At 38.5% G+C, this 144179-nt stretch overlaps 1 protein-coding gene across 9 annotated transcripts; it reads left to right on the forward strand.

Annotated features, from left to right (window-relative positions):
• Positions 1 to 17723: 17723 nt before the first annotated feature.
• Positions 17724 to 109771, forward strand: mef2cb (myocyte enhancer factor 2cb). Of its 9 annotated transcripts, XM_079815045.1 has the most exons (11): positions 37833 to 38132; positions 59455 to 59645; positions 70555 to 70758; positions 92478 to 92624; positions 92736 to 92873; positions 95815 to 95959; positions 97042 to 97089; positions 105242 to 105414; positions 106319 to 106448; positions 107333 to 107468; positions 108375 to 109771. In XM_079815045.1, exons 2-11 carry the CDS (start codon positions 59592 to 59594, stop codon positions 108736 to 108738), a joined length of 1539 nt encoding a protein of 512 aa, XP_079671171.1. In that variant the 5' UTR covers positions 37833 to 38132; positions 59455 to 59591; the 3' UTR covers positions 108739 to 109771. The 9 variants fall into 9 exon arrangements, with proteins under 9 accessions (XP_079671164.1, XP_079671168.1, XP_079671166.1 ...); XM_079815038.1 differs by lacking the exons at positions 37833 to 38132; positions 92736 to 92873 and adding an exon at positions 17724 to 17940 and having other exon boundaries at positions 97042 to 97116; XM_079815042.1 differs by lacking the exons at positions 37833 to 38132; positions 92736 to 92873 and adding an exon at positions 17724 to 17940.
• Positions 109772 to 144179: the final 34408 nt, after the last annotated feature.

Consider the following 144179-nt stretch of genomic DNA (forward strand, 5'->3'; position numbering starts at 1 on the left):
TGCATCCTTCATCTCCGAAAATTCTATAGTTTTATTATATTTATAAAAGAAAGATACACTGTACCGAGACTTTCTGGAATAAAAACAGAACAGTTGGAGGCGTATCGTGTGGGCGGAGCTAAACAGCGACGAGCGCGCGCAGCTATTGCAACTTGAACATGGCAAAAAAACGTTATCCTAAATAAACCATGGAGATCAATCAGATTTAGCCATACATATATGATCCAAAATCAGATCTAGAGGCTGAAATTGAACAGGAGAAGCAGCAACGACGACTACAGCAGGACGTCTCTATGGTATGTAAGTTACTGTAACTGTATATACTTGCTTAGCGGCTTGTCATGCGCGAGTTTTACAACATTTGTGTGTTTACTCGTGGTTTATGAGGACATAATTTGGTTTATGGACTATTATATGTGATTTAATGTTAGCAGTAGCAAGCGTAACGGTTTTGCATGTCAGACTATTGCGTGTTTACGTAGAAAAACAATGGTAGCGCATTTGAATGAACGAGTCAATAGCTAACAACAGAAAGATATTTGAAGCAGTTTTACTCACCGCCTGCTTCCAAAACACGAGTTACTTAATCGCTGGAACTGCTCCATCTTTCAGCATTAGACGAGCTACAAATCCGGCGTCGAACTGGGCCTTGCTTATAAAATGCAGCCGAAATGCAGGGAACAAACAAAACACTTGCACAACTCCGTTGCTGCTCCGGAAAAAACTAACTCCATCCACTGTCCCATTAACGCAGGGTTCTTTGGGAAGCTGTACAGGGTTGTCTTGCCTTGACAACCAAAAACACACATCTTTGGTGACATTGTTGATTTCGTGAAGTCCTGTGACTGCAGCACAGCCAAGCAAAGCGATTTGATGGGCGTACTGCTCTGGTCTACGGGTGCGCGTGTGCCCTTCCGGGAGAAGTGCACTTAGGACTGTACAAGGAAATTCCGCCCCATTTGACGTCACATATACCCATACTCGAAAAAAACTTTCCGAAACTTGTGAGAAACCGGAAGGAGTATTTTAGGCACAGAAATACTCCTAAAACGTCTAACTTTTTTTTTGTGAAACTTTGTCCGTGTTTAGCATGGGAATCCTATTCTTTAACATTGTAAAAAACTCAGTATGCATGAAACAGCATTCCACCCCAACACACACACACCACACACACACACACACACACACACACCCTTTAATTAGTTGATTTGATCTGAACTCTTAATGAAAAGATAATATTTCTAAAAAAATATGTAGCAATATGTTGTTACTGAGTGGTTTTACACTCAAAATTGTTCACTGATTATAATGTAAAAACCTGAAAATGTAAAAGTCAATGAAACGACATAACCAGAGTTTATTTTACTTTATTTATTTATTTTTAAATTTAAGGGATTAATACTTTTATTCAGTATATGAATAAATACTTCTATTTCACAATATCACTGCTTGTACTGCATTTATCAAATAAATACAGCCTTGGTGAGCATAAGAGACTTATTTCGAAAACATATATATCACTGTCCCCAAACTTTTGAACGGTTGTGTGTATTAAGATTGTGTTGTTTGTACAAATGTGCATGCCCTGAAACGTATTATCAAATATCAGCTGACTCCCCTTCATGTATTGTTGACTTCAGGCGTTAATGTCCTGTTTTGCTAGCACAAGATATAAACTTGCTTGTGACTATGTGACAAGCATGACTGTGTCATACTGATGTACTCGTTTTGTCAGCTTTTCATTGGCATTTTAACAAAGGTCTCTTGTGGGCCTTCCTGACTTGAAATACTTGGTCATGGCCAATGGCATGCCTTCGAGCGACATACTACACTCACTCAACCTCAAGGCTGGTGAAACCCTCTGCAGAGATGTCAGTCATTGATCCCGCTAGCGTTGGACATGGTCAGGGGACAGGAATATCATGTCTGGGCTGATTCTTACTTGCCCCTGGAGACTCTAGGCTGGTTGTTTTGTCTTGGGAAGTGGCGCTCACTGCTATGATGGAAGCCAGTCGGTTTGTTGACATGGTGGTATGGAATGTTACACCTTGTCACGTTGCTCCAGTAGAAGAAATGTCTTTCAGTGACTGTGTAAAGAGATGCCTCAGGATTTTCTTTGTCAAAGATACATCAGAGAAGGTTGTACAAAAGATGTTTTTAGAGCGCTCTAGAGAAAGATTTCCTAGGGTCTGTTCTGGTCGTCTCGTGCTTTATAAAGGCAGAGTAGAGCATAAACATGTAGCACTTGTCTAAACTGCTGCGATTTTGATTCGGCAAACTTTCCAAACATGATAACAAGCTGGCAAAAATAGTAAACAGCCCACTTACCATTAGGTAATTGAAAATAATTTTTTTTTTTATTCCCTCTCTGCCACCCTGTCTCCCTTTTTTGACATTTATCTTTAGTTAGAAAAGGCGAGCATGTAAATTGCCAGAGACAAGTGTTTGCAGGATTATCTTTACATACTCTGAGATTAGTGGAGGATGTTACGCCGTGGTTGTCGGAAGAAATTAAAATTAATAAAACAAAGGGCTAATGAGAGTATGGTGGATATCTTAAATACCTTCTGCACCTAGGTTAACTGGGATTGAAGTCCTTTTGAATTTTGTTTTGCTCTACTTAAGATTTCAGCCAGCTTTGAACTGGCTTAGAGGGAAAACATTTGAACAACTTCAAATATAATATAATATATAATTATTAACCAGAATATATAATTAAACAGGCAATTTTTATCACCATTTAATACCTACATTCCAACATATTGTAGATGAATAAAACAGCTTAATTTCTATCCTCCGGGAAAAGAAAATTACTGATAGTTATTGCAATTGCTCGACTCAAATTAATAAAGACAACTAAATTCTATTTCGTTTATTGAGTGCTAATACAATGTATGTTTTGAATAATAATAATAATACTTGTTTTTATACAGTTCCTCAACTTAATTACATATATCATTAAAAGCAACACATTTTCAGTTTAATATTGGTGCTTTGTTTAATTTACTGCTAAGTCTTTTTATAATTAATTTGAATCAATAACTACACTCCTGTTTATCTGTGGCAAACTAATGTGTTTTGTACTTATGTCAGTTGTTTTAGTATAATTGCACTTTATCATGTGTGATGGTATTTATTTGTTTATGAGTAATGAACCCTTAACGGTTAGACAACATTTCTTTATTTGTTTTTATAAGAGCTATTATCTGAAGCACATTTAATGCAAATACAATTCAGATACATTTCAATCAAATAAAAAGATCAATTAGAAACGGTGAATTTCAGCTATAGAGAACTACTACAGAATAGCTGCACAAGAGCGTATACTAGATTGATTTGGAAACTCTTAAAATAACTCTTGTGACCAGAATATCTCCCTCTTAGTCTTGCAGACACAGTGAGGAATCTGATGAGGTAGTGTTGCATTTTTGTTTGTGGGTCTGTTGCAAGTGCCGTTCTGGAAATCTCTCGGCACCAACATATATAAACATGCCTTAATATCACAAAGGATTTGCTTTTTTAGTCTAAAATTATATTTATTTATTTTTTACATGCAAAAATAACCTGTCAGGGTAAAGTATTTTGTTTGTATGCATATGGCCTTCTCCTCACAGCAACAGCAAATTGACTGATTTGTTGAAAGGTGTCCATGAGCACGACATACTCTGCCGTGCTTGATAGTGCTGTTCATTATCAAGTGAGGAACAATTCATTATTGCATCGCGCCGCTATGCGAGCCAACCATAATAAACAAGTCAGGTTCTTCTGAACGATGCCATTAAATAATACTTTTTAACATGCATGCAGAGTTTTGAATGTTCATTTTTAATAAGAGCCTCAAGTTATTTGTAATTTGCAAATTTGTCTGACAATCTGCCATTGTTTAATGAATCTCGAGAGCAGATTCCAAACAGGTGGTGTAAAACATACCACGCCACTAATATTTTAAACCCAAAAAGTCGGGGACTGAGATCAACATCGGTACGGATCTCGGCACTATTTATTACCCCATTATAAGTGTGCCCTGGAAGAGTGACGTTAAGTATAACACAAAGTGTTGGCTTAAAGGATGTCTAACAGATGGCTTACAAAACCCAGGATGTTTTTGAAGGGAAAGACCTCAGCTTACATTATTAAGCTGTCACATCTGCACATAGCAAATATGCTGGCAGGGATGAAATCAAATGAACAGAGTAGTAGCAGGAAGGGAGAGGTACGGAATAAGGAAAAAAAGACCCGGACAAATCTCTCTCTTGCTAAGTTAATACGAGGGTCAGCATTGCGCTTGCCAAAGCCAAACGATATGAACTTTGCATGCGTGGAGTTCATCTCTCGGTCCTTACCCATCAATGTAGCAGCTCATTTAAGCCTTCATTAGACCCGCGGAGAAGCGACCTCAGCCGATGTCATCAAACTCGGGTTCATCTCGCATGGCCTGGCAGCCTATCGTGCGCAGAGCTGATGGCTTGGAACAGGTATTTGGGACGAAAACCGAAAGCAGATGTTTCGCTTTAAGACCTCTCTTAGATGTCTAATGAATCCGAAAGTTAAGGCCCGTTGATCCAGAGCTGTTTGATTTGCCAGTGGAAATGGGGCATCACAATCATAACGAGCAGCATTACCTAATCACAGTAAGGCAGCGTGGGCTGTGGGGGAGTGGTGGACTGGGGGGGAGTTGGGCTATGAAATGAGTGCTTCTAATGCCTCCTGAATGTTGGGAATGAATCATTGGTGCTGAGTACACGCTGCAGAGTCCAATTGATGTCTCATTTCCTTTATCCTACCGGGATGCAGAGAGCACTTCAACCTTGCAATCAGGGAGACCTTAGAGAAAATCACTGAGACCTACGCAGACCTTTGAACGGTCATGTAACTGAGTGTGCGTTATGCAAGATTTGTGAGACTGTGATGGTAAATATGTGTGTGTTTGTATGTATTGGGAGTATAGGATACATTTTGACAATATTAGATGTTTTCAAATGTGCATCTACATGGAGGGCATTACATTTCAGGTTTAAGTACTTTGCTGTGTGGCATCTAGTTATTTGCATTATTTAATTATTTATATATGCCACAATACATGATGGGAACTGGAGTCTTGTATCCAGCCAGAGTTGTTAACTAAAACTAAAGCTATTAAAACTTGCTTTTGTTAACTGAAATAAAGCTGAAATAAAATATCAATATTAGACGAAAAGTTAAACAAAAAAATGTATTTCCTTGGCAACTAACTGAAAGAAAAGTTGAGATACTAAAATTACTAAAACTATAAATAAATTAAATCAAATACAAATTAAAAAGTTAACAGATAATTAAAGCTTAACTAATAAATAAACATGCTACCACGGCGGATGATGCCTAAGGGAACTTCTGCCAATTTCACCAAGTGGTTTAAACGTATAATTTGTATGAATTAAAATTACTTTTTTTATGTTCAAATTCCAATGTTGTGTTGTGCATTACTGTGTCAGTTTTACCAATACAATCAAGCTATGGAATTTTAACATGTCTGTTTTTAAATGTTAAAAGTAATTTGAATTAATACAAATTAATAAGTTTCAACCATTTGGAGGAATTGGCAGACGTGTCATCTGCCGTGGTAGCGTGTCAAAGCATTTTCAAGTATAAATATGCAGCTATAAGGCACGTAGGTGATTTTGAATTGATATTTAATGTCGATATACAATTGCACACTTAAAACTGATCGTAGTGTTTATATATTTGTTAGACAACGGCTTGTTTCCGTTGTGTTGTGGCTTGATTCCGTTGTGTTGTGGCTTTTTCGTTGTGTTGTGGCCTTTTCGTGGTGTTGTGGCTTTTCCGTTGTGTTGGGGCTTGATTCCGTTGTGTTGTGGCTTGTTTCTGTTGTGTTGTGGCTTGTTTCCGTTGTGTTGTGGCTTGTTTCCGTTGTGTTGTGGCTTTTTCGTTATGTTGTGGCTTGATTTCATTGTGTTGTGGCTTTATTTCGTTGTGTTGTAAACTTATGTATGCTTTTTCAATTTCGTTTTGTTGTGCACTACTGGGCCACCGTACAAAACACACTCATGACTCATTAAGAGACTAAGTACAACCCTTTTGGACCATGCGTCCGGTGTGCTGACCGTTTTTTCTAAACTAGCAAAAGAGGATTTAGACACATGCGCCATGTGCTTCAGACCATGCGCTTATTTCATTAAAATAGGGCCCTTAAACTGTGCTTTTACTTCAGCAAAAAAAGCAATCCTATAAGATCCTTACAAATCTCATTGTACGACATAGGACCACTGTTTAGGACTTTTTTTTTTTTTTCACGATTGTTTCACAATGGCAATCTTTTGTCTGGGACAGCCTAAAATTGTGCAGTGTGTCCCGGACTTTAGTTGCTAAAGTTTTTTTTCTTATTAGAATGGTTGAATTGGATTATCGAAGGTCAACAACAAAGACATTGGTTAATAAAGTGAGATTAAATGCATGAAGTTCATATGTATTTTTAACTTAATTATTGCTGGTTTGGGTAATATTCTGAGTTTGTATTGCATTTTTTTAAATTCATTTTGAGGAATAATGCATCTGTTTTTGTGTAAGTGAGATGAGTAAATGAATGCTAGCATTCTACAATAACCATCATTACACAGCACACACAACTCTGCACTTCACTCCTGAATTTCTCTCAACATGGGGACTAGATAGCTGTTAATGAATACATGGGAAAACAAAACGTAAATTACAATTAAGTAATTTGCGTTACTTATTTGAAAAAGTAGCACAGATATTTTGATGTAAACTGCATTACTTTACTCGTTAATTGAAAAAAGTAATCTGATTATGTAACTTGCATTACTTGTAATATGTTACCCCACCACTAATATTCACACATTTGAGAATAGGCACACACTATTTCAATTTGGTCCCCTCACTGTCTGGAAAATTCTATCCTTGTCAAATTTGCTCACAGTTTTGAGTATATATGGTCTTTAGCGTCCTTCTTAGCATGCATGCCTCCCATGCTGGTTTGAATCCCGCTCAGAGCGGTGAGAGTAGAACTGGAGGGGTGAACATCTTTTTCCCACATTTTATACAGGTCACAAGGTCTTCATTATTTATTTGCAGTGGTAGAAGCTAACTGCTTAGCATTCACTATGCAAAAGGTCTTGAACGGCTGTATGGCACAATATAACTGGATATTGTTTGGGCTGTGTCTACACCAAAAAATAACATTCCCCATTTCCTAATTCTCTTTGCTGAATTGTCACTAAATAATATTTTTGCTGAAGCCTTTTAGGCAGAAAATATAATCTATCACTCTTTGGTGTTCAAAGTGTGTCATGAACTTCACTCGAAACATGTTCACTAAGCCTTTCAGGTCATTGTCCTGTCATATTCTCAGAACAGTAGGTAACCCTCGAAACATGAGTTTGTAGCTATTTGTGCTCTTTTTGGTAGCGAAGAGGTGGACACTTTAACCTAATAGACCTTAATGCTTATGGCTCTCAGGGGCCATAATTGCACCCCATCTCTGTCTGCCCTGACCTCTTTCACCACTGCTGTGCTTTGACAAGAGTGGTTCTTTCAGCTAAGCAAGTGGACTTATTGCCACCAGAATGGAGATGTGATGATGCCTTTTGCAGTGTTTTAATATTTTCCTTTCTTTTTTTAATGTTCTATTTTATATGATTGATGTCTTGGAGAGGACTTTTAAAGTTTAAAAGGTGATTAAACATGTTTTCAGCAAATTTCTTTTCAAACTTGAATTTAACAAATTGTGACAGTTTAGCTTTTTAATTTGTTTTCTTGAGTCCAATGTCATTTTCTATTTGTCATTTTTTGATCTAAAGAAAACACACAGGTCTTTTCTTTTATAGCCATGGCAACATGAAAGCATAACATTTAGAAGAAGAAAAAAACCTGTAATTTCAACATGCGCAAAGTTATGATAAACAGACACATAATCATTGTTGTTATTCATCAGTTTAGGCAATTTAAAGCGGCAGCCACATAGCCATGACCTTTGACATGTCTTACACCTCTGAGCTTTCATCCTGATGGCTTCATTTGTCACTCTGCACTACCACTAAAACAGCGTCACGCCGGCTATGGTGAGATTAGAAAATTACACAAATGGAAGGGTGGAAAGGTATAATTGAAAATGGCAAATGGTTGAATGGGGAAGACATTTAAAATGAGTGCTCTGTGCTGTTAGGCTGGCAGGATGTTGGGAAGCCTTGGAGGGGCATGCTAAAGAATCATTACACTTTGTGACAGGGCTCCAGGACAGCGCCCGTCGGAGAAAGCTGGCACGTCGCGCCCAGACAAACAAGAGTAGAGTTTAATCACGGAGATTACTGCAGTGCCGCTGCTGCCATGACAGGGACTAATTGAGGAAATACAAGACACCTTCTAATGAACATCTAATTAAAGCCACACAATGTTCCAAGAAGCATCTTGAGGAACGTACTAGGGAAAATAAGACATGGCATGGTGCCTTCCAGAGCGTAAGTGGTACTTAAGCCGCTTTGTCTTTGTGGCTTGTTTCCCGAAAGCATTGTTATGCTGTACTTAAATACATTTGGAGGTTTGAGAAAGAGTGATGACTGTCAGCCAGCAGCACCTCCCATTTAAGTGCGCACATTATTATCATGAGCAGTAGCGATCCAAAATGTGAAGTTTAGCCCAATTTGTGTCTTTAGCTTTCAAGTCAAAAAAAGATAAATAAATCCCATCCAATGTTACTTTAGTCATATATATATATATATATATATATATATATATATATATATATATATATATATATATATATATATATATATATATATATATATATATAATGACCTGACAGAGAACCACACGTTTTTTTTTTTTGCAAAAGAATGACCAGCATTAAATCCCCTGATTACTAAGCCGTCTCCTGAAGGACCTCTTGAGGATGGTGTCCTCATGTTGGCCTCCTCTTTAACATTATCGTCTGACATGCATTCAATTTAACCAGGGTGACAAGTCGGATGCCTAGAATGTGACCTTAAATGGTACCATAATTTGGACCACTGCTGGTCCCATTATATTTAGATTTGCAGAAGTCTTGGAGTTGCATCAGAAAATGACCCTTAGCAACAAGGCATGTAACAACATTATTATCTGCATTCTAACAAGCCAGAGACTTTTTGGAGTGCCTTATGACATTGCCATTCAATTCTGTCTTGTATAGGCGACATAACGAAGCCCACTCTGAGGACGTATGCCAAGGATGAGACACATTTTCGAGCTGTCACTTTGCTGGTCATTTCACCCTAATTGGGACATCACCGACCTGCTTTCCCTGAAAATATGTCATGGTTTGCCCTTGTAATTATGCTGTACCTGTCAAAGGCTGTAATATCACACCAAACAACTCAACTTTTGCTTATTTTACCTGCATAAAAAAAAATCTATGATATGTGACCTCAGAAATAGTGCTCATAACATAACACCATTTTTCAACACCATTTGAAAACGTTATTTTATTTTTTACATTTACGTTGCATTTAGTCCTTGGAATATCAGTCTTCAAAACCAAGTTTAATCTAAATCTTACTACATTTTAGATTTTAAAGCATGATTTGTTTCACAAAATTGTGTCATTTGTATTCATGGCCACACAAATGGAATCAAGTTGCTGAATACCACTAAATGTTAGGCTTTACTTTTTATTTCCCTGAAATGCTGTCCAAGAAAGTTGGGGTTATTGGAATGTCTTTCATTTAGAAATATCACCAGATAAGGCAAAAATCAGCAATCTAATTCTATTTGATGGTAATTATACACTATATGTAATTTCCTTGTTTGTGAATGTTCTTTATTGTGCCTTTCTGATTTCTGTGATAACAGTATAGCATGACAATCCTCTGTTTTTTTTTTTTGTTGTTGTATCATGTCTTGGATGCTAAATAAGCTCCTTCGCTCACTTGTACATTTTTAATATGAAGAATATCATCGAGGCTGTCTGAGGGTAATCATATATGTGGAACAGGGATCCAAACTTTAAAATATGCTAAATATATCTACCATCGCAAATTGCACCCAACATCATATCCATTGAGACTATTGCATGATTATAAGAACTAAATTTGTGCAAAGGAGATCTGGACTTCATCTTTGTATAGGTTTTCCTTGGCTTTCACCCCAAACAATCTGCCACCAAGACTTAGTCAGGGACAGAGATGTGGCAACAGAAACATCCCTCAGGTTAAAACCCATTTTTTACGGATGTTTTAAGTGGCAATCGTTAAAATTCAAAGCATGGACATTAATTGGAGAACTCCAGCTCAATTTACCCACAGGAGCTTTAGCGAACGGGATTCACGTTATCAAACAGTTTGCCAATTTTACTCTTTACTTAGCTGCTAATATGTTTGACAAGTCCTTTAAATCAGGGATACTGAGAAGGCTGTTTGATTGGACTAGTTGTCACTTTAAAAAGGATGCCTGAGGCTGGTGATTGACTCACTCTAGATGGAATGAGAGAGCTTTGTGAGGGATGCTGCTCTGGAAGTGTCCGTTGGATTAAGAGCTATTATGGGAACATCCATTATGACACCTAAATCATCAGCTGCAAGGCGCAGCCAAATGCACCATGAAACGGACCCGAGAAGACCTCGCTCCTCACACTCCATCTGTGCTGCTTGTCACATGCTTTTCAGCGAGTGGAGACAGAGCTGCTAAGAAACAGTGGGCTGGAGGGAAACAGAAGGATGTACATATGTAAGCGCTCAATCTGTATATTCGGCGCCCAAATGAAAGGGTCTCATTGAGCTGCTCGCCTTGGGTTAGATATGTTTGCTTCCTCTAAACACACTTGGGGTCCTTCCGTCACCCTCCTGAAAAAAAAAGTTTATCAGTTTATTCTTTGTTCTGTTTTGTCGCGTTTCATTTTTGTTATGAAAACTGAGGTGTTCTTCATTTGATATGAACAATCTATGTCAAATAAAGTCCCATTATGGGAGCTGGCTTATTAAATTTAGTCTTTAGAATAAATCCCGGATTATGAAACAGATATACAGTACAGAGATAACTTGGATGAAAGGGCCGTGCAGGGTCTTGCCCCACTTGCTCTTACCTTGAGGTGAGTTCCTTCCATCTAATTAGAAGATAAAAGCTGCCACTTTCACATTGCTTAGGGCATGCTCGGAGAAACTCGGAGAGTGAGTGAAGGAGACAGAGAATGAGTGGGGTTGAGTGTGCTCTCAGGTTGCCATGGACACCTGCTAGAGCTTTCAGGTTCGAGGTCTGTAAGCACTGAGGAGATTGAGATGTGAAGATATATGGCATTTTCAAATGAATGAATTAGAAATTGGAATTGGACCATATTTCCATGTGCTTTTATTAAAATTAGATACTGAAAGTGTGTAGATTTTAATTTTTCCATTATAAAAAAAATTTATCAAAACAAACAACATAGATTGTATAGTAAGATAAATAAAAAGGATAAACAATATATACAGCAATACAAACAATAGAGTCAAATTAAGGCCCTGTTTACACCTGGTATTAAGATGGTAATGTGGTCGATTGTTAAATACAGGTGTAAACTGGGTCTAAAACATTTTGTGCTTGTCCACTTTCGAGCACTTCCAGAGGTAGACGAAAATGCATTCGACCGGATTGTTTTTGTAGTGTAGACCCATGGTTCCCAACTTTATTTATTGTCCTTTTTTTTTAAAGTCAAAAATCCCATGGCACACCACTAGGCTATATAAAAATATAACAAAATTGCACATTTCTTCAAATGGCATATTAAAGCTAGATATATTAAAAGTAGCACTCACATTTAATGTGAAATTTGAGCTTATAATATGATCATAATATGATGCTTGTTGTTGGTGATGATAAAACAAGAAGTTTACATATCGTTGCTGTCAGGCGGAAACCTCATATTTAAGTAAACACTCTCATCGAAGTTGGTATTGTGGCTTTATATAGCTATGGTCAGACACTTGCACGTGTCATTATAATATTAACGTTTTATGAAAATCAAATGGAGGTACAAGGTTTTTGACCAGCGAACGACAGATATATGTTGTCTGTCACTGGATCTGAGGCAGTAAGTGCATTGCATTCTGTTTTCATCAATGTACAGGATATAAAGTTATAAAGTTTATCTAAATGGGTGCTCAGTTTTCTTGTTGCTGAAATCTCATGATCAAAATCTCATGATACAAAAGATGACGCTCTATGCACAGGGTATTTATAACAGTATATTTTCTATTTTTCTTGCATTGCAAACAATCAGAGATCTCCAAATTGTGCGTGGCACATTCTAAATGGAGGCGGGGTGGAGTTATGAGGTTTAGTCACAACCACTTTTAAATGCTTTTTTACGGGTTAAATATTTGTAAACCCACATACAGACTAGAGTTAAGATTCTCAGCCCGAGCCTGAATATTATCGGGTCGGGCCGATATTTCCCGCCACTATCCTTGGGCTGGGCCGGGCCCTTGATCAAGCATTTGTTTTTTTTTAATCATTACTTTATTAGCCTAATTAGGTGGGCAGAAAGCTATGCCATAATCAGAAATAGGCCTAATATATATATATATATATATATATATATATATATTTTTTTTTTTTTTTTTTTTTTTAGCAAAGTAAGAACTAATACTACAACTAAGAAACAAATGTGTACAAAGTTGCACAAGTCAGTATTAGTCTAAAAATGCGTGTTAAACTCACAGCACATGCAGTGATGAAGAGCAGCATTCTGAAACGCTCTGAGACGCCAGTCATGACTTGCTTGCGTGAACAGTGCGCTTTGCTTAACTATTTTGTTTCGAATTTTTCGTTTAAAAGTATACATTTCAAGCTTTCTATACACATATTTCTCATGTCTGTGAGGCAAGACATGAGATCCAGGCAATTGGCTGATGAAGCCATGATTAAAATTAAGATACAATTTATACAAAACGACATTCGTTTTAAAGAAAGGCTTTCTACAAAACAAAACTTAATGAAGTGGTCAAAATCATTTCTGACTCACTTGCATCTTTGCACTTTTCATAATCAATATAGCCTAGATGAAATTTAAAAATAACATTATAATATTTAAACATAAATATGAAACAAAATACATTGTTTAATGGCTACAACAAGTTTAGTAGGCTACAGTACAGATAAATGTCATGTCTGAGCGGGATTTGAGCGAACGTCATTTTACCGGTGGACGATTCTAAGTGGAGCGCACTGACAAAGAGCGGATTATTGAGCTGAGCGTCACACCGGTCCGCTTCGCTCATTACAGGCTCATTCTCGTCAGAACGCCCACGTATTAAAAAATGGTTGGGTTTAAATCGGGCTCGGGCTCGGGCTCATAATTACAGTTAATGTGCTAATACAGACGTTAAGGATGTTTGGGAAACACTGGTGTAGACGCTCATGTGGTCGAATGCGTTTAAGGAGCCACAAAAGACCGCCTACTGACATAACATTAAACATTACGGGAAGCGCGCTAGCCAGGCGGGATTTAAACTTTGTCGGCTGAAGACCCAAATTTGGTTTGAAGATGAAAAACATATCAAGTACAATGTTCTCGCAACATTCCTGATTTCTAAAACACACTCACGTTCTCCATGGTCTTGCGGCTGTCAGAGCAAAAATGAAAGGTGTCTCCGTGTGCTTTTCCGTCATCTACGGTGCGTTCATATGTAAATTACGTGAGCTTATTCCGTCCATTAGATTGAAAGATCTGAATAAAAGGCCATACATTTACTTGCCCATAGACCCTCCCCTCGAAGAAATCAGGACAGAAATGGTCGAATATGGACAAAAGAGACGGATTAAAACACCAGGTGTAAACGGGAATGTGTCTCCCTCATCTATTTGTGATCCGATCAACCAAAACGCATATTAATACCAGGTGTAAACCGGGCCTAAAACCAATCTAACTTATAACAAAGAACCCGCAGCTGCCAAAACACATTTTACATACTATTGTTTCTCATGCATTTGCGATTGTTGTTTGAAATATTTTTACTGTGAAGCTGATAGAGAACTATAATTGTCCAATTAATTCTAATTATTAAGAGCAACACATTTGAGCACCATTTCGTTTCATAAATATTCAGAAGGAAGCAGTTGACAAATATAGTTTGGTATATGGTATAGCATATTCTTCTAGTGATCCAGTGTCGAACCCAGCAAGGTTCTTTATATAAATGTAAGCCTGTGAAGTAAAATGGTTCTTGAATACTTTTCCATGCTTATCCAAAGTATTCTATTTGAAAGCATACTCAGATAACCCATTGTTCCCCTTAGTAGATTGGAGAGCTGTTCATGCAGCAGCAGGGTGGTTGTCATCATAGAGGGTCTCCATGCAAGCTAGTGGCTGTGTCTGTGGCAACCAGAGTGGTAATAGAGGAAAAATAAGTTGAGGCACCAGCCGTAATCCTGTGTTCAGAAGATCCAGATGGCTAACCTTTCAGTCAAAATATTGTTTTTGGAAAGAGGTGTGCAGACTCCTACCTCTCTCTCTCCCTCTCTCTGTCTAGAGCTCTCGCCTTCTACAACCCCCCAATCCCTCCTCCTTTCTTTCTCTGTACTTCATCAGATCTATTCAGACTCAGAGTTCATCAGAACGTTCTAGAATGGAACATGAAATCATGTGATGTTCTTAGCGTGCTTACCTTGCACATGAGTGTGTGTGTGTGAGTGTAAATGAATGGATGGATATGCGTGTTAAACGTGGGCTCCCCTCAGTCTCCTGGGCAGGACACACACAGAGCGACCTTGTGTTAAGGAGAGGGCTGACTCGAACCTGCCCACGCCACTCAGTACCGTTGATATAGGGACCACCGGTGGAATTTCCAACACAAAAACACAGTTGCTGTGAGTTAGTGGAGAAGTACGCAACATATGTTATGGCATATTTGGATTGGGATATTCAAAATAATTGAATGGCCTAAAGATTGTAACTAATTAGCCCAGAGAGCACAGAGCGAATCCAGCTGGAAACAGTTGAAACTTTTTAAAGAATTAAATATTATTTTAAATTTGCTTTGTTCATAATACTTGTATCAAAGACACAAAAAATACAAATTACATGAAATATCAAACTTAAAAATACTTTATAGCATAAAAATATATAATTATACACAACCTCTTCTAAAACTCTTCTGTTTTCTGCAGAACACAATAGAAGAGATTTTGAATAGTGTTGGTAACAAAACAGCTGTGGACAGAACGAATAGAAAGAAAGAAGAAAAAAAATATTGTTCAAAATGTCTTCTTTCATCTTCCAGAGAATAAGGAGAGTCATACAGTTTTGGACCATCATGAGGATGCTGTCAATGCTGGAATTATTATTTATATTTTATTATAACTTTTAAATGTATGCACATTTTTTTATATTTGAAATATAAATATATAGTAATTTGTATTATAGTTTTTTTTTTTTTTTAAATGCTGCTGCTATTTTGTTGCTTTCATTAACTGTGCTGCTATACAAACAAATCACATAAACATAAATCTGTCAGTAGATCCATCAAGATAATTACTGTTAATGTGCTGTCAATGACTAAACTAAAATTGTAATTGCACTGAAGGCTAAAAGAAAACACGGCACACTGCCTCAAGAAAGATGCCGTTTTGAGCTTCCTGTTAGTCCACTGTCACCTTTAAGATAACAGAAAACACAGTGCAAAGTATAGACATACTTCCCACACTAAAATATACACATAAAAAAAGTTGAACAAATCCTACTCTTATCCTCTGTCTCTTTCTCCCTCACACACACACTTGGGTCCAGTCAGCGTGCCTCATGGGGGGAGCCGTGCTGGCTCCTGTGGTTGATGGTTGGGGCGTCTCTGCTGCTGTGCATTGCCACACTGGTCCTCTTTCCTCTTGAGCCGCACAGACAGCCAGACTCCTGCATGCTGCTGCTGCTGCTGTTGCTGCCGCTGGAACACACAGCTTGTGTCCAGCATTGAGCGCTCTAACATGGCCAGAAAAGACAGAGACATTCCAGCTTGTTAGACATTCCCATTCGTTTATTAAATATAGGAAATAACTGTCTGTGAGTAATTTAGTGGAGAGAAGAGAGACAGCAAAGAAGGAGAAAGCGAGAAAGGTGTGCTGACTCAGAAATGCAGTTTTCCAGGTTGTCGCTCTGGATGCTGAATGAAGCTTGGAATTGTAACTAAGTTATGATAAGTGGGGAGGGCCAATAATAAATGCAATTACAAACAAATTATGCTTTTGTTACTGAGTGCTCTGTACAGTAAGGGATAATTATGTATTTTTCCCCCCTTAACAGTTTCCTCCTCCCTTGTGAATTGACCTCGGCTACATCCTGTTGCAGTGTTTTTACAGTAAGCACTGCTTTTTGTCGTATTTTTGTGCCCCGTTCCAATGAAATCCCCATTATGCTATTGTAACATTAGATATGTGCGATGAACTCATTCCTTCTTACCAAAACACATTCCCGTTAAATGTCAGATATCCCCAGGATATTGTAAACAGGGTCAATACAAATGTGATGTCACTGAGAGAATGGAATTCCGTGAAACCGAGGGAATACACTTTTGAAGCGGTAAATGCTTGTATTCCCTGTACTTGCGCTATTCCAGGTTAAAATACCATTCATAATTGGATTGGTATGAATATGTCTTGAAAATCCACATTTGTGTCACTGTCAGTATAATGTCTTATCGTGTGAATTTAAACTGTAGATAAATAATGGCAATCAATGACCGTAATCACTGCTTTTATTCCACACTCTCATGATGTTTTTATATTTAAAAGATTAGGATAGGATATTATAGGACAGAACAGGACAGGACAGATTAGGATAGGACAGGGTAGGATAGGATAGGATAGGATAGGATAGGATAGGATAGGATAGGATAGGATAGGATAGGATAGGATAGGATAGGATAGGATAGGATAGGATATAGGATATAGGATATGGGATGGGATGGGATGAGATGGGATGGGATGGATGGATGGATGGATGGATGGATGGATGGATGGATGGATGGATGGATGGATGGGATGGGATGGGATGGGATAGGATAGGAAATTATAGGACAGGAAAGGAAAGGAAAGGAAAGGAAAGGAAAGGAAAGGAAAGGAAAGGAAAGGAAAGGAAAGGAAAGGAAAGGAAAGGAAAGGAAAGGAAAGGAAAGGAAAGGAAAGGAAAGGAAAGGAAAGGAAAGGAAAGGGACGGGAAGGGACGGGACAGGACAGGACAGGACAGGACAGGACAGGACAGGACAGGACAGGATAGGATAGGACAGGATAGGATATAGGAAATAGGATAGGATAGGATAGGATAGGATAGGATAGGATAGGATAGGATAGGATAGGATAGGATAGGATATAGGATAGGATAGGATAGGATAGGATAGGATAGGATAGGATAGGATAGGATAGGATAGGATAGGATAGGATAGGATAGGATAGGATAGGATAGGATAGGATAGGATAGGATATGAAAGACAGACAATCAGACAGACAGACAGACAGACAGACAGGCAAGGCATGTCCCATTTTGTTTGATGTTGTTGATGACAGTTGTGACAGCAATTCCAGCAATGACAAAGGTCTGAGCGTATTTGATATCTCAAGCCTAAATTTACCTCTGAGCCTGGAGAGATGGGAACAGGTGGAGATCAGGCACTGCCAAATACTTGTGCCACAAATCTTATGGGTCACTTTTTCATGGGGGTGTGTGTTTAGGGACCAAGTGTCTAATTTCTGTGTGTATGCATAGCACCCTTTTCAGATCCAAGAGAGTTTGCTGGGCAACACAACCCACATCAGGGTTTCTGTTCAAAGCCAGCTGGTCTGGCTTTATTAATGCAGGGCATTTCTTTTGTGTTCAATCTTTTATTATTATTATTATTAATTTTATAAAAAATTTTGTAACCATTTGATTAACCTGGCCCACAGCTGGAGCTGCAGGGTGTGACTTCCTGGGGAAGCACAAGATCGGCACCGGTGAGTTTTTCCTCTCCAAGCTCTTCCCTTCCTCTTTCCCCTCTTGTGATGAGCTGAAAAAATGTGTCTGTGGAAAAATCGAGAACTGCACAGTGGCCGAGCATAGTATGTTGTAGGGAAAGGTTTTTCCATTTGTCCTTCTGTGAGGGGATTTCAGTTCAAACAGTGAGAGCTGTGAAGTTTGGGGGGGTCTGAAACATCTCAGGTGAAAAAAGTTACTAATAATCCACATAACAATTTGTACGAATTTCTATAATTAATCTACAGCTGAAATTATCACAGCCACATGGACTGTCTAATCCTGAGATTATTTGGTGCTTTTATGTTGTTCTAATTCCTCAACGTCAGACTAAATTATTACTCCTGTTCAGAGTAATTGAATCCAACAACTATTTGCTTGGTTTGAAATGAAGCATGGGGGAAACCTCCTAGTCTCAGAACAGTGTTGATTCTTCTCACTTGTGAGCTACCTGCCACAACAGAATCAATATCAATTTGTATCACTCTGGCCTTAGTACAAGTTTGACATTGCTAGTTTAAGATTTAAATAACAGGGGAATTGGTGAGCTTACATTAGCAGAAGCGGTCTGAACAGTTTGACAAGTTTGCACATGAAAATCTGTGGGAAGTGCTTAAAATGAAAGAAAACATAAATATTTCATAATTCTGAGATATACAGAAAATGTAAAGAAAAATGTTATCACATACAGTATAATAAAAACGAATGCCTGTATTATTTTGAAAACTATATGTTGCAAAGACGAGAAGATGTGATGGATGTATTTTTTTTTTTTCAAAAATAATATTTTTCGTTCATATATTACAGTTTTAGACAACAATATAAGCTTAGTTTTAGTTTTAACATCAATTAAATCCTTTATACATATATATATATATATATATATATATATATATATATATATATATATATATATATATATATATATATATATATATATATATATATATATATATATATATATATATATATATATATATATACACTCTTTAAAAAATGTTGGGTTAAAAACAACCCAAGTTGGGTTGAAAATGGACTAAACCAGCATTTGGGTTGTTTTAACCCAGTGAATGGGTCATTTTAACCCAGCAGTTGGGTAAAATGTTTGCTTAAAACAACCCAATCGCTGGGTTAAAAAAAACAATTGCTGGGTTAGTCCATTTTCAACCCAAGTTGGGGTTGTTTTTAACCCAGCATTTTTTAGAGTGTATATATATATACAGTATAAAAACCATTACGTCTATGGAGAGTCCCCACAAAGATAGTAAACCAGACTGTTTATATATACACACACCCACACACACACACACCGACACACATATATAAAATGTACGTGTATTGTTGAAAAAGTATTATAGGTTTATACTTTATGTATTTATATACTATATATAAGACTCAACAATATACGATTGACATCAGCTTAGTCCTTTGAGAATAAAATCGGTATCTGCTTCCTCCTCTATAGTTTATTTGCATTCTGAGAACAATATTTCTGAGGCAGCATATTTTTTTAAGAAAGCATCACTTACAAGCTTTCTGCCATCTAATCCCTCTCTTCCTGGGTGTTCAGGGTGTGACATTCTTCACCCCCCACCAACCCACCCCATGGAGACACAGGCAAGGCAGCTCTGACCCAGTTTACCAAAGCTCCCATGTTTGTCATTTGAAAAACTTTCTCGCTACCAAAATAAATAAATAAATAAACATCTTTGATCTGAATTGTGGTTGGAAAAGAGCGTTGTTTTCTCGCAGCAAAGGTGGTGCACTTTGTAGAGGAGGCACCCTTTTCTTTTTGAACCCTTCTCTGTCTATTCGCCAGTGGCTATGTCAGGATTCGGTTTGTCTGCCTGTTTGTGTGTGTGTTTTCATGCACTAGTCCTCTTCTCCCAGCTCCCGCAGGCTCCCGTGTTAAATCTATAATATCTCCAAATTAACCAGAAATTACACATAAATATGGCAGTCAGCCTTGTTTGCTTTTCCTCGTATTTATCAGAGCATTTAAAAAACATAAGTGATCTGACTTTAGCTAAGAACTGAAGCCACTCTGCGTTAAGGGTGCGACAAAGACGGATCTGTTTGTGCATTAACTACGAAACATATACGGTGCTGAGAAATGAACCCCCCACATTTATTTATATTAATCACAGTTGGCACGCAGGCGTCGCAGTAGTTACCACCCTTATGTTGCATATTGCAGATCCAGATGCCATGTTCTTAGGTTACATGCTTCCATATTACTGTCTATTGAAGGAGTATTTCATATTTAAAACAAACGGTGTCATATTAAACAAATGGAAACAGTTTCATCTCATAGCGTTGAAAAAAAATGGAGAATAATCTTTGTCCTACTATAAACGCTCGCAGTGACGGCTTACTTTTTCTTTCTTCTCTCTCTTTTTCATAATCTAATTCCAATATTTCACACTGGAGCTGTAGTCTTGGCCCTCTGACGTTGCTCCTTTCTTTATTCTCTTTCTCTCTTTTTGCTCATCCACCCCTTGCCCCTTGGAGAGGGTGGCATCGGCGCAGCGCTCCGCTCAGCTTCTCCGTGGGTCTTACATGTCGGATGGGGCCCGTCTGAATCTACAAAACACGAGTGCTTCACCGCCTTTTGATCTCAGGCTAATCTCTGTTGCCTGCCTCCAGTCTCATCTTGTTTGAATAAGAATGAGTCTGGGGTGCTATTGCAGGCACAAAGAGGTTTAGGCGGCATTCGTTCAGCAGAGCAACGCTGCGCCGGTATGTGTACACCCAGAATCACTCCGCAAGACTCAGCGCTGCTTCCGTATTCTCCAGTGTGAAGCTTCTGCGAGTGTGTGTGCGTGAGGCTGGTTTTCTGACTTGTTAAAAACCTCTGACATCTCATTTTGTCTGAGTAGTAAATTAGTGAATTTCTCTGTAAATATAATGAGAATTTGAGATCCAAATATGACTTATCTAAAGTCTCACATTGATGGAACCAATACCGTAACCATGTCTTGAACATTGGGGGACCAAAGTTTTTGTGTGTGTGTGTGTGTGGGAGGGGGAGATGTTATTGGTCTTTTTATTTAAATGAATTAAATAAAAGGATTAAGGGGGATTTACGGGAATAAAGAGAACTACATTTTAGAAACTAAAAGAAATGTAGTCATTAAGTAATCAATTTAAACTATTTTGCAAATAATATTTTATTTTAAAACAGAGGGTATGCACGTGACGTCACCATCGGCCGGAGTCGCTGCGGTTATGCCCACTGAGTGGCAAAAAGTGGCAGCATTGTTTTTCATTGTGAATGCGGCGAAAAACACACAAAACACATCTAAAAAGGGAAAGAGCTTTGAAGTTGACTGTACAAACACATTTGACAAGAAATCTGAGGTATTTTTACAGCCTGCCAAAAGCTACAGAAAAGCAAACAGTGAAACGAGGATTTGCAGTTATCATTTTGTCTCAATATGTTGAATTTATTGTTATATATTGTTGTAGTGTAAGCTCTTGTGGGTGTAGGAAGGAAGAAGACGGGGTCGGCGTACTGGGACTCGTGAGTACTCTCTTTTATTCTTGTTGCTCAATAAACAAACAGTGTGCACATCGCACAACATAAACTTCAATATAAACTCTCTTTTTTCGTATCACTCGTCGGTTTGGGCAGTTCCTCTCTGCGTGCAGTCGTCCCTCGAGTCCCAGTCGTGCGTGTCTCTCTCTCCCTCTCTCTCGTCCCGGAGCGGCTTTTATGCGGTCTCTCCACGCCAATTACTGCAATGAGACACAGGTGTTTGTGATCTGCACTTGACCTACTTACTCACCGCTCGGTTCCGCCCTCTCTCTCCCGCTGCAGACCTCGCGAAACCACGGCCCCTCCGCCACATACCCCCACCACCCGACTCAGGCCGGGGAGCCATCCGGCCTGCAGCCCCCATGGAGAGGAAGTCAGCCACCGCCATCTGTGCACCCGGCCTGTGGATCACCTTGAACTTAAAAGGCTGTAAAGCTAGATACCAACGGGTGATCCGTGCGTTGGTATCCTTCATGCGGTGGAGCCACTGCAAGGGCTGAACAGAGGGTGAACTCCCGTCCCAGGAGGTAATAACGAAGGGTGAGAACGGCCCACTTGATGGCCAAACATTCCTTCTCTATGGTGCTGTACATAGTCTCTCTCTTAGAGAGCTTACAACTAATGTACAGCACCGGCCGCTCTTCACCCTCCACCTCCTGGGACAGGACCGCGCCCAGCCCCCTGTCCGAGGCGTCAGTCTGCAGAGAAAATGGGAGAGAAAAGTTAGGAGCCTGAAGGAGCGGCCCACCACACAGAGCAGCCTTTATCTGGGTGAAGGCCTGCTGGCACCGCTCCGTCCACTGAACCGTATCTGGTACCTCTTTTTTAGTCAGATCAGTCAGCGGGCTAGCGAGGTCCGAATAATTAGGCACAAACCTTCTATAATATCATCTATAATAATAAATCTTCTATAATAATAAATCCTAGCCCCAGGAACTGTCTGACCTCCTTTTTGGTCTTAGGTCTTGGACAGGTCGCAACTGCTGCGGTCTTATCAATTTGGGGACGCACCTGACCATGACCTAAGTGGAAGCCCAGATACCTTACCTCCACCCGCCCAACCGCACACTTCTTTGGGTTGGCCGTGAGCCCCGCCCTTCTCAGCGACTTCAGGACAGCACGCAGGTGCTGCATATGCCGCTGCCAGTCTGCGCTGTAGATGATGATGTCATCGAGATAGGCAGCGGCATACGCAGCATGCGGCCGGAGAATTCTGTCCATCAGACCCTTGAAGGTGGCGGGAGCCCCGAACAAGCCGAAAGGAAGGGTGACAAATTGGTGCAATCCAAACGGCGTGGTGAAGGCGGTTTTTTCTTTAGTCATTGGAGACAAGGGGATCTGCCAATAACCCTTAGTTAAGTCCAGTGTCGAGTAAAATCGAGCGGTCCCTAGCCGATCAAGCAGTTCGTCAACCCTTGGCATTGGATACGCATCAAACTTCGACACCGCGTTTACCTTTCGGTAGTCCACACAGAACCGGACCGTAACCTAGCCCCTCTGTTGTACAGCTGTTTTTGTCTGTCCTGAGCCTGTAACAAATTCTCCATTGATAGCCGTCCCAAAGTGTGGAGTTTTGTTCTCAGGTCCGGGACATACTGAATTTCATTTTTACTCGCTGACGGTCCGTCCTCCCAAGTCTCCCTAAGGACATCCAGCACCCCCCGAGGCTGGCGCCCATAGAGAAGCTCAAAGGGGGAAAACCCCATGGAGGCTTGCGGGACCTCGCAAACAGCAAACAACAGAGGTTCTAGCCACTTATCCCAATTTTTGGCGTCCTCGTGAACAAACTTCCGAATCATGGTTTTCAACGTGCGATTAAAACGTTCCACCAGCCCGTCTGTTTTTGGGTGATAGACGCTGGTGCGAACGGATTTAATGCCCAACAACTCGTAAAGTTTGCGGACCGTCCGTGACATGAACGCCGTGCCTTGATCGGTGAGAATCTCTTTCGGGATTCCCACCCGGGAGATTAAAGAAAACTGCTTCCGTGTATCGCGTTGCATAATCCACTAGGACTAATGCAAAGCGATGCCCCCGTGCTGACCGTTCTAATGGCCCGATGAGGTCCATACCAATTCGTTCGAAGGGGACCTGCATCAGTGGAAGTGGGCACAATGGTGCTTTTGGGGTGGCCGGTGGATTCACCAACTGACATTCACGACACGACGCACACCACTTGCGTACATTCTCGTGAATGCCCGGCCAGAAGAACCGGGCCATGAGACGGTTTAATGTAGCTGCCTGCCCTAAATGCCCGGCCATCGGGTTAGAATGAGCCGCCTGGAAAAGCATTTCCCGGCGGCTTTTAGGAATTAATAACTGGGTTGTATCCTGCTTTGACTGGGTGTCTTGGGTCACCCGATACAACCTATCTTTTATAATCGCAAAATACGGAAAGGAGAGTGGTTGTCCAGGATGGAGGAGGTGGCCGTCGATGGAACGGACCTGACTAAACGCATTTTTGAGCGTGTCATCCTGGGACTGTTCCAGGGGAAAGTCCTCGCGGTCTGTGAGCACCGGTGTCTCCAGCTCCCTCGTTTCCCCTAAAACCGCCGCCAGAGGTCCCGGTTCCGCCCATCTGAGCAACCGCCAACTTCCTTTCCGAGCGTTTTCCCCAAGAAGCATCTGCGCATAAATGTCCCAATAAATTGTTAAATGCTGGCCAATTGGTTCCCAGAATTAGCGGATGCCGGAGGTGCGGGTTAACTGCAACCTCCACACTATGCGTTTGCCCCCTAAACTGAATGGAGACGGGCACCAACGGATAGTTCACCACTTCCCCGTGCACACACCTCACCGTAACCACACGGCTGTTACCCAATGCCATAGGCTGAATCAGGCTTTGGTGAATAGAGGTCTGGTTACAACCGGATTCCACCAAGGCCTGATAAGTACCCCCCTTGATACTCACAGGTATAAGGTACAGTCCAGCTTGATCGAGGGCGGCTTGCGGAGCGTCGGGGACCCGGACCAGCGTTCCGACCTCCATGACCGGACAGCGGTCAATAAAATGGCCCGGATCCCCGCAGCGCCAACAAGCCGGCCCAGACCTTCCCGCTGCCCTAGTGGCCGGAAGTAGGTCAGCAGGTTGCTGTGGAGAGAGCGCGGTGGCAGAGGAAGACAGGTAAGGATCCGGCAGCACAGCGCCTCCCCTCGGCGCCTGCCGGGGAGGTGCAGGTGGGTCACTGGCTCCGCCCATCCTCCATCGTGGGGCCGGCCTGGGTGTCAAGCCGCCGCGGGACCTAAGGAAGGGGACAGGCTTGGAGACAGAGGGGGCGGGGAAAGAAGAGGGTAGAGAGAGAGAGAGAGAACCCCGTGGCACGCCACCATCTGATCCTCCGCCAACTGGATGGCCTTGCTCAGCGACGTCGGGCGGTGGCACTGGACCCACTGCGCGGTCTTTCGAGGAAGCTGTGTGACGAACTGCTCCAGTACCACACGATCGATAATGACCTCGACGTCGCTTCCGTCGGCCATCAGCTACTTGCGGCAGGAGTCCCGGAGCTGGTGCGCATAGGCGAAGGGTCGGCCGGAGTCATCCAGGGTCAGGCTGCGGAACCGCTGCCGATGTTGTTCTGGGCTCCGGCCAACCCGCTGTAAAATCGCGCGCTTGAGATCGTCGTAAGCCAGGAGATTCTGGACTGGCAGCTGGTGGGCGGCTACCTGCGCCTCCCCAGACAACAGCGGCAGGAGCCGCATCGGCCAGTCCGCCTTGGGCCATCCCCGGGACTTGGCGGACCTCTCGAAGAGGTCGAGGAATGCCTCCGGATCATCCTCCGGGTCCATCTTCGAGAGGTGCAGGGCGGCAGCCGAGTCGGTGGTGTGAGGGGGGACGGCCCGAATCTCCCGGCCAATCCAGCTCCGGAACAGCTCCCGGTCTTCATGCTGGGCGTGAAGGAGAGCTTCGAAGTGCTTCTGTTGCTCCTCCCTCACCACCAGCAGGTTTTGGTGTTGCTCCTGGTGAAGACCGGCGAGCGAGGTGACGAGGTCCGCAAGCGGCGTCTTTGGCGGGGTCTGCATGGCGGCGGCGATCTTCTCCCTTCCCGGGTTTCGGCACCAGTGTAGTGTAAGCTCTTGTGGGTGTAGGAAGGAAGAAGACGGGGTCGGCGTACTGGGACTTGTGAGTACTCTCTTTTATTCTTGTTGCTCAATAAACAAACAGTGTGCACATCGCACAACATAAACTTCAATATAAACTCTCTTTTTTCGTATCACTCGTCGATTTGGGCAGTTCCTCTCTGCGTGCAGTCGTCCCTCGAGTCCCAGTCGTGCGTGTCTCTCTCTCCCTCTCTCTCGTCCCGGAGCGGCTTTTATGCGGTCTCTCCACGCCAATTACTGCAATGAGACACAGGTGTTTGTGATCTGCACTTGACCTACTTACTCACCGCTCGGTTCCGCCCTCTCTCTCCCGCTGCAGACCTCGCAAAACCATGCCCCCTCCGCCACAATTGTATTGACAACTCATCAATTAAATATTTAAATATTTACCATCTACATGATTGGATGTTTTTTTTTAAATAAATACCGACAAAAGCTATACAAGTTTTAGGGCTGGACGATATGGAGCTATATATAACATTGATATAAGTAATCACCTGTATTTAAACTAAATGTTGGACTCAATAGTGTTCCTTACAACTATAAATGTGCATATATGAAACCTATATGCAGTTTATATGCACATATATGTGCATATATACAGCATATATGCACATATATGATAATATATATGCTGCATATATGCGTATATATGCCGCATATATGCGTATACTCACCTAAAGGATTATTAGGAACACCATACTATACTGTGTTTGACCCCCTTTCACCTTCAGAACTGCCTTAATTCTGCGTGGCATTGATTCAACAAGGTGTTGAAAGCATTCTTTAGAAATCTTGGCCCATCTTGGAGATGGATCCATGTTCTCATTCTGTTTATGCCAAATTCTGACTCTGCCATCTGAATGTCTCAACAGAAATCGAGACTCATCAGACCAGGCAACATTTTTCCAGTCTTCAACTCTCCAATTTTGGTGAGCTGGTGCAAATTGCAGCCTCTTTTTCCTATTTGTAGTGGAGATGAGTGGTACCCGGTGGGGTCTTCTGCTGTTGTAGCCCATCCGCCTCAAGGTTGTGCATGTTGTGGCTTCACAAATTCTTTGCTGCATACCTCGGTTGTAACGAGTGGTTATTTCAGTCAAAGTTGCTCTTCTATCAGCTTGAATCAGTCGGCCCATTCTCCTCTGACCTCTAGCATCAACAAGGCATTTTCGCCCACAGGACTGCCGCATACTGGATGTTTTTCCCTTTTCACACCATTCTTTGTAAACCCTAGAAATGGTTGTGCATGAAAATCCCAGTAACTGAGAAGATTGTGAAATACTCAGACCGGCCCGTCTGGCACCAACATCCATGCAACGCTCAAAATTGCTTAAATCACCTTTCTTTCCCATTCTGACATTCAGTTTGGAGTTCAGGAGATTGTCTTGACCAGGACCACACCCCTAAATGCATTGAAGCAACTGCCATGTGATTGGTTGATTAGATAATTGCATTAATGAGAAATTGAACAGGTGTTCCTAATAATCCTTTAGGTGAGTGTATGCCACATATAGGCAAAACTGAGGTGCATATATGTGCATTTACAGGCCATATAGGTCTCCTGTATTGCTTCTTTATATCCACATATAAGCCCTATACATACAAGATATGTCTCCTATATAGCTCATGGCAGGATCTGGTCATTTTGTAGCTCATATCTCACTTTGGCAACTGTCATACATGATGCCTAGCTCATATTATCTATTATCAATGCAATAACTAAGAACTAACTAAAAAAAATTATGCAAGAACTTATGTATGTGCGAACACGTGAAATTGGTATCACATGTAATTGGCATGTTATGGAATTTAACTACGGCAATTAGGTGAGAGGAGATGGAAAGTGATGTCTACACGTTTTCCTGAAACATTTACAAGGTCGATTCTTTCTTTTATGAAGATAGTGGAAAAGAAGGAAACGTATAACAAAATGTTTTTTTTATTTTGTCAATCAAGCCTTTTTTTCCAATTTCAAGTCCCTTCCAGATTCACATTACAGCTCGTACACATCCACACATTCACTGTTACATCCACCAAATGTAATGCAAAATGCAATGTTTTCTGTATTGTCTTAATGCAGTTTCTAGATGAATATGGCTGAAAGGTCATTACAGTCTAAATGTAGCAACAACAAAAAAGTACATAGGTGAACATATAGGTGAACATATAGGTGCATATATATGCGCATATATGTACCTATATAGGTATATGTATGCACGTGTATATTTGTACACATATGTGCATTTATGTACATATAATATAGGAAAACTGCCAATTTTATATATGTCACATATTAAAAACCTATATCAAAACCTATATTAAAACATATATGTTCATATAGATTATTTCCATGTGGGTTTACCCAACTCTAAAGGCATAGTTCACCAAAAAAAATTTTTTTTTTCATTTGTGAACCTATATTTACTCACTTTTTTCATCACGTAAATACAGCGCTGGTGAGCATAAGTTTTGGTAAACATTAAAAATTCTTACCAACACAGCATTTTAGAATGTTAGTGTACATTTTTGTGTTCTGACATGAAAGTGATCAAATAATGACTGTTTTCATTTGTGAGTGAACGTATGAATTCTAAAATGTGTGAGGCTATAATAGCACAACCTTTCCATTGTGGTGTAAGCCTAGATCCAGTCTATTCTGTAGTTTATGTGGCATATAGAGAGGGGCTTCTCAGTTCAAGTCTTAGGTCAAGAGGACAGTGGTCCTGTTTTTTTTTCTTTCTTTTTTTTCTACTACAGTATGAGAAGAGAAAGCACGTTAAAAAAGAGGGTTTGATTTCTTTACCACCTGAAGTGTGCACGAGTGTAACTGGGCTGCAGTTTGAAAACTGCTGGAAAGAGAATAAATGAGAGAACAACATAGGCAAAAAGTGAAGGGATGAAAGAGTAAAAAAAAAAAAAACTGTATTTGATGTCGAATAAGAGTTTGGGACAAAAAAGTTCTCTACAAAAATGTTAAAAAAGCACACACATCAGACATACTTATACGTGTACGTAACCACCCCCTGCACATATAATCTACACTGTCTGGTATAGTAACTATTATATGACCAGTTTGGAACAGGGCCGTGCAGAGAGTTCGTCAGGGGCAGGGGCTCAAATGTAAAAAAGGGGCAATATATAAATATAAAAAAATATATATATATATGTATATATATATATATATATATATATATATATATATATATATATATATATATATATATATATATATATATATATATATATATATATATATATATATATATATATATATATATATATATATATATATATATATATATATATATATATACATACCCTGTTCGGGCGAACCAGCCTCTTACTTCATTTCGTTGCCTTGTACCTGTACTTGTGTAATGACAATAAAGTTGAATCTAATCTAATCTAATACACACACACATATACATATACATATATATATATATATATATATATATATATATATATATATATATATATATATATATATATATATATATATATATATATATATATATGTATGTATATGTATATATATCCTTATGCTCATCAAGCCTGCATTTATTTAATCAAAAATACAGAAAAAACAGTAGCCTAATATTGTGAAATATTATTACATTGTGTTCTTTTTAACTTTTTATTAATTAAAGAATCTTGAAAAGAGTATCACAGTTTCCATCATTGACATTAAATCCTCATATTAGAATGATTTCTGAATGATCATGTGACACTGAAGAGTGGAGCAATGATGCTGAAAATCCAGTGATCACAGGAATAAATTATATTTTAAATTATTTAAAAATAGAAAACCATTATTTTTATATATTTCGCAATATTGCTGTTTTTTATCAAATAAATGCAGGCTTGATGAACATAAGAGACTTCTTTCATAATGCTACATAGCCTAATATTCAAAAATGGTAATCAGTCCTTCCATGTAACCATTTTGCCAGCCTACACTTCGCTTAATAGCCCTGTAGGAGCCGGTGGCACTTGGGTTTTGTTAACTTTGATAGTTTCATGAAATAGTAAACGGTGTATCAATATACATAAGTACAAGTGAATTTAACACTACTTACCATTAATGCGACGTTTGCTGCTGTGGTTTTGTGCAGGGATTTGTTTGTTGTCTGTTAAAATCCATTTTGTCAGTGATGCAATTTATAAAATGAGACAAACCGCAGGAAATCGTTCCACAAACGTCAGTTCGTCTGTCCATGTATTTTTCAACCGATTTATGAATAAGAACAGAAAATTACCGTTTCACATCGCCCAATGGACTTTGAACTTGCTTTGGCAGATCACGATTGGTTGTTGTATAGCCTATACATGACAAACGAGGATTGGTGAATTGTGTAATACTTTAAAATATATAGCTAATATATATATTTGTAATTAAATCAACACATTAGCTCTGTTTATGGATGAAAAAAAAAAAACATTGGCTTACTTTTTTCCCGCGAGGCCACACACTCTCTGAAAGGACCATATTTGGCTCGAGAGCCGTTTCCGAACAGTGGAAAATCAGCAGTCAATCAAAACGCACGCAACCCATATCAACGCGTTATGGCAACGCCTCAACAGAAATTATCCGACTTTTGAGCCTTTCGTTACTATTGTATACATTGTCATGTTATAATAATCACATTTATTTAGTTTATTGACCACGATATTATCCTTGATATTTGTCTGAGAGGGGCACTTTTGATTCATTTTGAAAAAGGGCAGGGGCTCGAGCACCCAAAGCCCCCCCCTCTGCACGTGCCTGGTTTGGAATATACATAAGAAAATACAGGTAGAATTTCCATTGCCTGTCCATAATGCCCACCATCTGTTAGGACCCGACTTCTGCTCAAGCTCAGGAAACACTGGTTGGCACTCTAAGTCTGGAGACAGAAAAATGTGATGTTGGCATCTTTTTTAGTGTCGCCGTTGTGGGGAGAGAGAGAAAAAAAGCATGTGCAACAATGAAATAACTGTGCAAGTTTTGCAGAGGTTATGAGTGAATTAGTTTCCACCATTCAAAGGAGGAAAAATCATTAGAGTATGATTTTTTTTTAAATATATCTTTTAACATTAGAAAAACAAAGGGAACTTTGAGCTAAAGGGTAAAATATACAAGGATGTAAAAGTGATCCAATCAGCCGCGTAATTTAGGAAGCAGCAGAATTCCGAAATGTAATGTAATGTAAAATGAGACAGAGAGTATGCCAGTGCTTATACTGAGAGATTTATGTCCTTGTATGTATTTAATAAATGCATGTTACAGTGAGTCATGCTGCTTGTTGCTGCATCCATTCGACTTACAGTTAAACTATTGTATTAGTTGTGATGGAGAGGGTTGACTCTTCTGTGAGAAAGCCTTAGTGTGCCCCTGCTGGCAGAGGTATGTATTGCAGCCACACATCTCACTCACAAGGCAGAGAGCTGTTCCAAGAAACTGCCCTTTACGTGCTTTTACATGTTTGGAGCTAAAGTAAATATAGTTTTCAACTTTTACTGTCATTTGACACTAACTCCTATTTAGGCCTCCATTAGCAAGTGGGACAGAGTACAGGTGTATTGACAGGGGAGATAAAGACTTCAGTAGAGTGCAGGGTAACTGGAACTGGGGTGGCTTTTTCCAGCACACAGCTTTAATACTGAAACCAGAGCAGCAGCATCCTGCACAAAGGCTTAACCGTGTTGTGCTGCTTGTGGTTCATTTATAATGAATCAAAGGTGTAGCGTTCACGCGCTGTTTGCCCAACAGAACATGCAAATTACCAAATTTGTCCCCACACGAGTCAACACTTCACTACCGGTTTTCTTCCGACCACAATATGTGTTAGCGTGCTCAGGTGCTATTTAAATGCAATGAAGAGAGGTCTCAAACCGTGATGATTTCATCAGCTATGCGCTTTCAGAACTTTCTAAGTTAAATGCATGCTTAGAAAGTTAAAGTTGCACTTTTTGCATTACTTTGAGATGCAGCTACGTGTTAAATGTCTTGCTGTAGATAAAGACTTTGAAGGGTCAGAGGAGCTAATGTACGATGGGATCTCAGCTTCCCTTTGAGAACTATTGCTGAACTCGATTGCTTAATATCTGCGTGCCACCAAATTGCAAACAAACAACAACCAAAAAAGCATGACAAAATGATGGCACTGATTTAGTTAGCTAACAGGATGTTTATGAAATTAATTAATTAATCTGTATGATTAAAGGTATACATGCAGAGATGTCTTATGAATTTATATGCAGCTACTGTAGTAGGCTATTATATAGCTTCAATAGTCATCATTATGCCTCCATTTCCATCTATCTATCTATCTATCTATCTATCTATCTATCTATCTATCTATCTATCTATCTATCTATCTATCTATCTATCTATCTATCTATCTATCTATCTATCTATCTATCTATCTATCTATCTATCTATCTATCTATCTATCTATCTATCTATCTATCTATCTATCTATCTATCTATCTATCTATCTATCTATCTATCTATCTATCTATCATATGTCTGCCTGTCTGTCTGTCTGTATGCATGCCTGTCTGTCTATCTGTCTGTCTGTCTCTATCATATGTCTGTCTGAATGTCCGTCTGTCTGTCTGTCTGTCTGTCTGTCTGTCTGTCTGTCTGTCTGTCTGTCTGTCTGTCTATCTATCTATCTATCTATCTATCTATCTATCTATCAATCATATGTCTGTCTGTCTGTCTGTCTGTCTGTCTCTATCTATCTATTTATCACATGGCTGACTGTCTGTCTGTCTATCTATCATATGTCTGCCTGTCTGTCTGCCTGTCTGTCTGTCTGTATGCATGCCTGTCTGTCTGTCTGTCTGTCTGTCTGTCTGTCTGTCTGTCTGTCTGTCTGTCTGTCTGTCTGTCTCTATCATATGTCTGTCTGTCTGTCTGTCTGTCTGTCTGTCTGTCTGTCTGTCTGTCTGTCTGTCTGTCTGTCTATCTATCTATCTATCTATCTATCTATCTATCTATCTATCATCTATCTATCTATCGTCTGCCTGTATGTCTGTCTGTCTGTATGTATGTCTGTCTGTCTGTCTGTCTGTCTGTCTGTCTGTCTGTCTGTCTGTCTGTCTGTCTGTCTGTCTGTCTATCTATCTATCTATCTATCTATCTATCTATCTATCTATCATATGTCTGTCTGTCTGTCTGTCTGTCTGTCTATCATATGTCTGTCTGTCTGTGTGTCTGTCTATCTGTCTATCTATCTATCATATATCTATCTATCTACCTATCTATCTATCTATCTATCTATCTATCTATCTATCTATCTATCTATCTATCTATCTATCTATCTATCTATCTATCTATCTATCTATCTATCTATCTATCTATCTATCTATCTATCTATCTATCTATCTATCTATCTATCTATCTATCTATCTATCTATCTATCTATCTATCTATCATATGTCTGTCTGTCTGTCTGTCTGTCTGTCTGTCTGTCTGTCTATCATATGTCTGTCTGTCTGTCTGTCTGTCTGTCTGTCTGTCTGTCTGTCTATCTGTCTATCTATCTATCATATATCTGTCTGTCTATCTATTTATAATGACAGTTTCTGAAAGTGATATATTATAAGATATAAAAGCAATAAAGTAATAACTGCCTGTCTGGATTTTGACATGGGCACAAAAATATTAATAATTTGAAGGGAAAGTTTTATTGTATTATTATTTATTGTATGTATCATATCAGTATTGACTGACTGACTTGCTTACCTATCTACTTATTACTGAAGATCTCTGGGATCCCAAACCTTAAAAAACATATCATGAGGGTTAAAAACAGAAAACATTTAGATATGCTTACTGAACTGAGGCAGAAACGAAAGTGCCATTTTGTAGCCCTCTTAAGCCATTTCTAAACTTTTTTTAAACTTTGTACATAAATACCCCAATTAGTAAGTGTGTTTTTCCTCTCCCTGTCTGTCTGTACATCTATCTGTCTCCCTATCTAAAACTTCAAAGTTTAGGAGAGAAACGAGGGCAAGAGATGGGAAATGGGTGAAATTAAAGGTGGCAGAGAGAGTGAGAGAGAGAGAGAGAGAGAGAGAGAGAGAGAGAGAGAGAGAGAGAGAGAGAGAGAGAGAGAGAAGCAGAGGGGAGGAGTGAGATAAACTGAGAAAACGAGGAGGGAAAAGAAGAATCTATGATCTGGCCAGACCTGGGAGAGAGGCTCATCCTCAACGCTCTCCTGCACTGTGAAAGCTCGGCGCTGGTGTTTGAGCACTTGACAGTGTTATCAGCAATGACAGCCAGATTGTGTTTTCACATGAGTGTGATCAGCAACAGATTACACACGTATACTCACACACTCATACACTAACAGCCTTGCTTGTTCCTGTTTGCCAAAGAAAATGTGTTGATGTTTATTGGGCTCTTAAAATAAAACGAAAGAAAGGCCTTGTCCTTCTATCCTCCCCGAACACTACTTATGTCTGACTGAAGATAATAAGACACACGTGGGTAACTACCGGGCTCCCGAAAAGAAAACAACGTAGGCGGGATTGTTGTCACCAACTAACATTGTGTATTTATCTTCCATCTCCTTACATCTGCTCATTACAAACATGAACAGATGAGGCCAAAACCTCAAAATTACCTTTCTCTGAAAAGCCTCTTGTATGTGTATACGAAATGACATAACTGCTACTGGACACTTTCCTTGTGGCTTTGAACTTACTGGAAATCGGATTGTTGATCCTGAGTGATGGCAAGCAGGTTCAGTTTGGACCGACAGTCTGGTAGCGATCGACAGCCAAGGAAAACAAGAGGGAGAATAATTCATTTGTGTATACACATGTATACAGCATGTGCCTGTCTGTTTGTAAATTAGGTCAGGAAATCTAACTTACGATGTTTTATGTTTCCATTGACATACATCCCCTTTTGAAATATTACAGTAAAGTGCCTTTGGGGAACGTCTAACAGGCAAATTTAGAAATTTTAACAAACTCATTAGTCAGCTCTACGGCACAATGTTTAGTAGACTGAACTAATGTATGGTGAAAATTACCAATCCAAATAAAACCAAATATTACAAATGTCTAATATTGAAATATGTTTTTCTATATTTATTTTATAGATTTTTTTAAAAGTGTTACGCAAATGGCACCTATATAATTTATAATATAATATAATATAATATAATATAATATAATATAATATAATATAATATAATATAATATAATATAATATAATATAATAATATAATATAATATAATATAATATAATATAATATAATATAATATAATATAATATAATATAATTAATATACATGCATTTATATATTTAAGAAATATTTGCATGTATATTCTGTATATGTATGTATATAATTTATATTATGTATAAATAAAAATATGTTATAAATAAATATAACACATAATTCTTAAATATAGACATGCATGTGTGTGTATTTATACGTACATAATAATTATACACAGTACAAACATATATTATGTAAACACAAACTTTTATTTTGGATGTGATTAATCGCAATTAATCGTGATTAATATTTTGATTAATATAATATAATTAATATAATATAATATAATATAATATAATATAATATAATATAATATAATATAATATAATATAATATAATATAATATAATATAATATAATATAATATAATATAATATAATTAATATAATATAAGAAATATAGTATATTTGCTATTATTTTTATTCTTTTGAGATTTGAAATTTTTTTCTAGTGAGACCTATTTAAAAGAAAAAAGAAAAAAATCATCCATTGAACAACTTACTGTATAAAACTCTGTGTGAATAATAGCCCGAATTGTTCAGAGAGAGGAAAAAAGAGGGCGCTAGAAAGAGAATGGCAGGAAATGACAGGAACAAAACGTAAATATTTACTTGCAAATGTGTAATAATAGCTTTGTGCATATCTGAAAAAAAAGTGATATCTAAGATAAATGATTATTCTCATGCAGATCTAAGTCAGCCAGATCAACATCAATGGTATACGGTATAGTTGCTGTAGTTACTGTTGTTTCTGTTCCTCTTCCTGTTCTTTATCTAGTTTACCTACCACATGAATATGCAAGAGGCAACTCAATAACGGTGTTTATATATTTATTTATTCCTTTTGTAGTTCCCCCAGCCATGCAGTGTATCTTGAACACTGTGCCTAGATATAGCTATTAACACAGAAAGAATTTCTCTCTCCCTTTGTGTCTCTTCACCAGGTGCCAACTAAACAAACAAAACCGCACACTGAAACCTAAGAGGGTCTTCCTGCTAAAACTGTGCACTGGAGGACTGAAGGAATTGTGAACACAGTGGGTATAACATAATATAAATGCTTTTCAAATGGACATAACAATTAATAAAAATCTGATCTTGAGGCTAAAGATATTTTCATTGATATAGTGTGAGGAACTGTCCGTGTAAATATATGGTGAATCAGAGAATCTGATGAAACTGGGTATCATATAGCTGGTGGAACCGAAGCCGTATTGATCTAGATATTGAAATTACCAATAAAAATGCAATTCAAGATTACAGTGTCTTGTGACCCAGAAGTGGGATCCCACGGAAGCTGATACCCCTGGGTCCTGTTACAGTCTGTCAGGCAGATTAGCAGGTTTTATTAATTCATTAACTGATTTCATGTTTTACCTCTACCTCTGGTTTGTCTGTCAGTGACTCAAGTGGGGCTTAAGGTTAATTCTAAGGCAATCGTTTCGTGGAACAATGAACTATCAGAATGAAGCAATTCGGATGACCGCTTTAAGATGAGGAACTGAAAAAAAAGCCCCAGCTATATGATAGTTTCTATTCTTTTGACAACCCCTTAAACGCGAATTAAACCATTACAGTATTTCTGAACATTCACATTATGGCATGCACAGAGAGCTTTGGTGATAGTAACCAAGGTTTTGCTAATTCTCATCTTTTGATTCCTCTGTAGATGTGTAAATCCTTTCATGGTGGGACAGATCTGTCTGTGATTTATTCATGTTTAGCATGTGTTAAAGTACTTATCTCCAGTGATAAGGAACCTCATTTGAATATATGGTGGGAAGATTGTCTTGCTGGGCTGTGAGAGGGCACTAATCTATGCAGGCTGATATGAATATGAGGCATTTTCACTCTGTAGGTTTCTCGAGTTGGCTCAAATGTTATTTTGTAGATTCTTCAGATCTGGGTTCATGAGCACTGCTTCATGGATGGTTTTCTAAAGAACTTGAGAATAAAATGTCCTGTTTCACGAGTTCGTGTGCCCATATAATCTTAGCGTAAGTGGTAAACAGGTTTGACTTGGTATAGAGGGGCTTAGAAAGGTTATACTCGAGCTCCGATTGCCCCCCTATTACATAGGCAGAAAAAAAATAGATAAATAATAAAATATACAAAAGGAGGAGAAGGGGAGGAGGAGGGATGCCAAAAGAACTAACAACAGGAAGTGGTAAGAGGTTTTTATACCTTGGTATTAATTAGAAGATTAGATGGGCGTACTCCTCCTGAAATTACATTTAATAACTTCACATATCGAGTTCTCCAACACTTTAAAAAGTGTTCATCATGTTTCCAGATAATAATAATAAAAAAAAAACATATTCGTTTCCATTGCATCAATGTAACTAGAATTTCTATCAATTCTCATTTTTTCTAAATTACATTTTAACCTGATTTTCACTATTGAATTCAATTCAAAGTGGTTTAAAAAAAAAAGTGAACGTATCAGTGCAGGTTGTCACTTTGATTATTATTATTTTTTTTTTTTTTTTTTAACTGGTTTTAGTAGAGGCTATACAACTTTGGATCTAAGTAAAACACTGGGGCACACACACACACTTGAATTTTCATGTTTTATGGGGACATTTCATAGACATAATGGTTTTATACTGTACTCTATCCACTAACATATACAACTAGTTAAATATTCAGTTCAAGAAAAAATTATTACAAATCTACTTGTTATCTGCTCAAATCACATTATTGAATAATAATCTCTAGGTACAAATGAAATTAAAAGTCACAAAGCTAAAAGAGCCATTGTGTCTGTGCACACTTTGATTAGCTATAAGGCTACACGGTGTGATTTGACTTGATCTGGTAGGAGATAAAACGCATTAGTGTTGCGCTTCTTTCATTAAAACACTAGAGTGATGTAAGCCCGTCCCCCTTCAAGAATAAACCCGATTATTTGCCCTGCGTAGAGAGAGAGAGAGAGAGAGAGAGAGAGAGAGAGAGAGAGAGAGAGAGAGAGAGAGAGAGAGAGAGAGAGAGGCTGAGGCGCGGAGCTCAACATCATCAGTCGCAATAACGGCTTAATCATTCCTCACCGTGGACGACCGACACCAACCTCAGCATCTGAAACGCTTTATTAGACACGAGAAAAGAAACACGCATTTAGAAAACGACACTTTTTCCCGGTGGTGTTGGTGATTTTTGCTGGATTTTAAGTGTGAAGCGGTGAAGTCCACCCGGCGGCTCAACACCTTCCGTCACACCGCAGGACAAACTTCATCGGACACACTTCAGACGCGCCATGAAGTAAGTGACACTGATACCGGACACCGGTGCGTGTTTGTACGTTGATACATTGTGTGACATTGTTGTTAAGTAAACAATAATGCGATGAGTTAATATCTCCGTTATTTCGCGAGACCACAAGGGAGAGATTTAAAGTAAGAAAGTTGACATGAGAACACACGTTATTTCTGACTACTGACAGGAGAATCACTATAGTGTTTCTGTATGTAGACTTTTTATTAGCATTTTAAACAGGCGCGTGCTTTTGTTTTGGGTCTTCTAAAGTGCTTGAAGAATAAACCGAATAAACCAACACACTTTACAGAGGTCATGCATGCATGTACTGTTACTGCCGTTGTGAATATAGTAATAAGAGCTGTGCGGGGTTGTGTGGAAGTCCGAGGGTCATTAGACGATACATGCAGAATTGAATTAACAGGCGTTCAAATATGATCAACTTTCACTCGTGTGGCACTATTCATTTCTGCTGTCTATTATTATATGGAGGTAGGTCATGCGCATACTAGCAAATCCACACATAAATAAAACTAAAAGCTCGCCAGGAGAAAAAAAAAATAGGCGAAATAAAAAAAAATCACAGCATCCTGATTCTGATGAAGAATATAGCAACATTTGTAAGTCACTAAATACTACGCCTAACTCAAGCTGAGACCATCTGTTTATACAAAAGTTCATAAGTCTTCAGTTTTAGTAGTTATTTTCCTAAGTAGCCTAAACTTACTTAAGAGTGTATTTGCTTAAAACATGTTTATTTACAAATGTGTGTGTTTATATAGCTATATATATAGGCCTATTCAATTAAATCTAGAGCAGATTTAAGTTCATTTCAAGCTACCATAATAAATTAAAGTGTGTGTCAAGGCAAAGACGTACAAATTTGTAGTTTTATATGTACTGTATGTGTGTGTGAGCAACATTTTTAATGTAATTTCTCATGAAATATTGTGAGAAGGTGTTATAATCTAATTACATTTTGAAGTAACAAATTAAACTGCTAGCTGCTAAAATATGACAATCTGCACACTTTTACAAGTAAAGGTGAAGACAGATACAGATGTAAATGAATGAATGTGATTGTTTAATTAACAATCTTTTTGTCACTTTTTTGTCCAATTTTTTTTTGTGTGACATTCCTGTGCTTAACCGTGAAATAATATAATATGTTATTTCATAGTTGTTTTTTAAAAAACAGTTCAATCCGTACAATTTCTCCAAAAGGGCGTTACGTATTGTATTTCTGTCACTTCTACCACAAGTGCACTCTTTTTTCAGACTATACTGTCGGACAGACGAACATAATCAATGAAGCTCCTATGCGTGTGTATGTACGTGTGTGTGTGTGAGTGTCTCACCTGTTGCTCTCCTGGGATTTAGTGTTTGCTTAATCTGCCCAAGAGGAAAATGAACACACTCGCATGTGGACTCATATGATTACACTCAGAGGGTCCTCTCATAGCCGTGCACATATACGCACAGACACGCACACACAAACACGAGCGGTCCTCCTCAGACCTGTCGTCTCTAGGAAATCACCGGGGATTAGACTTCTGTCGATTCACAAAACCAACAGTGACAACATGGCCTTACTCTTCTCTCAAAGAGGGATCAGCTCTCCACGTGTCACTCTGATTGGCTGAGCTACTTGAGCCGATTGTCAGGGGCATTTACAGGCACACTTTGTGTGCCCCTCCGAAGCACACATGTATTGTCTTTAGGTTTGTCCTGATAAACACAAGGAAAATGTTTTTATTTGCAGTTGTTAGGTCAATTTTTGATCTCATGCAGTTAAAGAAAGCATGTGCAGTCAGTGTGATTATTGATCTTCTAAGCAAATGCTTAAAATTCTGTAGCAATTAATTTTAAGTAATAGCCATTAATCTAAATGTGTTCTACCCCCCCCCCCCCAAAAAAAAAGTCATTATATGTTCTTAAACCAAACATTTGCCACTATCTCCAAGTTTCATGAGCTCAATAAGACAGACAGAGTCTATTATTTTCATTGTAACTCTTCAGCAATAATAATAAAAAGTAATATCAGCCCGTTTTATTACACAGCAGTGTGTTAATTTTGAGTCAATGAAGTCAAACATTTTCTCATTTCGTTTTTTCCATACTCTCTCAGCTTCATTTACTAGGCTAAAAATTTGTTTAATAAAGCAAATAAACCAGCTTCAGATAAGTCATTTTTACCCTCAAAGAGGTTATGATATTTGGCATTAGATGAACGCACCCCAGCGCGTACGAGTCTGTCCTGGTTTTTGCATAATGAATTTAACTTTGCTTCTGTCTTTATTTTGTAATTAGCAGTGACGCTTGGCAACTTTCTTTCTCGCTGTAAAGTGGAAGGTGGTGTATGGAGTTGATTCACCAGAGTGCTGCTCAATCACAGAGGAATAGTCCTGCCTTTGATGTTTAATTATATTGTGAAAAGAATATTTCTGCATAAAATTGCATTTTTCAGTTGAACGTTCTCTGTTCTAAAGATCTGCTGTGGGCTTACGTGGTATGCACCGAACACACAGTAATTATTATGTATGCTGAAGAAGTCTGCGTGTATGTGGCTGGAAATAGTTCTGAGAGTTGTGTATGTGCATTTGCATGATATGAGAAAAACGATATTTTACTGTGTATTTGTACACGAGCAGATGATAGAAAGCTGTGAAGGATGGTAGAGGCTGCCATGAGGAGGCTGCGATGACAGACAAGTCAGTGTACGTGCGTACACCGAATGAATGTGCGCAGCATATCACGCTGCGAACATGAAAGAGGTGCTGTTCCCCAAAAAAAAAAAAAAACGGATGGGTAAAGGTGACTCCTGTTTCATATAAACTCCTCTTCAGATTTGGGTGGTCTAGCAGTGAACCTTTTTTGCCCTTTCTCCTATTAAGCATCGAAACGCTTCCACTTTGGTCAGTATCTCAAGAAAATAGAACACATTTTTATACTAGATAAGAGTGCACAGAACAGTAGAAACAGTTTAGGAAAGGGCTCATCCCTACATTTTATCTAGTCGCGCATATTTGATGCAATCCAGCATTTTATACAGAACTTTTATGTGTTTTATTGGCTGTTGTTTAGTTGGCGATGTGTAGTTTAAAACAGGTTGAGAGATTTCACACCAAACAGTATATAATGATGAAAAGCACAGGGTCGTGACACCTTGGAAGTGTCAAGAAGACCTTTGAGTAAATTGCTAAAAATAAACGCCTTGAGGAAAAAAACGGAAAAAAACCCTCTCACGCATTCAGACAGTTTTACGTGCAATCCAATAAAACATTTCTTTAACCATCCCGATCTGTGTTTGCCGACTCCATGCTTAAAGACTGGAGACGGAGGGTGCGTTCCATGATAAAGCACAGTGGCACGGTGTGTGTGCCTTGCTTTACGGCAGAGGGACCCATGGCACACTGGTGGACGAGGGCCAAAAAAGCGACGAAAAACTTCCAAAAAATAAAAAATGGGAGACGAGTCGAGAGGTTAGGGGAGGGGAAAAAATGCTGAAATATTTTCCAGCAAATGTAATTTATCTTTGTCAGTGGGGCAGCATAGCCCAGTCATTCTGTAAGGCTCTCCGGTGAGAGGGGGGACAGAGGGGCCTCTATGCCCCAGCTTCACATAGCATTCATAACCCCGACGTCTCTGTCGCCGAAGCTGCCCGTAGCACAGTGCCGTGTGGCAAGGCGTATATTTTTAGCAATTTACTCGAAGGTCTTCTTGACACTTTCAGAGTGTCACGATCCTGCGATTCTCATCATCATATACTGTTTGGCGTGTTGTTTTTCGAGCTCGTTCGGTGGTAAACACGGGCCACTCCGTCTGACAACTGACAGACGTGATTTAGATATGTCTGAACATAAAACGTTGGGAGGAAATAAGAGTTTCTTTTCATTAGTGTGAGGTTGAGGTGTTTCATTCAGCCGAGCTTGCAAAGACAGCCTCTCAGGCGCTCGCAAGAGCAGCTCTCACGAGCGGTGTCCTGCCAAGCTGCACACGTGTGTCTTTCTGCAGTCATCTGCGCCGTTCCCAACAGCGGCCTGTCAGCATCGGAGGCTGAAACTTCGGAAAAAGCGTGCCGCGCTGGACACTCGAGATTCGAGGAAGAGAAAGAAAAAGAAAAGTCGTGAAAACAGAAGGGGAGATGTGTCTGTGAGCCTGGCATTGTGACACTTAATGCCTTTATGTTTGTGGTGGCGTTTATGCAGGGTCCTTCAGCAGGCTGTCACCCTCCTCCAAAATAACCAATCAGACGAGCCAGTTTCAGCCATTGGCTGTCTTCTCTGTCTTAAGTTGGTTTTATATTCCACTATAAATGTCGGGTGCAATTAATTTTTGACTGTGAAGAATAACATATATAGATACAGTGTATATATATACATATATATATATATATATAATGTGTGTGTGTGTGTGTGTGACCCCGGACCACAAAACCAGTGGTTTGTCAGGAAAGGACAACATTTGGCTACTATTTATAGGACAATATCCTGCAATCTGGAATCTGAGGGTGCAAAAATCTAAATATTGAGAAAATCGCCTTTAAAGTTGTCCAAACGAAGTCCTTTAGCAATGCATATTACTACTAATAATCCATTTATGATATTTTTACAGTAGGAAATTGACTAAATATCTTCATGGAACATGATCTTTACTTAATATACAAATATTTTTTAGGCAAAAAAAAAATCGATAATTATGACCCACACAATGTATTGTTGGCTATTGCCACAAATATACCCGTGTGACCTATGACTGGTTTTGTGTTCCAGGGTCACACATTCTTCACAGTCTAAAAATGTGTCTGTGTAGTATCTTGTAAATGATGAAAACAACTTCAAATGAAAATGCATATGCACATAAAATGCATTTTCAAATGCAAGTTGTTTTCATCATTAACACGATACTACACAGACACATTTGATATATTTTCATTATCTTTCTTTGTTTTACATCTAACAGTCTTGGAAAGATCTCTGTTTTTGGATCATACTTATTTCCCCCCCTTCTCCGCAGTACACTGTTTACTTTGATGTACGACTTTTCTTCCAGTAGTTACTCCGAAGTACAGCCAATGATGTCATTAATTTTATTACAGATGCTCCATCTGGAAAAGAAGAGAATAAAAGAGAGAGATGGAGAGAAAAAGAGTGAGAGAGAAAGAAGGGAAGGAAATGTGCGGCACCGACTTGTATGCATAATTAATAAGACCAGCACTTCATTTGAAACTTCAGGGTTTGCTGGCCAGTGCAGGACGGGACTTGGAGTGCTCAGTATTGTATGGTGAAGTGTGGAGGTGGCTCCTTTCACCTGCAGCTGCTCTGTTACAGCCCCTCTGGAAAAACAAATAACCTTGTGCGTGCGTGCGTGTGTATGTGTGTGTGTGTGTGCCCGCGCTCAACCCTGACAATGGCGGGAGCTCCTGTGACATGAGACCATGTGACGCAGGCGTGTCATTAAACTGCTTGCTGGCCCGTGGCCCACACTTCCTAAATGTTGCTGTCCCGCCAGAAATAGCTCAGCCATGAGATTGACTTTTTTTTTTCCGCCTGTGTTTGTCTGCCTGTGTGTGCATATATGTGCGCCAGGGACTACGATTGTGAGCCTGCAGTATTGTTCAGGTTAAAAATGGTCACTGTCTTATTTTTGGATCAGAGCGGCTCACGGGTTATAAATAGACAAGGAAAGGAAGGGAGATACCTGCCGAGACTCTGGCGAGCTCTGTTGTCCCCCCACCGCCCAATGTTCACGTTGTATCCTTTATATTTCACTCTCTCCTTAAAAAGACTTTGATATGTGTGGTTTTAACAGGAACTTATTAGATGGAAAATAGTCATATGACTATACGTTGCGACAGAGCTTTTAGACTGATTTATGGTCTTCACGGTTGGCAAAGAGAAGGTAGTGTGCAGAGAGAATAGAGAAAAAATAGTGCGTAGGCACGGAGTGTAATCTAATAGGGCGATGTCCACATCTTGGAATATTTTTAGATGTGAAGTGCTAATTTTATTTCTTCATTACAAACTTGAGCTGTTTCTGAACATTAAAGTATTTTCCCACCTCCAGTAGAAGTACCACATACAATGTAACGCCACTAAGTGAAAATATTTTCACTAAATAGATAATTGGGCCACACTTTAAATTAGGTGCCCTTAACTACTATGTACTTACATCAAAAACTAAGTACAATGTACTTATTGTGTTTATATTGCTACGGGTAAAGTTAGGGACAGGTTTGGTGGTATAGTTAGTTTTAAGGACGGGTTAAGGGGTAAGGGAAGGGTCAACAGTTTAATTATAGATATAGATTCATTACAGATGTAATTGCATGCAGGTATTTAAAAAAAATAAAAAAAGTAAGTGCATTGTATCAAATTATTAATTTAAATGTTAGTACATAGACACCTCATATAAAGTGGGACCAATAATTGAGAAAAATAAAGTTTGTCATGAACTTAAAAAGTGTTTCATAATAATGTGCATCTCAAATCAACTGTTTTTTTTAAAATAAATAATTAATTCTTAAACATATTATTTACTATGACAATTTTTTTTATATTTTAATGGTTCGATCAACTATACATAGTTCCTTAAGATAACATTCATTCAAACTAATTATGCTTACGATAAATTGCGTGATACCAGTGTAATGTTTTACTTTCAGTCTGTGTGTAAAATTCTGTGAATGAAAATTTCAAGGAACTTAGCTAAGAAAATAGATCTAAGTTTAGTTTTGAAATATCTACAGTACCGTTCAAAAGCTTGGGATAAGAAATTCGTACTTTTTTCAGCAAGGATGCATAAAATTCAAAACTCAAAAGAGACAGTAAAGACATTTATAATGTTGCAAACGATTTCTGAAATAATATCTGCTGAAAAAAATCTGCTTTGCCATCACAGGAATAAAATATATTAGAATAGAAAACATTGAATTTAATTGTAAAATTAAAACATTTAATTAAGAAATTATTATTAATTAAACATTTTAATTATAAAATGATAACATTTAATTATCACAATATTACTTTTTACTGTATTTTTGATCAAATAAATGCAGCCCTGCTGGGTGTAAGAGACTTTTAAACGAGAAACATTTAAAAATCGTTAAGATCCAAAACTTTTGAGCACTAGCGTATATTTGATTAAAACAAACCTAAGTGTGAACAGCTCTGCACTTAGCACATTACAACGTCCCCAGTCCTGTTGCAAACTGTTACGATTGTGAATTAATGATGTGGCATGATTGAATTTGACTCGGCAAACATTCCTGCTATAGCTCGCCCCAGTTTCCCGCTGGTGTCTCTCTAGAGGGGTTGTGTATTGGACCTCTGGACTCTACGTTAGCACCTGTAGACCGCAGAGAGGCCTGAACATAGGCCTGACACCTTGGATAGATTAGAACAACTTTAGAGTCTGAAGAGTTTGACAAGAGAGGAAAAGAGGCGTTTTACTTGCATCTGTATTATAAATGATGTCTAAAATATACACTCAACCAATTACTCACATTTTTTTTCCCCTTGCAATTTTCTCTTTCAACAACATTGGATTGGTCCCCTCAGAGTAGAGGACACACAATGGGCATAATTTCATTATATTGACATGGTTGCTTTTATCCTCAGGTTATTGTTTCCCAGGTCAGATTAAAAGCGTTGTGCTCTGCAGGCCTGTTAACGTAGGAGGGGTAATCTTATTAGATTCATCATCATCTTTCGTGAGAAAGAGGAACTGCTCTTGTCAAGCTTCAGTGCGCAGGTGGAGAAACCTCATGTTAATAAAGCGGCAGTTAGCCTCTTTCCCTCTCTCCCCAAACAGGCATGTGCCGTTATATTAATGTGTTTATGACAGCTTAATTGGATAAGCAGGCCGCTCGTAAAAAGTCTACAACTGTTTTCGCCAAGGAAAGCGCAGACCTCTTTTTTCCACGTTCTTCAAAATGCTGCTAGGCAGCCCGTCGATGACCCACTTCTTAGATGGTCGAGAAAACAAGGAAGAGCCGAGCACAATTTTGCGGAGAATGACGGAGAGAGGGCACAAAAAAAGGTTAATTTTGTTAGGAAGTCGATTTGAAATCCTTTTTCACTTTCCCTCCCTCTCTTCCTTATCCCAAATGCAGCCCACTTTTTTTCTTCATGCTTCCCTCCAGCTGAATCGGAAAAGACAGGGACTGGGAATGCTGGTGTGGATTAGCTTCCGATGCTTGGCTAGCCCCCTCGGTTAATTACATGTGTAATGAGTTGTTTATTTGGGATAATGCGCAGCAGGAACGTCTGCCCAACGCCGGAGCTGGGAGCAGACCCAGGGAGAGTCAAGGATAGGATAGGAGGATGGAGGCAAGAGGAGACTGGAGAAAGACAGTCCCCACTGCCGGCGCCAGAACGAGGAAAGGGAGGCTCGGTGGAGGAGGGGGTGGGCATTCACATCCCATCTCGGGGTCAAACAGCAATAGGATTTTTCTCAGGGGTGGGGGGAAAAGAAACCTGCAAAAAAACATACAATGCTGAAAAAGAAAAACAAGGGGGGTTAGGGGCGATGTGTGCCCAGCAGGGCAGACGGGAGTGGAAAAGTCCATGGGTGCAAGCGCAAAGGAGGGAGGGAGAGACAAGTTGTGCTATCATAAGCCGAGGGGGACAGCTGGGGTTATGTGAACGCTGCAGCTGGATCGGGAGCCGAGGGAGATCGCTTGGCCGATCCCTGTGCTGCCGAGTGGCTGGAGCCTTGAGAAAAAGCTTCCCTCCCTTCGCAACCTTCTGCAGGCTGCACTTTCCCAAACCCCCCCTAAAAACAAGATGGTGTAGATAAGCCTCTGGAAAACACACACACACACACACACACACAGACCTGATTTATACAACACCGGCTGTAAGCACTTGCTTTCACTTGTTTTCTTTTCCGCTCTTATCGAGTCGAATCGAGAAGCGGTCATTATTTAGCTAGAGTGAGCGATTACCATCAGAATAACAGCAATTAGAAGAGTGATTATTTTTTATATAAATGCCTGAAAAAACAACACGCGATATGCATCTCTCAATTTTTTATTCTTCCTCTGAGCAGAGATTTTTCTTCTTCTTCTTCTTCTTCTTCTTCTTCTTCTTCTTCTTCTTCTTCTTCTTCTTCTTCCTTTTTTTATTTGACTAGCACTTTTTTTCTCCTCCATCGAGATGACTGAAAAGTGTGAAGCAGAAAAGTGAAGCCGTTTAATCCGGCGTGCGGCATCGGAAAACTTTCGCTGTCACTGTTTTCTGATCACATATAAAAAAAACAGGCCCGTCACAGCTGCAAGACACAAGAAAAACACGGTAAAGGAAGCTATGCAAATGCGTGCAACACTGACACGCTACTGAACAACAAGGTAAAGCCTGAAAAAATAAATAAATAAATAGTGCAATACACGCGCACACATCACACGCTACACATGGATACTCCTGTATGGAGGATTTGATAGGAGAATGGAAAAAAAGGTACAAGTTGTGGAATTTTTTTCCCCGTGCACACAGGGGAGAGACTGAGATTAATTGCAGTGATGCATGGCAGGACATCTTGAATGTCACAATGAGGCATGGAAAAATGAAATAATTGCCCTTAAAAGGAAACTTAGCACTATATATATATATATATATATATATATATATATATATATATATATATATATATATACAACTAAAATACATATCTTAGTGTCAACTAAAAATAGCTGACACAACAAAGTAAGAGGAGCTTGGCATGAAGGGTCACCTTTGTGTAATCTGGAAGCTTATAGCTAAATCAGTCCATTTCGCAAATTTGTACGTACTAGCAGTAAAAGTCATGAAAATCGAATATTTACTCTCTTTCTCGTTCTTTCTTCCTCCTCAAGGGTTAACCAGCAGCGCTTTATCTGATCACACTAACTCCGTGCTCTAAACCACCCGTACATGTTTGAGGTTTTTCTTTGAAAGTCCGAACCGTTTTGATTCACCACAGCTGCGCTGACTCTTTAATCAAATGCTATCTTTTCACTGCTTTGCCCCATCTACCCTTCCCTCTCTCCTTCCCCTCCCCTCCCTCATCCCTTAACGCATCTTAATTGGTTGCTTTCTGTGACAAATTACGAGCGCGTGCTTTGATGAGGTCAGGCCGAGCCGGTACCAGAGTAACTTGTGCCAGCCCCTGGTGGTTCCCCTCACCACTACAAACGGGGGGTGGGGGGTGGGGGGGATGCGTCGGCGTGCTGAAACCGTAATGAGAGACTGGGCCCGGGGCTGCCTGGTCCCCCACTACAAGCTGTGAAGACACCAAAGGGGGGTTTGCAGGTATCTTACATTTTTAACGGTTATGCTTTTATTATATTATATATACTTATATACTTTCATGGTTACACAATTTGCATGGTAAAAAAGTTTTCTTTAAAACCATGCTTTAACACATTCAGATGGGCATACTATGACGTTGAAGGACATTTCAAGCTGATTTTGAGCTTCCCGCCATGAGTTTTTTTTAGATGACATGTCAAGTAAAAAAAAAAACCTCTACTTTTAAAAATGTGCCTCAAAACCCCAGTGTGCGTCAAGCTGTTTTTGAACACATCTTATGTAAAGGCCCCCTAAGAAATGTGTCTGGTTTGGTGCACCAGAAAACAACCTAATTAAACAAGATTCCTTAAACCGACTAGTCTTTCAAGCTAACCTCCAACTAGTTTTAGTCCACTAGTCCTGCATAAAAAGAAGTGAGCCAAGAAATAGAAGGAGTGAGTCAAGAAGGAACCGTTAGAGGGTAGGAAAGAGAGATAGGCGTCACCCAGTCATATTGGCACTCATGTTTAGACAAACGCTAACTGCAACAATCACAGTTTAATGATCCGCAATGTCAACAGCGGAGCAATGCTTCCAACAATCAAGCGGATCGGCTCAAACCAAACTGTGACATCACTTTGGGAAACCAAGGAGGGGGAGGGCGGAATAATGGCATAACATTTTGCAGCAGGAGATTTGAGATATTGTCTAGGCTCGCGTAATCTTCATCTCCTCTTCCGCGCTCTCTTCCTCCCGATCTGGGTTACTCGGTTTCCTCGCAGAGCTTTGGGACCAGTGAGAGAGAAATGTGGGGGGTAAAAAAAAAAGAGAGTCAGGTCAACATTTTGAAGGACATCCTTGTTGAATGGCTTCAAATTATGTTCTCCCTGAAAGGTATAAATGTGTTTTGTGATCAGTTTAGATGTCTTCAGGTCACCTCAAGGGGGTGTCAGAAATGCCACGTGCGATGTTACGGTAGATATTGATTCATTTCTCTGGTCAGTGTAGGTACGCGAACAGTCATTTGGACATATTGCTTTGTCATTTTGAAACCGTGGCCCTGTGGTTTTCAGAGTTATATCATTTGCTTGCAAGAGCATGTCACAGAACAGTCAGAAGTATGTATTTGCATTGCTGAGTTTCCAACCATAAAAGCCAATTCACGCCACACCGACAGACACCGACCAATGGCGACAATCACTAGATTACAGTATGTCATTTCTCAGACGTTCCAAGACCTGACAAAAATGTTCAATGGCGACAAAACCGTTGGTCAGCGTCTGTCAGAGCAGTCTGAATTGGCCTTAATGGAGAAACTGCGAGCTACATATTGCAAAATACTACATTTATGCTATACATATGAAAATGACACTTGAGATGACACATTTTGCCATATCAGTCTGACCTTTTTTGCTTGTTTTTGAGTACAGTGAAAGTGAAAGTAGCATCTGGTCGCTGACTGTTTCACCATCATTACTGAAAAAAAATCACTCATAAAAAGAACTTCCATGCAATCACTGCCGATTGATCAGAGAGGAGAGGTTGCTCAACTTCCCTTTTCCACCTTACCCCCTTGAACCAGCATCTTGTAAGGCCACTGCGAGAAGGAACCAAAAATAAAATCACATGAACAATTTTTAAATCATTGCAGTGAGATTTTGTACATAAATTTAAAAAAGATCCAAAGGAAAGGAGAGAGAGCGATGATAAAGTGGCAAAGGAAGTATCTTGGCCTTCGCTCTTGCCTGGTGAGCCACGTTAGCCTCTGGGCTTAATTGAAGCCAGGAGGGAGCGTTTAATAATTGCTGTCAGAAGATCAAATTTAATTCTCTTTTCACAGGACCGCTGTAGGGTAGAGTGAAACAAATTGTCATCGGAGATTTCCAAATGAACAAAGCTTTTAATTAGTCTGATTAGAATGCCGTGGTACAGAGGGAGGAGAGGGGATGAAAAAAATGTGCGATGAAATAATCAGAGGATCATCCGATCATGCTGTCTGGCGGTCACATGACTTTGTCTTCTTAACTATCGCCCCCAACAACATAGCTAACATTACAAGACGTTTTCGTTCTCTGCTCATAATATTTTGGAGTGAAGATGTCTGTTTGCAGTGACAATTTTTTTTTTTTTTTTTTTTTTTTTTTTTTTTTTGTGGAATTATCAAGTTTGGAGAATAAATACCTAAGTGCACAGAGAAGTGATTGCTGTGTCTGGGCTAGTTGTATAATGCGATAAACTATACAACTCTTCACAGCTGTTGAATACCTCTGTGATTCAATTTTTAGCATCAATATGCCTGTTCACACACAATTCAGTTTTGAACGAGAGTGACACTGCTTTCTATAAATGATCTGGATCTTACATGACAGACAATAACTAGTTAATACAATGCGAGACCCACAGTGCGTTTACATTTTTTTTTTGTATCATTTGTAACTTTATGGTGTTGCCAAGACACCATGTTTGGCATTTACTTTAGTCACTGTCAGTATGGTTACAGACATATTCACGGTTAAAATGGACTTGACTTAAGGTATTCATTTCTACAGACATTAATCAGCCCACTTCTGTAAGATATGAAGAGAACCATTTAAAAATGCTCCCCTGCTAGTAATAACGGCTGTTCATCTGTGAACATAGTCTTAGAGTTTTACTGACATCGATTTTTTTCTTCTCTTTGACATGCTAGCATAGTTGAACATTATCTCAGTTCTCCTTTCTTTCTTTAACTCTGTACCACAGTACTAAGAACTTACCCAGAAGTCTGAGAGATTCTTTGAGGTAATGTCTTCGGCATACTGACCGATGAAACTACCCATAGCAACCCACGCAATCTCTGTTTTTTGCCCACAACAGGGCCGTCGCCCTTTTCGCGAGAAGACTGAGCCACTGTCGGGGCTGTTATTTTCGCCTTATTTCTTTACTAACAGCTGGCCAACCAGAACAGGACAGTGATCAGACACCATTCACTCAGTATGTGTCTGTCAGCTGAGCAGCTGGTTTCAGCGTACCTCTTTCAGTTAAAGTTGACATAGTATGTTGTGCCATGCTTTCCTTGGGCCTGTAACCAATCGCTAATTGAAAGACAGCTCTCACCTTCCCCGGGTCTGGCTTTAGTGCGCCACACTTCCCTGTTTACTGACTTCATGAAGGATGCAACTGCTGTTAACACCCTTTCATTCTATTTTCCACTGTTGCACTTGGTCATGTGCCGCCAAATGAAACACTATGGCGCTTTTTCATCAGACCTTGCAACGAATTTCCATACAAAATTCCATACAAAATTCCATACAAAATTTCCTTGTTACAAAATATTAAAAAGCAAATTAGTATGAGACGACAACTTTTTTTATAAAGACAGAAAATTATGAGACGTGTGGCTGTTGTAAAGTGTAAGTTCTTTATGTACCAAAAAAGTTTTTTTGTACTTGCATCATACTGTAGGTCAAAGGACATACAGGTAAAAGGTCAATGTCGGCATGGAAGATTCATGTACAGAATGTATTTCAACAGTAAAAGTGCTTCAATAAATTCAGTATGTGCTATTAGCTATATTAATATGTGAATGTGGATTCTTTCGAAGTCATCCGAAATTGCATACTGTCTGAGGAGGTACTACATTCGAATTTGAACTTACTTCACGACTGTTAAAAAAGAATTTTCTATATAGCATGAATGTTGGTAGTATGAATGAAATTCAGACGTACTACATCCACCTCTTTCCTGAGCAAACAATGAGCGCCGCCATGATGGATTCTAACTTCCGTTTTTGTATGCTGTCCTGTTCTGGTCTCCATAGGAACCCATTGTTAAAATGGGGCGACAGAATTAATTAAACAGAGTTTTTTTTTTACAATACTAAAAATTGAATTGAGCTGCCACAACAACAATTGGCTGCCACAACAACATAAGCTCAGAAAATACTCTAATTTGAATAGAAACACCTATGGAAGCTTGTTTCCGCCACAAAAAAAAAAAAAAACATAGTTTTTTTCTCAATTGCAATTGCGAGTTATAAAGTCAGAATTACGTGATATAAAGTCAGAATTGCGTGTTATAAAGTCAGATATAAACTCGCAATTCGGATAATTTTTTTTTTACTTTATATCACGCAATTCTGACTTTATATCATGCAACTCTGACTTTAAAACTCGCAATTGCGACTTTATATCATGCAATTCTGAGAAATAAAGTCAGAATTGTGAGATAAAAAGTCGCAATTACCTTTTTTATTTTTTATTCTGTGGCGGAAACAAGCTTCCATAAACACCAACTCGAAAATGTAAAGCATAATTCACTATGAGTCGGGCGAGACAGGAAAAAGGTGGATAGTAGGGAAGTATTCGATTTCAGACGTAGCATTTGTTTTTGAGAGTGATGATTTTTACATGGTACTGGAAATTGGTAAACTGTAGAGAGCTCAAAAAATGAATTAAAATAGTAGAAAATGGTGATGGTGATTTAAATCTGGATTCAAACCAAATTATGCTGCATGCAATGTAAACCCACAAATCTGACAAGAGCCTGTCGTATTTATGTCTTGTATAATTCTATGCCAAGATTTTTCGCTGTTTTGACAAAGAGGTGAACTTTGGGGAAGTGGGGCCGGCGTGTTATTTTAAGGTACATGTAGAACTATTTAAGTAATTAGCTGTTGATTCCTGTAGAGACAGAAGGAAGGTATTGCAGCAGAGTCATGAAAGAGCGCCCTGTATCACATAAATAAATCCCTCCACCCAATGCCCTAATCTAGCAAAGGACCTGAAAAGAGCTATTCACTAATCACTGCAAAAACAGAAAAGCAGTTCATCTATAATTTTACACTTTCGCTAATAAAATCTCACATTTTAAAATGTCTCTCTTCATCTCTGCTCTTTTTTCCTTTGGGTTGAAATGAGTTTATGAAGAAAAAACAAATGGTTTGGAAAACAAGAATGGCTGTGAAATCAGTTTTACCATCACAGAATGAGGTTTTGTGTGATGAAATCTAATAATGTGGATGCAGTGATTATTCGTCCATATCTGCTGTGAGTATGTTTGTTAAGCCTTGTCATAAAATGTTTGACCTACACTAAGTGCTTAAAAAGTACAAACCACAAGCCTTTTTTTTTGTCTGGGGTTGCATCAGTGGAGGCCGTTTGTTTACAGTCAGCTGTGGCTCAAGCCCTCAACTCTTTTTCTCTCTATTCTTCTCTTCTTTTTTTCTTTTCTGGCCTGGAGAAGGAAGCGCAGGAGTTTTGGTTCCCATTTTGTGTACGCTGGAACAGTTTAGGAAAGGAAGCACCTTTACACCTTTGATTGTCTGTGGCTGCTGATGTCATATCCTTCCACCATTATGTGTGTGTGCATGTATGTTTCCTGCCTCTATCCAGTCATACAGTATTAGGGGGTCTTGGGGGTGTAGATGACCACGGAAGAACTCGGATAGACACTGATGCTTTGAATGTGTTCTGATAGCATACAGTCGGTGGAAATTAGGGGGAAGCCAAATCAGACGTGTTGCGTAAATACTTTTCAGCACTAAATGTTCAAAAACACCTGTAAACTTGTTAAGCAATATGCCATTTGAATTGCAACATAGTAAATTGATTCACAGAAGAATTAATTGTTCACTTTTATTTTATATTTTACATATACATCTATATTGGAATAATTATCACAGTTTTACTATTACTTTAAACGTTTTCTCTACTTTTTTCATCACAAAATATTTTATTTACATAGAGATTTATTTTATACTTGTTTCTTAAAAAACTTAAGTTGTTATGTTGCTGCATTTTAACTCTATATTTAACTCTATAATTTTTAGTGGCAACACATTTCTTTTAACTTGCCTAGAGACAGCCCTGTAATTCAATTCCTATCCACTTTATTAATTCAAATTTGAATATCCACATTGTACATACATTTTTTACGGTGTATGTGGACTTACCAGCACTCATTAATAAGATCTGCACTGCCAGGGTCCCTCCCACACTGATCCCGATCTCAGGTTCAGGTCACCCATCCTGTGTCTTTTCCACTGCCAAGATTTATGGGCACTCATCAGCTTTGTCCCTCAGGCAGACTCACTTAAGAAGCACCGGCCATAATGACTTTATACAGACAATAGGCCGTTAACTTTCTCGCTATAGGATCCCTGCGCCCTATTAAGTGCAAACCAAACAGCCACACCTAAATATGTACATATAAATATGCGTGTAATAGAAAAAGAAAAACCTTGTGTGTAAATAAATATTTATTTAGTTTTAATGAGTACAGCATGAAAAGCTCCTAAGATTAAGATGTGGTAAAAAGTGTTGCATCCAAGAAGGTTCAAAAGCGTGCCTTTGTATTCAAATTGTTCATAAGACATATTCAAAATTGTTGACCTCTTCAAGGAAACGGCAGTTTATTTTAAAAGAGTGAGGGTTTATTTAATGTATCATGCACCTCCTAAAAGGTTTACTTTCTGCCCATAATATGTTATTTCAAATCTTCGCGACCACATTTCCCCACGAGGATAGAGGATACTGCCCTTTTTTCAAACACACACTAGTACCAAATGTCTTGCAGATGTGCTGCGAAGAAAAGAAAAGAAAAGAGGGAAAGTGGAAGCGAGAGAGTATACAAAGGGTGGCAACATAGCGCTGAGGTCGATTTCTCAAAAGATCAGCTCCTGTCTGATTGTAATAATAACATACAGATGACTTTAATGTGGTGGGAGTCAAGCAGCGCTGCACTGTAACCCCCCTGTACCTCGCAGATTGCGCCAGATCTCAATAAAAGCGAAACCTGCCAGAGTTGTATATCTCATCAAAACAAGTGTTTCATTATCACATAGAATCTCTGTACCTTTTTTTTTACAAATATAATTCATGGTATTTGCATCTTAATCATTTTTCATTCTCAACACGAGACCCCTTAGAGAAATAAAAAATTGCTTTGTTTCTTTTTCCTCTAACAAAATTATATCGCTGAGCACGGAGAAGTAGTCATATTCACTTTATTAGGACTTTGACAATACAATCGCGTGCACAATATATATATATATATATATATATATATATATATATATATATATATATATATATATATATATATATACATATATATATATATTTTTTTTTTGATGGAACACTAGGGACTGAGCCGACCCAGAATTGTGCCTGTTTATGAACGTACTCATTGCCCTCACAGTTCCATTTCTTAGAAGGAGAGAGAGACGGAGAGAAAGAGAGAAAAACACACAGCACCTCATTACATCCCAGTGCCGGCACCCCCACCTCTCTCTCCTTTTTCCCCCACGATTTCTCCTCGTTCCCCCACCACCCTTGTGCTCTGTGGCAGAGAAAGAGAGGCATGGTTAACAGATGGGAGGGTGGACGGCAGCCTCTCCTCCCTTTCCTCAAGAGAGACCTGCTCACATATCTCTAGTTTTCCTTTGGCTTTCTCCGCTCGCTCTGATTTGCTCTTTGTGCTGTTGCTTTGAGCCCAATATATCAAATGAGAAAGGTTGTGGGTTAACTTCTTATCTTTCCCTCTCTGTCCTGTAGCATTGCTCCATGACCCTTCAGCCCTTGGTGATGACCCCTCTTCCAGGCTTTCTTCTGCCTATCACACTATGCCAAACCTGTCCTGAGGTTCATTTTTGGGGGGAGGGATCTTTCTGGCCCTTGACTCTCTCTCTCTCTTTCTCTCTCTCTCTCTCTCACCCTTCCCATATGCTTTGGCTGTGGATTAGCTGAATTGGCTTAGCATGGCAGAGAAAGCCTGTTAGTAGTCCCTCTCCGCCTCACTCTTTCTCTCGCAGGCATAATTGCATAAACTAAACTTTAAAAGCCTCTCACACACATATTTGATCTTAAACACACATAGTATTTGTCAGCCACTTGGTTAGCCACACTTGTGCATTAAGAACAGACATATTGGATCAGATATTGCATACGAGTGCTTGTGTGGTGGTGAAGGGGCCTAATGTACATCTAAAGCGCCTCTGGCTACTGATCAACCACAGCTTGTCTGCACTGTAGTTCGGCTTTACTGGTGTAAATTGGATTGCGCTCATCTGTGGTAATCTGAAAACAGATGAGTGTGAGCATGTGAGCATGTGTACATGTGAACGAGGGGATGATGGAGCGAGAGAGAGAGAGAGATGTGGGAGGTGGGGTGGCCAAAGTGAACAGGGTGAAGGGAGAATGAGAGATTGCGCTCAGGTCGAAACAGGTTGCCCCAGTGCTTACACGGGTAAGCTAAGGTGACAATAGAAAAGTTTCCTAGTGCTTCAAATCACCCCACATTTAGTGGCACCAAAAAGTATTTGGACACTTAATTCTCGCACAGAATTGAACAAAATCTGTATATAATTTGGATAAAATATCAAACCAAGTCACATTAATTTAACTTTCTGACAATAAATAAATAGTTTATGCGGATTAATCTGGATGTATAATTGTTTTAGTTTTTTTAATCTATTGTTGTACTTTTAATTTCATTATTACTTTTTATTTTCTCTTTTTGAGATGTTTACTTTTAAGTACAATTATAATATATTTTTTTAATGCTTTACAAATAATCATAACAATAACAATACTGTATAATTTATTATTATTAAAAATATGTATTTATTTGATTATTTGTTTTTTTAAACTAGTGCTGTCAAATCGATTAATCGTTATTAATGGCATCCAAAATAAAAGTTTGGGTTTACATAATATATGTGTGTGTACTGTGTATAATTATTATGTTTAAATACACACTCATTCGTGTATATATGTATGAAATATTTGCATGTATATACTGTATATATATATATATATATATATATATATATATATATATATATATATATATATATATATATATAATTTGTATTACATATAAATATAACACATTTATCTTAAATATATACATGCATGTGTTTGTATTTATATATACATAATAATTATACACAATACACACACACACACACACACACACACACATATATTATGTAAACCCAAACTTTATTTTAGATGCCATTAATCACGATTAATTGAATTGATGTCCAGAACTAAATGTGGGGTCATTGCAAAAAATAAGTAAATAAATAAATAAAATGAAGGTTTTAAATCAAGGTCTATCATCCTTCACTTACAGATATTGATATTTTGTTAAATCTAATGCAATAAAGTTCATACTTTAATCATTTTTGGTGCCACTGTAAACAGGAATCAGTGCTCAGATGAAGCCCATTAAAGGACATTTAAAGTTACGTAAGGCACGGCAGGTCCATGTTGAGACTGTGGCGTGATTGAATGAGGATTACGGACCTGTCGTTATCAATGAGGAAGCTCCTCTTGGAGTCGCAGCCAAAGACCCTGTTTTGATTGAGTTAACTACTTAATCAGCTTTCAAATGCGAGCAGCGAAACCGCACTCGGTGACGCCAGGTCCTGCTGGCTGCGCGGTGGGTAAATATTTACACAGGCGTCCAGTCATTATCACCAGCTTGTAGTTGAGCTGTTTTGCTCCTTGTTTTATGTCTTTTACAGTGGTCCTCTAAACAATCATCAAGCCGCTTCGGATTTCGCCACTTACACGTTAAGACGTGCTCGCTAACAGCTCTTGGTGAAGTACAGAGCGCTTTTGTTTGTATGCTAATAGAGTGTAATCTTATTCACAGTTATTATTAGAGACAATGGAAAATACATTATATCAATATCAGCACAAGGTTGTATTTGTAGCGAAGAAACTATGTATTTAACAACTCTACTTCAACAACACCGAAGGAATCCAACAATTCTGTGTGGAATTTCGTAGATTAGCAGCATCCTATGAAATGAAGATGTATCTCAGCCAATGAAATTAGAGTTTGCTTGCGGTTTAACGCACATGACATGGAAAAGTCTCTCGAACACTTCCAAACCCCTATTCCACCCATAAACACTTGATTATTAATAAATGAGAGAAGCATGGCAACGCGGAAAGACGTGAGAAGCGCAGCATATCCTTTAGGTGTATCTACATCAATGTTCCGTGCTTGCTCTGGCAGGTGAAATCTGGTTCAGAAAGAAGAAAAAGAGCCGGAGAATAAAGAGAAAGCAATGGAGGGCTTTTAACGTGACACCACTGACAGCTTTACTGCATTACAGAAAGCTTAAATAATGGGACGCTCATTTGCATAACGAGGGACGTTATCACCTCTACTGTCAGAATAAAACACAACAACACTTCTGCCGCTCCTCCCAGAGATGAATCGGGTTGGCCTACTTTACGGCACCAAAGAGGTGCGCACATGCACACAAACACCGGTGCGCGCACATGTGTGTTCTGTGATCGTGAGCTCTCGCACTGCGTGGATCTAAGCTGTGAGCACTTTATAGAAAGCCTGGGTTAGCTTCTCGGGTGAGGGCAGCCTTTCAAAAGGCTCAGCAGGAGGGCCTGATAAAGGCCCCGCGCACCTCATTCCCAGAGATACGGAGAGTGGAGCAGAGCCGTGATGTGACAATAGGATCATATTCCAGAGCGGGTTTGACAAGGGCTAAATCAGGATGGCCCAGGTTTCCATTCAGGTTCTTCTTCAGATCTTATGATACGTGGATAGTAAAGCCTCATCTTTCGGGGCACCGTAGCTCAGCCGCAGTTTTGTTGCGTTCACACAAAATCTCAGCTAAAAGGGAAATACCAGTGTGTTCGTTCAGCATGCTAGTGACAATTCTATGCGATGTTGCACCAGCGTTGTTTAGGAAAGTGCCGCTGTTTGTCGTTCAGGCGACAGTAAACGTTACACTGCAAATGATTAGAGCTGTTAAGTTAGTGGCACTTCCAAAACACTGTCAAATTCTCTGTGACTGTAGAGAGAGCATGACAGTGCTGTCTACCCTCGTAGTCGCAACCGAAGCGCGAGAATCTGATTTGCATGATATTGATGGCAGAAAACAGCGCTGCCTCGAAACGTCTACGGATTCTTTTGTCTTTATTTGCTGTCCCATGTGGCCCAGACTCTGCCTTTCCCTGTTTTTTTAACGTTGCGGTTTTGCCATTTTTCATCTGACTTAATGCCTCTCTCTCTCTCTCTCTCTCTCTCTCTGCCTTTCACAGGTACAGCTACTGGAATCTTTGAATTGAGCGGAGGAAGTCAAGAGAAGAAAGCCTGGTTTGAAGAAAACGCAAGCAAAAACAGAGGGACAAAAGAATAAAGTTCATTGGTGAAAGAGAGAGACGAAAAGACGGGGACAATGGGGAGGAAAAAGATTCAGATCACACGGATTATGGATGAACGCAACAGACAGGTGAGTCACGCTGACCAGAAGGTGCCAAAAACTACCTCTAGACAACTTCCTTCACAGAAGTGATGGGTTATTTCAAACTAAAATAGACCAAGTAGGTGGTGTGCGCACGCTAATTGTCGGCGTCTTCGCACGCTGCCACTTCTTGCTTACGGCAGTGGAATATTACTTTAGCTGGGGCAGGGTGGGTGGAGAGCACAAACACGCAGAGATGGCAATGGTGGAATGATGCCACATGCTTCAGGGCTTTAGGTGGAGTCAACACAGAGGTAGAAGATGGCCCTCGAGGGGCCTTCCTGCCTTAGCTAGTAGTTTTCCTCTTGTGTAGCTTAAGTTATTTTCATAATATAATTTTTTTTTTTGTAATCTCTGCTGAAAAAAAAAAAAATCTGCTTAAATTAGGTCTTTGCTGTTTTAAGTCAGGCCAGTAGGTCTCCAATTCTGGCCAAGCTGGTTTTCAGCTAGTTTAGCTGATTGGTAGGCTGGTTTCCTAACCAGCAGGCAAGTGCCCAAACCCCCTCTAAAACCAGCAAACCAGACCAAACCAGCTTTGACTAGTTTAAGATGGTTTCTTCTACATGCATGGTACTAAAAATTATAAAATAATTGTATTATTTGACTGACTGTGTGTGTGTGTGTGTTCTTCAGACAATTTCTAATTCAACATATTTGTTAAAGGGTTAGTTCACCCAAAAATGAAAATTCTGTCATTACCCTCATGTCATTCCAAACCCGTAAGACCTTCGTTCATCTTCGGAACACAAATTAAGATATTTTTGATGGAATCGGAGCGCTCACTGACCCCTCCATACACTCTAAAAAATGCTGGGTTAAAAATAACCCAAGTGTGGTTGAAAATGGACTAACCCAGCAATTGGGTTGTTTTTAATGTTTGCTTAAAACAACCCAGTTGCTGGGTTAAAACAACCTAATCGCTGGGTTAAACCTACCCAGTTGCTGGGTTAGTCCATTTTCAACCCAACTTGGGTTATTTTTAACCCAGCATTTTTTGTAGACAGCAATTTAATGACCTCTTTTAAGACCCAGAAAGGTATTCTCATCGCATCATAAAATTAAGGTTGAACCACTGTAGTCACATGGACTATTTTAACAATGTCTTTACTACCTTTCTGGGCCTTGAAAGTGGTAATTAAATTGCTGTCTATAGAGGGGTCAGAGAGCTCTCAGATTTCATCAAAAATATATTCATTTGTGTTCCGTTTTGGAACGACATGAGGATGAGTAATTAATGACAGAATTGTAATTTTTGGGCGAACTAACCCTTTAATGCGTTCAAAATTGAACAATTAGAAAAGCATTCTGTTTTGTGTCTCCATTTCTCTGGCCGTGAAACAGAATCAAGTCAGGAACACACAAAAACAGGCAGATATTATGCATAGCAGATACTGTAGTTATATTGATCGTATTGGTGCCAGTTACATAGACGCTTGTTTTACTGCAAGATCAATACATGTTCTTTAGGCTTGACATTTACATTTGTCCCCTTATTGAAGAAAAAAAATCAGGAAAGCCTGGAAAGCAGTTTGCTGTTTGACAGAATGTAACCTTGACTAGTTTGAGGTTGTTCTCTTTAACTCTCTGAACAGTCAACCAGAGTCCTCACATCCTTTTACAGGATGACACTTTGTCACAGAAACAGACATTTGTAGTTCCTCAGTCTGGTCTGAAGAAGAAGAAGAAGAAAAAAAGATGTGATTTTGGGAAAAGGACTTGGCTAACAGTTGATATGACTGAGTGAGACCATACTGCTGCAGTTAATGGCTGCTGTCTGGACCTTGGGTGGGTTGATCAATTATTGAAGATAGTGTGAGGGCCTGAGGAGAAGTGGAGGAGAAAGTGAGAAAAAAGCGGGTGAGGAAAGTAATGGGCGTGTCAGCCGGAGCAGACGGAGGGGGCACAGTGACATTAGTCATTCAGTACTTGTGGGTTGAGTAAGTTCTCCCCCTTGAGGAAACCAGAGGCTCGCATGCATGTGGGCTTTCATGCCAAACGCTGAAAGAATGAGTCAAGGTACTTCTCAAACCAGAAACTTCTCTGTTCTCTGTTTCTGTTTATTTTGAAAAACCAACAAGTTTTGATGTTAACAAGGCATCATATTGAATTTGCTTCGGAGTTTAAAATAACACAAATGTATATATATATAGTTTGCACTTCAAAGGTTTGTGTTTATAAAAAATAAGTCGTATTGGTGAGTGTACAGTATGTGCACTTAAAGTAGTTCACCCAGAAATGATATTTTTGTCATTATTTATTCACTTCTACTAATTTTAGTAGAACTTAACACACATTTTTCAAGAGTCTCAACGCAGCTCTTTTCCATACAGTGATCATTCATATCTATCAAGCTCCAAAAAAGCACAAGAAAAGTACTACAAACGTCTAACCAGTGATATTTTATATCATTGTCTCTAAAAATCTGTTTCCCATACAGTGAGAAAATATAGTGAGTCCATAGTGACAGAATTTTCCTTTTCAGGTAAGCGTTTAGGTTTTACACAAACTTTCAATGCTCGGAGGTTTCTAATCATAAGCACAGATAAAAAGGAAAGGAGGAAAGAAACGGAGAGAAGGAGGAGGGGGGGCGGGGAGGCTGAGGTCAGGATGTTTTTGGCGAGGCTATCGGATTGCACTGAGAGCATCCTGTCTTGGTGTTATCGCTGTTCTCCTCTCCTTCTCTCTCTCTGTGTGTTTCTCTCACTCCCCCTTAACCAGACTTCAAGATCAGAGATTGATACAGGAAGGACACCTGATGAGAGTCAATGCCACAGATTTCCAGGTCTTGGGATAGAAAAGAAGAAAGGGAGGACAAACAATGACATTGATTTCCTTTTGGCCAGTTTCCTTAAGTATGGTTAAAAAGTAAGGCTTGTATACTAATTAAGTACGTTTGTTCTGTGAATGTTCAGATGCGTCACACTGTGTGGGATTGACCTCTTGGCGCACTACAAAAATAAACTTCTAAGCTGCATGAGGGATAATGGAGTAGATACCATTTAAATGTGTATAATTATTTGTAATGCATTACTTATTAAACACAGAAGCCCTAGAACATGACATTTATCCTTTTGCCAAAAATTCGTCAAACTTTTGTATGCTTAATGTCTAGTAAGACCACATCGTTACCCATATGTCAACAACTTTAATAAAAAGCAATGCCAAAACATACTGTGGCCTTGCAAAGTGATACAAATAGGCCCATAAATTCTCTAGAGAGGTTTTGGTCAGAAGATGCTTTGCTGAAAACATGCATCATAAATCGTTGTGTATTTATAGCGCATACGCCATGTTCGACAGCTGGCACAAGGGTTATCATTGACTCTTGTCCTCTTGCTGCCATTCATATGGGGCTGTGGCAAACAACCCGCTTCATTGTATTACATGAGAACCATGAAGACAGACATCACAAGACAAGAATGGGGGACCTTCGACTTACAAAGGGTTTTTTCGTTTCTATTTGGCTTTTTCTCTCCCCTCTAGCTCTTAATGTGTTGAAGACGTGGCTGGGGCTGTGCATATTTTCACTTCCTCTTTAAGGAAATCTTTCCATACCGAAGCCAAATAAACAACAGACTGCTTCAATGGTGTTACCTTAAGCACGGCATTCTTGAGATGTTTGCTCTTTTTTCATGCAAATGCATCTAAATTCTGTAGCAGAGTTTCATCTTTATATATAAAAAAAATTCCTGTGGTAGCAAAGCTGGATTTTCAGCAGCCATTACTCCAGTCTTCAGGGTCACGGGATTTCCTTCAGAAATCATTTTAATATGCCTATCTATCTATCTATCTATCTATCTATCTATCTATCTATCTATCTATCTATCTATCTATCTATCTATCTATCTATCTATCTATCTATCTATCTATCTATCTATCTATCTATCTATCTATCTATCTATCTATCTATCTATCTATCTATCTATCTATCTATCTATCTATCTATCTATCTATCTATCTATCTATCTATCTATCTATCCATCCATCCATCCATCCATCCATCCATCCATCCATCCATCCATCCATCCATCCATCCATCCATCCATCCATCCATCCATCCATCCATCCATCCATCCATCCATCCATCCATCCATCCATCCATCCATCCATCCATCCATCCATCCATCTATCTATCTATCTATCTATCTATCATCTATCTGTCTGTCTGTCTGTGTCTGTCTGACTGTCTGTCTGTCTATCATCTATCTGTCTATTTATCTATTTTTATTATATATATATATATATATATATATATATATATGTTAAATCTTATTAACCCCAAACATTTGAACAGTTGTTTATATGAAATAGTTTTTGTTATCTAATATGTAATTCTCTGTACCTAATATTATTGCATAAACTTTTATCGCATATACTGTGATTTAATTTAATGTATTAGTACATTTAGCCTAATTTGTTGTTTAGAACGATTATAAGGCAGAAAGAGCTAAATGAAAAGGGCAAAAGTATATGATATAACCGCTAAGAGCTTGAAAAATGGATATACTATAAAAAAAACTTAACCTACTCGGCCCATAAGAATCGTCATTTTCAAATGTCTGAATGCTCTGAAAATTTTGGCCCAGTTGTCATCTTCCATCATTTCCTTGCTGATATCACCTCTTCCAGATTGGCAGCTTCCCTACGGCCCACCCTGACTCTGGCGCCATGCTTATGGGCACAAGGCCTCATTCGCCCTGGGCGGCCACTTTGGCTCCCTAGCCCACCTCCTGAAAACACTTGCGAAGAGCAAGGCACCTCCAGCAGGCCTCCCTGGCGTTGACTGGCTGCCCAGAAGCTTAGACAGAGGGCATCAGTGTGAGGAGCCTGGCTTTCTTCCCCTCAGCCACTCAAACACTTTCCTGGGCACGTCACATGAAAGGACCCCCTGTGTCATAAAAGTGTTAGCCACATCGCTAACAAGAGCATGCTTACTGACTCATTTTCACACTGTTGAAAACACAGCATACACTTACAGGCATGTGTGCGAGAGATGAATCTATCTAATAATTATTTAAAATAAAATTAGATTTAGTCAGTGACAGTTGGGAACCAATGTCAGTGATGATTTATCTGCCATGATGCCAGGAGAGGCCGGGACATAGTGTCTGATAGCGATAAGGGCGAAAAGGCTGATGACTGCAGACTTTTCTTGGAAAATAAAATCAAACACATACAGATGATTCTCACGAAGACTCAATGAGTTCAGGAAATGAGTTCATCTTTTTATTGTCCAGCATTCCAAAAATGTTATATAATGTTATATAAAAAAAAAAATATATATATATATATATATATTAAGTGATATAAGTGATTATAAAGAGATACGTTTTCTATTTTAAAATAAATGCTTTTTTGGAACTTTAAATTCATCAAATAATCCTATTAAGTAAAATATTAAGTAGCATGTTTTCAACATTGATAATAATATGAAATGTTTCTAGAGCAGAAATTCAGCATATTACAGCATATGATTTCTGAAGGATCATGTGACACTGGAGAGTCAACTTTGCCATCACAGAAATAATTTACACTTTAAATCATATTGTGCAACCTTAATGAGCATATTTTACTGAGCAAATTTTTATTCTGTTTTTAATTTCATTTCAGTTTTATTTGAATAGGACAAGAAGGGAATTATGACGGCCACTTTAAGGTTTTAATTAACCTACAAAGAGCAAAAAGAACAATGACAAAGGTGACATTTATGGATTTTCTTCAGCAGAAAGGCTCAGTAAAAAGGGTCAGTAGTTACTTCTGTTTTAGAAATCCAGTTTCTGGAAGCCTCCGTGTGATGTACTTTCATTCAGAAGTACGTACTTTAATTGGCACTCAACATGCATGTGGTTTTCACCCCTCTAACTGACTTAGCAAATGCAGGCACCACACGTTCCGTAGGCTTCTGTTACCTTTCTTTTCATCTCTGCCTCATGATGGTGTGATGGCATGGAGACGGTGCTTGATTCAGCCACCCATGACAACAGAGGCGTCTCTCCAATCAACAACGGAAAGGTGTAAAACAGTTTGAGTAAAATTAACAGCAAGAAAATAATGAGGCCCTCTGGGTATCCCATCACCCCTTGCTCTCCCCTCCACGATTCCCACCTTTCTCTTGTGATCGTTACCTCTGCGCCTGTCTCCTCACGAAACACGCTGTGCGTGTTTTTTCACTTTTTCATCTGTCTCCCTCTCGCTCTCTTCCTTTTCTGCTTCTTCACAAACATCGTCTCAAAAATTCCTTTGCTTCCGCGAAGTGTAACTTCTCCAAATTTCTCCTCTTAGAATTGATCTTCTTAAAATTCTTTTGTTCCTCTTACGCTAATTGTTATTCCACTTTTCTTCTCATTATTCAGAGCTTTTCTCATTTTCATTTTTCACGCAGGTTTTGTTTCTTATTATGTTTCTGCTGATGACCTTCAAAACTTTCTGCGATACTCATTGAGCTTTGAAAGCTGTGATGTGAAATATCGCATGACTTTTAAACATATTTTGTTACTGTCAGTGTAGTTTAGCAGAAGCTCTAAGTTTGTTAAACACAAAAACACCCTCTATCATGCTTTGACATTTAGATTTAAGATGTTTAGAAAGGAAAAAGAGCAGAATTTGCTGGGTCCCGCATGATGTATATTGTCAATGCAACCCCTACTGTGAGACTTTACCATAATGATTCATACAGTATAACATAGAGCGTGAGCGGGGAGATTTTGGGGTGCGTGGGTCGCACGGATCACGGTTCATGGGCAGATGGTGACAAATGGACATTCATCCTCCCTGTCTCTGTCCTCTAGAGGAACTCCCCAGGGGAAAAAATGCACTGGAGGCGGGAAGCAGAAGCGAAGCCATTGTGAAGGGGAAGCTGTCAGGCACTTCCTGTTATGAGAGGAAATGCATACAAATGTGCTTCCTGACCTCCCCCCTCTGACTCCCCCTCACACACGTGCATACACACACACACACACACACACACACACACACACACACACACACACACACCAAACTCAGGCTGGGAATCAGACCTTTTTTCTCCTTTCTCCCTTTCATTCTTTTTGTTTGGCAGTAGAAAATGATTCTAAGTGCTTTGAACAGCAGTTCAAACTCACCTTACGTGCGCAACGGCGCATTTATGTCTACATGCTCGGCAGTTTGTTTGTCACGCATGATAAGAATGTGCTCACATGATAAGGGCTTCACACTCCTGCGGTCTACAGGTTCAGGGCTCCAAGAAACAAAATCACGATCGCTATGAACCGTGGTCCTTCATTCTTTGCAGCTCTCACCACATCGAGGAGGTGTTGCAACTGGCATTTTCTGCAATTAACACGCTGGATCGCTGAAGGCTCATGAGCTTCACAGATTGTGGAGGCAGGTAGTGAGCAGGAGAAGTGGAAGAACATCACACTCAAGGCCCTTGTGATCACTTTACACCAGCATGTTACATATATGGTGAACCTAAAAATGGTTTTGGAGACAAAGATTGACAGAAGACTATTTTAATGTTCTTCTTCATCAGATGAGATACAATAAGTAGTATTTGGCTAGTTTTCAGTCATGTGATGCCAAAATGGTGGTTACAGTGAGGTGGCTCACTTAATGTCAAAAAAATGTACCGCTTTTATTAGGCTACTATTAGGATTGGAGTCTTCATCTCATGTTGAGTGGACATGCATTGTTAAAAAGTGATCAGTTGACTTTACTTAAAAAAGTGAGGACACCCATTGCCTTAAAATGATTAAGTATAGCCTATATAAACCATGCGTAATTGAAAAAAAAGTTATTCCAACATAACCTCTTTTTTTTCAATTACGTATGAAGTTTATTTACTTTTTAATTTTAAGGCAACACGTTTCCTCACTTTTTTTTTATTAAGTCAACTGATCACTTTTTACAGTGTAATTTTTTTCCACAAATTTTTCAGGAGTAAAACTTACTAGGATAGTTCACAAAAGAAAGAAAAAAAGGAGCTTTGTCATCATCTACTCACCCTCATGTCGTTCCAAACCTGTATGGCTTTCTTTCTTCTGCAGAACAAAAAAGAAGCTATTTTGAACAATGTTGGTAACCAAACAGTTTTGATGTCCATTGACATTCATTGTATGGACGAAAAATCATAATTTATGTTCCACAGAAGAAACAAAGTCATGGAATGGCATGAGGGTTAGCAAATGATGATAGAATTTTAATCTTTAGGTGAACTATCCCTTTTAAAAAACACCGTTCACTTAAACAGGTTGGGAATGTACGTATGTGACCTTGCAGTTTTAGAAAAAAAAGACACGATGAAGGATAAGTGAAGTATCTTTAGTATGTGTTGTTTTGTGACTGTGGGTGTTGATGTCACTAGCCACAGTTATGAGCTTGACCACAGTGATTATTTAAAGTCCTTATATCTCCATATCTTGAGTATGTGTGATACTACTTCCTCTTTCAGAGAACTGCCCAGTGCAAATTGCTACATTTATTTTGGATGTGTGAATTATTGACTGACCAAAAACTTATTTGCTATTCAAATAATCCAAAATTCAAAGTCTGTTCATCAAACACATTGTTCAGCGTTTTCTTTTCTCAAACTGCTGTCATACTGGAGTTTTTTTGGCTTGTTCTTTTTGCATCTTGTCACACTTGCCAAATCTCCAGAAGCCTCAAGAAGAAACCTCTCAGAACTGCTAAGCCACAATGTGGAAGCTCGAAACTTTCACTTTGGCTTTATCTTGCAGAAAAGGGAGCTGTCAAAACATCAGTTGTGTTCTTTAAGTGGCTGTTCGACTTGTCAAAATGAACTTGTCAAAATGATACATAATCAATACATCATTACTTCGCTCATAAATTATTCGAAATATGATGATAGAAGATGACCAGCAGGATGAGATTCACCTCGGTATATTTTGTAGCTACTGTATAATCTCAGAAGAATGAGAGATCACTGTCAAATTAAAATTGGTAATTGATTAAACTCCAGTTCAAGTACACATATTATAAAAAGTGCTAACAGGCTATTATTCTCTTAAGGGGATTGTACACAAAAATGAAAATTATTTGATCATCTATTGACCATCATATTGCACCAAACCTGCATGACATCCTTTATTTTGTGGGTCACAAACAAATGTTCTCAAATGTCATCAGTGTTATTTGTGACCCTGGACCACAAAACCAGTCATAAGTCGCACGGGTGTATTTGTGGCAATAGCCAACAATACATTGTATGGCTTTCTTTTATGCCAAAAACCATTAGGATATTAAGTAAAGATCATGTTCCATGAAGATATTCCTAACGTGAATATGTCAAAAATTTATAATTAGTAGTAATATGCATTGCTAAGGATTTTAAAGGCGTTTTTTTCAATATTTAGATTTGTTTGCACCCTCAGATTCCAGATTTTCAAATAGTTGTATCTTGGTCAAATATTGTCTTATCCTAACAAACCATACATCAATGTAAAGCATATTTATTTCAGATGATGTATAAATCTCAATTTTAAAAAATGTGAACCTTATGACTGGTTTTGTGATTCAGGGTCACATTTTGGACCTCACACTTTCAATATATATATATATATATATATATATATATGAAAAGTGTATATAAATATATATATATATATAAATATATATATATATATATATATATATGAAAAGTATATATATATATATATATCTTTCCTTTCCACTTTTCATAAAGCTACACAAGTTTTGTTTAGACAATATCCATATTTTTAAATTAAAACTTTCTGAAACAAAAACTTAATCTACTCTCTCAAATAGGGCTCAATCTTTTTCTTTTTCTTTTTTCATTTAACACACCATATAAGCTAAAGAGTTTCACCATGACAACATCAGAAACAAATTATCATAATCAAAGAAATGTAATACCTTATGCTAATACATGCTTATTTTTTTTCCCTTATAAAATTGCTTTGGTGAACACGCACAATATATTTTGTAATATTATGCACTTGCCTTCTGCAATAAATAATGTATAGATTTGCCACGGACATTGTCACATTAAAAGGTGTGTGTGACCATTTTTGTTACACATGAAGAGTTTAGTGGTTAGGTTCCTCCTCTGTTTGGGTCTGAGCGTGTGCGGTTTCTCCAGCGCTGTTTTTAAGTGCTCAAGAGACATGAAACCTATGAGGTCAGAAAGAGATGCTTCTTTTTTTTAATTTTGCTAATTTAGACGAGAGCATGCACTGAGAAGTCATTAACAGCCTCTCAAACACTCTGAGGCAGCGATGATCTCCGTGCGTGAGTGTTTGTATGTCTGTGCATCTGCTGAAAAGTGCATTTTCACACAGATGCACATGAGGAGAATTTGCCTTCCGTGCAATGCAGGCTTAATCTTAATTATTTCCCCAATTTGCTTGAGGTGAATATGGTTAACCCTAATCGTGAAATAAAATCCTAATTATACAGTTGAACTATTGTATCAGAGGGGCCAGACACACTTAGTGTTACTGTATTAATCTTAAATGAAAGGTTATTGCATTGTTTCGGAGCACTCAGGTAATATTTCAATTAGTAAGCTCTTTTCTTCTTATGAATGTAAGAATAAAAGCAAAAGTGAGATAAGAGATATTTTACTTTGGGTTAAAGAATGGCATTTTTAAAAGATCTTCAGTTGATTTATGAGAGGAAGGAGCTATTATGCTATTGTCTATTTTTCCAGATAATTTGGAAGAACACAAAGGAAAATAAAGGAAAGTAGACAGAAGGAAAGAAAAGTAACATTGATTTTCCGAAGAGACGCTGTTTTTAGGACAACTCAGGAGTCAGGAATATTTAAGAGCATCAACGCGCTGAGCAAACACACATAGAGTCATCCATCTCAGTTTTTATACGCCGTCAGTGCAGCCTGCGACTTGTCTAACCTTGTTTCCCCTCTTCTGTCTCTGTCTAGGTGACGTTTACAAAGAGAAAGTTTGGCCTGATGAAGAAAGCCTATGAGCTGAGCGTGTTGTGTGACTGTGAGATTGCCCTCATCATCTTCAACAGTACCAACAAGCTGTTCCAGTATGCCAGCACAGATATGGACAAAGTGTTGCTCAAATACACCGAGTACAACGAGCCACATGAGAGCAGGACCAACTCTGACATTGTGGAGGTGAGTTTCTCTAAACACACTAACCTGACATTCCCACACTAAGCAGGTTATTGTTATGATTGTTATAATGATTTTTCTTTTCATAATAATTATTAAAAAAAAACACTACTGCTCAAAAGTTTGGGGTTTGTAACTTTTTTGGTTTGTTTTTGAAAGAAAAAACCAAGGCTGCAATTATTTGTTCAAAGATACAGTAAACAGTCATTTTGTGAAGTGTTATTACAATTTAATAATAATTGTTTTTAATACATTTTAAAATGTAATATATTCCTGTGATGGCAAAGCTGAATTTTCAGCATCATCACTCCAGTCTTCAGTGTCACACGATCCTTCAGAAATCATTATAATATACTGATTTGGTGCTAAATGATAAAAACTGCTTCCACAATTTTTTTTTTTAATAATCTCATAATCAATGTTCAAAACAATGTTGTGCTGCTTAATATTTTTGAGGAAGCATTTTTAATAAACAAAAATCTTGATTATGATCATGACGAAACCATGAGACTTTTTATAAATAGAAAGCTCATCTAGCGCATGCATTATTTAAATAGATCTTTTGTGACATTATACATGTCTTTACTGTCAATTTTGATCAGTTTAATGCATCCTTGCTATATATATATATATATATATATATATATATATATATATATATATATATATATATATATATATATATATATATATATATATATATATATAGTGTGTTTTTATCTTACTGACACCAAACGTTTGAACAGTAGTGTGAATTTTTCACTTTTTTATGACATTTCTGATCAAGTTAAAATAAATGTTAATAAATGTTATGTACTTTAGTTGCTGTTCAAAATGAAACTTATGACAATATGTTACATAGGAAATGTTAGGTTGAATGAAAGTCTGGGTGGGGGACTGTAAAGGTTGAAAACCCCTGCAACAGTGAGTGTGTATACAGAAAGATGTACATAAATGAGTGTTTTATGTGTGATATTTCAGTAGACGAAATGTATCATTAACACGTGACTATGACTTCCTTGTGCATAGTGCCATTGCTCCCTTATTTTCAGCTCAACCCTTGTCCATGACACTATAGACACAAACCCAACACGTTTTTAGCAGTCTAATGGACTAGAAAATAGACTATATAAAAAGTGCACTAAATACATCCAGTGTCATGCTGTATTTCATTGCACTCTGTTCTTTCTGAATGCATGCTGCTTTGATGTCTACATTTTCTCAATCAGCTTAATGCTCCTAAAAGCTCTCAGGTCTTAGAGGCAGTTGTCTGTTGGTTCCTGCCTTTAACCGTACCTGAGGTCAGGCCATGCTAAGCGATTGGCGGCAAACATCCAAAAGCATGTTGCAGCGTGAGCTGTAATCTGCTTTTCTGAGATGTCACAACAAATCTTGACAAGCAAAGGTGACATACATCGGTTGACAAGGTGGTCCTTTGAAGGACTAAAGGGCTTTAAGGTATCCTCTCGCCATGCCAAAGCACAACAACACATGGACAGGTCCACATCCACAAACATTTCTTAATATCCCTAGATCTATGGGTGAGTTTGTGAAGTGGTTTGTTCTCAATCTAAGTGCAATCCAATTGCTTTGCACTTCGAGTCAGACTGGAAAAAAAACTTGTTTTTCCGTCTACTTCCTTTTTATCTGCACACTCTGTGTCCCAACTTCCTTTCATTTAATTATATTTTTGTTTTATTTACATATTCAGCAAGAATATTTCCATACGCATATATCTTAAAAAGCCAGTGTGGCATCTCTTTTCTAATTTATATATTTTTAATCTGTTTTTTTTTTTTGTGCTAGAAAATTATCATCTCGCAAAGATGGGTTTTTGTAAGTTCAGTGATCATCTGTCATAAAGTGCGAAACATGCCCTGTGTTTTTGTCTGATACAAACTCAGACCTTGAGGCAGCTTTAAAGGCAGATAGAAAGTGCTTGTTATTCCTACAGTGCATCAAGGCACAATTATAAAAATGCACTCCAAGCATGAGCAGCTGCTCATTGCACTTGTGAAAAGACTCAAGTAAATGTATAATACTAGATTTATTGTGATTTATTCTTAGAATATTTGTCATTCATTCATATTGGAGTCCTCAGAAACTGAACAGTCATATGCTTTTTAGTGTGTATTATAGTCCACACTTCATGGCCAGTTGTTTAGAAATGCAAGGAAGAAATTAATCCTATTTACACTGAAGTGGTGGTATAAAAATGTGCCATTCAAGTAAATTTTTTCATTGCAATGTTTTTTATTATTATCAGGGGAGACTAAAATGGAATGTAAAGTCAGATTCACGGTCCAGCATTAATGAATAAAGACGCACTTTTTATAATTTTCAAAATTACATTTCAATAAAAGTTTTTAAATGTACTTTACAATAAACATGAATTACCAAAAATGTAATCATTTGTTTTAGTATATATTATAAAGATTATAATTTAAAAATATGGAACATACAACACTATTTAACTCTATATGACAGATATACAACTATAAAGGCATTTGAAATATTTGTCAAATATTACAGTACATTACAATTCAAACTATTATGAGTCATTCTCACATTTTTAACAAAACCTCTTTTAGTTTAGTTAGACCTGATACTCTCTTTATTATTGAGCTCTGAGATTGTTTACACCGATCAGGCATAACATTATGACCTAATGTCCTAATATATGCTATGCAGCCCCATACACCTTTCTATCAGAATCAGCATTAAGTTTTGAGCAATTTGAGCTACAGTAGCTCGTCTGTTTGATCGGACCACACGGGCCAGCCTTCGCTCCCCACATGCGTCACTGAGCCTTGGTCACCCATGACCCTGTCGCCGGTTCACCACTGTTCCTTCCTTGGACCACTTTTGATGGATACTGACCTCAATACTGATACTCAAATCATTACGCTTGCCCATTTTTCCTGCTTCCTACACATCAACTTTGAGGACAAAATGTTCACTTGCTGCCTAATATATCCCACCCACTAACAGGTGCCGTGATGAAAAGAGAATCAGTGTTTTTCACTTCACCTGTGTTTTTCTTCATTTATTTTACCCTCATGTTGTTCCAAACTTGTATGAATTTCTTTCTTCTGTTGAACACAAAATAAAATATTTTATAGAATGGCTGTAACCAAATAGTTGAACGGTAGCCATTGACTTCCATATTATTGTTTTTTTTTCTACTAATGAAGTCAATGGCTATGTCAACTGTTTGATTACCAACAATCTTCTTTTGTGTTCAACAGAATAAATAAACTCATAAAGGTTTGGAACAACTTGAGGGTGAGTAAGTCATGATAAAATTGTAATTTTTGGGTGAACTGTCTCTTCAAAAAGCAGGTCATAAATGTTACGGTTTGCCATGTGAAGACAGATCTATTAAGCACACTAAAGAATCAGCACACGCAAACATTGAATTGGAAAGAAAGTTAAAAAAAAGAGCATAGCGAGTCAAACTGCTCCCATCACCAAGCAACAGCTTTAGTGGAGTTTCTTTCCAATTTGCCAGATTTCGTGTTAGAGAAATCGATTTGAAGGTGGCTAAAATGCCGCCCTAACTGGATTTGTCGACGCTAAAGTGTTGAGCTCCTGCAGGGCCCCGTTTTTCTGCTGCTAGGTTACATCACGGCCAGGGGATGTGGGCGGTAGGAGGTAAAGAGGAACAAAGCAGGCTTCCTGTTGTGATGGCAGGATGGGGACGAGGCCTTGGGGTGGGCCGGAGGGGGAACTCGGCATAGGGGTATCAGTGCCATAGTTCAGCTTTGAGCTGTAGAGTGTGTGAGGGTTTGTGTGTGTGAGACACGCATCGACTTCGGACGGTCTCAAACGTGTGCTGTACATACATAGATTTAGCATTGTTTAAACGGGCAAAAAACACACACACTCATATAAAACACACAAATCCGAGCAATCTTTCCTGTCTTTGCCTGGAGTGCCTGTGGGGTGCAGTGGGAGGATAAGGAGAGGCAGGGGAGCCGGGCGCAGCGTGTGGGCGTCTTGAAGAGCAGCCCGCTACATTAGCAATAAAGCTCCATGTAATTAGCATGTCTTTGGTTGATAATTAGCGTTGTTGGGAGAGAGGCAGTGAGAGGCTTGCCCAGCCTCTTTAGCTCTATTTATGAGAGGCTAGAGGCTCTTCTACCCTACTCTACTATCCCTGGCTCTTTCTTTCCGCTTATGTCTTCCGTTTTCACCCCATTTTTATCTCTGTTTTCGTAGGTCAGGCCATTATTTCATTCAGCAGAAATGTATGCCTTTCTCGATCTGACAATGGCGTAATTAATAACATAAACATGCGAATGGACAATATAATTTGCAATAGAGGAACATTTTCTCGGATAGATTTTAAAAATGTTTGTCAAAAGGATCTTTCCACTATCTGATTTTATTTATTATATCACAAGACAGAATGGTGATAGATTTATAATACACATGAACCTTATTAAATAAAACAAATTAATAACTGTGTTTATTGTTATGCAAGCTAAGTAATGTTGATAGAACATATTTTTCAATTCATACATCTTCATACCTCAGTCCAAGCACCTTTGCTACCATGTTCAGCTTTCACACACAAAAAAAAAACTCATTAAAAGTCTCCTACGTCTTAACATCTGAGGCGAGGCGAAAGGTGGGAAGGTCCAGATAATTACACCTTAAGTCTTGAAGAAAGAACAAATTACGAGTGCTTGAGTAAGGTAAAATTATCTAGTTTTAGATTAGCAGGGGGGAAACAACAAAAACACAACAACATGCTTTGGTTGTCAAAAGGCTCTCTTCTGTTGGCACAAGTGCAATGCAGCATTTATTTGGCAGGTGATAAAAAAACTTAAACAGGCATAGATTTCCCATAATGCACTGTGCCAGACATTATGCCTCCCTCACGTGCTATCAGAAATGTCCTACTTCCCACTTCTGAAGTCGTGATTACGAGCTCGCTGCATTCAAGTGCTTTGTTGTCTGAAAGAACCGGAATCATGGCATTCTTAATAGGAAAACCGTATTAAAGCCAAAATGTTATTTAGCGTCCCATTCATTGACAACCATAAACATTCACCGTACTATCTAGATGCTTGACCTGGAATTCCGTTTAAATACCGGCTATTTCCGCTGTGTATAAAACATATTCATATACGTAAATATGTAATATGTATATAAACTTTAATGAAAAGACACTAATAAAGAATACCAGTCGTAGCAGCAATCGTGTTTAAAGATGATGGCAGACCCAACTCAGGAACTTGGATATCAAAATGATCCCAAGCTGGTAAATATGACTTGAGAGGGGGCTCATGTCCATGTATTTACGATAATTCCATGTAAAGGTGGCATTAGCACTGGTTTCATTTTTGTGCAAACGATGACAGATCAGTTGTATTGATTCTCGCCAAACTTTTTTGGTATTGGCTTTTACATGAAATCAGTAAATTAATGAATAATGGAAAATATATCAATATGATAAAAAATAAACATTATATAAATAATATTTAATAAAAAAAAACATACCAATTACAAATAATACAAAAATATGAATAATGTTAAAATAAAAGAAAATGTTATAAAATATATAATTTTAAACAACATTTTATTATAAGAAATATATAAAATTAGTTAATTATTAAATAATTATATATATATACTGTATATATATATATATAAATAAAGTCAAATTAATGTGTAATGTGCTGTATGTCGCTTTAGGTAAAAGCGACAGCTCAATGACTAATTCGTAAACACCAATCAAATTGTTTTGTTGCTGTTGTTGTTGATTATGAATTCAGAACAGTTTTAACAGTATTAAAAACGATGCAAAAGCGAGAGAAACTAACATGACTATGATAGAAGGGAAGCACGTTGTGGCTGCATGTCTTACTCATGTCAACACTCACGTCATCACGTGGAGCGGTCGTGTGAACAGGACACAAACACTTGAGAGAGAGTTTGCCAAGCCCATCCCATCGTAGATTAGCTTTATCTGAACATCAACCTTTTAATCTTCTCTCTTCTCTCACCTCCATAACTTCTAAATGAATCGGCAATAGAAAGGAGCGCGTTTAGCCGTAAGCTGCGGGAGGCAAACTGAGAGAGAGAGCGACAAGGAGGGAGGCTGGTGATTATTTCCAAAGGTCACACTGTTAATGACTACCTGCTTGGTTAATGAGATTCCAGAAAGCTCCCTCATGATGTTTCCCCCTCATATGTGTTGCCGTGTGCTGAGATGTGTAAGGACGGTTGCAGGCGTCAGGCTTCTCTCAACATGCATCTGTTTAAAGTAGAAGGAGAAGGGGGGTGGAAATGAAGATAAACACAGGTTCATTAAACGTCTCGGAGAATGCTTAATGTGGACAAGGTACACTAATTAACTGAATTTCATTTCTTTTCAAAGTGGCAGTAAAGAGTTAATTAAAAGATATTTTCCTCGTAAGGACTTAGCACATTAGCAGGCTCCTCCAGTAGAACATTCCCTCAGCTGTCTTTTGAAAAGACTTTCTTTCTTACTAGTTTGAGTAATCAGAGATCAGAGAGAACATTAGCCTACAGCGGTTTTCTCTCAGCGCAGAGGCTCAATGACCATCTATTTAACGTACAAAGGCCCGCTATGACATAACACACTCACATAACTGTGTCCTGTTACAGACAAACATACATCTGATAGAGGGAAATATTTGTGTACCACCATAATCTACCACCACGCACACACATACTATTAATGGCTCACGCGAAGAGTCAATAAGTTTATGGTAATTTAACCGAATGATGTTCAAGCTCAATGTTTTTGCCAGAATTTTTGAATTTGAAACTCAGAAGAGGCTTTAGTTAAGAAAATAAACCTTGTGACATAGATAAGTCAACAGAGGAAGAGTGATGAACAATGAGCATCACAAACAGAATAGTGTAAAGGGAGGCTTTATTATTCTTAGAGTATGTATGTATGTATGTCATACACTTGATTGTTTGAACAGGTATAATACACCTTACAATTGGCTGTATGTAATGCACAATCTATGAGCATAATTTGCATAGAAAGGTGTGGTTTTTCGTCATTTAAATATTAAAGGTAGGGTAGGCAATTTTCAGAGAGGCTAGCAATAGCGAGCTAGCTTTGAAAACATAGATCCCATCCTGCCTACAGAGCATCTCCAAAGCCATGCCTCCTTCAAAACACATGAACGCACACAGCACATAACATTACAATAATATGAAAACACATACTTTGACAGGCATCGTATCATTGCATTCGGACAAACATGTTATGGTCCTACGCCTTCCACAGACAATATATAAACATATAAATACATTTAGACCACATAACTTAGTGATTGCTATCAGGATGTGAAGAGACTTTCAACCACCATAACAAAAAATGTTTCTTCCCATTTATATAGTATAGTATATTGCTTTATACTACTTGATGCCGTATATAAGTAAATATTGTAATGCATTGTAATGTTACAGAAGATTTCTATTTAAAACAAATGCTGTTCTTTTGAACTTTCTATTCATCAAATCATTTTGAAAAAAGTATCACCTTTTCCATAAACATATTAAGCAGCACAAACTGTTTGACTGTTTCAACATTGATACCAATAATAAGAAACGTTTCTTCAGCAAATCAGCATATTAGAATGATTTCTGAAGGATCATGTGACACCAAAGACTGGAGTAATGATGCTGAACATTCAGATTTGCCATCACAGGATTAACATAAATTTTTTAAATAAATGAAAATAGAAACCCGATTTTTAAAATTATAATAATATTTCACAATATTACTGTTTTTACTGTATTTTTATCAAATAAATGCGGCATTGGTGATTGATGTTACTTAAACATTAAAAAAACTTACCGACCCAAACTTTTGAACGGTACAGCATGTGTGTACATAGGCTTTAATGTATAAATATTAAAATACATACATTACATCACTGAATGATATGGCTTCCTGTAGACTGTGAGAGATTCAGAAGTCTTTGTATAATAACAAACCAGAATACGTTTTCTACGGATCCTTGACTAGATGAAAAATAACTGTGAAATGTGACATGCGTGTGAGACATCTGCCCAGGCTTCAAAGCAGACCTCATCGCTCATTCAGTGAGGAGCAGCACCAGTCCAGAGCACGTTGACCCCACAGCCTTTGAACAACTTGTTGAACTTCTGCCACATGGCAGCAGGATGTCGACGAGGAGAACCGAGGAGAGCATTTGTTCTGCCTCCTTTTCTCGTGTTTTCTCTACTCTTCCCTCTGATTGGAAACAGCTGCAAAGCATCTACGGCAACACTTTTAAAATGAGTGTATTTCAGATGTGTCCAAATTAGGAGCCCCCACCCTCTCCCCCTTCCTCCCTCTGTTTGTGTGTGTGATGTGGGTCCGTATGTGTGCGTGCGTGCATGAGTTTTTTTTAGCATCCTTCCCCTAATAAATGTCTCAAAAAATGGTAGTGGTCTAAAAATAGTGTCCTGTGCTGCTAAATTTAGCACTTGGCTTATTGCGCTGGCGAAGCAAATGGAGAAGAATAGGCGTGGAGAGGCAGGGTGAGTAAGCAAGACTCTATTCATTCAACAGCTTGTGTGGACGCCTCTAGTGAACCGCTGCCCTTGGACTGCATTCCCCCCTCCACCGCCAGACCTGGGGGTGCCACTAAACATTTGATCCAGGGGATAAAGGCTGTTATTATTTATTTATTTATAAAGACTCTAAAGGGTTTTTATGGCTAGTTTAACGGATCCCTATGGCTTCTCCAGTCATTCCAATGTTACATACACCGAATAGTGCATGCATTGCACACAATATATTGATATTTACTGAAAAAGTTGTGATTGTAGATGAATATTTGTATGAATTGTATAAACAATTTTAGGTCTGAATTAAGACGAATGTATAAGATTGTAACTAAAAGAGAATAAGAATGTATAATGTATAAGTAGCCTATAATGGCTCGTTCACACCAAGGACTTTTAAAAATCGTTCACATAAATAGCCCACTCTACAAAGATAACGAACCAGAGGATCAATATCATTGGAATCACATTCAGAATGATTTTTTTTTCAGCTGATGAACAATAACAATGTTGACCGCCAATCAGAATCCACCCTGCTATAAAGATCTTGAGCATTTAAAGTGGCAGACGATAGAATTGGTGTGTGCGCTTATAATAAACAAAACAGTATTGCGTGTTGGTGTGGACGCTAATATAGTTATATTGTTATAGTTATCGGTTACACTTTATTTGGACGGTCCCGTTTAGGCATTCTTTTGGCGATAAGTAATGTTGCACTTATATGCATGTCAACTAACTCTTATTAGAGTGTTAGTTGAGTATTAGTTGACTGTTAGGGATAGGGTTCAGGTTAGTAGAATAAGTTGCACTTGCAAAGTTACTTATAGTCAGTGGAATGTATTTTGGGGGAGCATCAAAATAAAAGGACAGATTTACTAACAGCTTCCACCAGCGCAAACCCTAAAAAATACTGTCAGGATTTAAAATTTGCGATGAAAAGGCATAGACACGGTTATTTTTGCGGCTGACCTTATTGCAAATGCATTTGTAAGAGTTTCCCTTTCAGATGCAAAATTGATGGGAGGAGAGTATTTAAATGAATCATGCAACGCGATTTACTATGGTTTGCGCTAGTCAATCCTGGTATTTGCGCCATTAATTACCACTCAAAAAAAGCATGTCTTAAACCAGATACTAATTTTCGCAGCCCTTGGTAGATTGCGTTTATAGATCATGCACAGAACCTTCCACTCCCATTGGCGCTTTTATGGGATTGCGCTCTCGCGCTAATTTCCCCTGTTTAGTAAATCTGGCCCAAAGTGTTAGCAGATGTTGAGAAGACATTCTAATAATACTCTACTAACACTCTAATGAGAGTTAGTTGACAGGTGCAACGTTACTTTTTTTTCTGCATTAATTTATATTTGACTGACAGATGCATTTTCAAAAGTACAAATATTTCATGTACATTTAGTTAATATGAGTTCATAATAATAATGCATGATGCTGCTAGCCTAGAAATCTAGACGCACCCTAGCGGCAGAAAGTTTATTTTGCCGCGAACGTAGTCTAGCAACTCTCGGTAGACCTGAGAGCTGGAAAAACCAAACTCTGGTCAGGCCAATCACAGCGTGTGTAGAGTCGGTGGGCGGGCTTACGTAATGACGGCACGTCACGGCAGAGTTGCGGAGGTTCAGCGTGCTACTAGTAAACAAAACTGACGAACAGCGGTCTTTTGAATCGGCTTTGGCCGCGACTCTGGAAGACTTGGAGTTAAGCTTTTTTTTGAGAAAAGAACAAAGAACGGCACTGAAGTCATTCTTAAGAAAAGAAGATATGTTCGAAGTTTTGCCTACCGGATACGGCGAAAGTCTATCAACTAACGTTAGCTCGGCTTCACCTTCTTCTTCGCTCTGGTTGGTTGTGGCACTCATGGCGCTATCCAATTACGTGCAGAGGGAATTTGAAAGACAACCGTTTATCCCGCCCCTCGGATTGAGCCCTGTCAATGGTGAGTTGGCGGGATAAACCTGACAAGCCTGGCTTGTCAGGCTATGATGCTGCATGTACAAAACTATTTAAAAACGGTGGAATAGTTATAGGTGGAATATAATGGCACTGCAATGATTAAGTAAAACTTAATGTAATTGATGCATGCAAGATCGGCTTGACTGATCTTAAATAAGCACAGGACATGGCATCAGCACTTAAGATACAAGAAATAAGGCTGTCCTGTCTGGCTGTCCCTCGTACTGTCAGTGGAAAATGAGCGATCTATTTCTGTATGTGGGTGTAGATGGCAGTGTCCCCTCGCACAGGGCCCGAAGGGTGTGGAAACACAAGGTCATGCCAGAGAGGTCAGGTGCCTGTGCATTGTTCCTCAAAAACCCTCTGCCCCTTCCTGTAATGCAGCTGCATGATAAGAACCCCTACAGACAAAGGCTGATAACTGATGTCTGAGTGTGTGTGTGTGTGTGTGTGTGTGTGTGTGTGTGTGTGTGTGTGTGTGTGTGTGTATGCAAGTGTGATTGTAGCTCATTGCATCCAAAAAAAGAATCACAGCCCTTTCAATATGTGTGCGTGTGTGCGTGTGATAGGTGTCCTTCTGTCTCTCTAGAAATAAAATAAGACATAAAGACATAACCAGCTTGTTTCAAATGGAAAGATGGCCATGGTATAAGCACCCCTTTATTTAGCTTGACTGAGTGTCATTGTGTGCATGTATGGGATGCTCCATTAGGTCATATGAATGACTTGTTTGTCTGTAACAGCCATGGAGAGCGAATATGAGATGACACGCTTTACGGTCATGTACCAGAATCTGAAAAACATGGCACAAATGTTCACCAGAGTATCGCATTATTGAAAAAGGTTGTAAATAAAAACACAAGCATAAAATGTTTTCTTACAGTAGTTTATCATTGTTAAGAATAATGTTTATTTGAGTAACAGCTGTACTCTTGAAAATAGCTAGATAGCTAGTCTTTCTCTCTCGTGTACTACTCAACTTTATGCCTGTGTATTGGGAATAGCTTTAATTTTGAAATGCCTAAATATAGAACATTTTAAGTGGATTTGGATTTTCCCTATGTTCATCCATTCCAGGATGTAATTAGATGCTCAAGGTATGATATTACTTATCCATTACCTACTGTATTCATGAGAAATCAAATTTTCCTTGATCCGTTGAGATAAAAGAGTTCATTGTGTCAAGAAACACTGTAACTTTTAGAACTGAAAACTTCACAATAAAGAAAAAGACCATTTATTGAAACTGAGCTGCAGAAACGGCTTGTTGGTTCTGCAAATATCTGACATCAAACAAATGAATATATCTGAAGTCATTTATGTGACCCTAAACCACAAAACCAGTCATAAGTATTTAATTTGTGGCAATAGCCAACAATACATTGTATGGGTCAAAATTATCGATTTTTCTTTTATGCCAAAAACCATAATTTTAAGTAAAGATATTAAGTAAAGATCATGTTCCATGAAGATATTTTGTACATTTCCTACCGTAAATATATACAAAATGTATTATTAGTAGTAATATGCATTGCTAAGGACTTCTGTAAAAACAGAAATATTGTGAAATATTCTTACCATTTAAAAGAACTGCTTTCCATATCAATATATTTTAAAATGTCATTTATTGTTGTGATGACAAAATGATGATGATCCTTCAGAAATTATTCTAATATGCTGATTTGCTGCTTAAGGAACATTTCTCATTATGAAATGAGAATCATAATCATCCATATCCATAATCATCCATAATGTTTTTTTTTTTAAAACATATAAATCAATGTTCAAAATAACGTAATTTTTTTAAATAGAAATCCTTTTTTTAAATCCTACTTTTAATCAGTTAATCCGTATCCGTCCCTGCTAATTATATGTATACATTGTATTTATTTTGAATAGTAGAGTTGATCGTATTTTTGGTACAAAGGTTTTTTGGTAACCTCATGGGGACAAAAATAAAGTCTGATATGACCATTAGTTATATTAACTATAGTATGGAGGGCCTAGTGGGCCTAGTTTGTCTCTTTGATGCGTTATTACAGTGTAGACGGGGAAGGGCTTAAAGCAAGAAAATTACAGTAAAGTAGCTTGTTTTTAGGAGTTAAGAGGCGCCCACTTCCCAAGGCTGAAGAGCATGATGGGTTAGTTCAAAGAAGGACGGTCTTCTGATGCACCTCCTCACACTACCATTATACTGTGCATTCACGCACACAAACAGACACAGGCACATATGGAGGCCACATCCTTTGTCATCTGCATTCGCGTCTCACTACACTGTTGTAGCATGTTCAAACCACACTTAATTAAACGGTGGCTTCCCTGCTTTCTCTCCAGCCATATGCTTCCAATAAGGTCAAGACAGACTGGCTCTCTTCCTAAAGTTCTGCACTCTCGTGTTCAACGGGAGCAGGAGACTCTGCGGTCCCCCCAAAAGTACCATATCAAAGCACAGAGTTTTTAGTGAGGCCATCTGTAGAGCGCTTTTGGATTGAGCATGTGTCTGTCACAGAGCTTTCCCTGACCTCCATCCACTCTATTGAAGCAAGAAGCGTGTATGACTGTACGCAATAATTACCTCCAACTTACTCGCAGCACACACATGGTGGAGGCGTGACTGTTGAGGTGCATGATGTCATCTCTGTCGGCCTAATGGGACCACCTTGGAGTTAGTGGCTTTATAGTGGATTTGTATAGAAGAGAAAGAAGTGGAAAAAAAACAGTACATGTGCTGAGCAAGGAGAGTCACTGACCTGCGAAAATAGAGATCTGTGTTAAAATATGTCTTTTTTTGTAAACCTCTAATGTGAGCTAATGAAAACGAATGGTTTCGCTATAGGACCTCAAAGTAACAGTGCAAAGTTTAGCAAAATTTGATTATCAGTGCAAGTTCTTTGGATCTGTCCGACCAGGACACAGGAATGTGATGTAAAAGTGGAGAGAAAGCATCCATGATAATGCGTTTAAACTAATTACATTTGCTCCACAGTTAGAATTATGATTATTAGTAAGTCAGGATTGTTCTCATTTGAGAAATTTCTTCAGAATAATTCATCAGAATTATTGCACTTCCACACAACTCGAACTCATCTAGTTTCCTGAATTACAATTATGAAAACTGGTAAAAACCTTAAGAAGCTTCTGTCAAAAGCTAAAACAGTGAAATTCCTAATATCAATTCCAATAATTCCATATTATGTTAATGTTTTTCTGTTAAAACAACAAAAAAAGATCTTATATTGTAACACATGCGTAAGTGCATTTATTCAGCAACCACAATTGCAAACAATATTGTCGAGATTCATGTTTCATTGTAAACAACCAAGTTGATTGTACTTAAAAATGTAAGTTGTTTAAACTTAAATTACATTAAACTAGCTTAAAAAATGAGCTGAATCTTGTTTCAACTAAAAAGTTAAAAAATTGCTTAACTTATTTTGATCAATTAAAGCAATGTAAGAAGATGTGAGAAGGTTTGCTCACAGATTTACTTGCGACAAATAGCACAAGCAACCTTGTGAAGGAGCACAGACCAGCTGTATAACAATTTCATTTGAGCGGAATATCACAATTGAGTTAAAATCCAACAGACATGACAGTTTTTAGATCATTCTCTTTTTTTGAGTGAGAGAAAGAGAGAGAGCGATAGATGTATGTGTGCGTGGTTACCAGGTTGGAAACATTAGTAAAACACTGGGCAGGAACTGTATCCATTAAGAGAAAAGATCTGACCTTCTTGCAACTACATGAAATGCAAGAATGTCAAAAAAAAATAAGAGAAGCAGAAATCGTGATCATGGTTAAAATACGATTAATCCTGTCTTATCTTCTGGACTCCAGCAGAATATTGAATGCGGGACTTGCAAACCTGTCAGCTCCATTCCACAACAGAAACCAATGAAAATAAACCATGAGGTCTGTCTGGGTCAGGATCCCTCATCAATCTGGCCTGGTTTTAACTAGATGAGCGCTGGACACTGTTCAGATTTTAAAAAGAGGCCAGGGTAAAATGATCAGTAGTGAAGACAGTAGGGAATCATCTTTGGCTACTCGAGCTAGAGTTTCTCTGGCTTAATTACAGCTGGAATTGCAAGACGATAGTTGATATCAGTCCATTATTTAGGCTTCAGCCCGGAGAGGAGGTCTGACAGAATGAGCCAGGAGAGACGAGAAATATGAAGGAGTTTAATTGGGAGCATACCATTGAAGGAGACATTCCTACCCACTCTTTTCCCTTCCTTGTCTTCACTGATTCTTGATTCTCAGAAACCTCCAGCCGCTCGTCCCTCCGCAGCACAATATTGACTATCTCTGTTCATTTTAGCTTTTTATCAGCCCCCCCTCACCTCCGCCTGGGCATTTTCCACTTTGTTCGATTGATTACTTCTCATCGATGTCTTAGAAGGACAATCATGCAGCTTTCATCTTGCGGAGCTATTAAGACGTCAGAATGTTCTCACTGCTTGGTCCAAGTAAAGGGTGTTTGTTGTCTACTGTATCTTATTTTTAGACCGGCAAACTAGAAGCATTAATGTTGCCGCTGCTTCTTGGGAAATCAATTGCATTGGCTGTGTGTTTTGCCTTCTTTCCGAAATGAAGAGCATGGGAGTGATTATGAGTGAGTTATTATTTAAACCCATGGGAAAGAAAAATTACTAATGGGATCTTTTTAAAGTCTCAATTGTTTACCTAGGCAGCAATGACTTTAAATGGAGAAAGAGACCCCAGTAACGTAATGTGTCTTCTTTCTCAACATGTCTCAATCTGTGCTCAGCAACCAAATGGATCGGTTGTCACTGAGCGCGTTTACATGCACATTCTTAACCCGATTATGCTTAATAAGAAGACAATGCAGGTGGTCATTTAAACGCGTTAACCTGTTTTTCTTTATCGGTGTAAGGTCATAAACAGCTTAAGCATAAACCAATCGTCACAGCTGGATTTTTGCAAAGTCTTGTAAACACGGTTTACTAGCATTGTCGGGTTATTGGTTTGCAAACCCGGACAACCAGTTATTTTGAGTTATCAGAGTACTGGTGTGCATGTAAACGTGCTCACTGGTTGTCCGTAAAATATTCCAGTTTATTCAAATAAATTGTTTTTATTAATTAAAGGGGTGGTTGCATGCGATTTCACTTTTTAAACTTTAGTTTAAAAAGTTAGTGTGTAATGTTGCTGCTTGAGCATAAACATTATCTGCAAAGTTACAGCGCTGAAAGTTCAAGGCAAACGGAGATATTGGGCCCTATCTTGCACCCAGCGCAATTGACTTTGTACACCGACGCATGTGTCATTCCTATTTTGCACCCGCGCAAAGCGCGCTTTTCCCTCCACAGAAGCACGTCGCTAAACTAGTGAATGAACTTGCGCTACCTGGGCGGTTCAGCGCAAAAAAGGAGGCGTGTTCCGGCGCAAACAATCCCTGGTGCTATTTTGCTGTTCCATTAAACAATTGCGCCACTGACCAGAAAAAACCTAGTCTAAAGTCAGTGGCGCGTTGCGCGTTGTTCATTATGCTATTTTAAAGGTCCCGTTCTTCGTGTTTTTTTGAAGCTTTGATTGTGTTTACAGTGTGCAATATAACATGTGTTCATGTTTCGCGTGTAAAAAAACACAGTATTTTTCACACAATGTACTTATCTGTGTACCGCTGTTTTCACTGTCCTAAAAACGGCTGGTGATTTCCTCTTTCTATGAAGTCCCTCCTTCAGAAATACGTAACGAGTTCTGATTGTGCCAGCGCTTACCGTGTTGTAATTTGACCACAGCTTAGCGCACGTGCCAGCAGTTCCTGTGTTGTGATTCGACAGCAGCTTAGCGCATGTTGGAAAGGTCACGCCTCTTAACGGAGAGATGTATGCGTTCAATAATCTCTACAGCGTCCCAAACAAAGGTGATTTGACTCCTGGATTAAAATAACAGCGTCTCGACGACATGGCGATAAACACACTCAACGCAACAGTTCCTTTTCTCCACGCGACACGTCCGCTTCTCCACGTGGGAGAGCAACAAGACCGCGCCCCCTTTTTCGCGTTTCTTTGTGGGCGGAGGTTAGTCTGTTCTACTGCTCTACTGACGTAATTAAAGAAGGAAGTACCAGGATGTAGTCCAAGCCAGCCGTTCGCTGTAGGCTTTGAAAGGGAACTTCTGTTAAATAAAATATCTCGCTTGGCATTGAAATTTGAGCTTTATAATTTTACAGGTATTATTTATGCTCTAACAGCAACATTACACACTAACTAAAGTTTGAACAATGGGATCATGCGGAATGGGACCTTTAAGGGCGCATGCTTGACCATAATGTATAGCGTGGCCAACGCGCATACACTTTGCTCATGTAATCTACACAGATGCAACAGTTATTTTTGCAAATCATAAATTGTTACACTAAAAAATATTAACACATGAGATGACGGAAATCATTGTGGTGTGCCACGAAGATGTGAAAAAATAGGCATAAATCTAGCTTACAAATTATTCAGGCTAATTGTAGTCTAATAATTAAGGAGACCTGTTTGCCCAATAGTGGCAACTTCTGGCAAGACATATATGTATATAAGGACATCTAACAAATTGGTTTGTCCGTCAAGAACCAGGAAAAAAAAATCAGTGAGGGTGGACGCAGCGATGTCCTCTGCTGGCGTCAGGTCCTGAGTAGAGGCAGATCCACCTCCCGTTACACGGCGTGCCCGATTGATGCTGGCAAGCTTGGACTTTCCCTGTCTTCTGATGTCATTGTAGCGCTTGCGGCACTGGTGCGACGTCCTGGGGATACTTCTCTGTCTTTCACTGCTCTTACAAGAACATCAGTCTCCTCGGCTGTGAACCGCTCCTGGCGTGCGCCTGGTAAATACGCCATAATAATAGCAATCCATAATGGAACTTGCGCACCTGCTTTTACAGGGAATGTTGGATGACGCTCTGATTGGTTTATTCACGTTACGCCCAAACCACACCTATGAATAATGAAGCTACTTCAGACCAACCCATTTTAGATTTGCGCCGGGCGCAAGAGCCATTTATCCCGCCGGGAAAATAGCAACAGCGCCGAGACCCGCCCACAAAGTTACTTGTGCTTCGCGCTTTGACACTTGCGTTTCAGATCGTTAAAATAGGGCCCATTGTCTTTTAAAGTTATGGCAGTTTATTGCCTACAAAAACGGCCGGTTTGGACTACAACAAGCTTCTTCCCGGGTTGGTGACATCATAAATCCTTGCTATTGACATAAACACTGCCCCCGCGAACACGCAACAAAGTGGGCAAGGCCACGTCGCAGTCATTACGAAAGAGAGAGAGCTGTTGCAGAACTACAAATTACATTTGGCCATCTAACCAATCAAATCAAATCAAATCAAAATCAAATCACTTTATTGTCACACAGCCATGTACACAAGTGCAACAGCAGGTGAAATTCTTGGTGCAGTTCCGAGCAACATAGCAGTCATGACATGTACAAAATTTTAAAGCAGCATCAGATTACACATCTGATGCGCCCACAATTACTCACAGCACAGTAAACACTACAATAAATAATTTACACAATGTGAGTGTAGTTCTCACAGCTTTAACCAATATACACATACTTACAATATACATATACTTTAAACAATATACACTAAACATACATTAAACAGTATACATTAAGCTATAATAATAATAATATACAATGTACAGTATCCATTATTATTCACAGTAGAGAACCAATGTACAATAGGTGCTATATGATAAATGATAAATAATAAATTATAATAAATGTGTATATAATGTGTGTGTATCTACAGTGGGTTGTGCTGAGTGATATTCTGTCCAGTGTGTGTTATGATCCTGATGGGTCAAGAGTTCAGGAGTCTGATTGTCTAAGACCATTGCGTTTTTCGGAGGGATGGGCTTCACAGTTTAAAAGAAGCAAACGAGCCGTTCAAAGGACAGTGGAGACAGCGGTGTGGAATAAAGGTAAAATATAAGAAAAATACGGCGTTTTAAAAAAAAAGAAGTATTAAGACATGTTATACAGCGCCCCATAAACACAACCAAGCCTAGAAAAAAACACACGGAACAACCCCTTTAAATTAAATTAAATTTATTAATACATTTATTATGAATTTTTTGTTTATAAAAGGTATTTTAAAAAATTTAATGCATTTTGTTACAATATTTATTTATTCATTTGACCTGTTTTTAATATATAAATATAATTTAAGTATTGTTTATATGATTTATTAAATAAATTAAAAAAATTATCTTTTTAGTTTCATTTTCTCACAAGTTCAAATAGCGATTTTGCTCAGATTTGGCAAATCTGCAATCAAAAGTCACTTTTTTTTTCACTAAATTCTTCCAAGATTGAATTATCTGAGCTGTGATATTAAATTGTATAGCTCTGTACTTTTACTGTATGTCAAGAACTGTCTCATTTGTGTTAATTTTTAATTTACTTGAATCAAAGAAAAAGATTTTAGAAGAGTTAAGACCTCCACTAAATCTCCTGAGCAATGAAAGAGCAAGATCTTTTTTTTTCTCAGGGGAAAGGGTTTGTTTAGCCATCTATGGCCATCTTCAGCACACACTCTGTGATTGGATAACTCTGCCACCCTACAGCAGAACATATGTGTGTGTGTGTGTGTGTGTGTGTGTGTGTGAGGGCTGGTGACAGGTGTGGACACTCTGACAGGTGCACATATCTGGAATGAGTGGCATAGCGGCGGACCTTCAGGGGGTTCAGAGCGACTGCATGCTGGGTCTTAAACTGCCGATCCCTGCTTGAGTGCTCACTCAGCCAGCATGCCCTCCCATCAGCACACTATAGTCTACTCTGCCTCTTCGCACTCCACTACCACACCGCAATCTTTCCCCACCCCGTTGCAGAGGCAATACCTGAGTTCTGCTAGTTAGGGGTAACCTATAATTTGAGGCCAAAAAAAATGACTTTGCAATGGATTGGACTACCACACTTAGGACACGGAACATCTGGAGCAGTACTTTACGTATATATAGCATTATAAAGTTGTTTCGTTTGTCTTTTTAATGACTGAGACTCAAAATCCGTCATTTTCTATTTCAGTCGCACAAAACAACCAGCCTGGTACTCATCATCAAAGCATTTGATAAGCTCAATGTGTATAAAAGGAAAAAAAGCTCTCATCACACAGCGCCGCTCTCCACACAATCCCTCAACACCTAATAGAAGCATGTCATAGCAAAGAAAAGAGGATGAGAAACCCGTCTTCATCAAGCCCTCACGTCAGCAGAGTAAATTAATTCTTGTGTGATTGATGCAGACAGGCAGATGAAGGCAGAGAAGGACTATGTGTGAGAGCGCAGGCTGCACATATGTTAGCTGGTGGCTAATATCCCGCCACGCCACACTTAAAGCCAGTTGATCCAGTGGAACGCGTCTCCCTTTGATGAGACGTCAGACTGCTCGAGAACCTTGCGCGGGTAATGTCACGAGACAGTTGAAGGGGGTTGGGTCTGGTGTAGCATGTGGCAGTGTGCCTCAAGTTTTTATTTCTTCTTATTTTCACACACACACAAAAAAACATCATGCTTCTCCCAGAATTTCTGATATTTGTTGATTTTGTATCACTCAGGATGGCAGAATTTCTTAACTACATTGAATGAGCACAATAGCTAATAGTAAATTTGTAGTAAATCACTTTTTTTTTTTGTGTTAACACAAACGTTTCCCATTTGGCAGATGACTTTACTGCAAGAGGATGATCTCATTCCTACTAGAAGGTGGCCATCAGGTGGCAGAGAGAGAAATTGCTGCTTTAATATAGGCTATCAGGAGAGCTTGTTTGCATAAGCACAGCACAACTTTTCAGCTTTATCACACATTTTTGGTTTATTATTTTCTTAATGGTTATATCAAAAGATTCCTTGTATCATTTTATGTTCCTTGTGTGTCTTTCTGTTAATCTATTTGGACCAGGTCTATAGGCGTCTCTCTGATGTGGTCAGCAGTAGGGCTGTTCCTTGCTGCTGAAATCACATTTAGAAATTTTTCTCTTTGGTACCCCGACCTGGTTAAATATTAACATTTATATTTTAGGTTTGCCCTTCCTGTGTGTGCGTATCGTCTTGTCTCTCGACTTCCTTTACACAGACTTGCAAGGAATATGTATGATTATTTTATATTACATGAATATAAATAACATGACCTTATGCAAATAGTCTAAAGCAAACAAGCTTGAATTTATTGGTTAATAAACCTTTTAAAGTTTCTACACTAGTGGGTAATCAACTGTGGTCCACAAGTAACTTATTAAAAAATGTGCCTAAAAATGATTACATTAAGTTATTAATTAAATGGTTATTAAATGCAATACATACATTACTGTTTAAAAATTGGGGAGGTTTTTTATATATGTTTTTGAAAGAAGTATCTTATGCTCACCAACATTGTGAAGTATTATTACAATTTTAAGTACTGTTTTCTTTTTAAAATGCGATTTAATTTAAAATGAATTCTCAGCCGTCTTCAGTGTCACACGATCCCTCAGAAATTATTCTAATATGCTGATTTACTGCTCAAGAAACATTTAATTTCTTTCAAAAACAATCTTACTGACCCTATTCTTTTGAATGATACTGTACATAACTATACATACACTCTAAAAAAAAGGTTCTTTATGGCACCAAAAATGGTTCTTGGCTCGTAATCATAGGGGAACCTTTTTAAGTGCTATTTAGCACCAATTTTGGTGCTTCAGAGGTTCTTCACCGGTTCTTTGACTAAGGTGCTATATAGCACTGCTACCATATACAGAACATGTTAATATATGGTGCTATATAGCACCAAAAGTGGTTCCTCTATGATTACGATGAAGAACCATTTTTGGTGCCATATAGAACCTTTTTTTTTTTTTTAGAGTGTAATAGTTTTGATGCAGTCTTCCCCAATTACTGAAGTGGGCTTTAAAGTACATGTATGGTTCCCTTTCGAGGGAACTCGAATTGCGTCCAAGACACTTTGGGATACGCCCTCTAGCGTAGCGCGTATCCCAAAGTGTCTTGGACGCAGTTCTCATTCCCTTTCTCAGGGAACAAGGGTTATAGTCATAACCCGAGACGTTTTTGAATTCTAGAAAGTATTCAGTTTAATCCTGTCTAAATACAGCTTGTATGACCCACCTGAGGGTCTACGTGGTGGTTGTTGTTTGAACTGTGTGCAAACTTGTATTTACAGACCCTGAGAAAGAAGGGTCTAAATGGCTGTGACAGCCCTGACCCCGACGCAGACGACTCGGTGGGCCACAGCCCAGAGTCAGACGAGAAGTTGCATAAATTCAACAACGACATTGATCTGCACATGATCAGCAGACAGAGGATATGTGTAAGTACCTGCGTTTCAGACTAGACCTCTCACACTTCCTTCTCTTTCTCTCTTTTTTTTCTATCTCTCCCTTGTGCTCTGGCTCACTGTTCGCTCTGTGCGGGCCATCAGGCATTGAGCAAGAAGGAGAACAAAGGCGGCGAGAGCCTGGAGCTCGAGTCTGCTCTCGCTCTCACTCCGCACACGGAGGAGAAATACAAACAGATTAATGAAGAGTTTGATCTAATGATCAAGACTCAGAAGATACCTGTAAGTACAGTGACGAGCGGAGAGGCAAAAAACTAACAGCTTTGTGGGAAAGCTAGCAAGGCTAACAAACATATTTGGAGAAACAAAGTAGTTCATTCTAATCTTGTTTTAACCTTATATGTACCGTAGAGTATATATCATGTAGATCTAGTAGTATATACACCGGCGCTGCCTTTGGATGCATGGGAGGTAATTACACTTCTGAGTTATGACTAAAACAAGTTGAAGCACAAAGACAATTACTGTAAGAAATACAGTCATTTTAACCTCCAAAGTATATTTTGTGCGTTGGAAGGCCTTCCGATGATTGATGTTCAGAAATAGATACTCTTCATTACATGTCTGAATTGATTTAAACAAATGAATTTGCAGATCTTGCATGTGCTTTCCTATATGTCAAAGAATTAAGAGATATAATACAGCATGCTCTCCCAAAGACAATATGCTGCATGTTTTTTTAAAACTTGAGAGCCATGATGTTAGCTTCATATTGATCAGTTCAGTAGTATTATTTCTCAAATATGACATGCGGCAATCTGACATATATGTCTATCTATCTATCTATCTATCTATCTATCTATCTATCTATCTATCTATCTATCTATCTATCTATCTATCTATCTATCTATCTATCTATCTATCTATCTATCTATCTATCTATCTATCTATCTATCTATCTATCTATCTATCTATCTATCTATCTATCTATCTATCTATCTATCTATCTATCTATCTATCTATCTATCTATCTATCTATCCATCTATCCATCTGTCTGTCTGTCTGTGTCTGTCTGTGTCTGTCTGTCTATATCTATATCTATCTGTGTCTGTCTGCCTGTCTAGTATCTTAGTACCTTCCATGATTTTGAGAAATTCATGATGATACGATTTTTTATTAGAAATGTATGTATATATTTGTTTCTATTTATTGTATTTGTTTTTATATATTTATTTTAAATATATGTCCAGTAACCTACAGTATTTTATCGGTTGTGAATTAGATTGGGTTGGGTTGGGTGGAGTGGTAAATACAGTAATAGTGGTGAAGATAGTGGCAGTTCAGTCTGTGGTCACAATGACTGAGTTATATTTTCCCAGTTAGAGAGTACAGTAGCACAAAGAGGAAGAAAGGCACCATGCTGAAGATGTCCAGCCTCACGTACACACACACACAAAAAAGATGTGGAAATCTCTTCCATTTAAAAATAAACAAGTAGAGATGCAGTTCAGGAAACTTAGACAAATATGCGAAAGATTCCCTTTTGTTCTGTTAAGATTGACTGTTATTATTGCTTAGGGTGACCAGAATCATGTACCTCTTAAAAAAAAAAAAATGTAATTTGGATATTAACCTCTTTCTTTCTTTTCACTTTTAATACATTTTGTTTCATCTGATTAAATTAGGCTGATAATACTGAATCAGAAATTAGACATGCACTTTTTAGGAATGTGATCTAGTTACACATTTGACTATTACACCAAGAAAAAATGCAATGTACAATAACTGATTGGTGTTATAAGGTTAGAATTTCTGTTAACACTTTACAATAAGGTTCATTAGTTAACTACATTAGTTAACATTAACTAATAATGAACTGCACTTATAAACCATTTCTTTATTTTTGTTAATGTTAATTTCAACATTTACTAATGCATTATTAAAATCGTGTTACAATTAGTTAATGCACTGTGAACTAACATGAACAAACCATGAACAGCTGTATTTTTATTAACTAACGTTAACAAAGATGAACTAATGCTGAACAGAGGTGTTGTTTATGGTTAGTTCATGTTAACTAATGCATTAACTAATGTTAACTACTTCAACCTTATTGTAAAGTGTTACCGAATTTACCGAAATGAGTTCTCCTACAACTTCAAAAAAGTCATGAAGCAGCAAACTAATATTTTTCAAGCTATTAAAAGGCCTTAGGGTCTCTGAGACTCCAAACAGAACATGAAGGTAAAAACGGAAAAATGAACACCTAACAAAAGTGAAGCTGTGCCCACCAAGACCTTCACTGTGGAGAGAAAATATTTGGCTGCCTCAAGCCATGATTGCTGTGGCCTTGTGAGTTAATGAAGAATGAAAGAGTGAGAAAGAGCGAGCGGCTCCTCTTCAGTTCCTGTCAGTTGATGCTCTCCCAGATGAGCACTTACAGACCCTCAGGACACATGGCTACAATTAGGGGCTATTTTGTCCTTAAAAAAACATAATATGAAGGAGGAAGGACTCTCTTCAAGGTTAAGCCTGTGTCTTTTGGAGTGACGGGAACAAGAGGATTTACAGAGATTTAGAGAGTTTAGAGTCATCTCAGCCTGTTCATTTAGGGCAGATAACAGAGAAAATGGACAGAGAATTGAGGCTATTGCGATGGAAGCTTGTTGCCGCCACAGAATAAAACAATTTAAAAGATAATTGCGACTTTTTATCTTACACTTTTTTTCCTCACAATTGAGTACATCTCGCAATTCTGACTTTCTTTCTTGCAATTGCGAGTTTATAGCTTGCAATTCTGACTTTTTATCACGCAATTCTGACTTTTCTCAGAATTGTGAGATATAACCTCGCAATTATGAGTTAAAGTTCAATTCTGAGGGAAAAAAGACAGATTTTTTTGTCAGAATTGCGACTATATCTCGCCATTCTGACTCGCAATTGCGAGAAAAAAAGTCAGAATTGAAAGTCATTGTGAGATAAAAAGTTGCAATTACCTTTTTCATTTTTTTTTATTCTGTGACGGAAGCAAGCTTCCATACATTACATGCAGTTTATTTGTCAAAAAAATAAATAATTTTTTCACTGTGCAAAAGGTTGAGTATTTAAATTTAAGCTGTTGTATTCAATGTGTTTAACTTCTTGTTTAACCGTTATTATTGTAGTTTATGTTAATAATTATTATTTTAAAGGTATACGTATATTGCTTCTCTCTCCAACCAGGCGGTGCCCTCTTCCACCTACGAGATGCCCATCCCCGTGAATAACCAGATTTACCCAGGCAATCATAACCTGCTTCCACTGGCCCACCACGGCCTGCAGAGAAACAGTATGTCACCCGGGGTCACACACAGACCACCTAGTGCAGGTAAAAAACACATATACATATATCATATTGTGCATAGAGTGACTGTAAGAAAATACTTTCATTGCCTCTAAACAACTTTTTTATTATGCTGATGTGACCAAGTCCTTTTAAAAAATAATAATTATTAAAAAAGTATTAAAGTTAGACATGTTCGAAATGATCTGTGATGCTTACAGAATAATATTACCAATAATTAATTTAATGCTCAGCATTCCCCTATTCATCTGTCACTTTGTCCGTATTTCACTATGACCAATATTCGTAAGTTCTTAGAGAAAAAAAAGGTTCAGTGGGGCTCTAGACTCAAAGCTTTTATAAGGAGAAATGTCTTAAATGATTGCACGTTTAATGGGTTATTTACATTTATTTCTTGTGATAAAGTATGTTTATGAGCTGTTTAAATCATAAAATGTAATCAAAATATAAAAGAAGTTTTAAAAAACTTTCATTAAAACTTTAATTGATTCTAATTAAAACGTTAATAGATTCTACTTAATAACGCCTGGCAGAACCCTTTAAGGTTCTAAATAGAACCTTTTGTTCTTAGAGTGTACTGCACGATCCTGTAGGCTCTGTTATTGTTGTGTTGTCTTGCTTCATTAGACAGAGTCTCTCACCCACAGCTCTGTCATTAAAACGGATTTCTCCTGATGCAATCAGCTCTGTATTTCAGGAGCGCTTAGCTAAATATGAGTTTTGGCCCAGCCTGCACGCCTCTGACCACACTTGCTCCCCTGCATGCTTAAAAATAAAAATGTGTAATTTTTCTTGGACACCGCGGACGAGTCCCATCGGCCACATGGCTTCCTCCTCAGAAAAGTGTGCTGAGGTGGAAAAGGACAGTGTTTTGTTCTTCTCAGACAAACACACACATACACACACGTCTCTGTCACCTTATATTTGTCTTTCGGTCTCCCTCGCTCTTAAACGTGCTGGGAGGGGAGGAAGATCTCTGTGGCTTGAGGTTGTTAAATAAATGACCTGACAGTTTTAAGGAGGAAGATTTTGTGGTGGGATGTGGATATCAGCTGCAATGAAGTGACTGAAATCTCTCTCTCTCTGTCTTTCTCTTCCCATGCTAGGTGGTCTGATGGGCACTGATCTCTCCACTGGCGCGGGCACCAGTGCTGGTAAGGACGGCATCCCCACATACTACAGTATGTTCCCTCTCCATCATGACTTTTACTCAGCCAATAACTGCATTAATTCTCTTCCAGCCCTAACCAGCCTCGCAAATTTTCAGCAGAATGTTCTGTTTGTTTAAGCTGGGCTTGTATTCACAGTAATTTCTTCGCAGACTTTAGTCATTAAGTGAACTGGAGTGAACTGGATTGGTTCAAACCCAACAGCCACAGTAATTGAAAATATTTGGTTTCGTTTTTTTCTCTTCAATTCTTGCGAAGTAATTACTACTATACAATAGTTGTTTTGTGCTAACGTGTGTACCAGAATTAGCATGTACACTTAGAATATTAGCATATACAAAAGTTTAGGAGTCTGTATGATTTTTGAAGGAAGTCTCTTATGCTCACCAAGGCTGCAGTTATTTGATCAAAAATACAGTAAAAACAGTAACATTATGCTGGATTTTCTGCAGCCATTACTCCAGTCTTCAGTGTCACATGATCCTTCAGAAATCATTCTAATATGCTCATTTGGTGCTCAAGAAATGTTTTTATTATTATTATCCGTGTTTCAAAACAGCTGTGCTACTTATATTTATGGAATAGAAATTTTAAAATAAAAACATTTATTTTATATATAATAAAAAAATATTTCACATTTATTTGAAATAGGAATCTTTTGTAGCATCATAAATGTCTTTACGGTCATTTTTGATCAATTTAATGCGATTAATTTCTTTCAAAATATTAAATACAAATAAAATCTTATTTAGCCCAAACCTTTTATAATATTAGTGCTAAACCATTTCCTTACTCTTGTTATTTGCTCTTCAAGCATAGAGATTGTTCGTCCCTATAAGCTTTGTAAATATCAGCTTTTTTAGTAAAGAGGTAAACAAGCATATTGGCATGTTTGAGCCATGTCCTTTGTTTGTTTGCTTCAGCTCTTGTCTGAAAATGATAGCGCAGACAGCTCCCCTCTTAGCCTGTGCTTCTGCTTTATGTCTTTTGTAGGATAAGGCCTATCATATGTTTGGAGTGAAACATACTTGGAATGTTTTTCCATCTAGTAGCCCAGTCCTTTCGGAGAATTTGTATATGAGTTTCTGTATACCAGAACAATCCACTTGAAAGGAATAGTTATACAGTCGGATTGGTGCTTTGGCTTGTGGTTGCCTCAGAGTCTCTGAGTATATGTGGACGTCTGTGTATGCGTGTCTGTGCATCTGTTTGCGTCTGCGTGTGTGTGTGTGTGTGTGTGTGGGTCTGCCGGTCTTAACCACTAACCAGTGGTCATTGCAGAAGCATGGCTTGGATATTTAAAGCGGGACAGTAGATGTTTTGAACTTGGCTTCCGGGTTGCTGAGACACAGCTGGGTAACCTTGTCTGGCCCCGGGTCCATTGTATGAGGGTGAGGGTAAGGTCTATCAACTGTCCCCCTCTTCTCACTGTCTCGAATGCACAAAAGTACCACTTGTTGGTGTGGCCCTGCTGTCCACATTCAAGGTCTACAGACATCAAATATAGCCATTGTGCAGACGGCAGGCTAACACAGGGCACAGTGTGGAGTTGATGTAGGCCTCAACTCTGAAAACAAGAATTGAAGAGAGTCAACGACACAAGTAGCCTTTTAATGGTCTAATAGAGAAAATTACATGAATATTCATGACGCTCTCTCTCTCTCTCTTATAGCAGCGTTAGTTGCCTATTGATTTCAAGATGTTTAGTATCCTTCTTTATTTTAAATTACTGATTTCTTCATTATTATTATGATTATTATTATTAGTAGTAGTAGTAGTAGTAGTAGTAGTATATGGCATTAGATTAAGAATGAAACCATATAAATAAATATATAAATAAATCTAATTATACTATTAATAAAATAAACAATAATATATATTTTTATATATTTACATATAAGTACATATATTTTATTAATACCATTTATATGTTTTGAGCCAGTAAGATAAATAAGCTGATCTATATTAGTTTTTAATGCCTTTCGGTATGCAATAGTGCTGTCTTTCCACGAAATGTAAAAAACCTCTAGTTCTTGTTTTTTCTTTCCTTCTTAAGGAGTCTCTTCTGCTTAGTAAAGCTGCATTTATTCAATCAAATATACAGTAAAAGCAATAATATAGTGAAATATGATTCAATTATTACATCTATCAAGGATGCATTAAATAACGGTGACACCGAAGACTGAAGTAATGATGCTGAAAATTCAGTTTTGCCACCACAGCAATAAAGTGCATTTTTCAAATATATTAAAATAGAAAACAGTTATTTTAAATTTTTATAATATTTTTTTTTTAAAAACAGTTTTTACTGTATTTTTTTAATCAAATAAACACATCCTTGGTAAGCATAAAATACATAACCATAAAAAAGTATTCCCACCCCAAACTTTTGAACAGTAATATATAGTTAGTATATTTGAATATATCTTTTCAAATGATGTTATATAAAATTGTTTTTTGCCAGCAAAGTGTCTCATGGTATGATGTTCATCGTTAGTTAGCTGTAGTTAGACAGTTATTTGTTTGGCTGGCATCCTGGCATTCTCAGACAACCGCAAATCCTCTGCTACATGTATTTATGCATCTGTGACACATAGGGTTGTGCTATGAGATATGGAGAGGTCAGCCAACACATATGAGAAATTCTATTTTAGTCTCTAAGGTGGAGTCCAATAGCAAGTCTGTTGAGTTGTTTTTTTTTTTTTTTTTTTTTTTTTTAATTTACTGCTTACAGGCATTTGCTCCTGAACCACACCTATGCAGTTTACGGGTCATTGAAGTACTAGTGCATGTGGCTGTTGCTAGAACCGAGGCAGGCCTGAAACCTCAACACCGAATCAACAAACATGGACAACAGGATTAAATGCGACCGTTACACCACATTAAGACTTCAGAGACGGTCCAACTTACAGGGAAAGTGAGCGTGTGCTTAACCACACTAGCCGGTCAGCTTGCTTTGACACAGAGTGGAAACTTAGGCCAAGCCCATTTAACAGTTAAGCCTCCTCTGCCGAGGCCCAGAAATAGAATCCTCCTTTATCATGTGTACACATCAGGCGATTTGTGTGTGAGGAGGGGACCACTCATTTCTGGGCAGCTGTCATTTTAGTACTTCCCCATTGTGAGGGCGATAGCTGGGCCACAAGTGCTCAGGGATGAGACTTGCGTGGCTTTTGAACGGGAAACAGCAAGTTGGACACTGTTGTGGCCTATAGCTCACTGGTTTTGAATCTGAGATGCCGTTTTCAATGACTTACAGAACAAGCAACTGTAAAAATCAGGTGAATAGCATTAGATAAATTAGTTTTGTGCTACTTATTGGCCACCTGAATCCCAGCTGTGCTGCTTCTGATCCATAAATCAAGTCGCCGTGGCTCATTCATCACCAGTGTCTAGCACACGTCCTCGGTTGAACTCATCGTCTCAGTCTGTCTGCTCTCGACGGGTCACTTTAACTCTTGTGTGGTATTGCTAATCACCAATTGCCGTGCTCTGGTTATTAAATATACATCTCAGCCTGTGTGATCTGAGAAGTCCATGTGTTTTATGATTGGCTCAGGGTGTACTGTACTGTATGGGCCCCTTTAATTAACCTGCACACATCATGAAATCACAGGTTTCTATGGTTACCAGAACAGAACAGAGACAAGTCTCTAGTCCTCCTGTGCGGTAATAATTACAGAAAGTGTTTGGATTTTCTCATTGGGTAGTGGTCAAATAGCTTGAACCTAAAAAGTTTAAAATGCACAGATATTAGGTAGACGTTATATGTGGCCCTTGTTTTATTTGTTAAAAGATTTTAATAGAATAGTTTGGCTTAAAACAAGATACAAGTTAAGCTCAATCAACAGCATATCGCTTACGAAAATTAAGTTCATTCAAGTGGGCTATTAGTATACTTCTTTTAAACTAAAAAAATAAGAAAGTATACTTTCAGTCTACTTTTTGCGTACTTCTCAGAAATATACTTACAATTGTACTTAAGTATACTTGACTTATACTGACAGAATAAGTCTATATTTGGACTATACTTGTACTCAATCTTTTGACCGAGATATACATAAAAGTAGAATTAAGTATTTTGAGTATACTTGGCTTGTAGTTGTGTTTACTCTTTTGATTGAGTGGCCTATTAAACACTTTTTTTCACATAGTTTACAGACTGTCTTATAAACTTACATCGTTTGAAAATATTGATTTATAAAGAAAACAGATATGTTCCTAATTCTGAATATCTGAATTTTTGTGTAGGCTATACTATAAATATATATAAATAGTAAACTATAAGTATGATGCTATGTTCATTTAAAGAAAACTTACATCACTTGTACAGTTGCCGTATAAGCGAAAAACGTAGTTGTGTACTCAAAGAGTACTACTTATACACTTAAAGTATACTTAAAAGCATACTTTTATACGCTAAAAAGTGGGCCAGTTTAGTCCCAAGCAGTATTGAAACACTTACAAGTTTACTACTAGTACATTGATATTAGTATACTTACTACATAAAGTATGCTTAAAAATATACTTGAACTTCACTTAAATATAACTACTTAATAAAATGAACTTGAAGTATACATATTTTTTGTAAGGGATGTGACATAATGCTGATTACCTGCATACAAGCTGGAAGTGAATTGGGCCAAAAAAAGCTGATTTAAAAGAAGTAAGATTTAAAAACCGAAATATACTGCTTGAACTTTATAAAAGCAGGTATGCTAAATGAATTAATCGTTTACATTTGATGTATTATGTGAGCTGTAACGCTGCTTAAATCTTTATTTTTACAGTAGTTTATTGCATTGCGTCAAAGTTATAACTTTAACTTTAAATACAAATGTTTGTTTTTTTTATTCTTAGTCAAATTAAAGTGTTTTAACATGCAAATTGTTTGTCATATCTATACTATAGAAACAGCAAGTATTTAATGTGTATGAATTGTCCCTGTTCACTTCCATTGTAAGTTTTGCAGTGTAACCTACATTACTTTTTTAAAAAGCGAGCGAGAGAGAGAGAGAGAGAGAGAGAGAGAGAGAAGCGGGGATGAGTTGGAATATGTTTTCGTGCAATCAGCATTATGCCATGAGTGCTGTCGATTGAGCTCAACTTGTACTGAGCCCGTTGTATTCCTTTAAGTGTGGAAATTTATTTTTAGGGCATCAAATGCAGTTTTATTTCCTCATCTCCACTGTGAACAATAAAGTGTGGCTGTTTAAGTGTTTAGAGAAGAGCTCCAGCCAGCTGTTTTTTCGAGCCCTGTACTTCACTGTGTATGAGAAGACAGGAAATGCATCAGTGCACATGGCACATACGTACATCCACCCGCTCACACTTGTACAAACAACAATCTCTCACAATCACAGTTACTCTTCCTGGTTCCCGGCTCATGTCCTCCTTATTTTCCTTGAATCGTGCAAATTGCGCTTTCAAGACATCTCATTTGAAAACAACAAAAACCATCGCCTTCAAATTAAAGAAAGATCACCAGGGCGAAATTGCCGAGGACGACATCTGCGTCTAGTTTTCCTCTCGAGTGTATGATTGGGAAATTCATTTATGTCTACCGTATAATTCTTAACCCTCTTTTAAGTGGCAAAAGCCATCCAGCACTCCACATTTTCCCCCTCGAAAGCAAAAAAAAAGAGGGATTTGGATTGAAACAAAGACTCTCTACTACTTTCCTCGATCCTTCCTATTTTTTTCCATTATAATGTACCCCTTTGGTTCTTTGGAGATGATGAAGTTGGGTTAGCAATTGTGGATGAGGTATAAAGATTGCTTGTCTGATCCACTTCTGGTAGTCATAAGAGAAAGCCACATGTGCACACATGTATTTATCATTGATTGCCAAATGACGACCTTCACTGTCAGTAGTTAGGGGCCATGCATTTTATGTCATTCAGAGAGACTGCTGCCTTGGGAAATGAGATGTGATAGTGGCAACCTTCCCATTGTGCTCCAGATGGGACTTGAAGTGATTCTTTACAGTTGAAATAAAGGGTCTTGAAATGACTGGAATATCATTCAAAACCCATTTTCTCCATCATATTGTACATTCTAATATTTCATATTTAATTTGTACATTAGCCCCTGATTTCACAGACAAGGCTTAAGTCTAGTCCTAGATTAAATGCATGTTTGAGCTGTTTTAACTGAAAGTAACTTGCACTGACATATATTAAAATATGTCACTGCCATTGTTTTGTCTCAAGATGCAAACCAGTAATGTTTCTTCTAAGGCACGTTTATAAAAGCGACTTAAATGCCTTAATTGAACGAATCCTGGCTTAATCTAAGCCCTGTCTGTGAAACCAGGCCTAAATGTATTGGATGTCCCGTTTTTATTTTTTAACCCAAATAATGTAAAGTGTTGGATCAAAAACAGTGGTGTTCTGCTCAAAAATAACAATAATACAGAACATATTTCAAAATGTTTTACCTAATGAAGTTTTTACTATTTTGACATCGGCTCTTAAAGCACCAAGAGTTACCAATGTCACCTGTCTCTATTCATCAAATACCTGCCTCCTTACCTCAAAACCACGAGAGGAACAAATGAGCCTCATCTCTCTCATTTCTCTCTTCACATTTTCATGTCTCAATTTCTTTAAAGAGACATAATGCTGCAAGAGTTTGCTCTGAAACAGAAACATTCATTCATTTCATCCATACAACATATATATTCATATATTTCACTTAGCCCATTGTCTGTGCCTTAATTTATTGTTTTACATTGATTAATAATACATTGTTAGCTAACTGTGTGCTTTGTATATGTATACTTCTGAAATACATAACTTGGACACAGTCTCCTCTGATAACAAATCACTTTAAATTGTAATGTAGGCGCATGCATTTTCTGAAAAGCTGCTTTGAAAGGTATGTATTGTGAAGAGCGCTATACAAATAAATGTGAATTGAATTGAATTCAGTCGGCCATAGCTGAAGACCAAACACCTCACGCATCTTACATTTAGCTCCACATGTGACCCTTCCTCGACCTCTTAAAAGAGACGAGATGATCAGTGACTTGCATCATAGTTTTTTTCACCGTAATGCATGTTATGAAGAAAATATTAGCAAATCACTATTAATTAATTAAAAATAATAATAATTTAACTATTAATCCTACCAAAGTGGGGGGGTTCTTCTTTTTTCACTTAATGTTTTCTTAAATATCAGATGGTGTTATTTATTTTTTTATTTTATTTTTTATATTTTATTTTATTCATTAACTTTTTATAAATACAGTTTTATGTTTATAATGCTGATGCTTAATATATATATTTTTTTCACAGTGTAATTTTATATTATATTTTATATCTAGATGAAGTTTTTTTTTTTGTATTTTTATTTATTATTTATTTTATTTTTTTAGTTTACATTTTACGATTTAAATTTTTTAGGGGTTTGAGGGGTAATGTAATGTCATAATCATGTAATGTCATCATTTTGATAAATTAAATAAATACAATTGTATTTCATCTTTGCTTAATTTTAGAATGAAAATGTTTTTTTTTTATTTGTTTTTTTTACAAATATTTTTAAAACATGTTTTATCTTATTTCTTAAGAATGCCCAATAATGTAGCTTATCCATGATAATCAGTTGAACTGAGAGCTTGGATCTTTTTACTCATGCAGATGCCAAAAAAAAAATGTAATCATAATGACATATAATGATTCATGAGTGAAAATCATCTGAGCGTGACGGGGTGATTTGGGGTAGCTGAATTAGTCTGGCTTGGTTTGATGGAGGGTGAATGAGAGGGTGTGTTTACCAAGTGCTTGGTACAAATGAATGAGTGGTGGTGGAGGTGAAAGTTGTGTGAAATGGTGTGGAAACATTGAATTGAAAGAGCACATTCTTGGTGAAAGATGGCTGCAATATTCCAGAACGGATAAAACGGTGTTTAATGGCGGCATGTGGTGAAGGCTCACTGGAACCGTGTGGAGAGCTGCAGACAGGGTTGAATGGAAGCTTCACAGTAGATGACGGTGGAAATGGTGCATTCTGGTGCAGGCGAGAGAGTGAAATGAAGCTTGCTTAAATTGTGTGGCATGGTGAAAGTTTGATGTACTCAATTTGGCTCTGTTGTGTCTAACGCCTTTCCACCTCCCTTTCTGTCTCTCATTAGGAAATGGCTATGGAAACCACCGTAACTCTCCAGGACTTCTGGTGTCCTCTGGAGGAATGAACAAGAGCATGCAGGCCAAGTCCCCTCCACCGGTGAACCTGGGGATGAACAGCCGTAAGCCTGACCTACGAGTGCTCATCCCACCCGGGGTCAAGAACAACATGCCCTCCATTGTAAGTTTACCAAAGGGTGTTGTGTGGTACCACATCCATAAAACCACACGCCTCGGTTCCTTCATAATCCTCCGTGGTTCTCCTCTCCTTTCCTTTCATTTCCTCTCCAGTAGTTTCATATCTAATAAGCACAGGTTAGAGTTCTATTAGAAACATCCTAATTAGTCTCCTCAGCAGCTTTGGTCTTGTTTGGTGAAGCTTCATGTAGTGTTATAGGGTCCATCAGCTTCATTCACTGCCACTGTCAGCAAATGACACTAATTCTGGATTTATCACCCTCCCTTTACTGCCATCAGTCTGAGGATTTTGACCTTCTATTGGTAAGTGACACTGTCACTCAAACATAGGCTAATAGATCTAAAGGCCATTTTTCCTCCTCATGCACATAAAATGATCAGACCAGTAGTGTGTGGTCAGATATTGTTTAGCGTATGCACATGTTGACCTGTAAAAGTCCTCAAGCGCGATTTTGTACTAGTGAATAACGAACATCTACACAAATAAGCTCCAGAGTGACATCTAGTGGTTATAAGAGCTGTCTCGATCTCAGGTCTTATTGGCCCCTCCATGTCCATCTCTGCTTTTCTAAATCTGTGTCGCATCATTCAGTCATCATTCCAGCACGACAAAACAGGAAAAAACACCTCCAACCCCTCTTTTACTGGTTCTGTTGCCTTGGAGACCTTGAGTTTCTATAGCGACCAAGCGCCTTATGAGGGATTGTAAATCATAGGTTGAGAAGGTTCAGTGGTGCTTCATGTCAAATTACTATTTTTCCCTTTCATTATTTTGCTGGGCTGGGGGGTGCTCCCTCATTTGTTTGATGAAGATACAGATCTGTTCAAGCCTCTTGACGTGACAAGTCATCTATATGTGTCCTTCTTCTCTCTTCCTCTTCTTATAGAACCAGAGAATAAACAACTCTCAGTCTGCACAGTCACTGGCTACCCCCGTGGTTTCTGTAGCGACGCCCACTCTACCAGGGCAGGGAATGGGTGGTTACCCATCAGCCATTTCCACCTCATATGGTACTGGTAGGTACCTCGATTACACTAACACTGAGAATTATATACACACATTATACATACATTTATAATAACTTTATACACACATTTTAAAATGTTTTACTATAGAGGAATAGATTTGTTTTTATAGTTATACCATTAAATGTAGTAACTTTATTTTTAATGTTTATTAATAAATTAATTAACAAATTTTGTGCTGTCAAATCAATTAATCGTGATTAATCACAATTAATCGCATCTAACATCAAAGTGTGTTTACATAATATGTGTGTGTGTGTATATATATTTGTGTGTGTGTGTATACATATACACACAGATATAATAATATATAAATATAATAATATATAGTCACACACACACACACACACATACACACACATATATATATTCTGTAAACACAAACTTTTATGTTAGATGTGATTAATCGATTTGACAACACTAAATATAATATAATATTAATGCATCAATCTAAAACACTGTTCAGTGGTCTATTACTACTGTAATTACTGTAAATTAACATAATCAGATGTAAGAATTGACATACATATTTTTTTATTAGAATTTCATAATGCTTTTTTATTATTTAATTGAGATCTTTTTATAATACTTTATTAAACCCAGACTAAATGAATGCAGAATCTGACTGATTTATTGGGTGTGTCTCAATCAGGTCCCTAGTTCAGTAGTCGGGGCACTGATCAGGGAGTCAGCCCATTGACTCATGTCCTGATCAGTGCCCCGACTACTGAACCAGGGAGCTGATTGAGACGCACCCATTGTCTATCTTGTGTGTAATAGCTCTGTCTCTCCAGCAGACGGAGCCATTGCTATCCAGATAAGCAGCACCAATTTTAGGACGCAAATATTAACCCTGGTCATGTGTTTTCTTCTAGAATATTCTCTGAGCAGTGCAGATCTGTCCTCTATATCTGGCTTCAACAGTGCTAACACTCTGCATCTGGGCTCAATGAGTGGATGGCAGCAACATCAGATCCAGAACATGCAGCACTCTGCTCTCAGTCAGCTGGGGTGAGTCACACACACACACACACTTGATTACCAATACACACATCAATCCTTATGCACTTAAAGGTACACTATGTAACTTTTGAACCTCTAGTGGTAAAAACAAACAAGCAAACAAACAAAAAAACCTACATGCATTTTGCAGAAGACCATTGTTTTGGTTGTGCTTCGATTCTGTGTGGATGAATATGGTTATCCTACTGCTCAAAAAACATTGACTACTAGGCTTAAGAGATATAACCAGTTTAGATGACAGTATTTGTTAGTGTTACCAACATTTCAAATCCCTCAGTTCTCGCCATCTCCAAAAGCCAAGACAATATTAATTCTCTATCGCATTCTCTTTTTGCTAGGATTGGCTACTCTCCTCTGTTCTGCGTTTTTTTAAATGGATGATTCTCCGGAGGTTCTTAATTTGTTGTGACAACTAACCTATACCACTCTCACCCCATATACACACATCAAAGTAGCTGGAGCAACTTTTCTCAATTTACGGATTTGACGAGACACACTCGGGCCAGTGACTTTTGCCTAGTTTCCCACAAAAAACATCTGGACAAGTCTAAAATATAAACACTTATAATAGTTTTTCCATAGTGAATCGGGTTAAGACAAACACACGTCTTGGAAGAAGGACTGAGGATGTATTTACTCACTATTTAAATGTTACATAGTGTTTAATACCGTTAAATTTCTCTCGCTTTCTTTTGCTGTTCTTTGTCACGATGTAGAAAGTAAACTTCTTTTTTATTTTCCAAACTCATGCAGCATTTTCATTCTGCAATAACCACATTTGAGTATTGTTAGACAAATGTCACTGATTTGATTGTATCTTTGCCACCTGTGTACAAGAGTGCACGAGCACTCATTCCGATCCGTAACCCCCTTCATTTCCTTTCCTTCCTACAGAAATTGCTCTAGCTCTCACTTATGTCAGGGTTCAAATCTCTCCCTGCCCTCTACTCAAAGCCTGCACATCAAGTCCGAACCTGTTTCTCCTCCTAGAGATCGATCCAGCAGCACCACGCCCGGCGGCTACGGCCAGCTACCGTCTCACCAGCAGCACCAGGGCCCGCCCCCACAGGGGCGACAGGACTCGGGCCGCTCCCCGGCCGACAGCCTCAGTAGCTGCGGCAGCTCGCACGAGGGCAGTGACCGCGACGATCACCGTCCCGACTTCCATTCGCCCTTAGGATTGGGTCGGCCCGGCCTGGACGAGCAAGACAGCCCATCTATCAAGCGCGTCCGCCTTTCGGAGGGGTGGGCCACATGATAAGCGATGCCCCCTTGGACAGCCCCATCCTCGATCTTGACCTCCCCGCGCGATGCGACGTGGCTCCACGGCGCCTCGCACGTTCTCGCTTTCTCTCTGCCGTTTATGACTTGTCACAATCATTGCTCTCCCTTGTTCTCTGATTTGCTGTGGAGAGGGGAGGAAGTGCTCTCGAAATTACCTGTAATGTTGTTGTTTTTTATTATTATTATTATTATTATTATTATTTTATCAGAGTGTGTCTGAGATACGTATTGCTGGGATTGACGGGTTTTCAGGGAGGGAAACAGGAAGGAGGACTATTGCAACCGGGTCGGGGAGGGTTTAGTGGGCGGGCTACTATGCATAACTTGTGCAGTGTGTGGAATACAATGTAAAGAATTACCATATATGCATATATATTTACACATTGTGTAGGTGTACATGTATGCAGAGCAACAAACCAACAAAAAGTGTCAGGTACTCTTGGATCTTTTTTTTGTTTGTTTTTTGTAAAGTACTTGCCTCAGTGATGTTCAGCCACAAGAGGAGCACAGCAGAGAGGTGACAGCTTAGCACTTGAGTTGTTGTACCAGTACAATATGTACAGATTCCTTTTTTTGTTTTGTGCCACTCTTTTCAGAGGGCCACTTCGCTAAATGTATGTTATGGGTGACAATGTCATGTTGCAGGTTCAACGTATTGTACATAGAGACAAGGCTGGGACACGGGGGAAGGGTCAAGGTTGGTAAATATTGCTGATTTCACACAAACAAAACTGTTATGCAAGAATTTCGAAGGATTGTACAGATTTATGTGCAGGTTCCTTGGTTAAGTTATGGGGGAGTGGGTATTTCAGGAAAAAAAACTCTCCTGCTGAAGGAAAGAAAACAGCAGGACAGAGTGGCATCGCAAAGATGAAGGACTTTAAATTAAGAGCCATGTTACTTCAGTCTGATGACATTTAAACCTAGGACTTGCAGTTGTTGTTCAGTATTAAAAGAAGAAAAAGAGAAAAAAAAATGTATGATACACTTGCTTCTATTTTCATATCAAAAAGGAATACAATGCAAAGCATTTTTGTGGCTTTTTGTAGTTTATAAGAGCCAGAATGTGTTTTGATAGCTTTGCTTATAAGAGAAATGATAGTAAAAGAACGAGAAACCTTGGGCTTTTCAACCATAAGCCATGAAATCTGAGACAGTGAATTCTTGCTTTGCTCAATGTTTTTTCCCTCTCTCTCTCTTTCTCTTTGTAGAAGTTTTGTTTTTAAACGTGTATTTCTAAGTATATTGAATAATAATATTAAGAATCTTTTTAAAGAATCTGTGAAATTAACATGCTTGTGTATAGCTTTCTAATATATGAATATATATGATACAAATTATGGTCATAACCTTTTCCCAATTTCAGGGGATATGTGCAGTTGCACACGTTAATCTTTTTCCCCCCTTCTTTTTTCCTTCACCGGACTGAGTCTTTCAGGGGCAAATACACTCAGAATGACATTTTGAAATTTAAGTCACACTCATAAATATGCCCCCCCCCCCCCTTTTTTTTTAAAGCACAAGATATTTGTCCATATCTCCTCTTTGGTCTGGAATATTCACAACCTCTTAAAGTTTCCAGTGTCACATTAATCGACATTGCACTGAAGATTTTATAATAAAAGACAGCACAGTCATAGATACCTCATGACTGCTTGTGTAAGCTTGTATCATCATTTAGTGGATTGTGATTAGTTTTGTTCAATTGCTATACATATCTATCATTGTGCATTCTGTGATTTTGACAGGACATATGTTAGTCTGTTTTTTCTACCAAAGACAAAAAGTGATGTTATGTTTGCCGATCCATAATCCTTTCTGGGTTTGAGACCATTATGTTTCTTCACAAGTTGTTCATGCTAGTGGCTGGTACCTCTGACTCACCCTCCCAGTGCCTCAGATTACCTTTCAATGAGTTGGTCTTGTTGAGAATTTGGAACATTCTCATCTTACTAAGGAGTGTACAGTATTGTGAAACAATGCCATTGTTTGTTATATAGATTTCAACTGTCCATATATGACTCTCCGGTTATTTTTCTTTTCTTTTTTTTTTTATTGATTTTTTGGTTGATCTTTTCTGTTTCTCTCTCTCTCTCTCTCTCTCTCTCTCTCTCTCTATCTCTCTCGCTCTCTCTCTCTCTTGAGTGTTGTTTCCATTAAATATATAAATAACAAAATAAAAAAAAATGAAAGAAAAAAATGCTGAAAAATTCTGTAGTAACAAATGTAGCTTGTATAAACCTACAATGGGTAAGGTTGAAAGAAAGTGTCTTTTTGTTTTCTAACCAGGAGAAAGAGGCTTTCAGCGGCACAAGCTGGACTTTGTCGCCACTTGAAGACAAGATGTCATTAAATTAAAACCACATCTCTGTATCTCAAGGGACTTGATTCAGCTGTATGTAGTAAAAATTAATGTATGGAATAAAAAAAATTGTTTCTCCTGCTGGGACTTAAAAAAAAGGTATTTGTATTTTGCAGAGAATTCAGTAAAGTTACTGGCTTTCTTAGTTACGCAGACGTCCTGGTGTGATTTTTATTGTGTTCTGTCCCTCGCCTTGATTGCAAGCTAGCTTTGTGAATATGTATTTAGTCAGGATCTCTAAATCAAACATTTTTCCTATTCAAAGTGATTAATCACAGAAGCATCCATTCAGAATAATAACGCTATATTATACTGTGGTAGTAAATCATCATGTGTAGGCCTATTTTGTATCTTCAAATAGGCCTATATAGGCTACACAAGGCTTACCACTTTGGATTTCAACAAACACTTGACTTTTCTAAATAAAATATTAGAACATATTCATCATTCACACATTCATTAAACCGCTCAGAACCTTTTTTTCCCCCATTTACAATTAATATTGCAAAATCTCATGACATAAATGTCATCATGTAGGCCTATGTGGAATTTGGCTACTCTATTTTTGTTAACGTTTTTTGTGTTTTTGGATTGTAGACCTATACAGAAAATGATCCTAAGAAACACCCTGATTCCTAAAATATATCATTGAATTATCAAACGAAAGTCTACAATAGCCCGAGTCTGTAAACGTGAAATAAAAAGTGGTCGCTGTCAGACTGTTTGTTTAGCCAATCAGAAGGCTTTCAGGGGCTTTCTGTCGCGTGCAGTGTCCAGTCCATATATGGAAACCGGAAGCAGAGAGCGCGGTAGTAATGAGTTTGAAGGATGCGAAACTACGCAGCTGATTTCTCACCTGTCAACAACGGCCTACACAGTTAAACCTCCTAAAATTAACTCTGGGAGTAAAATATAGAGACCAAAAAGTCAGTGAACATTGGTTAATATTTTCCTGTTTGAGGGAGGTAAGAGTTTAAAAACGGTAAAGCAAACTTTTAACAAGGTTTAATACGTTTTTCGCTTTGCTTCTGCTTTAAGTATAGCCTATATTTTAAATCAGAAGCAAAGCGAATAACGTCGTTTATAATAACCTTGTTAACAGTTATACGTTAGCTAGGCTATATATTTTCTGGTCAACAAGGCTCAAAGTGACAGGGTTGTGCAACGATAGGCGCTGGTGTTTATAATGAACATTCTAGAATGGCGCCCACAACACCTGTAGGCTATATCATTCATTGGTTCCTATCTTTTTTAACCTCTGAAAAAATGTTTATCTCCCGTACATTAAGCAGATAACATATGTTTGTTCTTTAAATTCTAACAACTGTATAGTAGTAGCCTTGTAGACTAAGCTATAGATTTGATGTGTGAGCGTCGACTTTTGATGGTTTGTAATGGTTTATTAAGCTTTAAATATAACATAAAAACAGTTTTTCCAAAAAAAATAATAATAATACAATAAAACAAAATTGTCAGATTTGAGGTGACCCAATGCAACTGAATTGTGGATGTGGAAACAGCAGAGGCTGTTGAAGAGACAATGAATCCTTGTAGCCACAAGATGTCACCATTGTTCAAATTTTAAAAGATTTCTTGACCGCCTTTATTGGATTGCATTCACACGCTTCTATCTCTTCTATCTATACGGTGAAACAGTGATGACCGAACTAATCAATGTCAGCTGCTTTAAACGATACGTCCATACTGCACAAATTCGACACAGACTACGCATTCACACTCTTCGATTAGGCATTCATGGGCTATATATATATTCTTTGTATTGAATTGTAATTGTTTTGACTGCATTTGTATGGCTTTCTGGCTTCTTGCTCGTTAATTGCTTTTGGCCTGTACTCAAAATATAACATGTGCAGTGCATAAAATAAGCCAATTTCATCAAATTGGATCTTATCAGATGTGAGGACTGTTTTATATGTCCTGTGTATGTATTCTCTAACTACTATAGACACTTTTACCGAGTCAAATCAATGGCAAAAAAAGTGTCCCAATCACCCTGAATTCACCATATATAGCCTATATATATGTATATATATATAGCCTATATATATGTATATATATATATATATATATAATGTATATGTGTGTGTGTGTAGTCGTATATAGCCTAAAACATAACATGTTTAATCTTAAATGTAGTGTTTTTGAAAGTCTGTAATGATCGAGAAGAAAGTCACAACAAAGAGATTATTTCAATGTTTAATCAACATGTTTTCATCAGGCATTATATCACCTTTATATGACACAAGATAATTCTCATTTAAAGTAGCTACACTTTCAGAAAACTTTCAAAAATAGGCTACTATGAACACAAACGAAAGAAAGACAATCAAATGCGCTCTTTTTGAAAGAATTTGCAGTTTATATTTCCTGCCAATTTATCTTGTTTTGAAGTTTACATTAGTAATAATTGTGTTTTCCCACCTAAATTAACAGGTAGACCTATTAGTTAAGCAAAAAAAATTAAAACGTATTTTGTTAATCCCATCACAATTTCGATTAAACATTTGAACGCGGTGAAACTTCCCACGATTAAAATAAATAAATACAATAACAGATCCTATATTTACAGAAGTTAAGCTCATTCTGGCTCCAGACATAAATGAAAAGGAATTTGCTTCACGATGCAAAGGTGTTGTTCTCTGCTGAAAACGAACGAAAACAGGCAATAGTTCCTCTGGATAAGAAGAAGAAGAAGAAGAAGAAGAAGAAGAAGAAGAAGAAGAAGAAGAAGAAGACGTTCCTTTTAAGTTACACGGCCTTTGGTAAAAAAAAAAATATCAGCCATACAATATGTAGGCTAATATTCGATTCGTCTGTTGCAGATGATTTGGCAAAAATAGCTCATCGAAATTTACTAGATTAATATCGAAAATATATGGCCTATATCATTTTAAAATATACATAAAATCAATAGCCTACAAATTTCGAAATATCGCCAAAATATGTTACTCTTAAATGCTTAATAGAAAGAGCGACATAAATGCGTTTTTGTCTATCATCAAGTGTATGGTCACTTTAAAGTTGTTTTATGAAGATGCAATCGTCAAAAAAATGCTAAATTAGCTATGTTTGAAACTGTTATCACAATGTAAAAAACATTAAGGCTCATAGCATGAATGAGTGGAACCCGCGTAGCCTATTGGCCATCAGTGGCTGCGACTTTTTAAGTAAGTAAGATTTTGAAATGTCTCTTATTTACCAGCACATTTCCTGGCTTTATTAATGGCTCTGGCTTAATAAGGACTCGAAAAGAATGAACTAGGAGGACTTTCCCCGATATTTTCCACAGTTGCCATGCAGGTGTCCGACAACATTTAAAACAACAGCTATATTAGCCTAGTCATCTCTGATAATTGAGGCCGACAAAAAATATGACGGGCTCTAACAAAGAAATCTATCATAAACCGAGTATTTGGTTAAATGGTGTGAAAGGTGTCGGTAGCCTGCAGCCTATTATTGTTTGTTTACTGGAATTTATTTCCCAAAATTAAAAAAAAAAAAAAAAAACTTGTCTACGAAAAGAAATGGACGCAAAACTCCTATGTAGCCTAATTTAAAGAAAGCGATTATTTATTTATTTACTTCAATAGTTGCTTACCATTTTAAATCGCTCAACCAGTTTGCTTTAGAGAGAGAGAGAACTAGATGAATTTTTTTAGAGAGAGAAAAAAATTAATCATCAAATATAATTATAATGATAAATTACTTTTAATTTGTGGGTCGCATGGAATTATCGCTCTTAAATCGTTACAATTGTTTCTGCAGCAGTTCCCGTTAGAGCATTGCACCACTAGATGTCGCCAGGTTTTACGGAAATGCATCACAACGACTCAAATGTCATTTCTTATACTTCGAATGAATTTCTAGAGAATCAGTGGCTGAGGCAAATTTTTAGAAACGGCTTGAAATACCATATAGAATATAGTCTGATATAGAAATTACCATTTTACAAAGTTATAGAGAAATTATAGACCATTGATTATATATAATAGGCTATATATATAATCAATGGCCATGAGGTTCTACGCGGAAAATAAAATGTATTTTCTAAGTTAAAAAGGGAAGGTTTGAAAAACCTAAAGTTTTTTTCAGTTTATTAAATATTTTCAAATAGCTACCCACCGTCATAATTCACAATTTTGTTAATCGTGAGGTGTGCACTACATTATTCGGCAGAGCTAAACAATGGAATGAAAGCGTGAATGTCTTTGTATTGAATTACCTGCAAATCAGCCTCTCATCTCCCTCTCCACGCCTCGCTTTCTCTCTATCTATCACACGTTTAATTGACTTCAACAACTCTCTGTTCATATATTTTGTGTTAAATATAGCTATATCTGTAGTGGTGATATCAATAATTGTAGAAAAAGAACAACAAAAAACGAGAGAGAACGATGGGAAAATGAGAAATAAGCCATAAGGCTCGTTTAGACGCTATAGACATTTGATATTGTCATGTTCCTGTCATTTACACGAGTGACTGTAGAGACTGGATTATTGATGCTAAAAATGAGCAATAAGATCATTTATTTCCCTCTTTGATTTATGCTTACCTCGATAGTAAGAATCATATTAACTATATAGTTTTAATCTAATAGCCTACCAGTCAGGATACCAGTAGATTTACAGGAAAACATCGGGGAAAGAAACCATATAGTTGTATAGGCTAACGAATCTAAAATGTGTGAACGAGTAAGTGAATACAACAATTCTACAAATGCTAATTTTTCGTTTTGATGCGTCTATTTTTTAAGTTTCTAAGTTATTAAAATACTTTTTGATTAGTAATTAGTGATGTCATCATAAATGCCCTGAAATCCCTTTTAGCTAATTCTACGCGAAGTCGACACCATATAGCCTACATTCATTGCATGGGCCAGAAGACCCCTCAATGGCAATACATAAATAAATAAATAAACTTAGAATGCTTAGAATTTCATGCAACAAAAAATGCATTTAAAATAAATTAAGATTATAAAATAAAAGATCGGTTTAATTGTCCAATAATAACAAAATAATTATCTGTTATTATTAAAGAGGTTGTGGTAAGTCATTGTCTCCCATTATAGTTTATAGGAGCTGTGGGAAAGTTTGAAATCCTTTTCTCTATAGGTTTTAAATATGCATAAGTATGGTAATCGCGGTCCTGCTGTGTTGCAAACAGGCGCTGCAGATCACACATGTGCCACACAACTTCGGACCGTACGAAGTCGCCAAGATGAGGACAAACAGGGTCCAAGTAAGTCCTATTTCTCTCATTGACGTCTGTTCGTATAAGAGGTAGACTATAACGGGGCTGTCTTAAGTTTGTTTTATTCGGAAAACATGCGAGCACGTGTGTTGACCCATTGGGAGTAAATCTTTACGTGTGCCCGTCTGACCACTTCTATTGGGTGCCTGATCAGTTGAGCAAAGGTTTACAAGATGAAGATCAGACGCTTTACGATTAGGAACTATGAAGGAGAGATGCATGCGATTGCGCATAAAAGTTATGGGAAAGAGTCATGTCTCGAAAGTGAACGCAATAATATTAATAGGAAATGGATATTAGGCCTAATGATGACTTTAGCGGTAAGTTTTGAGGTCGATGATGTTTGTGTGAATGGCAAGTTCAAAGCAATAGATTTCGTTTGTCAATTAATTTTCTAAGCATTTTCCTCATGATTTTAGATTTTCTTCTTTTTTTAGATTGCTAGCAGACCAATTGTCCATGTGGTTTAAGGCAACTAACTAAAGATGCTCGTTTCTGAATTATGTATTAATTTACAAAATATACACCGTCTACTAATATTGTTATGTGCACAGAAACAGAATTGTTGCTTTACTAATTTTATTTCGTATAGACGTCTCCAAATGTTTTGCTAATATTTGCTTTGTCTAATAGTAGCATCTTTTAACCGACTGTTTTGAATGAGAGATGTTGTAAATTAATGATATGCTAATGTCACAGTGCTCTTTGTGCCTTTTTGGTTTGAACCGTTCAAATGTCTTTGTTCGCTCATAATGCTTGTGAATGTGCATTCTATAATATTTGTTTCTATTGACGGGTCCTAGATAATGAATAAGAAAAAAAAACATTTAAGTATTGTTAAACCTTCTCTAAACCTTCTCTTGAAATAGTAATAATGGAGACAATGCTTTAGTCTACAATATAAAATCCGCATCGCGAAGAGCCAAATCACTGCCAAATGCGAAGGAACTTATAAAGACAACACAGCCATCGTGAATGCAAAGGAAATTCAAATATACCTTTTAAATATGCATCAATATTAAAAATTATACACACGCAAGGACCAACTGCGGTGAAGATGTAAGAATGGCGGAGCAGGCGTCTCATTATGCATGACGGGCGACTTCCCTGGCAAAGAGGCTCCGCTTCTTTGCTGCAATATCGTCCGGTGTTCACGCTCAAGAAAGGTGCTCCCTTTCAATAAAAAACAGCAACTTACATATTCTTCCGAAAAAAAAGAAATGAGCCACCTCGAAGCCGATGAGGGGAAATTACTCCGACCGCTGAAAGAAAGGCTATGTTGGGGGATTTGCATATTTGATGCGCTAATTTCCCTGATGTATTTAAATATGGCTGCACGTAGCCGATAGGCTTGCTACGTCATTGGACGTGACCTCGTTGTAAAATGGAAACGTGAATTCGTTTTAGTCAAACACAAGTGCTGGCAATAATTGAGAACTGTGAAAGAATAAGAATTAAGCAACATTATTTGGAAACGTTTAGAATCTCAAATGGAAAAAAAAGTGTTTAAAATCTAAACGAGAGTCAGTAAGACGCTTTGCAATAATAATAATAATTTACAGATATTAATGGTGTGAATTTGTGAGGGTTTGGGCGGGGGTCTGACCCCCTAATTAAGGGTTGAACTCCCAACATATAGAATGTCAAAACAAAAGGTCTGGCATCAGGTTCTTACAAATAAAGTTCAAAGTTCGATTAGAAGTAAATCAGTGCGCGTATTTAAATATAACACTTGCGAACAGCAATCTCATTCGCCAGAGGAGGTAACTATAGCAACTGCACTTTTTGTTTGGATCATCATCGGATGAGACATTGACAAAACGTAAACGGTATCGTTATTTACTTCCTCATTATACTTTTGCATATCATAGATATAGCACAAAAAGCAGGCCTCTGATAGGCTGTATTGTTTAAAAGGTATTTTTGACGTTCTTTAGGCTCCAAAAGAGAATTCACTGTAAAATTCTTTCTCACACTGTAAATGTGATTGCGCGTAGCCTATAGGCCTAAACATTCATGGCCTGTTCTGTGCCTGCGTACGCCCACTCTTAAGGTTATGGTAAGTGTAAAGATTTCACTTTTTTACTTTTCTTTTTCTTCACAAGCCATTGGTGTGCAAGTTTTTTTTTTTTTTTTTTTTTTTTTTCTCGAGCTATAATGATGTCCTCTCAGTGTCAGATTGCTATTGCGTTCCGTCAGTCAGAACGTGTTGGGCAGAAGCGCTCGGAGCAAATTCATTACCGCAGTCAATCCGTAACCTGGTCTGGGAACTTGGGGCTAGTCCACGCCAATAGAGGAACAATGCCTCCTCAGTTCAAGTCCAACAAAAGACCTGGCGAACTTGTTTGAATTTCAGAGCACGTCCTTTCTTTCACAGAGAGGACTGCCCCCTCCCGAACACCCTTCATGAAAAAAAGAAAAGGAAAGAAAGGGGGGAAAAACATGCCGACCTTCTCTGCTCAACAGTGCACTTTTCTATTTGGTGCTGCAGACAAATAGGTTATGGGAAACTTCTCAACCCCTCCTCCCTCTCTCCCCCTCTCACTGGCTCTCGCTTATACGGTAGCTGTCGTTCTCGTGCGCTTGGACTGTGCTCTTGTGAGAATCAGAGCCGCTGAGGCACGCGTAATGAACTGAGTATTAGCGGCAATTTTAAACCGAAAGCTCCTCGCGCACGCCGGGCTCTTACCTACAGCAGGAGTTGCATCAGGGTCACGTCGACTTCGGCATAATTTAAAAAAACCTTTGCTCAAGTGAGTACATCTGGAGACACTTCTCATCCTTCTTTTTATGGCCATTAAGAACAATATAGTGCTATCAGTCGCATTGCAGACTTTGACTAAAGAAATTTCACATTATGAACAATTGTACTTTTGAGTTTATTCTCGAGGTAAAGTAGAACAATGTCGTGTGTTAACATACTTTGAACTGATCTAACACAAAGCACTGGTCTCAAGGCCATGCAGTGATAGCTACAACAAGTAGTGGGTGACAGTGTCATAACTTGTCATTGTGCGCAAAGGGAATTTAATGTTGCATGTTGGGATAGAAAATATGATATATCTTGTTCATGTTGTAGACAGTGATTCATCAATCACACATTTTATCTACTCACACATAAATTTCTATGAGATGTTACGTGGGGTGTCAGTTCTTCTAATTTTAACTTTTACATATGTCAAGGTTTTTATACAGAATATGTGTTGATGCTGAGACTAGCTTTGTGTGGGCTATAAATTGCGTCAAATGTTTTGTTCCTGTTGATTTTAGCAGTGCTTTGTGTTTGTTATTTGTTTGGTCATGTTTAGATTATTATATGGTCCATTGTGGCAGTATAACAGCTAGAAGGCCTGAATAATGCTATGATGTTAAAATGTAAACAATTTTCGATTGAGGTGTTGCGAACTATTATTTTGTCTTTTATAAGTATAAATGAACTGCTGCTGCGAATTTGTGTCCAAAAAAACTGCTGTTGTGACACCAATTCAGTCAGAAAGCCATCATATCAGATTACGTACAAAGTTTGGCCAAAATTAAAGACCCAAAGGCGAGAGATCCTGTATAGGCCTATAGAACACCTTCTGTGCTGACATCCATATATTGTGACAATTTTCTCAAATAGCATATTCAGTTAGTGACAGTGTGAAAATCAAATGAAGACTCATTTTATAAGACAAGTGATATAGATAATTTTATTGCAGTTTTGCAATGTTCATATGAACACAAATACATAGAGAGAGAGAGAGAGAGAGAGAGAGAGAGAGAGAGAGAGAGAGAGAGAGAGAGAGAGAGAGAGAGAGAGAGAGAGAGAGAGAGAGAGAGAGAGAGAGAGATGTACTGTTGTGAGTCTCACATTCAGAAAGCCACACAGATGCTGGAAAGTCAGCATCACGCTTTGAATGATAGGTTTGTTATCCACTTACTGCACTCAATTACAGTTTTCGTGGAACAGAAAGTCTGCATGAGTATGAAGCTAATCAGTTTAAAATAAAGATTCTGATATCAGTGGTCAGAACTCAGAAATGAGGCATGGAAATCACCTTACTATGTCTGAAGAGCGACCTGCTATAATACACTGCTAAACATACCTTCGCGCGTTGTCTGCCAATGCCAGAGGAATGATCGCAAGATTCCTCTTGTCGCTGGCGAGCATTTTCCGCGTATTCAGTCGCATAATCTAAAATCCTCGTGATCGAGGGAGATTGGCATTGCCTCTGAAATATCCGTCTGAAATATGATCAATCCATCAAGTAGCCTATGCTCTTCGTTGAAAATGCATTTATGCGTACAGAAATAGTGCATGCAGGATCGCAGCTTCAACCTGCACGAGGGAAGCAAACGCACTCTGGAGATTTCTAATGACATCATCATTATCATCATCATCTTAATCATCATCATCGCCTTGCACTCCCGTGGTCCGAGACCTTTGACCTTCTCTGGCTGGTCCATATTTTGGTACTGGAAGCCCGTCCCCCCGCTTACCCCCTCCGCCCCCCCCCCCCCCCCCACTCCTCGAGATGTGGCCCTGTTCCCTCTCTCAGACCGCTGGCAGCAGCAACACAATCCTCCTCTCGTCTCTCTCATAGCAGCTCTCAGGGATCTGTGGCATTACCGAGCTCCTCCGTGCACGGACAACCTGCCACCCCTCGGCCAAAAATAAGAGAGAGATCTCTCCATTCAGTGCCGAGACAAACGCGATGCTATTTCCGTGTGCACTTTTTTCCTCTGGAATCGGATTTTTTGCCTTTGTATAATCTCGCTGCTGGTTCCGTGGGATATCTATCGCTGCTGCTGCTGCCACGTTTTAATAGAGCCAAAGGAGCCTTTTGTGAGATTGGGAGGTAATTTGCAATGCAAATGATGGCCTGTGAGAGGATGACTGCTTCTTATTCGACAGGCTCCCAGCTCACTCCAACTCTCATATTGTTTTAACGTTAACTGCTCCGATGTCAAATGGATTATAGCTTCCGTTTTGATTCTCATTACCCTGTGAAGAAACTGTCATTTATTTATTTTTGTGGCGAGCATGCCTACTTTTAAGAACTATTTATACTACTATATAGAATTGTGAAGTGCCCTGCCTATTTTGATTGTGTTTTAGCAACTTCTCCACTTGGATTTATTCTTACACAAGACACGGAGGTATCCGGGGATTACTGTTGTGGAATTGGAAGCGAGTTGTTATCTTTGGTTATCTAGCTGTATGAGTATTTTGCACTTCATAAAGCTAGATAACCGAAAGTAAAAACTGCCTCCTGGATCATCGAAAACTCTGGATGCCTAATGACACGAAGATACATTTACAAAAAGAAATTGTATTAGGCTGTATTGTATGTGTCAACACCTTTGGAGAGCTGATAGCTACACACAGGATTTATTATTTTATTTTTGTAGGCTTCATATTTTTTTATATTGTGTTGCTTTGAAAAGTAGGCTATGCGTTTTCCATCATCGTTTGCGCGCTAAAATGCAAACCCCAAAAAGTCCGCTTCGTTTTATTGTTTTACGCAACAGAATAAATAATAGACGTGCAGAGTTTCAATTAATAATATTCGTGTTCTCACCAATTTACTGAAAACTGACACGTGAAGAGAGGGGAACCCACGTGCTCACTATTTATTTCAGCTCGGTCGCCTTTGGCCAGGAAACGGCGCTGGCATCCCAAACAGAAATAATTAGGACATATAGAGAGAGCTGACAAAAATGAAAAGGGGTGGGCACATGGGGAGCGAGGGGGTCGGTCCTCCTTAATTGATTCCGTTAAACGGAGCGCAGTAGATGTGAACGACTGGACGCTCCCATTCCCACGCTCGAGGGCAAGTGGCAATGCCACGGCCCTATCCAGAATATGACAGACAGCGCCGGCGGGCTGGGGGGGCTGGGGGCGACATGGGTCATGAAAAGATGTCAAGTGCACCCGACTCATCTGCATCCCTTTAGAAAGTGGCGACCGTTCCCAGCCTCAGCAGACGCGGGCCCCAAAGCAGGAACAGTAGCCTAACGGCTGTGAATATCTCACAGGCATGATAGCTACGCTGCTTCTGCTGAGGTGAAGAAGTGTGGGAATAAGGCGTGTGTATGTAAAAGCTGTATTGAGCTTGAAGTTTTGAAGCATAGCTTTGCTGCAGCTCTGCCTTAGACCGCGTTAAAACATGACATCACCACCATTGTCCTCAAAGCGCTTGTATTTGAACTTGGCAAGTGTGAGATTTTATTTTTCGTCTGGCTTAACGCCCTCTCGCTATACTTTATTTATTCTATGCAGCAGGCTTTGAATATAACTAGGTCGTTTATGAATTGATTCACGGTAGTTAAAAAAAAGGTAACCTATTTGTAGAGGCCTAATACAAGTTAGTTGAAGATTATGCTATATTAGACATTTTTATAGGCCTAACACTGACTAAATTATTGAGCCTTAACACATATTCAGCAACATTGTTAAACACTTTACACAACGGTATTGTAATGGTATTAAAATGGTCGATCTAAGAAATTAACCTATATAGCTTTAAACACATTTGAAACTAAATCATTATTTTAATAGTTAGCCCACAACAATTATAAAATAAAGAAATGCATGCATTAAAATATATTGCTTTTATAATGACAACTATTGCATTTGTAGTTTAGTTTTTCAAAATTATGATGTTACAGATAAATATATTGGATTAGATATAAATGTGCAAAAAAATATAGGCCAATTGGAAGGAGGGGGGGTATATAGGTTACCTTTGTTTAAATGCCTGTCTAACTAAACTACTTTTTATCATAGATTCTTGTGAATACTTGTAATAACAGGGTATTATGTGTTACCCCCCAAAAAAGAACATGATATTGACAGGCAATTACCAGAATCTACTGTGAAAATGCCTTTTGAGTTCTCAAATTTCCACACAAGACAACAATGGTGTGTTAAAAACAAAAGCCTGCTTTTTTTAACCACTTGTCATGCTAAATTGATTTGACATATTCTCAATGTTTTTTTCAGTTTTTTTATTTATTTAGGTAATTTTAGCATCAAAGACAAAGCCATAGACTTTGTTTTTAGCACACCAGTCAAACTCATCATAATTCCTCGTATGATAATGCTGTGTCCGCTCGTTTTACATATCCAGCGCTTGCTTTGTATGCACCAGGACTTGACAGTCAATCTATTCAAAATGTCCGCATTGCAATTTAATGTGTAGTGTTGAAAGGTTGAATGTCGTGCTGAATGTTTGCAAATCATTTTTGAGATCACTTCTTTCATTATAGCTATACCACATGCTTTGAGTGATAGAAATGGGTCATGTTTTTTCATGAATATTAGTGTTACTAAAGAAGACAGCGCTACATGCTATAACTTATAACATATAAAATACATAATTGATATTTTATTTATTATCGTTTACATTTTTTGTGAGGATTTATTCCTACTAGATGAGATCTGGATTTAAAAATATATATCTATTGTTTTATGGAAATGAGCAAAAGCAAAAAAGTGTACTCGCTCAGAGCTTCAACTAAATATTCAGCATGTTTACACTTAGATTGAGGTGAACTCCAAGGTTCCTTTTGAATATTAATTTTTATGTAGTAGGCCGGCTGCCTGCAGCTCTGTGAATGAGCCGTTTGCTATTGTGTGTGTGTCTTAGACAGTGGAGGGAGTCATATTGCTGTCTTGTAATTGGCTGAATACTATAACCATGGCGACCATGGCAGCTTATCAGTATTCATTGGGCAAGCAATCTTCATATTTTTGGCTACTCCACATCCTCCGCCTGCTCTCAGTCACAAACTGCAGCGCTTCTTTAATACTGTGCTCACTGAACAGTTAGCATTTGGTGAAATTACATGGTTTGTCATTTCTGTTTATTTCCTTGAAGACATTTTGTTGTCTTCTAATTTCAAATATACTTAATCATTGGATGCTTTGCCCGTTTAGTTTTTAACTTGTGTTCTCCGTTCCATGCTTAGTTGACTGTTACAAACATAATATATAGGCTATTTCTTCACTTTGATGAAAACGCATTTTGAGGGAATATAATTGTAGAGGCAATTGTAAATCTTTAACTAGCCGTATTCAACCACGGTGAGGCACAAGATTTAAAAAGAAACTGAATTTGGTTTATTTTTTGTAATATTGTGAGAGATGATAGGTAGATGATGGATGGATGGATGGTGTGTAGTTACATCACTAAATTCAATGCTACATTTTAGATCTTCTTAGTTAGATTTTTATTTATTGATATATCAAACGTTAAACTTATAGGTGCAGATGAGACACGTCACATAACTTTAAGACAACATTCAGGTTTTCTCCTTAGTGGAATGGAGTTTGTATGCCCCACCAATAATATTTGTGTTTGTTACATAAAGTGACATTTAGTTATGCACATGCAGCACATTGATACTTTTTTATGTGTAGTGCAATAAAAGCAAGTGCAGCTTGCTTTCTCACCACTGATTTCTTAAGAAGCGGTTCTAGATTCACTAAACTTCCGTGTTCATGTGTACGCTTCCTTCCTACAAACTAAAAGAATAATGCGCCTTAAAATGTGCTGAGATGTTAAACAAGCAGATACATGTTGGCACAGAGCATCCTGTAGACCCGCCCCTTCTCGACCAGGTCACATGTACAATGTTGTTCCCGCTGGTTGGAGTCGCTGTGGCAACAAGGGGTGATCTCACATGCGTATGATGGCAATGTGCAAAAGCAGGATAGGTTCCATATATGTTCGTGTTTGTGTGTTGTGTGTGTGTGTGTGTGTGTGTGTGTGTGAGTTTGTGGAACTGTGGTGGTATTAAGAAGCCACTCGAAAGTGTATGTGTGCCTGTTGGTTTGCATTCTGATTTGCTGTATTTGTGTGTAATTGTCTTTATCACTCTTTCAAGGCAACAATCTGGTATCTCACCCTCAAATCTTTATTTATAAGAGTTAATGCACAGCTCTTATAAAGCAGATAGATCCAGTGCCAAAATGTTAGTTAAAATAGAAGAACCCCGCAGCATGATTCATGGAGCAAATTGACCTCATTGTCAAGATTTAGAAGCAGTACAGTGATTGGAAGAAAAAAAAAGTCAGTGTTTAGTAACATGAGTTATTGCAAAGGTCAATATTTCACTATTGAACACCACCTTTAGTCGTTTAATCTTGACTTAAACTTCAAAACCAGTTCAGTATGAGTATACGTTTTTTGAAATGGCTGAATTATTGATTTGATTTGTTGTAAAACACTACTGTTTGTTTTTACCCAAAATCTGTCATTATGTATTATTTTTCATGTAGTATAGTTTCTCGTAATGTGTGTAATTGTTAATATTCCATTGCCTGATAATGACACTTATAAAATGGTACAAGATTGAGTAATATTATTTTTACCCTAAGCCAGAAGCAATCTGTGCAATAGCAGCGCTGTGACACCGTTTGCGTTTGCGGTTTGACTGAGCATGTTGTCTGTTGGATTTAGATTATGCAAATTGTTAGAGCTATAAATAACTCAATAACTGTGTCTCAAATACCCCTCAAAACTATCAGATGAAAGAGCCTAAATAATGCACTCAATGTCATGTCAGTGAGAAGTTTGACAATATTATTTACAAAAAAGTAATATAATTTAAAGCTCACATTGCTCACAAATGATCATTTTTCCTATACTGTAAATTCTACATTTATGTATTGAAAGGAATATATTGTGATTATATATATTAGAAATCTTTCAGGAGCGAATAATGCTGTTAAAATACAGCCGGTTTGTGTTCAGAAAAACCATTAGCACTTTGACCGTAATAATCGGTTTGGATTAAATCAGTATAATTAGGGTTGCACCACCTCATTTCTCAGAAAATCTGAGCTGAGATTTTTGTGTGTGTGTGTGTGGCTAAAAACATGGGTTACAATCCAAAGACAGCATTTGTCATACGTGCCGGTAATATTGCACAGTGAAGTGCTGCATGTTAGCATACTCACATTTGAATCACTTGATTCTATGCAAATTGAATGCATGCGGACTCATGCATATATGCGGAAGCTCCAGACTCTCTCCTTAATATCCTTATTAGTGACGTGGGAATTAAAAATGTATCATGCAGGTTGGATAGGCGAAGGGTGCCCCACAATCTTCCCAGAATCGCATTGCAGACTCTGGGTAGGGAGGAGGTGGGCTGGGCTCCGTCAGCGCAGTAGCATTTCCTTCAAGGTGCCACCATCTTAAAGAATTTAGCAGTGGTGAGCATGCGAAAAGGAAAGACCTAAAATGTCCGCTGACACGCGTTTGATTACAAGCCCACCTCGCATGTTCCAATAAGGTGCCACCGCGTTCGCATAATCACGCTCACCAATTATGAAATTAGCTTGCGTCGCTGGCACTGTGCATCTCAAGAATCCCATTTGCATGCATAAACCCGCCCCCATTATGGTCAGCTACATATGCGAATTGCTTGTGGCAAGCCTTGTACTTATCCGGCACAACATATGCGCCATATTCAAACACAGCATGGAATCCTTTGCATTTCACCCACATTGTATTCCTCTTTCGCCGTGTGCGATTTAGAAAATTCTGGATGAATATTTATTTGCTGCTCTATGTGGAATTGTGGCCCTTGGCTAATGTTAAAAAGAAGGCCAATTCCTCTGCATTTAACACCTTTTGACAATATGATTGTGTTGAATGTGATTACATTTAATATCCATCTCAATTACTGTAAAAAGGTCATAATATAAAATGACGTCCCTTTGACAGAGATTATAGTTTTTAATCATCAAATTAACATTAAAGTGCCCTTTTGGCACATTTAACAAACATTTTAGTAGAGATAATGTCGTAACATTTGCGCAGCAGTGTTGTGCCTGGTTTCTTGCTGTCTTTGGAAGGAGTCACTCAGAGGAATAGCTATTCCTCACTCAGGCTCCACTCCATTCCACTGTCTTAATTATTTCAAAGGTGGCTGTCTGGAATGGAACTCGCTATATGACACTTCCATTTGCATTACCTTTCATCTCCGCGCGTCCTCTTGGCACTGCCGAGGCAGGAGTGCTAGAAATGACTCTTAATGCTTAGCTCTTTGTATATCACCCCCATACAGACGCACAAAAACATATAGGACGCTGGCATAGGAGCCTCGCATGATGCCGCATGCGTGTTACACCTGCAAACATATTCAAACTGAAATCAGATGTAGGTTTACTTGGAGAACATGGTGCTTCCCGTCCCGTTCATGTTGATCAACCATCCACTGGGGTAAAATAAATACTAATAATAGAAGGCCAAGCTAAGAAGTAGCTGTACACTCATTCTCGTGGAGAAATGTGCTACGTGCATCCATCAGCAGGACCGACATCGCTTGTCATAGAGTGATGGGCGTTTCTTTCGAGTCCTTTGAATTCAATGCAGAGGAAAGCATCAAAAAGGCATGATATTACAGTGCAGAGTGGCAGTGAGGCATTCACATGGAGAACGGACAGTTACATGAATCACACCGCCATGGTCCTGTGTTATCCTGGTTCGGATAGAGTTACTGCATGACTTCTACAGATGGTCACCAGCAGGGATGGTATAATGAGGTAGCAAGATCCGTTTTTATGTGCATTTGTTGCTGTCAGTTAGGGATTTGTGCATGTGTATATATTATACACCCGCACACACGTTTGTTGCAAGTATCGCACGCACCTTTATCTGCACAGATTGTTCAGAGACGAAAGGTCTGCGCAAATGTCCTCTTGAGCCTGTCATGTAGACTACCGTCACCCGGTATATCTGAGAAGTGTTAATTAGCGTGAAAGTGGGCAACAGAGGTGTCAGCAAAACTCCCTCCATCTCGCACCCACCCACACACACACTTATACCTGATGTGTGCAACCTACCTCCACCTCAACACCGCCGTTATGAGAGCCGACCGAATGTAATTAAATTCCTGCATGTTTTAGACTCAGCCTGTCAGTGGTTAATGGGAGGAAACGAGAGTATCTCCTGCACTAAACGTGTTGAGAAATGAGATAGGAAAGCGTAAAGGGTGGCGGCGTAGACGAAAAGGACAACAATACAGACAATAGGCAACAATCATTCACATAGTCGCAACCGTTTTGTGCCACATGGCTAAACAAAGCATTATCCACAGCTGGACTGATGTTTTTTGTTTTGTTTTTTTTTGGTTCAATTGAAATGTCATTTGAGACGCTAAGGCCCTGTTTCCATCTGGTATTAAGAGGCGTTTCAAATTCATCTCCTGTGACTACTTCTGTTCGGATTTCCTCGAGACACTCCCCTCTTATTTCGTCACACTCTACATCACTTTTGCAAGAGTGCCGAATTGTATTGGCTGAACGAAACCTATGTTACAGATTACGAGTGATCTGGAGGGAAAATAACTGAAAAGAATAAAGAAAGAAGCTACGATTTCAACCATAACCCATGTGTTTTTTGGTACAACATGTTTTGGTGTGCTCACAAGTCCCACAATGCTTTCGTATTAGATCTTTTTTTTTTGGCTGTTCGAACGCATTCGACTACATGAACATCTACTGTATGAAGAGTCTACCTCTGGAAGTGGTCAAAATTGGACAAGCTTAAAACATTGCAGACCCGGTTTACACCTTAGCGTCGTCCACTTGTGATTGGATTGACCAAAACATATCTTAATGGCAGACAGTGCCTTAAACATTTGGATTATCATTGTACAATCACAAAAATATTTGCGTTTTTCGTTTTGTGTGTGTGTACGAAGGTGTGGACTGTGTTTGTGAACGCTCGTATGCATTGTCGTTCCTAAGTGTTTTTGTTTGTAGCTGGTCATGATCCGTAAGGTATGCGGCTATGAGAGTGTGTGTGTGAGAGAGAGAGAGAGAGAGAGAGAGAGAGAGAGAGAGCTCTTGTTTCTCAGCCATCAGATGTGATGCAGACTGTCAGCTGGGGAATCATACCTGGCTCCATGCTAGAGCAGTCGGCCTTCATATATAGTCCAGTAGCCACTGATTGTCAGGACTGAGGTGTTGGCAGAGGGATCCAGTGAGTGCAGACGCTGAGGGTGTGGAGAGAGGGGGTGGGGGATGGGGACGACTCAAACACTGCCAACATCAAGCGCTAAAATGGACCTTGGTTGCGCCGTACTGCAGGCGATACAAGCACATAGCGTTTTAGCATCTGCTCCGCTTAATTATTGCTATCTGCGCTCTAGAACCTGAAAGTGTTCATTTTTAACATGCTTTGAATAACATCAGTTTGTGATATTCAAAATGTACTGTGTATATATACCTTTGCATAGAATGTGCTATTATCTGGTCATTTTAAAGCTTATATTTTGTCATTGTATATGGAAACCTTAAATTATAACTTTAATTCGGGGATCCAAGAGATAACATTCTCACACATGAAACAAAATGCTGTGATATATTTTATTGTATTGTATTTTGAGAAAGCAATGATTGATGTGTTTTTTTATTTTTATTTTAAATAAATTTCTATTTTCTCATTGGAATTTGCTTTTTATTTTTGCCTTGTACATTTGCTTTCAGCACATAAGCGGTTAAGACTGACTCATAGATTATAATGGTCAGTTATTAATCATGTGTAGGACCATGAGATGTATTTTTTTGTTATGCTATAATTATTAACATCTTGTAAGTTCTCTAAGGGTTTATGATGCGAGAGGGGTGTAAATAGTCTTGATTTTTTTAATGTGATAATAAACATCTTTTAGGTCTTGCAAAGACTTATGATGAGAGGGGATTAAAAAGTTACTCATAGGTACCAACATAAAATGTAATAAAATAGTATTAGCCCAAAAAACAAAACTGCATTGTGTAGCAGCAGTGACTAAGTCAAAAGCTCAAGCCATACGAACACAGAGGCTTAATAAAAGCTGACAGCTGTCACTCTGCCTCTGACATGTGTCAGGAGAGGACTACCTTTATGTGGACATGGCCTTACACCGCTCTTTGAGAGTTTCTGGAGATAACACACTGCAGAGGTTTACAAAAAAAAAAGCTTTTTTGAAACCTATATGATTCAGGAGAGTCTTCTTTAATGTGCTGTGGTATAATCAAAAAGCAATATTTTAACCACAATCTCCCAAGTAACGGAATACGTGCAAAAAATGCATATTTCATAAAACAATTTAATTAAATCTACAGCTAATGATGTAAAAATATACACATTTGGCTTGAAAAGCTGCAGCCCTCCGGGGTTATCTGTAGCCGATGTGTTATTTTTTATGTTTATTTCTTGCTGCACATATCAACAAACCATTCAAAAGCTTCCCGTTACGTTTCCAACATCTGCAAACTACAGAGCTGTTTACACACAGAAATGTATGTATGCTTAAATAAGTGCAAAAAATAAATATAATTTGATGCTCTGGATCAGTGTGACAGTAGAGCAGAGCAGAACAGTGTGTTTGTGTGTGTGTGTATGACTCTAGGGAATGCATAGCTGCAGAGATCTGGGGCTCTGCTGGCCAGAGGCATACTTTGAGGTGACAGTCATGCAGCCTCTGCCAGTATTCTCCCATACACAGGGATGGTTTGAAACAGAAAGAGTCATTTCATCTGAAAAGTCACCAGTGGTGAACCCCCTCCAGGTAGCTGCAATGCTGGTTACACCAGCTTCGGCAACTCATGGGCAGAGTGTCTTTCTGGACGTCCAGAGATCATATCCTATATTGTGGAGGGCAGTAGACTTGATTTCATCCAGGATTTAACTCTGTCCTCATTCACTATCGTTTCAATTAAAGGGGACCGTTTATGCCCCTTTTTACAAGATGCAATATAAGTCTCAAGTTTCCCCAGCATGTGTCTGAGAAGATTCACCTCAAAATGCCACACAGGTCATTTATACCATGTTTATACATTTATACATTTTTGAATTGATGGAAAAACATGATGTTTTTGTGCATGTATCTTTAAATTCAAATGAGCTGCTGCTCCCCACCCCATCGTTGGTTCAGATATACTCTGCCAAAAAATAGACATCTGTTTGGTTTTGATTATCATCTCTATCTCGGCCACGTTCACGTGACAGTCTGTGAACACGTGTATATTAGATCTGTGTATGTAAGTAACATCAGCGTAATACACTACCTACTGCTGTATGCTGTTGTTATGAACCAAACAAAAGGAAAACAGAAAACCACTCACTGCTCTTGATTGAATTACTAATGTAGCTTTAATAATAATACATGTCTTACTTGTTACATGCTCTGGTGAGGAGATAAACATGGTGGACTGTGTACAGCTCACTCAGGGGAGGAGCTAAGCTAATAGGGCAGATTCTGTGGGCGGAGCCTGTTCCAATGGGTTGTCACATTGTGCACTGTCCTAAAAGGCTCATTTTGAGGCCAGAATGTTTCAGATTTATGGGTAAAACAACAAATGGAGTGGATGGATTTTTACTACAATAGGGTGGTTGTGTACACACACTACAGACACATAAATTTGTTCAAAAATTGTATAAAAGCAAATTTGGAATAATAGGTCTCCTTTGACATATTCGCATATGCAATAGACACAGTAACATCACAGTACTGCACTAAAAGACACACATTGGGTTTCCATGTTTTATGGGGACTTTTCATAGACATTATGTTTTTATGCTGTAAACTGTATATTATATTCCCTAAACCTAAACACAACCCTCACCGAAAACTTTCAGCATTTTTATATTGCGGTAAACCCTATGTGTCCCCATAAGGATAGTAATACCATCATGTTTGACCTTGTGGAGACATTTGGTCCCCTTAACATAGGGTTTGCCGGGACCATACACGCACACGCAATTCCCTCATCCAGACTCACTTCACAACATATTTATCAGTTATAATATAATGTTATTTTTGTGTTTGTCCAATATGACAGTTTTTTCAGTGAACTGTTTGGGATATATTAAAATAAAGAGTCAAAAGATACACATAAAACCATTAAATATACCTGCCCAACCCACATACCAATTCATGAAAGTATGAAGTAATGTATGGCACATTCTTACTTCATTTGTTATCAAAACAGGTGGATATTTGCTCGAATCAGAGTGTAACACAATGTAACATGTTTAGTGAGTTAGTCAAGATTTCCCTTTTCCTTTGTGTTGCAGGGCAGAAGGAAGGAAAGGAAAAGATGTGACGAAAAGAAAGAAAGAAGGAAAATGTGACCATCACTTACCCACTGGAAGTGAGCAGGAGGGAACTGGCATCAATGGTATCCAGTGATAAACCAACATGAGGTGGGTTCTCAGATTAATTCAAATGTAAAAATCAATAGTAAGCTGGCTGTATCATAGCCCATAAATATGTTTTTTACAATTCTTGGTGTTAGATATTTATGCAGTTGCAACATAGCCTGCTGGCCTCAAGAAGTCTTGATTCTCATAATTTCTGTCAGAACAGACCGTGCTTAATAAGCACATAAACATTAACAGCATGCACTTTACAGTCAGATGCACCTTTTCTTTCCATTCTTTTTCATTGCATTGTAGAATGTGTTCCCAGCTAAAAGCATAAACCAGCATGAATTCCATGTTAATTTATGCTTATTAGAGCTGGAATAGTGCTGGTCTAGCTAGAGGACCATGTCATTCTCAAGCAAAACTGAGCTGGTGTAGCTTCTCCACTATCACACCCTCTTCCCGTGCTGGTGACCAGCAAACCGGCAACCCGCATCCCATTCAAAACATACCTTATGCTGAGGTTCACACAAGGGTTCACAGCCAGCCACTACATATTTTAACATTTCACTTTATAAACTCTGAATTTGCATACCTGGAAAGCTGACGTGCAAAGTTTGCAGATATAAGGGGGGTTCGGTGCTAGCATGCCGTGCTATCAGTACACTATACCTGTATATCAGCAGCACACAGGCAATGCCCGGCTGTTTTATGCATACTCTGTGGCCCCTCCTCTCTTGTGCCTTGCTGTGGTGTGATTAGCGTTGGCCCCGAGGAGCTAATGAAGTCTGGCGCCTGCGTTTGCATGATTACAGTTGGCTGCGGCACAAAGCGAAGAGCCCACAAGGACAATAGATGTCAGTTTACAGCATGCCAGCCCATGCATCTGCTGTGTATCAAACGTCCTGTATCGCTGTTTTATGTGACATGTTTGAATGCATATGGTGTCGTAAAATTAAATCTGCTTTGGACGCTATTCAAGTGCATGTCACTATAACCGGATGTATTATGTGAAAGTATACATTCATGCATGCAAGAATGAGATAGGTCTTATTATTAACTTCCACAATTTACAGCACTCAGTTCCTTATATAACCATTTTTCTATACTTTTTTTGTCTAATTTTCAAAAAGCTAGTTCGTGACAACAGATGATGTAGCATTTTTGCATTCATTAAATAAGCGTCTTCAAGCAGAGCGCATAACTGCGATGTGGTTGTAAACCTCATCCTCCTTTCCCTCTCAGAACAAAGAATATGCGCATGGTAATGCCATGCAAATGTATGCAGATTTCAAGCAGCAAGGGGGAGGAGTTGAGAGGGGAGGCAGAGAAGAGGCTGTAGTCTAGTTTCACTGCAAATACACTGAATGTTTACATATATATATATATATATATATTCTCAGGGCGCATTGTTTTAAGGATTTCTCCGGAATGCCAGATTTGAGGTTAAAAGACAAAAAAATCATGCATATTAATTTAAATCCTACACATAAACACTCCAACCTCTTTTTATTCAATCTACATATATTCCACTGCGCCCACACCCACGAGAGATGGTTTTATCTTAAACAAGGATCAGCTTTATCACCTGAGAGTTTCTCTTAGCTGTAAGTTTTGTTTATTTCTACCTTCTTTTTCACCTCCTTCACTATTTCGGACTGTGTATTGTCCTTTTGTTTACCACAATGCCTTCGTAATCACTGTAGCATTTTCAGACAATTTAAATATAACAATGAAATATAGCATAATCCATAGAGGTGTTTGATAAAATAGTGGTACATAGATTTAATTGAAGAAATTATTCAATTAATAAATAAATAATTTCTTCCCCAGTTCCGCTTGAAATCTAGCTAATGGAATTTCCAAATGCCTTTTTTCAGCATAATAAAATATTGGGTTAAAAAGAAGGGGAAAAAAAGAGGTCAGTGCTACAGCTTGATCCGAATTTATGACATTTTATAAGTGTCTCAATGGCTTTTCATTATTCCCAAAGAGATAAATTGCAAATATAATAGCCCCTCCCCTTTAACGGTCTAAAAATGGGACTTGATAATAGTCACAACTGATTAAATTTTGAATGAAGCTGCATAATAAGTAAACACTCGCGTGAACGTAATATCCCTTTAGCCGCTCAGCGCCATTAGCAAATATAGCATTCATAGTGATATAATTCAATATATTTTGATTCTTTCTTTATTTTTTCTTTCAATGTTTTTTGAGGTTATCGTATGCACATTTTACGTGTGCTTTTGTTTAGATGTGTGGCAACCTAACCTGGACATTAATGTGGAGCATTAATGCAATTTCTATACGTCTGTGAGTGGGTGTGGTTGTCCGTATGCATGTGTTTGCCACTTCTTCCATTTCCGAAAAGATCTGTGATTTGTGTGCACCAGCACATGAAAGGCCGTTAAAATAATGCCCATCCCCAGACAGGAGACACAATACTGCGTTAGTCTGTGGCACACACACGTCTGGGCCTCTCCTCAGACACAATATGGCGAATGGAGGGAGAGAAAAAGAGAGAGAGGAGGGGGGGTGTGAAGGCACAGACAGACACTCAGAATAATGCATAATGATGTTAACATTCCTGCATGTCTAATAGAGCAGGACCCAGCCGCAGAGAGATGCACCAAGTCAGACAAGCACACGTCGTGTGTGTGTGTGTGCACAGATTTCTGTGTCCACGCTTTCAGCATCCTGAGATACATTAATTTAGACTCTTTATGCAAGGGTGTGTTTGAATCTTTTCTTTGAGGTTATGACAGCGAACGCTGGCCCAACGGCTTTAAGCCGTTGCACCTCTTAGAAACACACTTTCACATACGTCAAATGCGAGGATTCAAATAGACAGTTTTTTTTTTTTTAAACATACCCAAAATGCTTTTGCAATATTTTGTAATTTTGTACTATAGCTATGCTTTAGCAGAGATTTATTGTGCTAGATTGTGTCTAAGAAATGGAAAAGAAGAGTGTGTGTGTGTATGCGTGCAGGAAGAGTCGCAATGACAATATGGCTCCGTCCAGCATGCACACGCATATGACAAAATAAATCCAAGCGGCCACAAAGCAACTCTCCTTCCCCATTTCAATACGCTCTCGTTCTCTGACATGGGCGGCTGTATCATTTTAATTGGAAGCTTAGACTGAGGTGAGATTGTCCCATTTCTATTTATTTCATTTTGTTAACCTCACATCAGGCAGAACCGTGCCAATGGGACCAACTGAATTGGATATGAAAATAGACAGGAAGCATTTGTCGAGGGAGAGAAAGAGTGAGAGAGAGAGACAGCCGTCGTCTCTCCGGAGGAAGGCGGGCGAGGACGGAAAAGCTCATTTTCTGTGGCCACCCCGTGCCGTCTGCATTGCAGATCGGTGAAAATCCTGGCGAATATGATGGCGAGGCTCGGGAGAGGGTTTATGTTATCTGTGCCTTTGGTACGCTTTGTTTTTTTTTTTCTTTCCTTCCATATTTTCTTTCCTCTGTGGTCGCCATAAAATGTCAAGTTAATTTCCTGGGTGATGTGAGCGACGCCTCGCCATGCGCCGTGTGTGTGACATGATGTGTGTGTGGTAGCCTGTGGGGGAAGAGGTTTGCTAGGAGGAGCTCGTGCAATGTGCCACGTTACATGCAGGTGTGTGTGTGTTTTGCTCAAATTTTGTTACTATATACAGTATGTGTGTGGGGGGTGGGGGGGGTAACAATCTCTGTTTCAGTGAGTGTGTGTGTGTGTGTGTGTGCGTGTAAATTAGCCGTCGCTGCTACACTGTGTTAGTGGGAGTTCCAGCACCTCATTTGAATGCGACACAATGTGAAGGATTATGGGTTGATGATTTTCCAAGAGGATTCAGACCTGAACCGTATTATAGGGTTCACAGATGTCTCTCAGCAAAATGAAACTCCCACACCTGAATAAAACCAGTCTGTCTGAGAGTGTGTGATTGAGATATATGTGTATATAGTGCATATTTATGTAGTCATATGGCCATTTCCTAATATATATTTATTTAAGTGCGCTGCAGCGTACAGTAATTTCCTGGCAATATTATATTGCTTACTTTGAGAAATAAAATATTTTTTTTTTATATTTTTTTTATACATGTTTTCATGTAAAATGCCTGGTTGTAGACTTCAACTGAAGTAGGTGTGTGATGAATAGGCGAGGATTGCCAGTGATTTGACAACTAAAAGTATAGTGAACACATAATCCATTTTCACTGGATTCGCATGGTTTTAGGTCAAATGCTCCAAGGATGGTTTTGTCTATAATTTAGCTTTTTTCTGTGTGGTGTGTGAATATAACTATGTGCATTGTATATGTTTTTCTCTCAATAACTGAAAAATTGATTATCCTTGAGGCTCACTTTGTCACAAACTGTTTCAAAATTGTGTGATTTCCATACAGAACGGCCTTGGTGTGCAGAGCGCAAGCGCTCTGACAAATCTTCACGATCCATTAAGAAGTCTCCTCTTGTTCTTGCTCTAGTGGTGTTGTTCACATCCATGATACCGTATGACTACAGCCGTGGCGTGTTGATCCGGGAATTCAAATGCGTGAATGTGTGGTGTAGGTGTGTGTAAGAATGTATTCTGATAGACCTGAAAAATGTTGAAATGTGGAGGAAGGGATTAGGCATTTGTCACTCTCGCTTATGCTGATCTGTGCTTCTGCCCTACAAATGTCACATCCCATACGTCGGAAAAATCTCACCAGCCCTGCTTAATTGCACATATTCATGATGGTACTTTGCATACCGATTGTAGTGGATTGGGTAGCGGCGTGAGAGAGATATATGATGGTAAACGAGAGGGTGACTTCACCAATGCAAATGTGCACTGCGAAGATATTAAGGTGGGCAAACCAGAAACCACATATTTTCTAATGGCATTTAACTGCTCTGAATGCAATTTCAATAAAAACTTCAATGCCTTGAGAATTATTGTTATTTTACGACCTTACAAATTCGCAAAATTTTATTTCATAACAAAATTGACATTAATAACTATAAGTATTAGTAGTAGTAGTAGTAGTAGTAGTAGTAGTAGTAGTAGTAGTAATCATTACTGTTAATTTGATAATTTATTTGTCCCTTTTTACTTTTTTTGTAAAATCTCTGCCTCTATAGCCTTTGCATTTTGCTGATAAAACGTGCAAATCAAGAGAATGGGTGCTCTTACCTAGACAATGAGGGTACATATATATGAGGTCTGTGTGTGTGTGGTCCTGGTAAACCCTACATTATGGGAACACAATTTCCTCACAAAGATGGCAATATTCAAAATCCTTGACCTTGTGGGGACATGTTTTGGTCCCCATGAGGAAAACGGCTCATAAATCAGACTACATGATGATTTTGAAAGTCTAAAAAAGCAGAAAGTTTTCTGTGATGGGTAGGTTTAGGGTTAAGGGATAGAATATACAGTTTGTCAATGGATAGTCCTCATAAAACATGAAAACACAATGTATGCGTGCGTGCATGTGTGAGTGCGCGTGGTCCTGGTAAACCCTACATTATGGGGACAAAATATCCAAAATCCTTGACCTTTTGGGGACATTTTTTTTGGTCCCCATGAGGAAAATATAAATATAAAACTTATAAATCAGACTACATGATGTTTTTTAAAAATGTGAAAATGCAGACAGTTTGTTTTTGTGATTTATGAGGACACAAATTTGTATAATGACACGGGTATTACACTGGTATTACAACGTAAACATGAAATATGAGGACATTTCATTTGTCCTCATATTTAAAATAGCTTTAAAAACATACTAAACAATTTTTTAAAATAAAAATGTAAAAATGCAGAATGTTTTCTCTGATGGGTAGGTTTAGGGGTATAAAATGTACAGTTTGTACAGTATAAAAAACATTACGCCTATAGAATGTCCTCACTTAGATAGCAAAACAAACGTGTGTGTGTGTGTGTGTGGTCACGAATATGTATAGAAAACCGTGGATGGTGTAAAAACCCAATGAAAGAGGCAAGAAACGCCACTGAGTGTCCGTCATCTCTAATGGCATGATGTGAAAGTTAGTTTTGAGTTGGGTGTTTAGAGCAGGCTTAATCAGGAGCCCTCCGATTAATTAACGGGCACAGCGAGGACTTTCGCTACTGCTTGGGTAAACAGCAATTGTTCTTGGCCCTAGGTTCCCAAACATGGGGGGAACAATGACGATATTGTCCCTTTACCCCTCATTAGGGGGAGTGTGAGGGGAAACTTGGAGGTGTGTATGTGTGTATGTGTTTGCAATCACTCTCCCATGATCCCATTACTGCTTCCTGGTCCTGGCTCCAATCACATCTTTCGTGCCAGCTGCAGCGAGAGAAAGAGAGCAAGCCTGTCATAGCATCTTCACATCAAAACCCCCTATTGGAGAGAGAAAGAGAGGAAGGGGGATGCGGAGAGGAAACGAAAGAAAGAGCATGTTGTGTTTGGACTTCATTAGCATAGAGGAAGAGGTGCACAATGGAGGACTTTACAGCCTTGTTAGTGAGAAGCAATCAATTAACAGGGCCAGACCGGCCCTGGCAGAGCATTGTGGGGTCTTTGAATGAAATTTCTCTCTCCCTGATGAATAAATGTTGTCATTTCCCCCCAAAAAACTGAATGTGTCACTGCATTCAAATGCTTGATTGGACTTTCAGCAGCAAGTGACAGTGTTTGCCCATTGTGTGTGTGTGTGTGTGTGCGCGTGTGTGTGTGTGTGTGTGTGTGTGTGTGTGTGTGTGTGTGTGTGTGTGTGTGTGTGTGTGTGTGTGTGTGTGTGTGTGTGTGTGTGTGTGTGTGTGTGTGTGTGTGTGTGTGTGTGATAGAGAGATACAGAGAGAGGAAAAAAGTCCATACACGATTGTCAAAGGCACAAAATATACCTTAGGTAAATATAGCTTAGTGTAAAGAATGTGTATAGAAACACAACGACAGATTCGTATCTGTCATCAAACCCCCTCTGAGCTTGTTTTGTTGTTATTTTCCCTTTCTCTCAGTACTCTATTTACTTTATATCAAATATATCTGATACCTGGAATTTCCTCTCGATCTGTGGATTTGTTAAATCATGTCACATATTACAGGTGACACACAGGAATGCCATCGAAATTGTGAAGGCACCCAATGCCCTGTTTCTGCTCCTGGTAGTGATGGCTTTTAAAAATAAAAGTTGCAGAAAGGGAAAGTCTGCAGCAGACAATGACAATGGCATATAAAATTGAAGATCCCACCACCCCACCCCAACAAACGCATCCCCATCTGTGATTCTTATTCAACGTTATCCCAGGCTCCTCTGATGCTTTTCTCCACCTGGGAAATTGTCCCGATAATGGCTGCAATCTGTATCCAAAAGGCAGGGGACAGTTCCCTCTCCGGCAACCTGCGATGACTTCCGTCTGGAATCCCTAATTGAGCGGCATCAGTCAATCCATCAATTCAAATTGTAAAGCTTATATAATATCTGTAAAGATCCTAATTAATATTTGTTCCAGAGTGAACAGGATAAGAATTGTGCAGTAAATGCATTTCAGTAAGTGAAAAAACAATGTATTCACTGTTTTTACGATTGCATTGTAATTTTGGCATTATAGTAATACTGAAAATGTGTTATAAATATGATTCGTAATATTACTGTCATTACTAGTGCAGAGGCTATTTGGATGTCAATCAGATATCGCACACATTGAACAAATGAATAACAAACAATTTAACTGATTTGTTTAGCGCTTTTTATTGTTATTTTTTAGAAGTGAATATGGTTTGTTTATAATATTACAGTGTGTGAGTAATGCAGCCTTGTGATTTCTTGCTGATTCGGTCTGCCATCCCTAAATGCTTCACGAACATCATTTTTGATTGGCTCAGGGTTTACATGCCAAAACAGCATAATGTTCACCGGGGCACAAATCTTCGTCTTTGCATTTCTCATTTTCCCCTTCTCACAGACTTCACCTCTTCTCATTTTGAGACATCACAGGCAAATATTATTTACAGATTTTTATCTAAAGCTGTGCGTGACTACCGTGGGCACCGCAATCCCAGCAAACTCGTCAGGACGACAAGGACATATTCTAAATGTAAGGTCCTTATTTAAAACCTCTTTATTTTTTCTCCACATCGTCACATGCGCGTTCTATCCAAGTCGAAGACTTTTGGATTTGTCGCAGAAGCATCTGCTGTTAAGCTGATGGTCCCTGCCAACTCGTCCCTCCAATGTCTATCAAATACCGCACACACACACACAAACCCCTGTATTTTCTAAAATGCCAGGTGCTTCCTCTGAACCATCCTTCTCTGCTCCGTTGTGTTTAAAAAAGAAGCCCAGGTACATTATCGTCCCTTTATTCTAATACAGAGCGTGTCCATCGCAGCATCCTCCGATCTGCAAATCCGCGCCCAGGGTCTTTGTGGCAGCCTCATTTGCATAGAGACTGCCATTCGCTTGGTTCTCCCTTAATGGCACATTACCGTGGCAACAGCATGTTGTAAGCAAGGGAATAATTAATGACGACCCGGTGACATGGGTACTCACAACAGAGGTGGGCAGCAGCACTCGGGTGGTATTCTTTAGAAAGCATTAGCCAACATTAGGAAGAAATGCAAGGCACCTTGATGTGCAGAGAGGAACAAAGGGAAACGGAAAGAAAAAAGCATATAAATGTGAGGGGATGGATGGATGGATGGGCGTGGGCACAGTCACGTCTGAGGATGTAGGGCTTCCGTATATTCTGAAAGTCAGCGCTGGAAAGAAAGGAAAGATCTGAATACGATTGACACTCTAATAGAGGTGGTTTGTATTGCAGCTAGGGCAATGCACACGCTGTGTGTGTGTGTGTGTGTGTGTGTGTGTGTGTGTGTGTGTGTGTGTGTGTGTGTGTGTGTGTGTGTGTGTGTGTGTGTGTGTGTGTGTGTGTGTGTGTGTGTGTGTGTGTGTGTGTGTGTGTGTGTGTGTGTGTGTGTGTGTGTGTGTGTGTGTGTGTGTGTGTGTGTGTGTGTGTGTGTGTGTACGTCTCTGTGTTTTGATGGGAGGGTGCTTGAACATGCTCCCAGTTGAAAGTTGAAATCTTCAATATTTAATACAGTTGGAGAGAAAGAGGGTGTGCGCGCGTGTGTGCGGCTGTAATGATTATTTGTGACAGAAGACTGTGTGTGTGGGATCAGTCAGCTGAATGTAGGGCAATGTCAGAAAGCCTTTCTGCCTTCTGTGGGTGCCGCTGAGAAGTGAAAGGGCGGGGGGTGCGTGCAGCCCCTCACTGCAACTGAGGAATACCCCGTGTCAGTGCACTTTTCCCTTTTTTCCCGTAGGTTGTTATTTGAGAAAATGGCATGTGCTGTGATAAAATATGAGATCTCTTGCATTGCTTCAATGCAACAATCAATTCTCTCATTCCCATAGACATGTTGCAGTGAATACTTCTAATAGTCTAAATCCAATAATTTGCAGGGTCCCATATTAAGACTCGCCAAATGCCAAATACAAGTACACATTGACTTTAGCTTATAAATAGAAGACTCGCCAGTGGCTGGTAACTTTATAAAGAACTGCAACATATAATATGGTTTAAGGCATATTTACTTATTATGTATTTACGGTTATACACTCCTGTTCAGATGTTTGGGGTCAATAAGATTTTGAAAGAAATGAATACTTTTAATCAGCAAGGAGGCATTCAATTGCTATGCCAAAATTTTACATTATTACAAAAGATTTTTATATCAAATAAATGTTGTTTTTCTGAAAGAATCTTTATCAAAGAATCTTAAGAAATGTATCACTGTTTCTACGAAAATATTCAACATCAACTGAAATCATCTGTTTTCAACATTGATGATAACAATAAGTTACTTGAGCAATAATTTGTTTGATTTCTAAAGGGTCGTGCATGTAACATGCCTTAACGTTATTTTAAATTCTAATAACATATTTTGTTGTTGTTCTTGTTTTTTCTGTATTTTTGAGCAAATAAATACAGCCTTGGTGAACATAAGAGACTTTATAAAAACGTAAAAAAAAAGCCTACTGACCACAAACCTTTAATGATGGCGTATATAATAAATGAATATAATAATTTTAATAAAAGTGATGCAAAATTAACTTCACATAAACTTACAATAACCTTACATGTTGTATTGCTTTGCTCTCAGGTTCTATGCAGTAGCTTATGTTTATTAAAGAGCACTTTTACTATCAAGAAATAAAACATTTCACAAAATATGAAAGAAAGTCATAGTTTTTGGGTGAACTATCCTTTTAATGAATTTCAGTATTGACCCACCAAAATGTTAACAGAATAAAGTGGGGGACAAAATAACTGAGAGTCGAAATCTAATTTAAAACTGGACATGAACAGAAAGTAAAACAAACTAAAAAAAAACAGAATTCTTTAATATTCTGCACTATTTCTAGATCACTAATCAATAAATGTTACAAACTTCTTCACAGATGGTCAAATGTTCTTGCTTCCAATGAAGACCAAGAAGCTCTTTGGATCATTCTCAAATCATCATTTAATGAATCTCAAAGGCTGCTGATAATCAAAAATACTAAGAGACTGTTCACACAGAACATGTTGTTGTTTTCCACTGCACTGCTTTTGCATAGTTTTTTTTGTAAACGTGGCAATAAAATGCAAGTAAAAGCATTCTAAAAACACAGCGCTCAAGTTAAAAGAACAACTTTTAAAAAAACGTATCTCTAGTTTTCTTTTTGTTTCACTACTCACTTTTTCAAACGCAACAATATGTGAGTGCCCCTAAGAAAGGGGTCTCACAACTAAGTTCCTGGAGGGCCACAACCCTGCATAGTTTAGCTCCAACCCTTAAAGCTGCTGTCCGTAACTTTCTTTTTGTTCAAGATTGGCAAAAATTATATAATGAGAATGTACAACATGAATCCATTTTCCAAACCGTGTTTTTGTCTTACCCTGAATCATTATGGTACACTTATAATACGTGTTTATATTGGGACTATTTCAGACTGGTCTGGTAGGAACCGCTGCGGAGGAGCACAGTCCCTGCGTGACTCGCCATAGACATAAACAGAGAGAAGTAGCTCCGGCTGCAATGTTCTTCCGCAAGACGCATGCAGTTTCTGTTTATTAACCGCTAGAGCGCAAAAAGTTACGGACTGCAGCTTTAAAAACACCAGCTAATCAATGTTTTCTTGAAAATTAGAAGGATTTCTAGAAACTTCCAAGCAGGTTGGAGCTGTTTGGAGCTAAACTCTGCAGGGCTATGGCCCTCCAGGAGCAGTGTTTGAGACCACTGCCCTAAAACATTCTCAAGAACACAATATAATTTTAACAGTATGTTTTGTAATGAATGAATGAACATACAAACATTTGCATACAGACGTACCGAGGTAAAGACTTTTTTAAAACATTTCAATCACACCAGGCCCAGTAAACTCGTCCCCCAGGCTCAGTAAACCCCTCTGGTGTCTTGGAGCGAGCGGATGACCAGGCATATGAGAAAGTGCTTACATGGGGTCCTGAAATCAGGGGACCATATGTGCAAACGTTCTGTATCATTATGCTGTGCGGCGGTGCACAGGGAGACCACCATAACTTAGTTTGTCGTCCATACAAAGTTTGGGCCAAGCTTGGATGGATTCATTAGACGGCCTTTCTTTGGAGGCAATGAAGCTCAAAAGACCTC

Source organism: Gobio gobio (assembly GCF_949357685.1).
Source record: "Gobio gobio genome assembly, chromosome: 4".
Taxonomy (NCBI): Eukaryota; Metazoa; Chordata; class Actinopteri; order Cypriniformes; family Gobionidae; genus Gobio; species Gobio gobio.

Excerpts from the sequence above, each read along its gene's own strand:
- mef2cb (XM_079815045.1), top strand. The coding sequence starts at position 59,592 with ATGGGGAGGAAAAAGATTCAGATCACACGGATTATGGATGAACGCAAC. Across the intron at positions 106,449-107,332 it reads TTCCACCTCATATGGTACTG|AATATTCTCTGAGCAGTGCA; the intron begins GTAGGTACCTCG and ends GTTTTCTTCTAG. Across the intron at positions 107,469-108,374 it reads TCTGCTCTCAGTCAGCTGGG|AAATTGCTCTAGCTCTCACT; the intron begins GTGAGTCACACA and ends TCCTTCCTACAG.